General features: G+C 46.3%; 3 protein-coding genes and 1 long non-coding RNA gene across 4 annotated transcripts; all 4 read left to right on the top strand.

Annotated features, from left to right (window-relative positions):
* Nucleotides 1-15,416: 15,416 nt before the first annotated feature.
* HAPSTR1 (HUWE1 associated protein modifying stress responses) lies at nt 15,417-45,550 on the top strand. Its single transcript, XM_061599650.1, has 4 exons — nt 15,417-16,118; nt 17,999-18,079; nt 29,686-29,961; nt 41,399-45,550. The coding sequence occupies exons 1-4, from the start codon at nt 15,464-15,466 to the stop codon at nt 41,641-41,643; spliced, it is 1,257 nt and encodes a 418-aa protein (XP_061455634.1). The 5' UTR covers nt 15,417-15,463; the 3' UTR covers nt 41,644-45,550.
* Nucleotides 45,551-48,851: 3,301 nt separating this feature from the next.
* TEKT4 (tektin 4) lies at nt 48,852-66,467 on the top strand. The gene is made up of 6 exons (XM_061599497.1): nt 48,852-50,644; nt 54,976-55,046; nt 60,073-60,216; nt 61,372-61,594; nt 63,445-63,599; nt 66,054-66,467. Exons 1-6 carry the CDS (start codon nt 50,096-50,098, stop codon nt 66,268-66,270), a joined length of 1,359 nt encoding a protein of 452 aa, XP_061455481.1. The 5' UTR covers nt 48,852-50,095; the 3' UTR covers nt 66,271-66,467.
* Nucleotides 66,468-69,754: 3,287 nt separating this feature from the next.
* Nucleotides 69,755-82,934, top strand: LOC133371784 (uncharacterized). Its single transcript, XR_009759385.1, has 5 exons — nt 69,755-69,805; nt 72,800-72,952; nt 73,612-73,823; nt 79,408-79,555; nt 80,948-82,934. It is a non-coding gene; the product is annotated as an uncharacterized LOC133371784 (long non-coding RNA).
* Nucleotides 82,935-91,416: 8,482 nt separating this feature from the next.
* Nucleotides 91,417-103,104, top strand: C1QTNF8 (C1q and TNF related 8). Its single transcript, XM_061599574.1, has 3 exons — nt 91,417-91,566; nt 101,560-101,797; nt 102,348-103,104. The coding sequence occupies exons 1-3, from the start codon at nt 91,564-91,566 to the stop codon at nt 102,893-102,895; spliced, it is 789 nt and encodes a 262-aa protein (XP_061455558.1). The 5' UTR covers nt 91,417-91,563; the 3' UTR covers nt 102,896-103,104.
* Nucleotides 103,105-109,173: the final 6,069 nt, after the last annotated feature.

The raw sequence follows: 109,173 nt of genomic DNA, 5'->3' as shown, positions 1-109,173 counted from the left end.
GATTCTCTGTGCTGCACCTTGGTTTGTTTGGGCTGCAACCTTGTCCTTGTTGGTGAGTGTTTTGGTAAGAAGCACATACCTCATGGGATTGGGATTGGGATTGGGATCCTAGCCCTGAGGGCACCCATTGGAATGCAGCTGCATGAGACACCCATCGCACAAAACCCAGCCAGTTTACTCCATAGGGAGTATGTGGTGGCCTTGTTTCCCAGAGAATTATGTTTGGTCTTAAGTTATTTCTCCCCAATTCTTCTGGTTGGTCCCACTTTCCCTCCACAAAAGTAGCCTTTGAGGACTCCAGTCATGCACAATTATAAATACGTTATTGACTATGACAAATAGATTGGCTATCATTCCAGAATTTTGATTTCAAAGCAGAGATTTCCAAATGAAAACCCCAGGGCCTTAATTTAAAAAAAATGCATTCCTTGCTGTATTACAAGATCACTAACCCTAGATGACATTGTTGTTATTTTATTGCTATTGTTATTAATTACCCACTCTTCACGCAAAGGTCCAGGGTGGGTTACAGCAATTTTAAAACACAGAATGAAAACAACATAAACATCACAGAAAATAGGGTGGGTCTTAAAAATATACAGCTCAGAGTCAAAGGCCAGGGTAAAGAGGTGCATCTTCAGCATTCACCTAAAACTGTACGGTGAATTTGCCACACGCGCCTCATTGGGAACGGAATTCCACAACCTGGGGGCTGCTGCAGAGAATGCCCTGCCACCACCCCCAAACTTCCAAGGGTGGCAGAACTACCAAAAGGGAGTCTGTAGGGAAGGAGGCGGTCTCTAAGATATTTGGGACCTCAGTTGTTTAGGGCTTTAAATGCGAATGTGATCACTCTTCCTCTTACAAGAAGAGCACCAAACATCATGCTCTCTGAAAATGTTTGGTGTTCAGAACACAAAGAACTTTGAAAACTTTTCCCCCCGCTGGGATTTGAGTTTTGCAAATACCAAAGGGATGAATAAAACCCATTAACAATGAATATTCATCAAGGAACATATTTTGAAATTTGGTAAGTTTGACTTTCAAATCTGACAATATAATTTCAAATTCTGACGTTATAATTTGCATTTTTGCAGCCAGTTCATTTGATTCTTAAAGTCAATGTGGAATCATCCAAGCTATAGTCAAATCTATATTATATTAAGGCCATCCCATTATTAAAGAGTTTTACATTGATTTTCTGCTTTTTTTTAAAGCAATTATTTAAATTGAAATAAGTTTACACCTCACTTGCTAAAGGAACACAACGGAATCAGGAAGCTGAAATGACCCCCCCCCCCCAGAACTTAAAAATCTGGCAATTTTTCAAATGTCATGGGTCTTGTGAAACCAGTCTTCATTATCTTTACTTCTTGAACTGCGAGGACCTATCTCTGTTCCACCAATGTAAACTGGTTTAGCAGACATTGCTTCTTTTCCAAAAATCCTGCAATTCTTAATCGGAGCCTAATGATCTCTAAGACTCACCCTTACCAAACGACAATTCCCACGGTTGTTTAGGGAAATCATGTTAGTTCAACTGCTCTGAAACTAACAGGTGTGTGATACAGTGGCATCTTCCATCCTTCATGACTTACTTGAGAGTATCCTCTTAATGTCCCAGTCATCTGCAGAAAGGGCCGTATGGATCAACTTCCCAAACATATGTAATCACCTTGTCCTCCAGGGGCAAATTTCCCTGCATGATTTAAAAAAAAAAAATACAGGACATGCAATATATTAGAATTTATTCTAAAATGCAGTTGCCCTTTCCACAGTATAAATTATTGTAGATTATGAAGATCTGATTATTATTTATGAAGCACCTTTGATGTCAATGATATTTTGCAGAGTGCAAAGAAGATGGGGTGGTGGTACTTGCAATGGACATTTCTGGTGTTGGTGGAATATTTCAGGTTTGATAAACCTGATATCCAGTACTTAAATATGGCTGCCCCAGGCTCTTTTGGGAGGAAGGGTGGGATATAAAGGTAGTAAATAAATAAAAATAATACTTATCTATCAACAGTTAATATTTTAGTCAGCGTGGCCTCAGATATTATTGCATCTACAGCTATGTTCAGGTACATCTGAAGCTGCCCTCTACTGAGTCAGTGCATCTAGATGGATATTATCTACCATGCTGACTGTGTGCCTGCCAACCTAATTGTTCTTAGAATCATGGGATCATAGAGTTGGAAGGGGCCTGTAAGGCCATTGAGTCCAACCCCCTGCTCAATGCAGGAATCCAACTTAAAGGATACCCAACAGGTGCCTGTCCAGCTGCCTCTTGAATGCTCCAGTGTTGGAAAGCCCACCACCTCCCTAAGTAAGGCATCTTACAGGCAGTCATCTCAACAGGGCCTCTGAACCAGATCTTAAGGTACAGGGAGATTGATAAGGATGCAGGTGGTCTGAAAGGTAACCAGGTCTGAAACAGTTTGAAGGCTTTAAAAGTCATAACTTAGAGTTTGGGTCTCATTGATGGTCCCTCTTCCCCATCAGTAGACTCTGGCGGAGCCTGTCAGTAGAGGGCAACGCTGTTCAGAGCAGCAATATCAGGTGGTTGGGAGTAGCTGCCATTTTAATTTTTCACAGTGCCCTGCGGCAACATTATGTCAAGGACGACATGGAAATTAAACTGGCAGCTAGATTTAAAGGGGAAGGAAAGGCCAGGACGGACATCAGAGGTGGACCATTTTAGATGCTTGGGCGCTGACAGATGCCCAAGGATGCCAGTTACTGATGGTGCCCCTGAACCAGAGATGATATACAGGTCTGGAACAAGATATCTTGCTGCCTGAGACAAAGGACAAGTTGGCAGCCCACTATTCCACATACAGAAGCTGGCTAAACTGGCAGCTGAATACGGAGAACAGCAGGGTAGTTATGGAGACACACAGCTCTGCCCTCTTAATAGCAAAGTAAGGAGAAACACCTGGGAGCTGCCACTGCTTCCAACACCCCAGAATTTGATGCCTGAGGTGGCCACCTTATTCTGCCTAATGGTTAGACCCGGCCCTGATGTTACTGCAGGTGTGAGGAACCTTTGGCCCTCTAGATGTTGCAGGACTATGACTCCCATCATTCCTGGCCATTGGCCATGCTTGTTGAGGCTGATGGGAGTTGTAGTTCAGCAACATCTGGGGAGGGCAAAGGTTCACCATCTCTGTGTTAGAGAAACTGATGGTTCGGAGCCCGACACAGTCAGAATCTGTCTTTTCTGTACAACAGTCCAGAAGTACCACAGTTCACAAAATCCCATAGCCCACCCAGTGACTAGAACAGAGTATTTCCCCACACAGTAAGATCCAGGAAATGGAAACCACTTTTTGAAATGCATCACTTGTATCTAAATGAAGATGTTTTCCTTCCAGTGTGTATGTCTGAAACTCAGCAAAACGTACACAGCCAAACATGTGAATTTGGGTGGGTTTTCAAGTTTGATCCTTTATTTTTAAAAGATGTGAGGAAATGAACTTAAGAGCAGAGAGGTGGAGAGTTTTTTAGAAATGAGGACTGAAACCTTGAATGGGGCACCTGAGCTGTTGGGGTGGGGAGGCACAAACACAGAAGCGCAGCCCGGAGTAGAGAGGCTATGTAGTGACAGAATCATAGGGACATAGGAAATCGTCCATCTAGCTAGTATTGTCTGCACTGGCTGGCAGTAGCTCTCCAGGGTTCCAGGCAGGGACCTCTCCCAGGCCTACCTAGAGATACAATTGGGGGGTTGAACCTGGGACTTTGTGCGTGCAAAGTGGTGGTCTGCCACTCAGCTATGGCCCTTTCTCACATTGTGTGGCAGGCCCTTGGCTGGACACCCTGAAGTGAGCTGCGGTGTGCCCCCCATATGCGGCATAACAGCCAGTGGTCTCTTAAAAACAAACCACCACTAGAAGCGGTAAATCTGAGGAGCTTTTCCATGCCTACAGGAGAAAAAAATGCACAAAAGATGAGAATTAAGACATCAGCCACATGGCATTCCAGTAGGGTCTTATGACAGCAATAAAACAACCTTGGCTTGCCAACCAAGGTGAAATTCTATTCTCTCTTTCTCTCTCTCTCTCTCCACATTGTTTTCCAAACATGGCCCCCTCCCTGCTTGCTCTTAGCATTTGGATTTGAATATTGGCATTTGAGCCAAATGGAGTCGTTTTGTTACATGGGTTTTGCAGCCATTTAAATATAAGAAGAACCTGCTGAATCAGGCCAACGGCCCATCTAGTCCAGCATCTTGTTCTCACAGTGGCTCACCAAATGCCTGCAAGTGCGACTAGAGCGCAAGAGCATTCTCCCCTCCTGCAGTTTCCAGCAACTGGTATGCCGAAGCATGCTGCCTCCGACCATGGAGACAGAACATAGCCATCATGGCTAGTAGCCATTAATAGTCTTCTCCTCCAAGTATTTCTCTAAACCTATTTTGAAGCCATCCAAGTTGGTGGCCATCACTGCCTCTTGTGGGAGCAAATTCCATAGTTTAACTGTTCACTGTGTGAAGAAGGCCTTTCTTTTGTCTGTCCTGAATCTTCCATCATTCAGCTCCACTGGATGTCCCCGAGTTCAAGACTTTTGCGAGAGGCAGAAAAACTTCTCTCTATCCCCTTTCTCCATGCCGTGCATGATTTTACACACTTTTAACGTGTCTCCTCTTCTGTAAACTAAAAGGCCCCCAATGCTGCAACCTTTCCTGGTAGGTGATCATCCGTTCCCTGGATCACTCTATCAAGCTGCCCTTGGCTCTCCCCAAGCGGCCGATGGCATAGTCCTCCTTCTCTTCCCTCCCTCTGCCCTGCCTACGGCATGGCGGTGAGGGGTTTGGCCAGTAGACCGTTGTCTCTGAGGAAGACATTGACCCCTATAGAGTTTTCCCACTTCTGCCCATGGGTGGCTGAGGAATAGGACAGGCTACTGTGCAAACTAGTGAACAACGGAGGGCAAATGGGGCTCTGCGGTTGCCCTAAAGGGAATGTGGCCTGCAGGCTTGAAAATGTCCTCAGGCATTTTCATTTGTGTCTGGCTTGGTTGAATGACCTGTGGCCCTCCAGATTTTGCCAGATTCCAATTCCCATCAGGCCTGGCCAGGGATGATTTGGGCGTTATCATCCAACAACATCTGGACGGCCACAGTTTCGCCACCTCTGATTTAAAGCTTTAGCCTCTGTATGTTTGTAGTCTGGTGCTTCACAGTGTTATTTGTGTTTGGGCTTTCATGGTATATTTTAAGTGTTTTAGGATGTAAAGAATCCATTATTCATCTGTGGTTGTTCACCATCCTGGAATCTATGGGATGGAAGGCTGTATACAAATGTTTTAAATAAATATCCTTCCAAAGAACCCCAAGACTCCCCAGAATGCAGTTTTTTGGGAAATTGCAGATCTAACTGTAGAGGAGGGATAGGGAACCCTGTGGCCCTCCAGATGTTGCTGGTCTACAACTCCCAAATCGTCCCTGTCCAATGGCCATTCTTGCTGAGGCTGATGGGAGTTAAGACTCTCAGGTTCCCCATCTCTGCCTTAGAGTTTTGGTTCATGTCTTCTACATGTACCTGGAATCTAATTGCTGGGAGGCACTGCGGTGAGGATCCTTTCGTTCTCCACAACTGCAGTCTTGGAGCTGGCTGAAGCGAGTTGGAAAAGGTACCCAAGGCAGGTGAGCCACCAGCATTCTGCAATTGGAATCTGCACAAATGTGGCGGATTGTTCAGTGGACAGTGCTGCATTCCTATTGGCTGTGGGACAGCTAAGAAAGGGAAAGTGGTATAAACGGAATGCTGAGCCTGGCAACGTGGCAATCGAACCAATACCAGGAAGAGTGGGGTGTGTGTGTGTGAACTGTGAAATCTAATATCCAGTAGATCACATCAGATTAATTTATTTGCTTCTAGTCATTTAATGACATTTAATAATATGAAAATAAAAATGAAATAAAACGTAAGTTATGGAAATCTTAATAAAAGTATATAAAACCAGCGTGAACACAAAATTCTTGAATCTGCCTGGCAAAATACAACATTCTCTCTTAACAATGTTCTTTTCCTATCAATTACTGCAGATATTCTGTGGATATTATTCACTGAATATTTGATCCCTCTCTGACACACAATCATGGAATCGGGCCAACACATTTTGCAGTGGAATCCACTCCAGGTTTTAATCTTAACTCTCAAGGAGCTGTCCAAGGTGGTTCAGACTAAACCCGGACTGGATTCCACTGCCCCACTGACATGGAGCCACAACCCTCTATCACAAGCCCTGCTCTCCCTTCTTTTGTCTGGCTGGAACACGTCCTTGAACTGTGATAATGTCTCTTGCTTGCCTGGGTGGAGGGATATGTGTAAAAACCTCTGACTTTTAAATGGCTGGAATGTAGCCTTTTTAAAGTATGTGTATATATATATGTGTGTCCTGCAATATAGTTTACATCATTGAGTGCAAAAGACCAGGATGTCATATCCAATACGTAGGAAAGACCACAACTGACCTACACACGCGCTTCAGGAACCACAAGTCGGCAATTTTGACAAAAAAAGTGGAGCAACCAGTTGCAAAGCATTTTAACATCGAGGGTCACAACCTGTTGGACTTTTCCATCACAGCGATAGAGATGCCAGCAGATCCAGCAGCATTGACCAAAAGGGAGAACTTTTGGATTTACTCTCTGGACACATTGGCACCACATGGCCTGAACCTGGAGGACAGAACCACCACTACTTAGCTTCTGCAAATGAAGCCCCTCTGAGCATTCCATCCTCAAAGCTCTATAACTGCCACCTTGGTAACAGCATTTGTATGTTGGCAGCTGACGAAGGCGGAAGCTGAAACGTTTTGTTAATGTAATAAAAACCTCTGTTTGGCTAATCACAATTACGTTCATATATGTATATATATATATGTGTGTGTGTTTGTGTGTGTATATATATATGTATATATATATATATATGTATTTGCCACTCCCCTACCCCCCCCTTGGCATGCAGTCCTTTGAAGGTTTCCCAGGAGGGAATGTGGCCCTCAGATAAAAAAAAAAGTTCCCTGCCCCAATGCACATATTGCATTCTCCACCTCTATGCATATGTTGCATGAAATGTCAGGAGTAGGGATAAGGGAAATTCAGTTCACGTTTGAAGCTGAATTTATCAGTTTTGCACTTTTTGAACAAATATGAGAACCAAAACACAACCACCTTTCAAAATTTGCACTTATCTGAATTTTGCAATGCAGTTCTCCAGCCAAGCAATGCTTACAAAAATGTATATGTTTGGGGGAAATGAGTGTAAAAGTGAATTCCTTGATGAAAATAACACACGGAATGCATTATATTGGGAGGAATTGCCCTGCAAAAATGTGTGCGTTAGTCACAACTGCAGACAAAATTTATTTGTTTTAGGAGAAATTTGCTCTAAAATGCTGGATAATTTTCATGAAGGTTTTTTTTTTTTTTAAATGCAAATTACTGCAAAATCCTGAAGAACTGAATTTAATATTGGAAAAATGAGAAACTGAGAGAATCAAAACTGAGAGATCCTTCCGTCTCTAGTCAGAAGCAAGACAGCACATGCAATCCCATGTTATCCCCCCTTCCCTCAAACATACACACACATGTTCAAAGTGCCTCTGCAGTTCTTGCTTTGGGACTATAAGGATGCCCTCTGGTGGCTAATATATGACAGATTATCCCTCTCTATGTTGCTCCATCCCCGCCCCCTCCCTTGACTTCCATTTTAAGGGCTTGAGCCTTGCATTTTACCTCTTGCTAGGTGAGCTCTCCAACACCAGAGGCATTCAAGAGGCAGCTGAATAGCCATCGGTCAGGGATGCTTTAACTTGGATTCCTGCCTTGAGCAGGAGGTTGGGGTCGATGGCCTTATAGACCCCTTCTAACTCTTTGTTGTTGTTGTTATGTGCCTTCAAGTTGATTTCGACTTCTGGTGACCCTATAAATCAGTGACCTCCAAGAGCATCGTGTCGTGAACCACCCTGTTCAGATCTTGTAAGTTCAGGTCTGTAGTTTCCTTTTATGGAATCAATTTCTTGTTTGGTCTTCCGCTTTTTCTACTCCCTTCTGTTTTCCCCAGCATTATTGTCTTTTCTAGTGAATCATGTCTTCTCATTATGTGTCCAAAGTATGACAACCTCAGTTTCATCATTTTAGCTTCTAGTGATAGTCCTGGTTTAATTTATTCTAACACCCAATTATTTGTCTTTTTCGCAGTCCATGGTATCCACAAAGCTTTCCTCCAACACCACAATTCAAATGAGTTGATTTTTCTCATATCCGCTTTTTTCACTGTCCAACTTTCACATCCATACATAGAGATCGGGAATATCATGGTCTGAATGAACTTGACTTTTTGGTGTTCAGTGATACATCTTTGCATTTGAGGACCTTTTCTAGTTCTCTCACAGTTGCCCTCCCCAGTCCTAGCTGCCTTCTGATTTCTTGACTATTGTCTCCATTTTGGTTAATGATTGTGCCAAGGTATTGATAATCCTTGACAAGTTCAATGTCCTCCTTGTCAACTTTAAAGTTACATAAATCTTCTGTTGTCATTACTTTAGTCTTTTTGACGTTCGGCTGTAGACTCTTCTATTATTCTATGGTGCCCCCTAGCTGTTTTGGACAACCCCCATCAGCCCCAAGCCCAGGTTAGCTAAGGCTGGGCAAAGTGTCTTGAGCGTGCACATGTTGCCATAAATTTAGCATGATGAGTAAATTTTGTCACTCACAACTTTTGTGAGAATACTGATGCTGTGGGTCCATGAAGTTGTTTTCTTTTTTGCATGCCAGGGAAAATGGCAGGAAAAGAGAAGACTATTAAAAAGCCAAATGGTTCCCAGCTGCCTTTGGGATGGCGTAAGTTTATTTATTTATTTAAAATATTTCTATCCCGCCCTTCTACCCTATAATAGGGCACTCAGGGTGGCTTACAAAAATAAAATCAGACATGTACATAATAAAATTGTAAGCAGTAAAATCACAAAAACATTAAAATAAATTAAAATACATAAAATATAATTAAAATACACAAAATACAATTAAAATACATAAAATACAATATATATATGCACACATATATACATATATATAGGGATTGGTACTAAAGGGACTACAAAGGTAAAATTTAACATAGAAGACATAAAATCAGTGTCAGGCTCTACCTTCAGTTCCTCCCAAAAGATCTCCAGAACAAGTTACTGATGGTAGTCCTGTGGGAACCTGCCTCCATTTAAAATATAATACATGGGGGTAGAAAAATGTCCCCACCAGTTTAACCATCATGGCTTCCTCCAAAGAGTCCTGGGGATTATAACTTCTTAGGAACATAGGACTCCTATAAGGAGTAACACCATTGGTCCATCTTGCTCAGAGTATTGTCTACTCTGACTGGACAGAGATTGAACTTGGGACCTTCTGTATGTAAGGCAGATGCCCTTCCACTCAGCTACACCACCTTCCACAGGGGAAGTCCCGCTTGCCTGTTTAAAGACGGCAACCTTGTTCTGATGCAAGCTTTTGTAGACTGGAGTACTCTTCATCAGATGCATGATGGGATCAGGTGGGAGGTGCACATGGGCACAGGTGAAGCAAGGCTGAATCAGGGCGTTGGGAATAAATCCTTATTTGCCAGCTCTTAGCAACAAAGAAACTTACAAGATCTGAACAGGGTGGTTCAGGACAAATGCTGTTGGAGGTCACTGATTCATAGGGTTGCCATAAGTTGTAAGTGACTTGAAGGCACATAACAACAACAAAGAAACAAAGTGAAAGCCTTGGCTGAACAGCATCATGGCTGGATTGGGTCCTAAAAGGGAAGACTCTTGCAGGGGGTTGCCAGCTGATCATCTTACCGGGGCTCTGCACCTTTGATAGATAGGTGACAGACTTCCGGGAAGGGTGACTTCGCTTGTGCCTGCTTTTGAGACGGGCTCCCGCCTCAAAAGAAGCTTATTCAGATATAAATCAGTCAGAACATTTTTTTTTGACTGCTGAAATTTCTCCCGGGCAGGGAGAAACGTAGAGATCAACCTCAAAAGCCTGTTTTTGTTGGGAGGACTGGATTTCATTAATTTATGAGAAAAGGTCCAGCCAGCAATGCCAGACGGACTTCCGAACAAGCTCTATCTGATTAATGCGATACGTTTATCTTTTCTTCAAAGAGAAAACGGACTAACAGGCAAGCACCCTTCTTTCTATTATTTTTTTTACTTGGTTTAAATTGTTGCAGCAAAAAGAGATTTGTCAAATGAATCAGCTTTAAAGAACTTCTGGGTGAGCTATAACTCTTCTCTGTTATTCACGAAATTAACAGCTTATCTCTGTTTCTATTGCAAAAAGCTGTCCTGGAAGTGCATTCTAAAGATATAAACAGAAGAGGGATTTCTATTCCGAGGAACATTATATTGTCTGGGACTATTCTCTTTTTGGTCTATTTTATTTTGACAAATCTGCTTCTTCACGACGCCACTAACTGTTTTGATGCTGGGAACTAAATTTGTTTTGTGTTCTTGAACATAGAGAGATAAGGCAGGCTGCTCTGTTTATACTGTGATGTCATCAAGCCTGGAATATTAACCCAATTGTTGCTGAAATAAGAAGTGGTTCTTCTTTATTTTTGTTTTGTTTTGTTTTCGTGGTTTTAAAAATGGCAATCAAGAAAGTGGCTGAGAATCTGGAAGTAATTATGTTTCAGAAAATAATGGATGAGATTGAGATAACGAAACAAACCCTGCGACAGGGCAGTAAGGAGCTGAAAATTGAACTGAGCAAAATGACGCAGGAGCTTAAAGAAATAGGGGATCCTGTGAGAGAGGAGAATGAGATCAGAGATGAGAAAAGAAAAAATAAAGGGAAGATACAAGCCCTGGAGATTGGAACAAATGTGGAATTGGAAAAAGATCTGGAGTTTATGGATATTAGAAATAAAATCTACTGTTTGGAATTTAACGTTATCTCTGAAGAAATTAATGAAGATATTAGAGATAAAGTTATCAATGGCTTGGATAATCTTCTGGACTGGAATGACGTGATGGAGCTTGATATAGAGAAAATCTATGGAATTAACTGCAGCCATGTGACAATGGAAAAACTCTCAAGAGATGAGCCAGTGCATTTTGTAAAAAAGAAGAACACAGATATGACTTTACAACAATATTTCAGCAACTTATTCAGAATGGATGGCAAGAAAATATTTGGGATAGAGGAAATTCCCATCAGACTCTTATTATATGACTATGGCTATGACAGCAAGATTATTATGGAATACTGATAATGGAAGATTGGACACTGAAATTACTGGACTTAACAGGACTATTGAAGATGGAAGATGGAATTAATATGGATAATGGAATAATGGCTATTGAAATTATTGGACCTAACAGATTTTGATGAGATGGATTAATCGATATGTTTATTTGGACTATGGTTATGACAATAAGATTATTATTATTATTGAGATGGATTAATCGACATGTTTATTTGGAGAAAAATTGATAGATATATTTCTTAAAGAATTGAAACTTCTCTTTGACTTTTTGTGGAAAGAATAAAGTAATGTTTATGAGATTTGATGATTAATTAAGATAACTACTGGAGGAAAGTGATTTTATAATATAATTTAAGAGACAGGATTGTTATATATTGTAGACCTATAACTGATTTGATATGTGACAAATGGGAAGTCAACATTTTATTTTTTTGTTTAATCATTTTTGTTTTGTTTTGTTTTTTGTCTTTGAATGTTTTATGATTTTGTTTTGTATGTTTTATGAAAATTTGAATAAAAATTATTGTAAAAAAAAAAAAGATAGATAGGTGACAGATAGCATGGTTGCAGGCAGGGTGACCTCCTGGCAGATACATCTTCACCTGTAGCAGCGCTGCCTGCTATGTGGCTTGCAAAGGTGCTGCCCCAGCATATAGGCTGGAAAACCAATTATTGTTGCTGCTGCTGTATTTATATTATATTATATTTACATGCCGGAATGGCTTCTAAGCGATTTACAGGTATAAAATCCATGATAAAATACATCCATAATTAAAATACCCAATACCATTAAAAGTCTAAAAACATCCATAATTAAAATGTACAATGAAAACAACTAAAAGGGCAATTAAAACAGTCAGATCCGGAAGTTCAAGATGAGGGGCATGCTTGTCGTAAGAGGTGTGTCTTCAAGAGCTGGCGGAATGCCAGTGTCAATGCCAACTTCTTGTATTTCATCAGGGAGGTATTCCACAAAGCCTGCCTCTGTGGAATTTGTTAGTAGGCTTGATTCTATTAGGTTAGGCCTCTGTCAAAACAATGGTTATGGTTATTTTGCACTGTCCGTCATTCTCAGATCTGGACATAATATGTGACTTTTAGTTATTATTGGTCTGTTTCATATTTTATGAAAATGCTCTGATATTGGGGAGTGGGAAGGTTAATTTGAAGAACCACCTTGTCGCTTATACATTGGCGAGATCACCAACAGATGTCAATTTTGAGTGGATACCTTTTTGGATGTCTGGAGGGGCCAGGGCTTATATTAACCAATATGCTTAATTCAAGAGGAGTGATGGTTATTGTATCAGTAATGTAAACTGAGGGTGGTTTATTGCTATTTTTTCCCATAAATTATTTCTTTTTCTTTATTTTTTATTTCTGTAGGGTACAAAAAAGGGAGGCAATGGTAAACCCCCTCTGAATACTGCTTAGCATGAAAACCCTGTTCATAGGGTAGCCATAAATTGGGATCGACTTGAAGGCAGTCCATTTTCATTTCAACATTTTTATTGATCTTATTTTATTTCATTATTTTTTCTTTGTTCCCCTGGTCTGCTTTCATTGTTATTTACTTATGATTGTTATTTATTTATTAAATTTATATCCCAACCTTCCTCGCAGAAGGAGCCCGGAACGGCAAACAAAACACTAAAAACTCTAAAGCAACTTAAAAACAGAAGACTTTAAAACATATTTAAACAAAGCCTCTTTAAAAACCTGTCAAAACAAATCATCTTTAAAAACATCTTTAAAAAAAAGCTTTAAAAACAAAAAGCAATTCCAACATAGATGCAGACTGGGATAAATCCAGTTGAAGGCTTGCTGAAGGTCATCAGCAGGCGCCAAAAAGATAACAGAGATGGCACCTGTTTAATATTTAAGGAGAGGGAATTCCAAAGTGTTGGTGCCACCACACTAAAGGTCTGCTTCCTATGTTGTGCAGAGCAGACCTCCTGATAAGATGGTATCCGCAAGAGGCCCTCACCTGCCAAGCACAGTGATTTATTAGTTGTATGAGGGGTAAGACGATCTTTCAGGTGCAGTAGGGCCCCACTCATATGGTGGGTTATGTTCCAGACCATCGCCTAAAAGCGAAACCTGCTGAAAAGCGGAACTCCTTCAATAAAATGGCACCTGACACCCGAAAAACGCCGTAAAAGTGGAACAAGCACCGTATGAGTGGGGCCTTACTCTAATGTTAGCTGCCATATTAGCGGGCCGCCAAAAAGCGGGGGCCTACTGTATCCTGGTCCGGAGCTGTAAAGGGCTTTATACAATAAAACCAACACCTTGAACTTACTGGTAGCTAATGGGCAGCCAGTGCAATTCGTTCCGTAGCGGAGTAACGTGTTGGCGATAGCCTGCCCCAGCAAGCAGTCTCACCACTGCATTTTGCACCAGCTGCAGCTTCTGGACCAACCTCAAGGACAGGCAGTCCCACACAGAGTGCATTACAGTAATCCAGCCTGGAGGTTACTAGTGCATAGGCAACAGTGGTCAGGCTATGCTTGTCCAGAAATGGCAGCAACTGTCTTACTAGCTGAAGCTGGTAAAAGGCACTCTTAGTCACTGGGGTCACCTGGTCCTCTAGTGACAAAGATAGATCCAGGAGGGCACCCAGGCTACGGACCTGCTCTTTCAGAGGGAATACGACCCCATCCATAGCAGGCAACTGACCAATTACCCGAACTCGGGAACCACCAACCCACAGCGCCTCTATCTTACTAGGATTCAGACTCAGTTTATTGGTCCTCATCCAGCCCACCACCGAGTCCAGGCAGCGGTCCAGGGCTTGCACAGTCTCTTCCAATTCAGATGTTACAGAGAAACAGAGGTGGGTATCATCAGCGTTCTGCTGACACCTCGCCCCAAATCTCCCGATGACCCCTCCCAACTTCCCAAGGGCTTCATATAATAACATTTGGGACAAGATGGTATTGTTAAATTTGCAATAAAAAATTAATAAAAACTGGTGAGATTGCTTTGATCATCTGGAGAAGCCCTTCTGACTGTTGCAGTTATTTCAGATTTGTTTAGTTTCCATGCAAAGTATGGCATTTTAGCATAGCGGCACCAGCATTTTGGAGCACTGTTCACATTGAAACCAGACAGACACCCACATTTCTTATATTTTTTTTGCCTACTGAAAACATTTTTGTTTCACCAAATGTTTTTAGAGAATTAATTTGATTCAGTGTTAGTCATTCTGTATTTTTTGTTTTTATAAAATTTTAATGATTTTATTGTAAATAATAATGTACTGCCTTCAAGTCGATTCCGACTTATGGTGACCCTATAAATAGGGCTTTCATGTACACTGCCATAATATATTTTTATATTTATATATATTTATATGTGTTGCTCTTGGAGGTCGCTGATTCATAGGGTCGCCATAAGATAGTCGACTTGGAGGCACATAACAACTTAATGTGTATATAAATATATATCTATATATGTATTTAATGAGCTGGCGACTTAGAAATACTCTTATAAAAATAAAATAATAACATCAGAGACCAGCTGCTCTGTGGCAATAAGCTCATCACTAGTTTTAGTTTACCTGTTTTTTTTAATGGTTTTTACTGTATGGGTTTTTTAAATTTGTTGCAAACCGCTTTGATTTTTTTTAAAAAAAATTAAATAGCGCTGTACAAATATATTTATAAATAAAATTATTTTCTTAAGTGGAGAGGGGGAAGAAGGACTAGGAGAAAGTTGCAACTTGTATGTCTCTAGTCTGTTTTAATTATGTGTTTTAAAATTGTTGTAAACCGCCCTCGGACCTCTGGGTGAAGGGTAGGCAATAAATTCTAATTCTATAATAATCTTTGACGAATGTGCAGAAATCTTTAAAATATTCCTTACTCCGCAATACCCAATTATCCCCCCCATTTCCTCTCTAAGTATAAGGGGAGGGATCACAGCCCGAAGCAACACCCTAGGAACAAGGCACGGAGGAGATAGGCGAGAATACTAAGACAGAAAGCAACTGCGCCTGCGCACGGCCAGAATGAGAACTCTCCGAGCTACCTCCTCCCCTCTTCCCCGCGCTTGCGCACACTGTCCCTTCCCCATCTCCTCAACCTTCCCTTTTGACGGTGTAACCAACCTTGATAACAATAATAATCATGTTTAAGGAAAGGAGGGAGAGAGAGCTGGTAGGGGGCAGGAGGAAGCAGCTCTTCTCCTCCTCCTTTATGACATTGATGGGCACGTCATCCACCCAATGGGCGCGCGGGAGCTTCCAAAGGGGCGCTCGGCAGTGGCGCAGCGAAGGCAAAGCAGGCGGGGTTTTCGGCCTTTCCTTTCTCTCTCTCGCTCTCTTTTTTTTTTTGGCCCCAGCCAGCCAGCCAACCAACCAACCAGCCTGCCAGCCAGCATGTTCGGGTGAGGCCCTTTGGTGCGATCGGGGCGGCGTCTCGGGCTCAGTGTGGTCGGAGGCGGCGGAGGGGCCGGGCGCTTCCGAGCGTCGCTGCTGCTACTGTTGTTGTTATGGGGCCGCTAATGGCGTCGGGGCTGCCGCCGCCGCCGGGAGCAGTGTCGGGCGGCGCCAGGCGGAGGTAGCCGAACCGAGCGGGACGACGCGAGCGAAGGAGGGCAGGATGGAGGAGAAGGCGGCCAAGGAGGACGGCGACTCGGAGATCCAGGAGCTGCACGGGCCCGAGCACTGGTTCAGCAAGTGGGAGCGGCAGTGCCTGGCCGAGGCCGAGCAGGACGACGGCGCGCTGCCGCCGGAGCTCCAGGACGACGGCGAGGCCGCCGCCGCCGCCGCCCCGCAGCCTGAGCACAAGCAGCAGAAGCTCTGGCACCTTTTCCAGAACTCGGCCACGGCCGTGGCGCAGCTCTACAAGGGTGAGGCCCGGCCGGAGGGAGGGGGGTCGCAGCGGGCAGCGCCCCCCCAAATGAGGGGGAGGAGGGGGGTACGGTCACAGACGCACCCAGGACGAGGAAGAGCAGCAGCATAAAGAAGGGGGAGGAGGTTTTTGGGGGTGGGGTTTGGGGCATCTGCTGCCCATGGGAGGCTTTCCCTCCCTCTCTCTCTCTGTGTCTGGGGGTGTAAGATTTAGACCCCTTTATGGGGAGGGGGGAAGAGGATTTGGGCAAGTCGGAGAGGTTTGGGGTCCCCCTATTCATGGGGGAAAGGTTCTGTGGAAGGGTGCACCCCCCATGTATGTGTGGACGCCCTTGTTCTTATGGGGGCAGCGAAAAAAGAAGGGATTCTGGACAGGGATTCGGCGTGGGGGGCAGGGGAGAGGGTCTTGGGAAGGGCGCCCCCATTTATAGGGAGCATAGAGATGTATGGAGCCCCCTTCATAGGGAGAGGGAGGAATGTTGGAGGGGGTTAGGGGAGGTCGGAGAGGTTTGGGGTGTGTGTGTGTGTTAGGGGGCTTGGGGTACTCCATACATGGGGGGAAAGGGCCTGGGGAAGGGTGCACCCCCAAGTATGGGGGTATGGATGGCCTTGTTCATATTGGGGGGAGAAGAAAGAAGGGTTGCTGGAGAAGGCTTGGGTGGGGTTTGGGTGCCCCTTATTTTGGAGGGGCGCCTGGGGAAGGGTCTTCCCTGCTCATATGTGGCACCCCCGTTCATCGGGGTGTGAAGAGAGAAGCGGTGGGAATACTGGAGAGGAATTGGGCAGGCGGAAGAGCCAGCCAGCCAGCGAGTTCCTCCCCCCCCCCGTGTGTATGCGAATATCCGTGCGCGGCAGCCGACGCGTGTGCTTGCTGGCTGGCTCGCTCGCACCTTCACACGCGACGCTCCTCTGTTCTCCCGGGGCGCGTGACAGCGCCTGCACGTGTGGAGGGAAAGAGGAACGTGTTCACACAGGCACGCAAGAGCTTCCTGTCCCGTGGGAGCGGGGCCTGAACCTGGGTGGGAAAAGGCGAGGAGGCGACTGTCAGGCCAGTCAGGCCTCCCCACCGACAAGGCCTCGTCTGTCAGTCACGGCCTCCCCACCCGGCCCGCCGTGACACACAGACCCGCCTCGCACAAAATGGCGTGAGGCGGATCCCCTCCCCTCCCCTCCCCCCTCCTCGCGCCCTCTCTTCCCCTCAAAACGTTAACGGGGCGGCGGCGGGGGCGAGAAAGACATTGGTTTCGCCCTCTTCCCCCCTTTCTCTCTCTCTGTCCCCCACCCCCCGCGCTGTTACGAAATGGGCTCGTCCCGGCTCTCTGGGCCCCTCCCTTCGGCTGTCCGTCGGCCCTTCCCACCGACAAAATGGCGAGAGGGAGGCCCGGGTTGGGAGGGGCCTCTCGGGAGGGGAGGAGGAGAGATGGGGGGGGAAGGAGTTTTGTAGGCTTCCTTTACTTCTTCTTTTCCCTTTTCCTTTTAATGGCGTCTCTCTGTCTTTTCTCCTTCCATTCTTCAAGAGGGGAGACAGCTTTACTTGCTACATCTCCCCCCCTTACACCTAGGCGTGTGGGTGGTTCCAGTAGTCTCCTCTCTCCTCCCTTTCTATTAAGACGTGGTTGATTCTAGGATGTTTCACATCCTGATTTTTCAGTCTTTTCCGTCCACCCGCCTCCCATTTCTTCCCCCCCCATTCCCGTCCAGGCGGCTGAACAAAATGGCGAAGCCGAACATGGCCGAGGGAGGGACAGAGTGACAGATATTAAGCAGAGCCTAGAAGAGAGAGATGCTAGGTTCTCTCTCTCTCTCTCTCTGTGTGTGTTTTCAATTTCTCCTTTTTGTTCTCTTTTTCCTCTTCCTCTCTTAATCCCCCCTTGCACAGATCGTGTGTGTCAGCAGCCGGGCCTCTCCCTGTGGGTTCCATTCCAGAATGCAGCCACTGCTGTCACCAACCTCTATAAAGGTGAGAGAGAGAGAGGTTGTAGGGGGGTGGGGGTGGGAACAAAATGTGGGGAAAAGGGGAAGGCTGGGTGGGAGTCAGGGAGAGTAAGAAATGGGCTCCAAAAGAGGAGCACATGTTTGTTTACAACTGTTTTTGTTTCCTGGCGATGGGGGGGGGAGAAGAGTTTTGACAGACGTGTTCTGCTTCTTCATTTCTTCTGTCTCAAACCATAGTCATGTTAATAAAAGCATACTGGTTTTTGTCTCATGGTTTTGCTACTCTGGTGGTGATGGGAATTGTTTGCCAGGAAGGGTTTGATGATTTATGTTTATTATTGCACTTGTATCTAACCATTTTCCAAAGAATTCAAGGCAGCGGTGCACATGTTTATCCCCCTCCCCACTTTACAACAACCCTGTGAAGTAGATTAGACTGACAGTGACCCAGGGAGCTTCATGGCTGACTGGGGATTTGAACCCTGGTCCTCCAGGTCCTAATCTAGCACTATAATCACTACACCACACTGGCTCTTTCTGCAGTCGCAGATGCCAGCATTTTGCTTCTGTGGCAGTAGTCATGCCAGCAATGGTCACACAATTCTTCAGTTTGGTAAACCCTTGCTGTGCCTTAGCTGAAGGGGCACATTTCAGAGTAACTTAGTGCCAGAGTCAGGTTAGACAGCTTCTCCTGCTTGCCTCTTTCCACAATTGGTGGGCATGCTTGGACAGCATAGTCATGTATTTGTGACAATAAACATGGGAACAGCGGAGGGGTTGCCCATTACAGATGCCTTAAGGTCAGTGTACAAGGGTGTGAACTTGCATATTTGGTGAGAAGTTTGCAGAGGTATAGTTCTTTATAAGTAGTCTAGATCATTGGCATTCAAATTTGAGACCTTGGTTGTTGGACTACTATTCCCATGGGCTAAGCCGGCTGGGCATGATGGGAGTTGTAGTCCCAACAACCTCTGGGGATCCAAGGCTGAAGAACATTGGCCTTTGAGTAGTGGCTTGCAGTGCCCAGCTGGGTGTGTTCCCTCATCAGAATCACACATGATGATCTGGGGAAAGAGGACAGATTCACAAATGAGAAATGAGTGTTGAGGTCTGGGAATCGATGTCCTGTGGTGTACAGTACCGCTTATCCCAGGAAGCCTCTGCACACCATAGAGGGAATTGTGTTTCCATTCTAGATAATTGAACAGTTCTGGAATAGGGTACCATAATTTAACTGGAAGTGATCTTTACATTTAGAAGTGTATTAACTAAAATATGTGATTGGGTGTCTGCTTCTGAATAAGTTTTATAGAAGTATTTAATGTGTTTGTTTTCATTCATGTGGGCAGAAATTATTGAATTACACATTTTGCATATTTTTGGTGGTGCATTGTGAACTTTGAGTGGCACCTGAAGAATGCCAAGTGCAAAGTTCTTGTGGAAAGGTACAGCAGGTCAGAGTGGCAGAGCCAGATGTACTTGGTGGGAGTCCCCAAAGTTCTTGGAGAAGAAATGAATTGGTAGAACTGCTTCAGTGTTTGGGGCCTATCTTGTCCATTCCAATCCCGGGTATGAATGTTAGCCATCTTTGGGCTGCATTTTCCTTGACCGCCATTGCCAGCAGTTTGGCAACTTCACCAAATGCAATTTAGGAACACCTGCTCTGAGAAGATATGGCCCATTCATTTGCAAATTAAGATACAAAAATGGAGGACTGTGGTATTTCTGAGCACTTGTAGGGGCAGTAATAGCACGTGGAATAGGTGGTGGTGTAAGCCTTGAGACCAAACTGTGATAGAATAGAGCAGTAGTGGGGAATCTGTGGTCCTGCAGATGCTGTTGGAGTCAACATCAGCCCTGACTGTTAGCCATACTTGCTGGGGCTGATGGAAGTTGGACGTCCAACAATATCTGGAAGCCTACAAGTTCCTCATCCCTGGAACAGAAATGTGGAGCTACCCCAGGATATTCTCTGTGTCTCCCCCCCCCCCATTCATTCATATCCCCTGCCTTGTAGGCATGGCAAACTGTTTTCTAGATCCTCCATGCTCATAATAGAGACAAGATTATCTTGGTCTATCTGTCAAGTGACAAAATGTTCTGTCTCACCTATTGTATTTCTGGCTCTTGGATTGAGTCAAAGTAACTGTTCAGCTGAGCAACCTAGTTGTGCTTCAGATTAATTTCTGAACTATTTGAGGCTGGGGTCTTGAGTCATCTGAAGTCATCTAGCACGTTGCTAGCAAGTTTTGCATTATGACTTGCTGCCCTAAGGCATCTGTTCTTACAGGAACTGTGAGAAAGGTGATTAGTGCCCTCGGAAGGGGAATTTCTGGAGTCTACAAGGAAGTCTAGAAGTTGTGTCTACCCTTAAGTTGTGTTACAACCAGGCTGCCTAAAGTTGGGTATGCTCATCCTTTAATAGTGTCCAGCTTGATGTAACAGCCCAGCTTACTATGAGAACAAGTTTTTTTTCAGTTTCCTAGAGGACAAAATGGTCCTTGGGTCTTGATGTTTTGCCTGTGTAGTGGCTGACATTGGAGCAAACTGATCTGGTAGTAGTCTGTGCTATTTATACTGTCTTCTAAATAGAATTAGATCTTAGTGACACCCAGTGAATTGCAAACCAGTTGGGATTCAGAATATAGATGACAAAGCATGTGGTTATTTCTAGCAGTCAGAGAGAGAGCATGTGCGCATACCCATGTCAGCTCTACACTGCAGCAGCAGTGTCAGGGGGGGCTGGAAATTCCTGGGTCTTTGGCAGGGAAGGAAGTCCTTAGCCAGCAGTCGGGTTGTAAATCTGCCAGGCCTATCCGAAGCGTACTTGCCGAGTCAGAAGTCCAGAAGCGAGGTCAGTGGAGGTCCGGGATCAATTGCCAAGGAGGTCAGTCAAAGAGATGCTGCAGGGAAACTAGGTCTACACAAAGCCACGCCTGACGTTGCAGTCAGCAACAAGCTGCAGCCAAGGTGTGCCTTATAAAGAGCAGGATGGACAGCAGGTGTGAGCCCTCAGCGTTTGGGCCTTAAGGAGACAGGCCTGCCTCTCTTCTGCCTGACCTTCTGCTGTCTACGTTCTGCAGGTGAGGGGGGAGTATCCTGTTCACTGTCTGTGTCTGGCTGCAGGGCCTCTGCTGTCCCTGGGGTGCTCTGCAGCTGGGGGGCAGAAGGAGCTGGATTCTCAGGAGGCTCCTCCGTGTCTCCTGCTGCTCCTGGGTCTGCTGCTCCTGGGTCTGCTGCTGTTACTCCCGAGTCGTCCTCATCTGAGGAGTCCTCTGACGGGGCCATGACAACCCATTGCTAGAAAGGCCAGAATAAATGTTGAAATAGAACTCATTCTTGAATGTAGGGAGCTGTGTTGTGCAGCTTGATTTTAATGGATTTGGAGCAGGAATGCTGTTACGGGTTCCTGTGGCTTGGGAAGAGAGGCCTTGGTGGTTTATAAAGTGCAGACCAGCCCAGAAGTCTTTGCAAGAGATTACAGTCTTGGTGTGCCAACTTCTGGTTAATGCTCCCTAAGACACTTCCAGGTTTTCTTGCATCTAGTCATAGTGGAAAACTGAAGACAGAAGTGCATGTTGCTGGCTTGGTGTTAAATATTCTGAAGTTGCACCCATTTCCTGTAAGGAGACTGTTCAAGGAGTAACGGAGCATCTGGCAAAATGGTGGTTCAGTTAAACTACAGGCTACCTTTGTGATAAGCTTGGTGACCCAGTAGGGCAGGGCAATCATAATTTACTCAGACTTCACCTTTCCTGTAATCATGTGAGTAACTTGTTGTAGAGCAATCGGTGTAATTAGATGGTGTAGCTTCCAGTGTGTAGTGGTTGGTGGTTGGAATGGAATGAAGTACTCAAAATGGCAAGCAGTTAGTCATCAAGGAAGTTGTTTGCTAACGTAGCCAATAGCATTAGTCAGTGCTGTTTTTCCTAATTGGTGCAGCTAGCTGCCATTTTGCTTGTAGCACTTGGTAAGGGAAGGCTGCTGTGTGAAAGCCGTGATTTGACTGCAAGTTGTTCATGCATGCGTCTGTCTTGATAATAATATGGAATCTTGTAAAGAGTTAGCTGGTAACCAGTCTTGCAGGGCAAAAAAGGCCTGTGTGCTGGATGATCCTTGCATTTGCATCCTGCCATCTGTTGTGAAAGGCAGAAAGTGGATGGGAACAGGTGGACAGTCCCTTCTGCCAGTGCACTGAATACTACAGTGTAGCTTGGGATGGTGCTGGAGCAATGTGCAAAGCTATGGAAAGTAGTCCACTGTGGGTGGAGTTGGGACAGGATGTTTACCAAGGCTGGTAGAATGCAGGATACTGACTAGTTTGTATTGTGTCAATATAAGTGCTAATGCAGCAGCACTAGTCCTTGAGCAGGCATCTTCAGAATCAGGTTGGTGCAGAGATTTTCCTAAAGCTATGACATTATCCCATTGGCTAGGAACATGGAAAGTGGCCTCATACAGATGACCTCAGTGCTGACTGGTGGTGGTTTTCAGTCTACTCAGCACTGTTGATATTGACTGGCAGTGGTTATCTAGGGCTCCAGGCTTTCCCCAGTCCTACCTGAAGATTCTAGCCTCGATCCCTGGCATCCTTTTCAGGCAAAACATATGCTCTTTCACTGAGCTGCAGCCCTTCCTTACTTGAGTAGAGGAGGTTGTAGCATGATGGTGAAGAGGGCGAGCGGTGAACTCTTAAGTATAATTTGTCTTAGCTGTGAACTCCCTAGGAGGCCTTACACAGGTGACTTTCTGTCTATCTGCCCTCCATTTGAAACTGAAGTTAATCTTATTTATTTATTATTTGATTTATATCCCACCCTTCCTCCCTGGAGGAGCCCAGGACAGCAAACAGAAACGCTAAAAACACTTTAAAACATCATAAAAAGACCTTAAAATACATTAAAACAAAACAACGTTAAAACATTTTTTAAAAAAAGCTTTAAAAACATTTTTTTAAAAAAGGGTTAAAACATATTAAAGAAAACATATTATAAGCAATTCTAACGCAGATGCAGACTGGGATGGGTCTTGACTTAAAAGGCTTGTTGGAAGAGGAAAGTTAATGCAGACCTATCTTTGCATGAGTTTTGTATACTACAGCAAAACGTCTGTATAAATGCTCTTTGCTTCTTTCCGTTCCTCCAAGGATATCAGGGTGGCTTGTGCCCTTTTCCATGCCCTGTTTTATTCTCACAGTAATATTTATTTTTATTTATTGTTTGATTTATATCCCACCCTTCCTCCCATTAGGAGCTCAGGGCGGCAAACAAAAGCACTAAAAACACTTTATAACATCATAAAAACAGACTTTAAAATACCTTAAAATAAAACAATTTAAAACGTTTTTTAAAAAAAGCTTTAAAAACATCTTTAATAAAGAAAAGGTTTTAAAACGTATTAAAAAGCAGTTCCAACATAGACACAGACTGGGATAAGGTCTCAACTTAAAAAGCTTGTTGAAAGAGGAATCTTCAGTAGGCACCGAAAAGGTAACAGAGATGATGCCTGTCTAATATTTAATGGGAGAGAATTCCAAACGGTAGGTGCCCCCACACTAAAGGTCCACTTCCTATGTTGTGCAGAATGGATGATATCTGCAGGAGGCCCTCACTTGCAGAGTGATCAACTGGGTATATAAGGGATAAGGCGGTCTTTCAGGTAACCTGGTCCCAGACTGTATAGGACTTTGTACACCAAAACTAGAACCTTGAACTTGCTGTGCCACAACCCTCTCAGTCACCTTCCCTAAGAATACTTCCCTAATACTGTGATGTAGGTTTGGCTAAAAGTGCTGAGGCCAAGGTCACCCTGAATGTGGGATTGAATCCATGTTTCCAGAGTCCTTCCTTGGATGTGTTAATGACTTTACCAGACAGGTTCTCAGACAGACACAGTGAGAACTTGCTTTAAGGTAATGGCAACAGCGTGGGTTTTGCTATGGAACGACTTATCTAGCACAGAATTTTCCTTACTGAGTTTGCTGTCTCAGCTTTAACAGCTGGAGGTGTGTGTTTATGTTCTGCTCATATGGCAAGTCACTTGCATTTGATTGCAGTGGGAACTTCAAAGGGTGTTTAGGATTAAGGTAACAAGTGTGTTTTAATCTCATCAAAGCTGGGATTTCTGCTTGAGTATGGATCACTATTCCAAATGTATGAATCAAGATATGGAAAGTGTTTCAGATTAAGTGCCAGTTGCATTGTTTTTTAAATACCCGGGTTGCATAGAGCTGTTCCCACACCATTAATGGAAACAGGTACCTTTAAGACACCATATACATGCCATGCATACCACAATGTGAAGTCATGTAACTACAGTCTGACAAAAATGGCCATCCACCATGGTTCATTTACCATAATACATACGCTGAAGAACCTTCTCTAAGCTCTTCACTTGGATCCTACGTACTGGGGCCTTTCAAGGTACAAAGTTCCTTCCTTGGACTGGCTTTAGTCACACAGTCACTGAGATGACTCAAGTAATTTAGTAGTTCCAATTGCTCAATGGGAAGTTGGTTTATTAACCTGTAATGAGAAAAATGTTGATAATCATGCCAAGCACTATGGCTCATTATGGCACCAGTCAAAATAGCAAGATGTGTATGGACAGGGAATATCAACAAACAGGGGATGTCAATCTGTTAATATCAGGGTAGCTTCTCCCTTTGATATATTACTGTTGATCAATCCTGTTACAATTTACAAACTTGCCAGGAACAAAATGGAATGTGTGTATTTCCTAACCTAGTAAGGATCAAACTCTGAAAGTGCAGAGTTAGGCTAGTCAAACTTGCAAAAACCTTAGCACCAATTTCCACCTGCTAAGAAGTGTTGCAAAAAAGTCATTTATAGCAGTGTTTCCAATATATTAGTCCAGTGTTAGATACCAGATTATAATGGATGAACATGCACAGCTAAAAAGATAATCTTACTTATTTCTTGGTTAGCAGTGCAAAGAGTTTTCATATTTTTAAATCTCCCAACAAGCCTTGTTAAAAACAAAGTTGAAGGCTTGTTTTCAATTCCTTCTGCTTAAAACAACATGTGACTACTTGGCTGGTATGAACAGCGTAAGCTTTTCTTGCCAGTACAACTCTGGTATGCGGTGTCACACAGCTCTTGAGTGCGTCTATTCTGGAAGCTAGCTGAAGTATCTGTGTAGATAGGACATGAGCGCAGATGCTTGTGAGTGTGCAGTCATAGGGAGCATGACTTGAACATGTTGACTGAGTTGGGCAGCTTCAGCAAATATAACAAAGATGAGAGTTGTGTTTACTGTTGAAAAGCAGCTCAGTACTACGTATTGACTTCCACCATGCATAACTCTAATGTAGAGTTAAAAGCAATAGCATGTTGATAGGTTGCTGTTTCCTTGGCAATTGCATTGTGGGAGCATCTTTTAACATGTGAAAAAAATTGAATTGCATGCATAGCACTTACAAGAGGAGTCTCTCTGTCTTGGGTGGCTCTCAGGGGCAAATTTTCAGGTCAGATTGTGGTCAGATATGGATGTAACAGCACTTGCCCATTTCTTTAAAGCCCTGAAACCATTAAGATGACCTACCTAGGAAGGCAGAAATGTTGATAAGAGTGTTGAAACACAGTTGGTAAAATCATAAATGAAGGTCAGGATGCCCAATGAAAGGTAGCAATAGGCAAAGAAACTATAAAACTTTTTTAAGATTAATCACTTGTGAAGTTCTTGGTTATTACGAGGTGCGCCTGGCGCCAACACTGTTATCTTTTCGGCGCCAGGTCAAGACTTTCCTCTTCTCCCAGGCATTTTAGAATGTGTTTTAAATTGCTTTTTAAAATGTGTTTTTTAAATTTGTATATTCGTTTTTAATGTTTTAATTGTTGTAAACCGCCCAGAGAGCTTCGGCTATGGGGCGGTACATAAATGCAATAAATAATAATAATAATAATAATCTCAGTTGCTGCCTTGCATGAGGAGGGGTTTACAACATTGCCTTTAAAAGCTGCCTATAGTCAAAACCCTTACGTAGTGTGACAGATGTGGTGTCTGGGGCAAATACCAGATGTTGTCGCTCTCCCTCCCAAGAAGGTGGCTGGCAGATTGCACTGGTTTCTTTTTTTTAATTGCCTCTCATTTGTCTGCCTCCTCTACAAATGGGACTTGACCTTGGTGGGGCCTGCCTGCCTGCCTCTCCTAGAGAGCCCCAGCAGCTTCAGTAGACCCACAGAGCAGGGAGCAAGCTTGGATTCTCTTGACTGAGTTTATTGATTTAAAACATCTATATCCTGCTTTTCCCTAAAGTTCAGGGTGGCCAACAACAAAAGTGATATATAAAACTTATTTTAAAGAATTCGTTAAAAGCTATGTTGGTCACAGGAGAAATAGTTTATAGGAATTACTGTGAAGTATTGCTGGTGCTTGTAGTGGGCAATTAACCCCAAACTACCACTGGCCATGAATAAATGCTGCAGCCACAGGGAGTACCCCTCAGGAGTTAAGAGCAATAATATTGTGAGGCATTTTGTATCTGTGCCCAGGTTACCTCTACAAAGGGTTCCTAATGGGACTCCACTGAAGAAACTAAAAAGCTTAAACTTCTCATTGTTCAAATGCTAGGTTGTCGTTCTGTGTTACAAGTTGTTGAGGCAACAGCGGAATGAGTAAAGGTATGTATTGAACATTGTATGCCCCACGTGTCAACAGCCACTCAACCTAGTTAACCTATTGATATCCTGAATTGTGGGCTCTGGCTGGCATTTGAGCAGATAATTGCACACAGAATGGCCATATCAGTGGTCATACAGTGTGAAAACTGAATAGGTGTTCTCGAACCACAGGGCATGATTTGTGCATTTTTATATGTGCGGCTTTGTTTTACTTGTATGATGATGATGATGATGATACTTGTAACACTGAAAAAGGCTTTGGTGCAGTAATGCTAAATTTTGTTTTTTACTGTGTGGATATTCCATGATAATTCATCCAGTGTTTTCGGGGAGGACCCTTAAAGGTTTTGTTGAACGAAGCCATTTGCACGTATTAAAGCTACTGATATTGTTGGGTGATTTATGCAGAGTACAGCTTATCTAGTTTTCTCTTGAATTGGAAGAAGAGAACAATTGCTAAGATAACTTCGAAGGCATGTATACAGCTTCAGACTGCCAAAGGAGTATTTATCGCAGGTTGTGGCTATTTTAATTTGATGAAGAAATTCAGGCACTTAACTGCCTCCCTAGGGGGAGGGGGAATGTAAATTAATTAAATAAATAAATAAAATACTCAAATTGCAGAGCTGGAGCCCTCATGATATTCCGCTGGGAACATTGGGATATTCTGCAATTTTTGCAGATCAAGGGATGGTTCACACTTACGAATGTGATTACTCAAATGTTTTACTGTTTCACTGCTGAATATGTAAACTGGCTTGGGTAGAAAACACTGAGCTGAACAGATGAGAGCAATCTAGGGTACTTTGTTCGTACATACTATTGGAAGCTGCTGTCATCAAATGTGTGAACTGGCCCAGTTAGTTGCCAGATGCCAGAGCTTGAATGGTATACCATCGATATTGTTTGGCTTGGGTTGAGACAGTTTGTATCAGCTGTTGGATTCCCTGCATTGGCCTAGGCGAGTCATATGATCTCCCATGTGTCCATACAGTAGGGCCCCGCTTTGCAGCGTTCTGCTAATACAGCGGCTTTCAATTAGAGTAAGACCCCACTCATACGGCGCTTGTTCCGCTTTTATGGAGTTTTCCGGGCGTCAGGCACCATTCTGTTGAATGTGTTCCACTTTTAGGCAGGTTTTGCTTTTAGGCGGGGGTCTGAAATGTAACCTGCCTTATGAGTGGGGCCCTACTGTATTTGTAAAATGAGTAGCGCGCCTTGTAATGCTTAAGCATTTCTGTATAGAAGATTACTCCTCAGAGATTTCTTAGATGTCATTCCTCCTTGAAATTTGAAATTGCTTGCACTGGGTATCACTTCTTCCTGTATGAGTAGCTTGCCAGACCCCTGTGTAGTTGGCAACCCTTTTATGGCTTAATAAAATTGTGCTTGCTTCCTAAACTTTTCCATAAATGCTTCAAATTTGTGAAGTCACAGTAGATTCTTTATTGTTAGGATTCGTGGCCAGCATAAAACAGAAACATAAGACTCTCAAAAGAGAAGATTATCCAAATGTACAGAAATACAACATGCAGTAAAATATGATAAAATAAGAGATGGCTAAACATGATGTTGAGAGCCAGTGTGGCATAGTGGTTAATGTGTTGGACTACGACCTGGGAGACCAGGGTTCGAATCCCCACATAGCCATGAAGCTCACTGGGTGACCTTGGGCCAGTCACTGCCTCTCAGCCTCAGAGGAAGGCAATGGTAAACCCCCTCTGAATACTGCTTACCATGAAAACCCTGTTCAGAGGGTCTCCATAAGTCAGAATCGACCCGAAGGCAGTCCATTTCCATTTCAAATGTGATGTCAAGAGCCAGCTTGCCTCTGGGATATTGCAGAACTCATGGGCTGAAATCACACTTGCACTTAAAGTGCTTGATTATCGCTTGGGAATCTTTTCCCTTCAGTTAACGAGTGTTACCGCTACCCACAAGTCACAGTGTTCTGGGTTTAAATATTACTGTGTGAATCCTCCAACTTGAGAAAAGGCAGCTGGATGCAACAAAGCTCACGCGCAGTCCTGTAATATTGTGTAACTCTGCCTTTCCACATTGCCTGTCTGTAACAGTGAAAACAATGCTCTGTTATGTGACCAGAACCCTTGTTAATGTCACCATAAAAAACTTTCGTCAGTTTTAAAAATTTAAATATCACTGTGCATGCAACCATTAACATGCAGTGACTGTGTGCATGGTTTGTATGTTCAGTCTTTCAAGCTAGCCTTTGCCTGCCTGCCTGGAGCTTATGGGAGTTATAGTGCGAAACATCTGGAGGGCATCAGGTTGGCAAAGGCTGTTTTTAAATAGGCAAAAGTTTTAATGGGATTAAGTTGCATTTTAATCTCATTGGAGTGAGGCAAGGGGGAGATGGGCACAGGAAACAGACTAGTGCTTTCAGCTATGCTGTCATAACTGTGAAAAGGAATTTTGCCCATTTGGCGTTTATTTTTATTGACTCCCCACTCGGGGACATCACACAAGCAAAGGCAGGGCCAGAGGTTTCAGCAGCTTGTATTCTGTGCTCCTTTTCCTTGAATGAACTTGCAGTGCCTCTTGTCACACCCTCGCTCTGCAAACTAGAGTTGTTTTTGCCTCTGCACTCCACCAGCAGAGCACACCTTTTAAAAAGGCACCTGTGAACAAAGAGGAACTTCCTACAGGGAAGAGATGTTTTAAAAACAAACAAAAACCAGTTTCAAATGTGTGCAACTCCGTGGGAAGTGGTGAAGGGAAGCTGAAACACGTACTTAGGACACTACTTATCACAGGTTGCACAAACGACAAGAAGGCTGAGAGGGGAGTGTAACTCAACCTTCTTTCATAGCCATCCAATTTCTTTAAACTTCGTACAAGCTCACTTAAATCTGCATCTGTCGTTTTCGTCTGCGCTCCAGCAGAAAAATAGAACCAGCATTTGACGATAGAAGCAGGTTATAACTGTACCTAATGCACCCCCTAACAATGTTGCCTCTTCTTTTTCCAGAGAGCGTGGATGCCCATCAGCGGAGTTTCGATGTAGGGATCCATATTGGCTATCAGCGTCGTAACAAGGATGTGTTGGCTTGGGTTAAAAAGCGCAGAAGAACTATTCGCAGAGAAGACTTAATCAGCTTCCTGTGTGGGAAAGCGCCTCCTCCACGAAACTCTAGAGCTCCCCCAAGACTGACTGTAGTATCCCCTAACCGAGCTACTTCGACAGAAACTAGCTCCTCTGTGGAGACGGACTTGCAGCCCTTCCGAGAAGCCATAGCTCTCCATGGTAAATGGTCCTGACTTCTTCAGTATTTTTCCTAGGAATTGGGTGTTTAAAGCTGCCCTCCTCTATGCTCTTTTAAACTCCATTAACAGCTGTGAGGTGTTGCAGCAGCTAACAGCCAGAGTAAAGGTGCATTGGACTGGCTCTCAGTAGGTTGACTCTTCGTTTGCATTATATGCAGTTGCATCTAGCTGTACAGTAATGTGTTGCTTCTTGCATGGGAAGCTTGTCAAAAGAGCTAAACGCACTTGCCTGTAGTGAATGCTCAGCATCGCTATCGAAGGGGTGTTACTGCTTGGAACTGGTATTCTTTTCTCTGCGGCCTGCAAACACACTTACGGGGGAAAAACCCACTTGTTAAGAACATAATTGAGCTGGGCTTAAGAACATGATACGCTGGGAAAGGGGACCAGCTTGTCTTGATTTCCAGCACTTCATACTTGTAAAGTTTTAGATTTGATGGGATATCCTTGCTCGTGTGACTCTTAAGCAGTGCTTTCAGCCATTAGCTTTTTTGTCTTCACAGGGACTCTTGCTGGAGTAATTTAGCTCAAGGTGCAACTTAGGGGAAAATGGTTCCAGCTTCATAGCATTTTTGACTTGGCTGCTATGGCTGATGTCTTCATATCATGAGATGAGGCTTGTTTCCATGCTCTATTTGTTAATGTGATGTATGATTGTTCTTGGCTAAGCGTACGCGGATTTGGAAGCTGTAGCTGGCCAGCAGTCAAGTGAATTTGTTCTTACGATTCTTGGGGAAGGAGGAATTGAAACACTGTGCTAACTTGTGTGGGCAGTGTCAGCTTCATCCTTTTAAAAAAAAACACTGCTTTTACCTCTTAAATTGTCATTTCCATGCTTGGTTCTCCACAGCTAACCTTTTTTTATTATTGCTTGGCTGTATGTCTATATATATATATATATATATGAAAATGAATGAAATGGACTGCCTTCAAGTCAATCCTGACTTATTGCTACCCTATAAATAGGGTTTTCATGGTATATATATAAAAATCCAAGAGGTCTGGACATGCTCAAATTGGAAGCTCAGACTGATGCTACTGAAATGGTAGTGGTGGTCTCTTGCAAATGTGAGCCTACGGTTTGTTTTAGAACGATTGCAAGCCCTCTTATAAATTGCCACTGATGACTCCGCTTGGGCAAGATGTAGAGGTCAGGGGTCAGAGGTGTGTGCATTTCAATAATAGGTGTTTGTAGAACTATTGGAACAAGTTGCCCTGCTCTTCTGCTAGACCATTCAGAGCAGCTTAGTTGTGGCTTCCCTGTGCAATCCCATCCCAGACTGATTAGGTTGCCTTTAGCTTCCTGAGCTAGACAGTTGACATTTAATTCTTATTCACTGTGTGGTAAAGAGAAACCACTGTACTTTTGGAAACAAAATTGCACACATTTTAATCTTTGATTCTTTATGCTGAAAGGCAGAAACTACAGTGTCCCGGCTTTGATAAACACAGTAGGGCAAGATTTTATTTAAAGTACTGGTGTAATACTTGAACTAGGGATGGAGAACCTTGGGTCCTGGGTCCGAATGCAGCCCTCCAGGGTCCCTGTTGGTCCTTGGGACTCTTAACCAGGCCTCGCCCCTCACATTCTCCTTGAGTGTTCTTGCCTGGCTGGAATTTTTGGAATGTGTTGCTTGCCTGAATGGGATATACAGTGGGGTAAGTGAAGAAATTAGCTTGCTGTACAAGGGTGAAATCCACATGCATTGTTCCGCCTTTCAGGATACCACTTGCCCTGCCCACCATTGGCATGTGGTATCTTGAAGGTTACCCAGAGTGGAGAGAATGCATCGCGCGCGCCCCCTCGGCTTAAAACACTAATCCCAAGGCTCAGTGTAGGAAAAGACTTAGAAGGGCACAGTGTTAATTCATTTGCTCGTAGAGCAAAATGTGATACACTTTTAGAGAGTGCATATCAGTAGTGTACTTTGAGACTTGGGATTGCATAGTCTCACTTGAGAGCATCTCCCCCAAACCCCACTAATCCTGCTATGGTACTAACAAACTTTTCCCTTCTGGCTGAATACCGAAATACTGCAAGAAATGTCTGTGAATGTTTGCCTTCTTGCAAATTCAGTCAGAACTGCTGTACTTTCCCTCATCAAGATTTATGCTCTATACACGTTGGTGCATCTGTTTGGATCTGTCAGGATTGGGAGGGGTGTGTGACTTGTCGCTTAGCACCAGAGCGCATGATTCTCACGCGCAAGGTTCAGTTCCCCACCTCTCCAGTTAAAGGACCTCTGAAACAGGCCTCAAGACTCTAGAGAGCTGCTGTCAGTCAGGAGTACACAGTACAACACTATTTTATTTATTTTATTGGATTTATATGCTGCCCTTTTGTCAAGGCACCCAAGTTGGTTTACAGTTCTAAAGTACTAAAACAGTAAGTTACATAAAATGTAGAGCGGCAGTCTGCTCAGGCCAAGTTGGTATAGCTGCGATGTGACTCAGAACAAGGGAGTGTGCTGTTTTGGCTTCAGGTTTTTCAGGTTTATCTTGCTGTTTAGTGATGTCATTTTGTGTGTGTGTGCATTAGGGATAAGACTATAGTAACAGCCTGAACTTCCAGTATTGAACTGAACCCTGCAATTGGCCAGGATGCATTGCTGGAGGCTGTCACTGGAGAGATGTCAGGCCTGCAGTGTGGGAATGGGGAAATCTCTTGCTTTTTGTGTGGCTTTAGAAGAGAAGCACTTTCAGGTCAGGTCACTGTAGGTTATTGCAGTCTGGAATACTCCTGTTCAGGGTGCCACCCCTGCCTTTCCCAGGATACTCCATTCCATTCTCCTTTCCCTGGCTTTCCATTTTTCCCTTCCAATAGTCTTGTATTTCATTATTACATCTGTAGCCCACCTTTCCTCCAAGGAGCCCTCGATTGTGGTATGCTTTCTTCTTCCCTTCCCCTATTTTTAACCTCACAGCAATCCTGTGAAGTAGGTTAGACTGAGAGATGATTAGCCCAAGAACACGGCAGCTGGAATGCAGTAGGGCCCCACTTTCAGGCGGTTTTTGCTTTTTGGCGGGGACCTGGAACATAACCTGCCATATGAGTGGGGCCCTACTGTACACTATATGATTAAGTCATGTGGGCTGCTGTTATCAAAGAATGATCCAAGAAAGTCCTCAACGGCGGAACAGGCGGAGGATAACAATGTGTATGTCACAACGGCTGTGAAGGCGGATGAAGGCTGCAGCAGATAAAGGATTTCCAATCGTCATGGTACCCATGCCATTGGATCAAAGCCTTTTTCTGTCAAGATTGTGTGTTGATTGTGGTGCACCGATCTCCCCACATAAAACAAATTCATGCACAGGCGTCTTCCATAACAAAAGTCCCGTGGCGATTGGCAAATGGCGATGGGGGCAGGACTGTGAAATCCAGAAGCCCCTAGTCCTGGTCTGGTACATCAGTGGTGGATACAGATTCAGACGGATCCATTGTTAAAGACTATATTTTGGAATACAATCTTACTCGGTCATGAGTGATCGCCAAGAATAGAATAGAACACCACATTGGCTACTCAGTCCCATTGGGCTGCTGCGAGTGTTTTCTTCCTTGGGGTCTTTTGTTATGGCTACTTTCTATTTCTGAAACCTTGGGGCTTCCCAAGTCGGCTAATGCCTTTCTTTGTGCATTGAGGGTGCATTTCTGACTACATAAGCATCTTTTATCAGAGTGAGTTCACTGTTAGTATAAAGGATGCTCCAGTACCACCCAGTTACCCCTTTCAGGTATTAATGTTCCTGATGAGCTTTGTCCTCGATTGCATCCCACAGCATTCTACACGTATGCATTTATATTCTAAACCAGTGCTGGGGAACCTCTGGCCTGCAGGGCAAACCTGGCCTGCCAAGTCATTTCCAGCCACACTACATGTGATGTCATAATGGCGTCAGGGGTGTGTGTTTGGGGGGGGTAAGGGCAAGGCTTCAAAGGAACAATCTGGAGCTTAAAAGTCACTTCCTGATAGTACCTTTGCTAGGGTAAGGCGCGCATCTTGCTCAAGGAGGGGGAAGCGGTTTCCATTCAACGGAAACTGCTTCCTCCTCCCTTTGCTGTTCAACCCAGGAGGCTTGAAAACGGGAGATTCAAAGCACGGTGCGTGGCTGCTTGAAAGCCCTTTATAAACAGTCCCTGTGTGGCTCTTCATAGGTTTAAGGAACAGCGTGGGACTGCTTGCAAAGGGCTTTCAAACAGCCCTGCGTTGTGCTTTGAAGTCCTGACAAAAGTGCAGCATCACCTGATGTCACTGTGACATCAGGCAACTGACAGGTGGGTGGCCCACTCATGAGGCTAGTTCTGATAAAGATCTGATTCCTCATCCATGGTCTAAACCCTGAGACTGCTTTCTGTCCTGAACATGGTGAGTCCTGTCCCTGCCGTGCCTCATACAGTGCAAATGTTTTGACAGCTGTTGCCCAGACAAGGCGCCTGCAGCTTTCTCAGGCCAGCACACTGTGGCTGGTGTTTGCTGTGAACCCACCATTCCTCTGGGCTGAAAAGATGGCCTGTGAATGGCAATGTCCGTGGGAAACCACGACCAGGTTTACGTGAGCATTGGCTTAACGGCTAAAGGTTGCTCCTTCTCAAAAGGGCCCACTTCTTTTTTTTAAATGCACCATTTTGTGTTTGCTTTTGCCTGTAAACATTGCAACCTCTTTGGAAGATCAGCCGTCTCCCTTCAAGATATAAATATACCATGTAGTGCAGGGATGGGGTGCTGTTTTCAACGTTTCTTGAGGGCCACATTCCCTCCTGGGCAACCTTCAAAGGGCTGCGTGTCAGTGTTGCACAGGGCCAGAGGCCAAAGTTGGCAGAGCAATGGACATGAAGTTCAGTAGCCCTGTTTCTACATGCAGTCACACACCCCTCTCTGTCCTCCATCCAGACAAGCAAGGGGCGTGATCTGCGTTTGAAGACACATTCGGGCCTAGCAAAAACAAGCGAGGAGGGTGCAGAGCAGGGCTGGTGAAGGCTGGGGTTTGGGGAGAGGGGCTGTGGCTTGGCAGGGTCCTGAGGACCTGGAGGGCCACATTTGGGCCCCGTGCTTGAGTTTTCCCTGGTATATTGTGGCAGCATATTCATACTCTTTGCTGCACTGGGAAGAACTGCTTTGGGGCACACCCCACACAGGTCTGGCTTGCCCTGTTGCAGTTTTGCCCTTTTCTAGGCGTTTCTGCCATGTTGCAAGCAGCTCCTGAAAGCCTCCTCCATCTCAGAACAGCTGGCTAAACGGCAGGATAGGGCTGTTGCTACCGGGGAGGAAGCCACCTCGGTCGCCCAGAACTAGTTGTGCAGTTCTACAAGTCCTGGCTATTGTTTCCCATGTTCTTGTGAGCAACTTTTGAGTCTCGGGTGTCCGTCTGTTTTTCCTCCAGTGACATTCTGGCAGCAGCTAACCGCACACTTTTCTCAAGTGCAAGGTTGGCGGTTCTGGTTGGGAACCCTCTGGGCAAGACACCAGTCAGTCTAGGGACAGTGGGAGAGGCTAGAGACTTGGTGCAAGTGGCTGGCTTCCAGCAAATTCCTTGCTGTTCAGAGAACTTGGGGTGAGTCGGCCTGCCCTGGACAAATGTCTCCTGGCAGGATTAGCTTGGGATACTGATGTATTTCCTCATACTCTTGTCCCTCCCTTCCTGCCAGTAGGAGCACAGAGAGGCTGATGACACACTATTGCATGTACGGCACAACAATATCACAAAATGGGCCGAACAGCATTGGCAACAAGAAGGTCAGTTACGTTCCAAAGGCCTGGGTAATCCAGACGTTTTCACCTTGTGCCTGAATGCAGTCAACGTGGGGCCTCGTTTGGGAGGGAGTTCCATAATTGGTGTGTGTGTGTGGGGGGGTTTCATTTCATTGCCTGTCCAGCAGAAGCTAAAGTTAGAGCATCAAGCGCATCCTCAGCAGATCTTAACAGAAGAGTAGGAGAGTACTTTGGAAGGTTCTTTCTCAGGCACTAGGTGTACCCCAGGTCTTCTGTTCTGTTGTAGCTTCATTAAGGACTAACTTCCACATCCCTTTTGGTTTTCCGTAGGATGTGGTACATTTTGTGGAGCAAACTGCAGTGAGCTGTTTTGTGTTATCAGCTCCCGTGGAGCTGTTAACCATCAAACGAGGGCTAAGGATCTCGTTTTCACTCCTCAGGAGATACACGTAGCTTCTGTAGTTGTGGACTGAACTCTTCAATTTCTCTTTACTTTACAGTACAGCTTTTAGGATAGTGTGACAGAACGTGGTAGTAGGCTAACTTTAGAACATGGCTTCACAGTTTTCGGGCTTGGAGTTGTTTCCAGCCATTATTTGTGATTTCTCCTCTCCTCCAAGTTTTCTTTCATGTGGAGAGAATGTGGGATTGTTTTTGTCTTGCTTTGCACTTGGAGTAGTTAGAAGTGGCATCTCAAAAGCCCAATGCCGTCTCCCTCTTATCAGTGACTCTAAGGTTTTGTAAGGGGAGAAATGGGTGGTTCTGTTGGATGTAGCACAAAGGTCCACCGTTCATCTTTTTGAGTTTGCTGTCAATTGCAGGGCTGCAGCTCAGTGGTAGAGCACCTACTTTGCTGAAGACCCCAGGTTCAGTCTCTGGGTAAGGCTAGGAGGGTCCCCTGTCTGAAATCCTGGAGAGCCACTGCCCCTCTAGAGTAGACAGTTGATAGTTCAGACTAAAACCCGGAGTGGATTCCACAGCCGCACTGACATGGGGCCACCAGCCGCTACTTCTCTGGCAGAGCCAAGTGGTCGTGGTGCTGGCCAGTGTAGGTTGAGAGTTGCTGCTCAGGGGAGAAGAGTAATTGCCATCAGTGACTGGGTTTGTGGGCCTCTCTGTTCCCCACGTCAGGTTGTTCTGTAGATCATACGGTATTAAGCCAAGGGTGGTCGATGTAGCCCTCCATGATGTTTGACTAAAACTTCTGTAGTTCTCCGTTAACATGGCAGCTGGTCACGGGTGATGAGAGTTGTAGTCCAGTGACGTCTGGAGGGTACCATGTTGGTTACCCTTGAAATTAAGCTGCATGTTTAATTGAATAGGTTGGCTTTATGAGCAAATTCGTGAAAACATAGTGGAGCTGAACTCCAAGGAAACATGGTTGCTAATCTGCTGAAAGTGAGATTTGGTTGCACACCCTTTCCCTCCTCCTTCCAGGAGTCTTATGCAACAGGTATTCTTGGAAATTTGCTAGCCCCTTTTCCAAGGCTTTAAAGACCTCTTCTTGCAGGGAAGAGCAGTTGTCTTAATGTGACACCACCTGAAAGCGTTTCCAGGGCTAGAGGTGAATTGAGGTGTTTTTCTCACGTGGCAATATGGCTGGTTCTTGGGTTTCTGGTCAATGCAATCTGTTTCTTGTCAGATCTGCAAGTGGGTAGATGCAAAACGTAAGGAACCTGGGGCACATTACTCAACAATGCATGTGTTAGCAAAGGTTTCTGCAGATGTTGGATGCATCTGGTACATTTTTTCTTAAAGTGTCCCAGGATTGTTTGTTGCAAGACATTAATGCTACTTTTCTGGATTCTCATCCAGTGGTGTTATAGCTTTGGTTCTTTTTCTTGACTGCTGGCTTGCAAATCCCTTTGAAACCAGATACTATTGACGCGCATTCAGTTTTATTGTGTTAGCTGTTAGCCATAACAATCTGGCTGTTCAATTAAGCAAGGATTGCAAAGGCCTGCAGTGGGTGTTGACGTAGTGTGATTTGAGCGGATGCTCTTGGACCAGGAGTACCGTTACTGTTTGCGAGCCAGTGTCGTTGAGCTTGTTCCATGATTTTAGAACTACTATAGGGAACTGTGTTGTATTATAAATCTGAAATGTGGCAGTGTAGCACCTTGAAGCAGAGTAGTGAGATCCAGTTGGTCTGCTGTGCTTCATGTTTGTAATGTGTTTGAAGCAGCTTTTCTCCCACTTTAATTTATGCAAATAGGCGTTATTGTGACACTGTTTCTTTCCTAGTAATAAGCAAGAAACACACACACAATCGCTACTTCAAATCAGGGCGACAAACTTAATGTCTGAACTAAACCAAACCTAAAAGCAAGGGCAAATTTTAATGGGTGGCATTTGGAGTTAAGAACACACGTTTTAAAGGTTTGGTAGCATAAAGAGAGAATAAAATCTTAAAGGCGGCTGTCATGTCCTGCAGCTCTTGCTCAGATCAAGTTCTTAACCCTTTGGTTCTTCCACAGGCTTACTAAGGCTCTGCTAATATGCAAATTTAAATTAATTGATCGCTTGCCTTCTAATTAATCAACTAAATTCTTGTCCTACACTGACATATAGCTCAAGACAACAGCCTGGCCCTCAAAACCTGTTCTGGAAGCATGCTGCGTCCGACCGTGGAGGCAGAGCATAGCCATCCTGGCTAGTAGCTATTGGTAGCCTTACCTTCCATGAATTTGTATAATCCTCTTTTAATGCCATCCAAGTTGGTGGCCATCACTGCCTCTTCTGGGAGCCAATTCCATAGTTTCACTATGCGTTGTGTGAAGACCTTATCTTCTGGGGTAGATGGAAGCTTAAAAACAAAACATTTTTCTTTTGCTGTGCTGCTGTAGTAACATTCCTCTGAGTGCATGCAAAGTGCCTTTCCTGCTCAAATGAGCAACTATAGCATATTCATGCACCAGTCAAGGGGATGGTTCTATGGCAAAAAACAAGGACTCCAGTCAAGCCTGAATCACATTACCCCTCTTTAAAGCAGAACCCTTGTCACTTGCTAGCATTCTGTACTGTTTGGGAAAACAGTCCATTCCTGGTCACCTAGAGCCACTTCAATTTATTACCACCTTTCCAGCTATTTGCACACACACAAAAAGACATCCTTTTCTCCCCCACCCCCTGCCGAAGAGCAACAAGAAGACAGCTTACCTTCTGAGTTCCTAACTTGCAGCTTCTACGCAGGACCAGCCTGCCATTAATTTTCATCTCAAGAATAAATCTGCTGTGGGAGACATACAGCCGCAGCAGCAGGTCTGTCAGTCTTCCCAAAAACTTCAGAAGAAGTCAGAAAATTCAGAGGAGGAGTGGCTCAAACAGGGAATGATTGGGGCACACGATTCTGCAGTGCGCCTTTAGCCTCATTGGAGCTTTGGGGGGTGGGGTAGCGATGGCCACCATCATGGATGGCTTTAAAAGAGGATTAGGCAAATGGATGGCAGATGGGGCCACCACTAACCATGATGGCTGTATGCTACACCTGCAGTATGCCTGTTCCTGGGAATCACAAGTGGGGAGGGTGCTGTTGTGCTGAGGTCCTGTTTTCAGCCTTCATCCAGTGTGAGAAGAGGGAGCTAGACTAGATGGGCCCTTAGCCTGTCCCAGCAGCTCTGTTTATCTAGAGCAGCCTTTCCCAACGAGTGTGCCTCCAGATGTTGTTGGACCACAACTCCCATCTTCCTGACCATTGGCAATGCTGGCTGAGGCTGATGGGAGTTGTGGTCCAACAACATCTGGAGGCACACTCGTTGGGAAAGGCTGATCTAGAGGCTATGGCTGGGCAGCAAGGCCACTAGCCAGTTAGGACATGCTGTCTTAGCAGGCTGCCTCCGTGTCCCTTAAAATGGCCACCTCATCTCTTTCTGTCGTGGAGTCGCTTGGGAATTGCCAGCCAGCCAGCGGAACCCCGAGCTGCTTTCCCACCTGTCACTCTGGCACCCCTCTTGGAGAGACCCCCCAATAGTTTGGGGAGGAAGGGTGCTGTTCCAGAAGCACATGGCTTAATTTGTGTGTATTTCTACGTAGTTTGGCATGTTCTGGGCGAGCACATTGCAGCTGGGCATGCGCATTAATACCAAGAGAGCATAATCGGTTGCGTGGACGAGAGTTGTGGGCAAGCTGCGGCTTTTGCAATGGCTGAAGTTTGGTGTCTCCCATATTCAGGAGACTCGTGACCTTGCATGGCTTTGGCTGCGGAGCCTGCCACTAGTTCCTCCTGCAAGTAACAAGCGTGTAAATTCCAGAAGAGAGCAAAGAGGGTGTCACCCCCTAAGAAAAAGAAAAAAAATTGGAAGGGTCTATCGTGCAGCTTAAGCAAGTGACCGAAATGCAGAGTTAGAAAAACATTTTGAATTTCCAACTCCTTGTGTAACATGGTGGGTTACCAAGGCAACCGAGAACCTGGCTCTTTTCCCAGTCTTGCCTGAATGGTCCTCTAAATGGGAAAGGAAAGCCGGGGGGGGGGGCAGGAAGAGGATGTCTTCCATGAGATGCTAGCTGAGTCCTGAGAGAACTGTGGGGCACTTGCATTAAAGGGCTTTAAAGGTAGCCCTCTCCATGGTCCTGGACTCCAACTCCCATCAGCCCCAGCGCGCGTGACCAGTGGTGAGGGCTGATGGGAGTTGTTGCCCGAACAGCATTTGGGGGGGGGGAGTTGTGGAAGGCTGAGAACGGGAAGTTGGACTAGTTGGGTGCTGAAGGACCCTTCTTACGTCAACATCGTAAATTACATCACACTCTTATTTATTTACTAGATTTATATCCTGCCCTTCTTCCCAGTAGGAACCCAGGGCACTTTAGGGCATAAGGAAAATTTTCAGCACAAGTTACCCTAATTTTCATAAGATAACCTGTCAAAGGGGGAAAAAACCCAATTCAATTTCTTCTGGAAACCCACATCTCTGGTTGTGGCTGTTTTTGCAGTGAGTCAGGGATGGGTGAGAAAGGGGGCCCTTGATATTGGGGTGAGAGGGGCCCTTCTTAGTGGGCTCTAGAAGAAATTGCAGTGCCTTACAGCAACTTCCTCATGCCAGACTTTGGGAGGAAGTATGGTGAAACCTTTTTCCGGGCTACCCTCTGGAGATCATAAAAAAGATCACAAAGGGTGGTATTCAGTGCTAGCCCTATTCAGAGTAGACCTGTTGAAGTTAACAGCGATGGCTAACTTAGGTTCTTTCATTTCAGTAGGACTGCCAGTGTGGTGTAGTGGTTAAGGTGTTGGACTACGACCTGGGAGACCAGGGTTCGAATCCCCACACAGCCATGAAGATCATTGGGTGACCTTGGGCCAGTCACTGCCTCTCAGCCTCAGAGGAAGGCAATGGTAAACCTCCTCTGAATACCGCTTACCATGAAAACCCTATTCCTAGGGTCACCATAAGTTGGGATCAACTTGAAGGCAGTCCATTTCCATTTTTACCCTGAGTAGGACTTTGCTGAATACAAGCCATAACGCCTGAAAATCCCTAGGCCTCAACCAAACTGAAACACACCATGTATTCACTCCCTCTCATTTGTGGTTTCTGACTGCCAGTCACGTTGCAAGAGGAGAGACATGCAATTTCTTTGCTAATCAAGTTCCTCAGCACTCACGAACGTTGAGAACAGTTCCTAGGCACGTGTCATCTGACTTGGGCTGTTGGGGCTCTCCTGAATGCGGCCTGTTTTTTCTAATTGCTGTTTTTCCTTCCTTCCTTCCAGGTCTTAGCGGTGCAATGGCTAGTATAAGTGTTCGCTCGAGTACCCCGGGCTCGCCCACTCACGTGAGCAGCGGCTCCAACAGTAGTCGAAGGAGAAATGGACTCCATGATGTTGACTTGAACACTTTCATATCCGAAGAAATGGCACTCCACTTGGACAATGGTGCAACTAGAAAGCGTACCTCAGCCCAGTGTGGCGATGGCATTACGGACTCCCCAACCCATAAACGCAATCGTATGATCTAAATGGCAAAACCTTTTGAAACCCCCTCTCCCCCCTCTCTCATCCCCACCCCACCCCGGCCGTGCTGCTTGAAAGCCACTCGATCCCCAGTGTGCTACTGCTGGGAAAACAAACCTTGAGGCGCACTCATCCCAAGTCACACAGATTTAATAATCGCCATAAACGAAAGCTTATGTACTGAAAGTAGATTCTTCTCGTAACTACAGCTTTCTTCAAATTTAGATTTCTTTAGCAGAGGACTTCCAATGTTGTGTAGTAGCTAGCAAGCTCATCGCAGGCAGAAAACGTGCATCCGTTCCAAGGCTAAAAGTGACCTTACTTGTACTCCGAAAGGGAAAAAGGAAATACCAGACATTTATTTGGTTATAGAAATGCTTTTTTGTCCTTTATTTCTTGCCGTGTTTAAATATTTGCTTCAACAGTACTGCCATTTTGACGACAGTGTCAAAAACATGACTTGGCATCTAAGACCTGCAGGCTTCTTTTTTGAATATATATATATATATAATTTTCTTTTTAAAGCTCTACTTGACACATTAATTTCTATATAGTAAGTGTACAAGTTTATAATTAAAGTACTGGCCTGTACCCTTTTTTAAGTTCCAAAAGCAGTTGATGGTGGCCATGTGGCAATGTAAAGAGGTTCTACGATGCTAATGCAACGGATACTAAATCAATACTAAAAGGATCTTCGTTGGGTTTGCTTTGTGTGTGTGTGAAAACTCTGAAGTAGCTGCACCAGTCTCATCTCCTGCACCCTCCCCTCCAAGAACTTTTTAATTGGAAGTCTTTCAGTTAATTGCCCATTATAACTTGGAGTATTCCCTTGTAAGCAAGCAGCAGAATTCTGCATTAATTGCCAGAGAGGAACTGTAACTGGAGAACAGGTGGCTTAGTTACTACAAGTCTGTATTGTATGCTTCCTGTGAAGAAATTATCTGTATAGAATGACGGGGATGGTGGGGGGGGGGAAGGGACTATAGTAGTTTTTATTTTTAAAGAAAGATATTGGATGCTTTTCCCCACTATAATGAGTTTGACTTCTGGGCTGCTTAAGGAAACACTACCTGAACCACCTAAGACACCCAGGGCAGGCTTTCCTCCCATTTGGGAGCTAGATGTGAAACTTCCCAAGTCCCACAAGACAAACATCCCTGGGAAATAATCCTGGAACACTGTTTCCAGTGGCTTCGGTGCAAGGTGCTGCAGACGTGAATGAAAGCTTACGCTGGCCTGGATTGAATGTGAACAAATGGCAAAGGGTCACCCTATGAAGGCATGCTTGGCGAAGCCATTTTCTGGATGCACCAGGTTTTCTCAATGTCAGTCACACGGAGCATTTAAAGCCTTGGAGAAAGTTTGAAGGAGGCTTAGGGGGAGACCAGGACATACAGGCAGACAAGCCAGCCCTTGTGAAACAGAAGCCAAGGATAGTGGCCGGGTTTGCATGTAACATTAAGCCGAACAGTGGCTTTGCACAAATGAGCAAACGCGTTGGCTTTTGCTGCTGCGCTCCTCCCCTTGTCCTGCTGCCACCAATACACTGCTGTGAACTAAGGCATGGTTTGGCTTAGCATTGTGCCCTAACCTGGGGACGTGGTTTGTTTTACTCCAGATTAGCCATGAGGTGTAGCCAAGACTTGTTTGTGATTTACTACTCTTTGTCTGGGGGAGATAAACTACAACTCCAGTTTGGATGTAGCGCTAAGCCAAACTATGGCTTAACAGTGGGTAGTGTGGCAGTAGCAAGACCATGGGAGCTATTTGAAGTCCGGGAACTTTTATGTTGCTTGTTCACACTAAGCAATGGTTGGCAACATTATGTGTGAACTGAGCCAATAGTTGATCCAGAAGGCTGCATCCATTCCCCAGTTCCAGAGATCTGCCTTGTCTTAAGTGGGAAATGGAATGATGCCTCACCTACTTCTTACCTATAGATATTCTAGCTGGGGTTTCTAACCGTCTAGCCAGCAAGTAACTCAGTTTGAACACTGCTTGGCCTGACCAGCTAGGCAGCATCAAGGCACCAATTCAATCTCTCTTCACACCCCATAATGCAAATGCAGACTGTGATCCAATCTACGGTAAGTTCCTCATTTCACTTAGCAGGATGCAGAACTCCAAAGGCACATAAATCTCTCTGAATGGAAGCCCTTTGCTGGGCATCTGGGGTAGGGTGGCGTAAGTATTTGGAATACCTACAGAGAACTGTTGGATTGTGGGATGCGAGAATAGGCATTGCTGGCTGATGTGGAGTTGCAAATAGCTCTTGAGTTTTCTGCACTTCAGCCTTGAGGTCTCCTATCACCATTTAGGAGAAGTGTGTTTTGAACTACAGGGTACTTCATCTAATGGTTTGAGGCCATGAACTTGCAATTGCAAGATGCATGTTGCTTTTTTGCTTTTGTAGAGTTTTTACATATTGCTAGTAACAGCTTCGGGAAGTTCCTTTAAAAAAAAGTTATGTGGTGTTGTGGCTACAGGTTTGTAGTTCATGAAACTATGCGTGTATTTTAAAGCAAGTCCAATCTCAAGCCTTCCTTCGCATAGTCTCACAGGCACATTTTCTGAAGGTTGCCCATGTGTATGCACCAGCTAGGTAACTTGTTGACCTAAAAAAATACACCATTGCTTCTGTGCAACATTTGTAATTCACATGTGGTCTAGAACTAGCTTCCATCTCGAGAATTTGCACTTGAGACTGGTGCATTAGTGAGTAAGACCACAGTGCAAAACAGGCCACCAGCTTTTTTTCTGTGCAAAAAAGAAAGGTGGTATTTCAGACACGTAGCAGGAGGATGTCTTAATTGGGAAACCCAAAGCGGTGGGCAGAATTGTTTTTTGTGTTTTGATAGCCATCAGCCTTGAATGGGCAAATAGTTACATAATAAAGTCTGCCACTGCTGTGCGCCCCCCAACCCCATCACTCTTAAATTGATTTAGTTCATAGGTATACAGAATTAGTTGAGAGAGGTTTTGTAGAACGTTGCCTAAGCACTGGGTTTTTTTCTGATCAGTGGTATGTTTTCTCCAAAGTAATTAAGTGAGAGCCGGCTTGTAATGCTAGATGGATAACGTTTGTTTTATGGCTTAAAAGAATTTGAAAAGGAAATGTGGATCTTGATGTGTGAAATCCTCCCACAACCCCTTCCCAAATAGAATATAATAACTTCTCTGTTTGTTAATGCTTTGAAGCTTTTCTGTCACAGTCTAGTTCCTCTGAACAAAATTTGTCAAGCAATTTTTATATTTTTGGTGCCATTTTTTCCCCTTTCGGTAAAAGAGAAAAGCAGGCTTTGATAATCTAGCTGCACTAACAGTGTGTGTGCTTGTAAGTCTTCTGACAAAAATTTTACTGCTTTTTTTTAACCCCCATGTTTGCTGTTGAAATATTCAGCCTCCTGCCAAAAAACAACTCATCTAGACTGTTATGATGATGGCCTCATCTGGGAAATTGGTGTTTAGCAGATTAAAGATCCCAATGTGAACTGTTTCCATTGGTTGTGACTTCTGGAAGAATAAGGCTATTGTAAAATGGACATGCTTAATGCTTTGGGATGAAGTGGGTGGGTGGCCGATTGCAGTTCAGCGTTTCTATCTGGCGCGAATTGAATGCTTTCTGGTGACCTTTGTCTCATCTCTTTTCCCCATGTAAACCAAACTTAACATGAATGTGGGGCAGATTTTACATATGGTATATCCTGCATTGAAGCTGAGCTTGGCTTGCATATTACTAAAAAAAATCAATTTAAATATTAAAAACACTTGAGCTATAGTGAAGTAATGCAAAGCTGATTTTTTTTTCTTCCTTTGTCTGAAACTGAACTCCTGCAATCCTCAAATGTGACTTACCCTTGCTGGAGAAATAGATACCTTTTTAAAACCCTAATAAAATTCAAAATAAACCAACCTAGCTTTGTTTGGGTTTTTTATACTTGGCTTTCTCTAGGCATCTGGGAAACAAGATGGTAGGAAGTATCCCCAAACTGAAAGGAGGGCAAACATAGTTGGCTTAAAATCTCACATTCATAGAGGACTAATCCTGCTTGTAAGCAAAGGCCAGGAAAACGATGCGTTCCTAGTTTGGTGTCAAGGGGACTCCTCTAAGTGTTTTTAGCTGCGTTATGAGATCTGTGCCTTGAGTGATTTGTGTTGATTCTGACGCAGAGCACGAGGATGTTTATACCGTCCACATTAGGGGAAGAGCTATAGCTCAGTGGGTGTAGAGCACCTGCTTTGCATCCAGAAGGTCCAGGGTTCAAGCCCTGGTATCTCCAGGCAGGGCAGGCAAAGGCTGTTGTCTACAACCCCGGAGACCTGCTGGCAATGGGCTAGCGTGTCGGTGGCCCTCCAGGCTTCTGTCTGGCCCTTGGGATGCTCTCCTCAGGTCACACCCTTGGCTGGCCCCGTTTTGCACCCTGAGTGTTTTTGCCTGCCTGGATCGTGGCCGTGAACTCTGATCGTGCCTCTTGCATGTCTGGATCGAGGATAGATAGGAATGTGTAGAGGAAAAATGGGCCCCCATTGCTCTGTCTGCTTCTGCCTCTGGCCCTGACCACCTCTGCCATGTGGTCTCTTGGGAATGCGGCTCTTGGGCTGAAAGAGCCTGGGCTAAATGCACTGACACGATGTCAAGAATATTTTTCTGTGTACATTATTGCTGCCATTCTTGTAAGACATCCCTGTAATGTGGGGCGCCCATGGCCGTGTATGCACATGCATGGAGTCAATATAGCAGTGCTCCTGAAGCTGCCTACCCAGAGGCTGGGAGTTTATAACTCCAGGCCCTTCCTCTGCAGTTGGTAGAAAGTGGCAGAAGGTGCATATAAAGCAAAGGAAGGGAACTGAGAGGGTGGCCTTAAAAGAAGATCTAGTTCAAGGGTGTGGAACCTTCTTGGCCTGATCTTTATTCTTCCTGCATACACATACTCCTCTCATGAGCCAACTTTTATTGGGTGAGCTGGGCTGCCCACCTGTCAAAGTTGACCCGTGGGTGAGGAGAGGTGTGCTTCACCAGCCCTTTACAGGGAGCGTGCTGGGCAGGCAACATAGAGCAGGACTGAGCCCCACCCATCAGCCCTTGCCACCCAGTGACATCAACAGTGGCAGGTGGGTGTGGTCTGGAGGAAATAGCCTTGCGGGCCGAGACTGGCCTGCAGGCTGGAGATTCCTCCACCCCAATGCAGTTCATCTCCAGTTCCCACAGGTCAACTCAAGTCATAGAGACCTGTGTGTCTTGCATGTAAGGGCACACGTGCAGTGTACAAGGAATGCCATTGGCCTAAGCCAAGTATTGGGAAGCTTTCTCAGCCCGAGGGCCACATTCCCTCCTGGGTAACCTTCTGAGGGCCACATGCCTGGGGTGGGCAAGACTAGAGCTAAAAGTGGGTGGAGCAACGGATGTAAATATTGCCTCTGGACAGTAGGCTAGCTTCTACACACCCTCCCTGTCGTCCATCCAGACCAGCAAGAGGCATGACCAGAGTTCCAGGACGCATTCCAGCCAGGTGAAAGCACTCTGGGTGGAAAGCAGAACCAGTCGGGTATGGTCTGAGGATGGGGTTGTATGGCCTGCGGAGCGTTCCGAGGGCCAAGCCGAGATGCCTGGAGGGGAATAGAATCGCTGGATAATCCAATCCTGGGGGAAACTTCCAGAACGAGTCAAGAGCACCTTGGCCTTTATGCCTTAACACTTTGGTCCTGGGAGTGATAGTGATTGCGGCAGTTCTCACACTTGGTTGTCGCCTACTCTGCTGGAGGCCAGACCACTGTATGTGTTGGGTTTCCCCTCACTGCAACCCTGTGAAGTTGGGGGATGAGATTGACTTGCCTTGGGATCTGTGAATGATCTTCAAGACTAGGCATTTGAACCCAGGTCCCACCAGGCCTCATGTAGTATGATGGTTACATGGGTGCAGAATTCAGAACACAGCCCTCTCTGGTTCCAGCAATCATGGTAAAGTCACCAGGACTGTGTTAGCCTCTGTGGTGATGACATTTCTGCACTGTGGAAAGTGGGTTTCCTAGACCAGCCACCATCAGTTACATGCTTTTAATCAAACCTTTGCAAGTTAAACTTACTACTTTTTCTTAAAAGATGAAGTTCGGATGCTCAGGAGGTTGTTTGTGCCCACTAAATACATTTTGTGTCCTCTGGGCAAGTCTTGCCTACATCCAGCTTTGTGTTCAGCCAAAAGTGTAGATTGCACCCTTCTGAAATAATGGTTCTGGGCAAGCACATTTTAATTGCTCAGTCGATGTGAATGCAAGCGTGAGAAGTTAACCCACAAACTGTCTCAGCAGCTCCAGACTGTTGCACTACCTGTGTGTGAGTTTATGACCTGAATCAACTTCCCTTTTTTCTTGAAGGAACAGGAAGTTGCTTTATGCTGAGTCAGACTATTCGGTTCCTTTCGATCCGGATGGTCTACACCAGAGTCAAGGGACTTGTAGCTGTCCAGACAATGTTGGACTGCAATCCCACCATCCCTGCTAGCTGGGGTTTAGGGAGGTTGTAGTCCAACTTCTGGAGGGCCACAAGTTTCCCCATGCCTGGTCTACAGTGACTGGCAGCAGCTTGCCAGGGTTTCAAGAGGGGGGTCTTCCCAGCTGCAAGGAAAGGCCATAGTTCAGTGGTGGAGTATCTATTTCTACTGTGTTACAATTTGAATTCTATACAATTTATATTTATATGAGCGATAAAATAAGCAATAAAAATGCACACAAAAATCATACAGCATCTAGCACAGTGCCTTGCAATTGCTACAGCAGGCAGAAAAAAAACCATGTAGTGGTCTGCCAAGACCATCAGCAATTTTCAAGTGGTCTGGGGGGGTGGGGGAGTTTGGGAACCACTGCTCTAAAAGCATTAGTGGGGTGAAGAAATGACAGCTAGGTCACCACGTCATTTTGACACGAATATAATCCCTGCCATTTCCAGCTGGGGCTGGGAATGTCCATAGTCTGAAACGTTGCCCCAGTCAGAAATCCAAAAGTGTGGCCTGCAAATTCTCAACACTTGGGCAAGACTAAAAAAGGAACTGGTTAATGAAGTTGTTAACTTGCACTTGGTGACGCTTAAAAGGGTTGTCCTCCAGAACGTTTTGGACTACAGCTCCCATCGGCCCTGCAGCTCCAAAGAGCGTTTAAGTTGATGGGGTTTGTACTACTTTAAGCACCACCTTGTGGCAAGCTGTCAAAACGCATTAATAGACCAGGGCTCCATACTACTCCTACCAATGTTAGTTGGACATTCTTGGTTCAGCACATCATGCTGCCTCTTGTTGTGGGTAGTGTTTCAAATGGAATTGTGGGTTAAAACGAAAAACTGTGAAAACAAAAACATCAAATCTTTTCCTTTCCCCATAGTTCAGGGGTAACTTCTTTGCACGTAGAGGGTCCCAAGTTCAATCCCTGGCAACTCTAGGCAGGGTCTGAAATCCTGGAGAGCTCCTGCCACCAGGGCTGTGGAGTTGGAATCGTGGAGTCGGAGTCGAAAGCAATTTTAGGTGGAGTCGGAGTTGGGAGTTGGAAGAAATGTACCGACTCCGCCTCTGGCTTCAAAATAAAATTAATATCTTAATATTAATATTAATTTATTAATATTAATAAATTAATATACATTTGCCATTTATGAAGGAGTTGGAGTTGGAGAGTAGAAAAATAGAGGAGTCGGAGGTTTGACGTACCAACTCCACAGCCCTGCCTGCCACTCAAGGCAGGCAATACTGAGCTTCATGCACCAAGGGTTTGACAGCTTCCCATGTTCCATAGCTTAGTGGCAGAGCACTTGCTTTGCAGGCAGAAGGTCCCAGGTTCAGTCATGGTCAGGGATGCTGGGAGGTGGAGTCCAGCAACAGATTCCCCATCCAAGGCATAAATGATGCTGAATTAGTCTATAGTTTGTTTGGAATAATTCTGGTTTTTATAATCATTGGAAGGGTAATATTTTAGAGTTTGGAGGCTTCATCTTCCCGGGGTGATTATTTTTGGTTTCATTTTTCAACACCATGTTCTTATCTATCAGGCCAGCCCCTGGTTTTATTTTAACCGTCTTTCTTTTCAGCCATGCTTCTGGTGCAGACTGGCTCAGCTCCAAAACCCTTGTTCTGTTTTGCATGTGATGGTTTCCAGCTTTGCAGCTCGACTGGTTCGCTGCCTTCTCCCTAGGCAACGAGAGACAGTGTGAGGCCCAATAGAACGTTCCCCACACGGCTCATTGGCTTCAGGCATCGCCAGGGGCAACGGAACTACATGAAGCTTCAGGCATTCAGTTTACATTGCCATGCAGCATAAGTCTGCCTGCTCATTGGCCGGGGATGTTGCCCGTGGCGACGGGAAGACGCTGATCCGAGCAAGTTTTGTAGCAGGCGAGCATCCTGGGTGAGCCAGGGACTTTGCTGGCTGGGGAGGAACCCTCGTTGGGCAGCTTTTTTGGACCAGTGATTGGATTGGATGCCTGCAGGCACCATGTCTCACCCCAGTGTCCTGTTGACCAAGGAGCCCGCTCCCCAGTCAATCCCGGTCTCCGAGCTGCCTATGAAGGTTTATGAGCCAGCCCTGAACACTGGCCCGGATTCCTCCTGTGGATTGGCCACTGCTGGCTTCCGCACAGCAAAGTACCTGCCCGAGGAATGGCAGCAGCACAACTACACCCAGTACCACGAGGCCTTCGCAGACCGCGACCACTCCGAGCGGGTCCGCCATGAGTCCCAGAACGTTGCTGCCTACACAGCAGAGTTGGCTCAGCGCACCCAGGAGGACTCCACAGCCAAGGTGGGCGAGCGCCTGCAGGACATCCACTTCTGGAAGTCTGAGCTGCAGAGGGAGATTGAGGACCTCACGGAGGAGACTGGCCTGCTGGCAGCCCAGAAGCTGCGGCTGGAGAGGGCCCTCGATACCACCGAGGTCCCTTACAGCATCGCCACGGACAATCTGCAGTGCCGTGAGCGCAGGCAGCCTCCTGACCTGGCGAGGGACCAGGTGGAGGTGGAATTGCTCAAGGTAGGGTATTGATTTATATCGACTGTCTGTGGTTCGCAGTGTGTTTCCCAAGGCGCGATACTGCGGTGCTCTCACTTCTTTTGGAGGAAGATCAGTTGCTCAGTGGTAGAGCCCATGCTCTGCGTGCAAAATTATAGCGCAGTGGGGAGGAGAGCCTGGCTGGGAGTCCAGAGCCTGTAAGTTCAAATCCCTGCTCGTGTCTCCTGGGTGTCTTCAAGGGCCAGCTAAAGATCACCCCCACAGCGAGTGGCTCGTGTTACGTGCCCTCCCACCTGGGCAGCTGTGGGCAAGCTGCATAATCCCAAGGAGCCCAGTTGCCCCCCAGCTGGCAGTTGCGGACAAGGAAGGGGCTGTGGCAAGCTGAGCAGGCCCTAGCCAGCTGGGGAGGAGTAGCCTCAGAGGGAGGCAATGGGAAACCACCTCTGAATGCCGCTTACCATGAGAACCCTATTCATAGGGTTGCCATAAGTCGGGATGGACTTGAAGGCAATCCATTTCCATTTTTTTAGTCTTGTTTTGAAACCCTGGAAAGCTGCTGCCGGTCTGTGCTGATAATACTGAGCTTTTCAGGCCAGTGCTCTGACTCGGGGTAAGCTTCCTAAGCCAGAGATCCAATTCAGACAAGGGTGGGTGTGCTGCAAGAAATACACAAAGCCAACTTACAGTGATTCGGACGATTGGTCTGTCTAGTTCAGTATTGCCTACACTGACTGGCAGCTTCTCTCCAGGATTTCAGACAGGTCTCTCCTGGTCCTAACCGGAGATGCCAGGGATTGAACCGGGGACCTTTTGCATGCAAAGCAGACGCTCTGCCACTGAGTTGTGGAACATAAATGAGCATAAATTCATGCAGGACAAGGCCGCTTAAGAAGGTTGTAATGCATATACAGCCATGGTTCCTAAACGTTTTCCCCAACAGACCACTTGAAAATTGCTGAGGGTCTTGGCAGGTTACTTAATGATCTTTCCACCTGTTGCGACAATTATAATGTCCTGTGCTAGATGCTGCACCATTCTGAGCCATATTTATATTGCTTCTTTGGTTTCTTATACAGTATACTGTGCATTATCGCATTCCATATAATTCAAACTGAAATGCAATAAAGTGCACTAAGAGAAATAAAAAAAAAAGGAGTTATAAACCAGCATGCATGTTCAGTGCGGACATGTCGTGGACCATCTGAATGAAGCCTGCGGGCCCCTGGTGGTCCGAGGACCGCAGTTGTGGTACCCCTGGTCTGCACTGACTGGCAGTAAGTAAGAATTGGATCTGGGACCTTCTGAAGCCAAGGCAGGTGCTCTGCCGCTCACCTGTGGCCCTTCCCTGGGATTTAAAAAAGCTGCTTCCTGTGTTCGAAAGCTCAGTGTTTAGAGGACAGGCTTTGCACTCAGAGGGTCCTTGGTTCAATCCCTGACATGTTTGCGTCGGGTGGGCTGAGAAAGGCCCCTGGACCACGGCTGCCAGTCTAAAATTGGGGTCCCCAATGTGGTGCCTGTAGGCACTGAGCACCCTCAGACACACACACCCTTGATGCTTACAACGCCCAGGCCCCTCCCAATTTTTTACATTGAGTTTCAGCTTGTTTTTGCTGTTGTTTTTTGGGGGGGAATGACCCGTTTTTGGTTTGGTCTGGCTGGTGTCCAACGTTGGGCCTACTCAGAATAGACCCATTGAAAATAACGGACATGACTCCTTTGGGTCTATGAAGTTCAGCAGGTCTACTCTGGGTAGGACTGAGCTGGACACCGCCATCTGTGGGGAAACCGGTGTTTTAGGGAAGAGCTAGTTTGTTGTCCCATTGGTGCTGCTACAGCGTTGTTGGAAGGTGATGCCAGAGGGAATTTGCCCCCCCCCCAAATGCCCTTCAGGTGTAGGCAGCAGGTGTTAGTTGGCGGAGTCTGGCGGTTTGTTTTAAGGTAGGGGACCCTTTTCAGCCCAAAGGCCACATTCCCTTCTGGACAACCTTTCAAGAGCTACATGCAAAAGTGGGTGGAGCAAAAATGTAAACTTTACGTCGTACAGTAGGCTAATTTCTCCACACACTCCCTTTCCACCTTCAAATCACGCAAGAGTCATTATCATAGCTTAAGGATCCGGTAAAAATGCTCAAGGAGCAGATGTTAAGCAGGGCTGGCGAGAGACCCGAGGGCCAGGTAGAGAGGCTTGGAGGGGCCCGTTTGCACTGGCTGCCTATTTGTTTCCGAGCCAGATTCAAGGTGCTGGTTTTGACCTATAAAGCCTTACACGGTGTGGGACCGCAGTACCTTGTGGAACGCCTCTCCCGCTATGAACCTACCCGTCCACTTCGTTCAGTATCCAAGGCCCTCCTCCGGGTACCAACTCACCAGGATGCCCGGAGGATTGTTACCAGATCTAGGGCCTTTTCTGTAGTGGCCCCCGAATTGTGGAACAGCTTACCTGAGGAGATACGCCTGGCGCCTACGGTGCTTTCTTTTAGGCGCCAGGTTAAGACCTGGCTGTACTCCCAGGCTTTTTAATGTTTTAATGTTAATGTTTATGTCTACGTTTTATTTTAATGTTGTTGATATATGTGATTGATTTTATTATAATATTGTATTTTTAATCTGTTTTGTACACCGCCCAGAGAGCTACTAGCTATGGGCGGTCTAAAAATGAAACAAATAAATAAATAAATAAATAAATTTGGCCCCCAAGGTGTGAGATTATCTACTTATGGGAAACCCATCCCTATTGAGACCTGAGAGGTTACTCTGTCCAAAATCTGCTTGGAGGCCATCTTGAAGACCTCAAGCAGGGTTGGGGAGCCTCTGGCCATCTAGGTGTTGTCGGACTCCCCTCAGTCACCACTTCCAGTGAGGTGGGCCCAGGTGCCTTGCATTGCAGAGCCCAGTATTTGAAGGGCTGGCAGTGAACAAGGGAGGGGGCTTTGAAGTTACCTGTCAACCACTAGCACCTGCTTGGGCAGCAGGAGTGGAGACCAGTGGCTCCAGTGTCAGTGGGGCAGTGAATCCACTCCAGGTTTTAACCCAAACTTGCAAGGGGCTGTTCAAGCTGCTGAAATCTGTTCCCAAGATAGGTTTCAGCAGCTTGAGCAAGGCGCACAGCTCACCTGGTCTGTCTTCCCCACTATGGTGAGAGGAACCTGTAATTCTTTCTCAGGATACAGTACTTCTTCCTAAACCAGAATCTATGAGTATGAATTAGCATATGCAAATTTTAGGCAAATCAGTGCCCTATTTTGTCCTTTTTGGGGGCGTGTGTGATGCATTTCCTTGGGTGTGTGTTATGTGTAACTATGGCCGATAATGATGGGAGTTATAGTCCAACAACATCTGGAGGGCCACAAGTTCTCCACCCTGACCCTTGATCGTGGGAAGTGGGGATATATATCTTTCAAATAAATGCTTAATGAAGTCTCCAGAGCAGTTTATAATTTAAAACAGAAACAAAGGATCATAGAATAGTAGAGCTGGAAGGGTCCTATAAGACCATCGAGTCCAGCAGTTACAATGTCAGATCCATGCATCCATCCATCCACCCACCCACCCACCCACACGTACACACATAAAAATAGGAATACAGTTCAGCTTCAGAGAATAAAACAGACTTAATGTGATATCTAAAAGTCAATGATGTTGGTGCCTGGTTTTGTGTGTGTGAGGATTGCATGGATTGGGGGTATCCCCTCTGTAGGGGCCTACTGCCTAGTTGCCAGTTGCCTAATCTTTGAAGTTGGAGGCACAGAACCTCTGATGAAGATTTTGAAGTCTGGACAGTTCATAGAATCATAGAATAGCAGAATTGGAAGGGGTCTGTAAGACCATCAAGTCTAACCCCCTACTCAATGCAGGGATCCAGCTTAAAGTATACCTGGCAGATGAATATCCAGCTGCCTCTTGGATCCCTCCAGGGCTGGAGAGCTCACCTCTTCCCTGGGTCATTGGCTTCATTGTCGTATGGCTCTAACAGTTAGGAAGTTTTTCCTGATGTTCAATCGAAATCTGGCTTCCTGCAACTTGAGCCCATTATTCTGTGTCCTGCACTCTGGGACGATCGAGAAGAGATCCTGGCCCTCCTCTGTATGGCAACCTTTCAAGAACTTGAAGAGTGTGATCCTATCTCCCCTCAGTCTTCTCTTCTCAAGGCTAAACATGCCCGATTCTTTCAGTCTCTCCTCACAGGGCTTTGCTTCCAGTCCCCTGATCATCCTCATTGCCCCCTCCTGAACCTGTAGAAGAACCAGTTCATATAAGACAGTCTTTCCCCAACCTGATACCCTCCAGATGATTTGGACTACAGCTCCCATCAGCCCCAGGCAACTACTAATATCTCTACCGCTTTCGTCTAGGAAGCTGAGCTCATCAGAAACATCCAGGAGCTACTGAAAAGAACTCTGAAGCAAGCTGTTAATCAGATTCAGTAAGACCCCTTTTCACTGTTCACTGGTTGCCAGTGATCTACATAACTCCAGAACCTAGTTTTGGTGTAAAATGTGACCGGGTGAAATAAGCAAGGTGTCGTGTTCTATAGAGGGCAGTATACATGGACAGATCTCTTGTAAATGTGAGGTCTTGCATCCCAAGCTAACTTTCTGAAACTAAGCAAGTCTGGGGCTGGTCAGTCCCTGGATGGGAGACCACCAGCAGTGGCAGCTGGTGACTGTCAGTGGGACAGTGGAATCCTCTCCAAGCTTTCAAGGGGCTGTCCAAGGTGCTGAACCTTGGAACCAGATCCTTGAAAGTTGGTTCAGTTCCTTGGGCTACTCCTTGAAAGTTCAGACTAAAGCCCAAAGCGGATTCCACTGCCCCACTGACATGGAGCCGCCAGCACCCACTGCTATTGGCCTCCCATCCAGAAACCTTCAGCTGCATGAGAGAAGCAGAGATGGGACAGAAATGCACTAAATAACAAGCGTGTGAACCACTTTGCCCAACTGTACAAACAGCTATGACAGTTGTGATAACAAATATAGTTGCCAGCTGCAAATATGAGGGACAAATCCACCTGCAAAGTCATAGGAGATGATTGGTTTCATCATCAATTGGCACAGCACTTTTCAGTGGACCAGAATGGTCTGGCCTCGGGGATCCATGCACAAAAAAATCTTTCGTATAGATTGCAACAATGCAGTCTACATGGGGCTATCCTTGGATACGGCCCGGCAGCTAGAGCTGATGCAGAATGCCTCTGCCCGGCTGTTACCCAGAGCAGCCAGAGGGGATTAATAGCACTGGCTGCCTGTGAGCTACCAGACCCAATTCAAGGGGTTAGTATGAGTGTGCAAAGCCTTGCGTGACTCTGACCTGGAATTTGCGATCCCAGGGCAATGCCATTCTCATAGTCCTATCAGTAGGAACAGCATGGAGGAGGGTGAAACAAGGCTAGGCTTTTTCAGTGGTGGCCCCTTTTCATGGAACCTCCATTCCAAGGGGAATCAAGAAGTCCCCCACCTTGGCTTTGTTCAAGGGGAATGCTATATCCAATTTGTTCATCCAAGGCTTTGAGACAAATTCAGCTATGAGGCTTTTGCATCGGAGGTGTTCACTGCTGTCATTTTAATGATGCTTTGACGGCTGTTTTACATTTATGGTGTCTTCTGTTCTTTTATGTACTTGACTGGCCTGAGCTCCCTTTAGGGAGGAAAGGCGGGCTACATTGTTTGAGTGAATAAATGGGGAAAAAAATACAGGTCTGTGCTATAAGCAATTTAACATTTTAAATGATCATGGGGTGAGAGACAATGGGAAGACTATGGGACGTTTGTGATCCACTGCAGTTTTAAACAGGTTTCCATTTCATTTGGGGTTTGTGGCTTCAGGCGAATTCATTCTGGGGTGGGGGTGGGCAGGAAGATTTGGAAGGGGGATATAGGAGAAGAGAAACTGGCTGCACCTTGTTGGAGGCAGTGACAGAGGATGAACGGCCTTGTTTCATAGAAAAAGAAGGTAGTTTATTTTTTGGGGGGGGGAAGGAGTACACAAAATGAAGGGGAGCCCTGCCTTCCTCCTGTCCAGTGGTTGCTGGTGCCTGTTGGGATTGGAAGGGCGGAAGGCAGGGAGACCCGCTGTAGGCAGAGCCAGAGCCAATGACAGGTGGACCCAGAGCCAATGAGAAGCAGAGCCAACACATTTTAGTTTTGTCCCCGTCCTCTTCCCTGCTGAGTTCTGTAAAGCTCAGGAACCAACCCCCTGGGCTGGCTGCAAGTAAGAAGGCAGACAGGTGGGGCCTGGCTGAGGGCAGACTGAGGTTGGTGGGGCAGCACTGCGTTTGCCCCCATGGATCAGCCTCCTCTGGAGACATTTGAGGATTCTCGGTGGTGAAAGGCTGACTCCAGATGCAAGGACCTCTCTCCCTGGCACCGTGCTGAACCTCAGAGTCACTTGGAGAGCCCTGAGATGTCTTGCCGCCTTCTGAGTGTCTGAGGCTTGGCACAATGGGAAAACAAGTTCTCCCCTCTCTGCCCCCTGCTGAAATCCTGGAGAGCCGCTGCCAGTCAGTGTAGTCCCAGGCTATGGTCTGAAGGCACCTAAGGCCAGCTCCCTGCTGAAGCTAAGCAGGGTCAGGTCTGGTCAGTGCCTGGATGGGAGACCGCCTGGGAACCACATGTAAGCCGCCTTGCGCTTCATGAACAAAGAAAGGTGGGGTAGAAATGTAATAAATACATAAATAATAGTCAGTACTAAGCTAGGCAGAGCAATGGTATGACTCAGCATGAGGTGGCTCCCTCTCTTCCCACAGTTGTGCTGGGTCTTCAGCTTAGGGTCAAGCCAGAAGACTCTGTCCATTCCCTCTAGAGGAAGGAGTTAGGTTCCTTGTAAGAGCACGACTTTTGAATCCTGGGTCGGCCCATCCTGACGTAAGAGCTTCCTCTATAATTTGTTGTTGTTATGTGCCTTCAAGTCGCTTTTGGCTTCTGGTGACCCTATGAATCAGTGACCTCCAAGAGCATCTGTCGTGAACCACCCTGTTCAACTCTTCTAAGTTCAGGTCTGTGGCTTCCTTTATGGAATCAACCCATCTCTTGTTTGGCCTTCCTCTTTTTCTACTCCCTTCTGTTTTTCCCAGCGTTATTGTCTTTTCTAGTGAATCAGGTCTTCTCATGATGTGTCCAAAGTATGATAGCCTCAGTTTCCTCATTTTAGCTTCTAGTGATAGTTCTGGTTTAATTTGTTCTAACAGCCAATTATTTGTCTTTTTCGCAGTCCATGGTATGCGCAAAGATCTCCTTCAACACCACGTTTCAAATGAGTTGATTTTTCTCTTATCTGCTTTTTTCACTGTACAGCTTTCACATCCATAGGTAGAGATCGGGAATACCCTGGCCTTTGACACCTGAGATGTGTGTTTCCAGGACCCATCCCTATTCCTGTGACTGTAATGTGTTTTGTTGTTGTTATATGCCTTCAAGTCGCTTACGACTTATGGCAACCCAATGAATCAGCGACCTCCAATAGCATCTGTCGTGAGCCACCCTGTTCAGATCTTGTAAGTTCAGGTCTGTGGCTTCCTTTATGGAATCAATCCATCTCTTCTTTGGCCTTCCTCTTTTTCTACTCCCTTCTGTTTTCCCCAGCATTGTCTTTTCTAGTGAATCGTGTCTCCAGTTTAATTCACTCATGCCAAGTATTGTAATGTTGATACGTTCCATTTCTCACTTGACAATTTCTAACTTGCCCTGCTTCATGCTTCTCACATTCCATGTTCCTATTGTGCACATTGTACAACTCTGGACTCCCCTTTCGCATCTGTGCACATCAGCCCCTGGGCTTCCTTTCTATAAGTATGTCTTTAAAAAAAAGGTATTCTGTTTGTTGCCACTAGATGGCGGGATGGACTAAGGAACAAGAATTGAGGACATCCTGGCTTCCGATCAGCTTTGGATATTATTGAACCGGACGGGTGATTTGTGGGCGAGGGGGAAGCATGACATGTGATGGAAGTTTCCTTACGCTTGTTTGTGACGCCCACAGTAAAAACTCTGCTTCTCACACCTTCAGTAAAATATATGAAGGTTGTGTATGTCACTTTGGAGGAAGAACCATGGTTCCCCTTTCAGCCGTTCTGGGAAAGTGTGTGTGTACCTTGCAGATAAGACAGAGGGCTGATGAAACTGCTGCCCTCCCAGGATTGTTGGACTCCAGCTCCCATCAGCCCCTGCCAGCATGGCCAGCGGTCAGGGATGATGGGAGTTTTAGTCTAGCACCAACATTCGGAAGCTTTCCCATCTTGAGTCTGCAGAATGAAAATTCTCCCCAGGGAACCAAGCAAGTGGCTGTTTCCAAGCCTGATTTTACACCCACCTGCCGTCCTGGCTCTCTCTCCATACCCCTTTTAGCATTTATAAAATTCTTGGCAAATACAGCTGTCTCTGATTCTTACATAAAGCGGGATCTTGATGTACTCTGAATTAGATGAGCTGCATTTCTCAAGTTATATTCTAATGACTTTTAATTTCACTCGCTTGAGCGAGTGTCAAGGATAGACTTTACTCTTGAAGGAGTGCTTTAGTTTGAAATGTTCTCCGCGTTGCATGACACAATTCCAAGGGTGATCTTTCTTATTCCTTAGTTTAAGCTGCCACCAGGTGTCACACACACAAAGAGGAGAAAAGGGTCCCTTCCCCTTGCGCTTTGAATTTTCAGTGGGGCTGGAATCCAAAAAGGGAATGAATATGTGAAAGTCAGCTTTCCCCATGGAGATGTACTCGGAAAGTGCTTCCTGGAGCTTGTTGTTTCAGGAATGTGAAGGTTTTGGTCCTGAAATAACCAGTATGAAGGCAAATCTAATGGTTTGCCAACATACCTGCATTATAAGGTGTCCCTCAGGTGCTTTGGACTTCAGTTCTGGGGCCACAGCCATGCTGGCTGGGACTGATGGGATCTGTAGTCCAAGCCATCTGGTGGGCCCCAGGATGGGGAAGGCTGTTGTTAGGCATCCAAAACGACTTTCCCACGATTATATTTCAGTGGGCCCGACTCTGAAACAACAAATCTCTGAGCAACTGAACTTTACATGTCTCAGTCTGACTAAAACTGAATCTGTAGACTGCATTTTGCCTAGGAAGGTGAATGGTGGGAAGGAGCAGGGCCGGTGCCAAAGGGTGGCCAGGTTGGGCCCTGGCTGAGGGCCCCATGGCCCACAGCAGCCTCTGAAGGGCACCTTGTTAGCGTGGGGGAGTAGCACTCCCCTTCCACGATCTACAGCAGGATCCCTGACACAGATTGCAGAGAGGGAGCTGCCCACCTGCTTGCTCACTCGCCTGCCCGCCCTTCCCCCCCCGCTGCCCTTCCGCCCACCTGTCCGCTCGGTTGGTTGGTAGGAAGGTGGGGCATGTGTGTGGGTGGTAGGGCCCAGGGCAGGCTGGTGCCAGCCATGGGAAGAAGCTCTCAGTGTGACTTCAAGGCTTGGTGCTTATCTCTGAGACTTGCGGTGCTTGATTTTCCAGGTTAAACCGAGATCACAAGCAGATCTGTGAAATGGATTGGTCTGACAAAGTCGAAACTTACAACATCGATGAGAAATGTGGAAGATACAATAATCAAAGCACAAACATTCAGTTCCACCCAAGTTCGTCAAAATTTGAGGACAGGTGAGAGCCTCTGGATTACCTTCCCCTGTGAAGAAAGACAGCACAGATTTAGGATCCCGTTGCATCCCACCCTTACATGTCGCCATTCAGATATTTGATTTGACACTCTGAGAGATGCTTGTCTTATGTCTGTTGGACAATGGCAGCTGGTGGCGCCATGTCAGCGGGGCAGTGGAATCTGCTCCGGGCTTTAGTCTGAACTTTCCAGGAGCTCTCCAAAGTGCTGAGCTTGAGTGGAATCTGCCCCACTGTAAGAACTCCTGTACTGCATCAGATCGAGCAATGCTTCTGTTTCACTATGGTCAGGCAGACGCCTCCAGAAATATAATGTTGTAGCATGGATGGTGTCCATACATAGACCAACCTTCCCATGAATTTATCCAACCCTTAAAAAAAAAATCTCTAAGCAAGTCACATCATCACATGTTCTAGTAATGAATCCCATACGTTCAGCAGGACTGCAGTCCTATACATGGGGGATTGGAAACTGCAGGCCCTGGTATCTCATTGGTCTGAGAGCTAGTGGAGCTGCAGTGGTTAGAGTGTTGGACTAGGACCCGGAAGACCAGGGTTCGAATCCCCACTCAACTGGGTCCCCTTGAGTCAGTCAACGCCTCTCAGCCTAACTTACCTCACAGGGTTGTTGTGGGGATGAAATGACGAGGTGGAGAACCGTGAACACCACCTTGAGCTCAGTGGAAAAAGGTGGGATATAAATGCAATTCTTCTTATTCTTATGGCCCTACAGGCCTCACTATATGGCCCTCAGGGCTCTACCTAGGCCACGCCCCTTCCCAAGGCCATGCTTCCCCAGCCTTTTTGTGCCCAGCTGGAATGCATCCTAGAATTCTGACAATGTCTTTTACTTGCCTGGATGATAGGGAGAGTGTGAGTGTGTGTAGAATCTAGCCTACTGCACAAAGATCAAATTCACATGATTTGCTCCACCCACTTTTCCCTTTGGCCCTCCCACCACTGACATTTGGCCCCTCAAAGGTTGCCTGGAAGGGAATGTGGCCCTCGTGCTGAAAGAGGTTTCCCTTCCCCTGACATAGATCAGGGGTGTTACTGTGTCATTCACCTTTTTAACATTTCCGTTCCCCTTTCCTTGAATATTTTCTCCCTGATGCACTACGCTGTGTGTGCACACCACAGCGCTTCCACACCAGAGACCTGGGCCAAGCACAGCCACGACAACATCTATCGAGCCGAGCGAGAGAAGCTGGCGTCCATCAACCTCCGTGCCCTGATCGACAACATCCTCCGCGACACGGCCGAGGACTTGCGCGTGCAGTGTGACCGGGTCAATGAGGCCTTTGCCCGGCGGTGCGAGGAGATGGAGGATGCCAAGCACAAGATGGAACACCATCTGAAGAAAGTACGCAGCTCTCTTGCTATGCCCCACAGTGCGAGAGGCTCTCTGAATCGGACGGCCTCCAGAGTCGGCTCCAGGTTATGGAGAGCCCTTGAGCAAGCCCTCTGCAGCATGTGAGGCTTTTTAGCTTAGAGCAGCCTTTCCCAACTAGTGGGCCACCAGATGTTGTTGGACCACAATTCCTATCTTTCCTGACCATTGGCAATGCTGGCTGAGGCTGATGGGAGTTGTGGTCCAACAACATCTGGTGGCCCACTAGTTGGGAAAGGGTGGCTTAGAGAAAAGGTGATAGAAATGTGTGAAACTATGCATGGCGCAGAGAGAGTGGACAGGGAAATGTTTTTCTTCCTCTCTCATAACAATAGAACTCATGGACACTCAGCTGCAAGGTGGAAGATTCAGGACAGACAAACGAAAGTCTTTCTTCATGCAGTGCATAGTTAAACTGTGGGATTTGCTCCCACAAGATGGCCACCAACTTGGTTGACTTTAAAAGAAGATTAGGCAAATCCATGGAGGACAGGGCTATCAGTGGCTACAAGCCATGATGGCTATGCTCTCTCACCATGGTCAGAGGCAGTGTGCTTCCAAATACCAGTTTCTGGAAACCGCAGGAGGGGAGAGTGCTCTTGCGCTCAGATCCTGACTGTGAGCTTCCCACTGGGGTATCTGGTTGGCCACTCTGAGGACAGGCTGCAGAGCTGGGTGGGTCCCCTTTGTCCTGATCCAGCAGACAAGCTCTTCTTATGTTCTCACTCGGTGAATCAACTTCCTCACCACAACAGGCACAGGGAGCATCCTGTTAGAGGGCCCCCTTTTAGGGCAAGGGACCTTGACCGTTGCCTGACTATGCCAACCCTTGGCACCAGCCTTGAAGTGCTTTGAAGTGCGGAATCTCATGCCTGGGAGCCAAATGTGCCCCTCCAGGCCTCCACATCTGGCCCTCAGAACTCTCTCCAGGCCACATCCCTTTCTAGCTCTCCTTGAGTGCTTTTGCTTGGCTGCAATGTGTCCTTCGCCTCTGCTAATGCCTTTTGCTTGTCTGGAGGAAGGATAGGGAAGGGGTGTGTGACTATGTGTACACACTGTGCAGCAGCAAAACTTATATTCATGGCTCCACCCACTTTTGCCTCTGTCTCCGCCCACCACTAGCATGTTGGGCCCAGAAGGGAATGTGGGGGTGTCATTACTGTCATATCTAAAAGAGAGAGAGAAAAGAGATAAGACTGCAAAATGGTGTGGGCATTTCCCCCCCATCCCCAATCAATGGGGAAAAAAGACACCCCCATTAGCTCCCACTGGGCTTGCCCCCACAGAGAACCTCTTTGCCCCTCTCCTCTGTTCAGAACAGAAGGGAGGGTGGGTGTCCAATCTAGCGTCCGATGCAAAGTGGGCATATTTAAGAGGGCATGTTCAGTGTGGGAAAGGCTGAGCCAGTGCAAACAGGAAATGTACAGGAAGAGCATTTACTTTGTGGGAACCATGGAAGGTACTGGCAGGCACGTTGGCGACCTCTGGATTAGCATCATGTGCATACCAGGCCATTGACAAAGCCATAGCCAGTTCCCTTTACCACCTGCAACTTATTTTTCCATTTGAAGTATTGCAGCGTCCTCCTCGTTTTTCAGGATAGCTTCTCCAGCTGACATTTTTGAGTCTTAAACAGACTTTTGAGTACCTCCCTAGCTCTACCATTTGCTTATTGCTTGCAAACAGGATGCCATCGTTTGGACAACAGGATCCTACATGCAGATTTACTTTGTAGACAAAAGAGTCACACATCTAAACACACTCCTCTATGGTGTTTCTGAAACATTTTCTTTTCCTTTACATCCTTTTCTTTTTTTAAACAGACCCTTAAGGAGATTGGAGATCAAGAGCACAACATCGAAGCTCTCAAGCAAGCAATAAAAGACAAAGAGACGCCACTCAAAGTTGCTCAGACAAGGCTCTATGACCGTTCGTTTAGGCCCAATGTTGATCTCTGCAGAGACTCTGCCCAGTTCAGGTAAACGCCGTTGCAGCCGGCAACTTGAGGTGCAGCCTTGGACTCGGGAGATTCAGATTGTGATTTAGGATATCGAAAGTTGAATCTTGTGCAGCTGTGGGTGGAGTGAGACTAGCGGTGCTTGTGGAATTGTATCTTGGCTCATCTGTATGTGCAATGACCTGATTTACATTAATGCTGTTGGATTAATGTTGAATTGGAATGAAACTACCCAGGAGATTTTTCACTTCTCTGAATGTTGCATCATGGTTTTCAGCAATTTAACATTTGTATTTTGAAAGAAAACATGAATTTCAATGTGGTAATGCACTCAAAGATGCATTTTGAGATAAAAGGCCCATTTAAAACACTTACTTTGAGAGAAAATAGTAAATACACATTTTGAGAGAAAATACATATTCAGAAACATACGGACAGTATTCTTTTTAATGACAAATTATTGTGGATATGGAACAGGATGGAATTATGGGTAAAACATCTGCAGAAGTGACAAGCACCAGGAATAGATTCACTCCTTTTCATTTCAAGCATTTCTACCCGGCCGTTCAGCCATGGCTAATAGCAGCTCTGAATGGGGTGGTGGTTGAGGATTGAGGCTATGGATCGAGGCAGGGGAGGTGCGGAGGAAGGGTCGAATCCTCCTTCCTCCACACTGTGGTTGCGGCTGTTTTTTGATGGAGCAAATGACGCTGGGAGAGCCAGTCATGGAACTCTTATGTGACATGTAGTTTGGCTCCAAAACTGCTTGAGAGTGCAGCGTCCAAGATGGATTGCCTGCTATCCAGCTTGCGTCAGATGTGCATCACGGATGCTACTAGGAAGCTGAACTGCATGGGGCCCCCTCTGTGTGATTGGCCAAGTATTTTGAAGGTGTTCTGGGTGATTTAGACGTGATTCTAATGGTTCCTCTTCATTTCAATGGAGCAGATTCACTTGCAAAAAGGTACTCAAGCGGGGGTTAATTGTATACTGTATTTCAGGTACAAAATTGTGCAGAACAGATTGATTCAAAGTCACAACACGCTAGTAAGACAGCTTTTAAAACACACACACAACCTTTTCAGTGCAGTGTTTCAAATTGTTGCCTGTCATTGCAATGGAAAGGTTATCAGCAACTCTGAGTGCAGAAGCAACAAGGTAGGCGCTTGTCACCTTGCAAACACGCTTGGGGGGGCAGGGGGAAGAGGGAAATTGTCAATGTTGTACATTTCCTGTCGCCAACATGTTTGTTCAAAACAACAACAAAAACAAAGGAGAAGAAAAGGCTGCAGTTGCTGGATCTCTTTCCACCTGCTAGTCTTCTAAATGAGAAACAGGTACGAAATGAATCTAAGGAGAGCAAATCATCCTAGCAGGCACAAGCAGATATTCACTAGATATGCAAATACCTCAGAATTCCCACTTCTGTATTAAAGAAATAATTATCCAGGTGTGAACCAGAAAAGAAACAGGCATTTCTTTTTCTTAAAAGTGAAGAGAGGCATTCACTGTGGAATAATTGGAATAATTCACCCAGGAAAAGGGCCAGAATCTCTGATCTTCACAAGTCTTTGCTTTTCTTAATCAGTACCTAATACTTTCCACATTATTCTGCCAGTACCATCTCTCCCTCCCTCTCTCCCTCCCTCCCTCCCTCCCTCCCTCCCTCTCTCCCTCCCTCCCTCTCCTCTCTCCCCCCTCTCTCCTCTCTCCCCCCTCTCTCCTCTCTCCTCTCTCCCCCTCCCCCTCCCCCTCCCCCTCCCTCTCCCATTCTCTCCCTCTCCCTCTCCCATTCTCTCCCTCTCCCTCTCCCTCTCCCTCTCCCATTCTCTCCCTCTCCCTCTCCCTCTCCCATTCTCTCCCTCTCCCATTCTCTCCCTCTCCCTCTCCCATTCTCTCCCTCTTCCTCTCCCATTCTCTCCCTCTCCCTCTCCCTCTCTCATTTTTCTAATCTTCAACTGAGTTTGCCAGATTTCTGGGGGGAAATTTCATGACAATTTGTACACAACTCCTATTATATACACATTTGTAGGCAACACTGCACACAGTAGGTACTTTTGCAGGCAATTTCCCCAAATCTCATGCATTTTTGTACATTATTTCCACCAATATACACATTTTTTCATCTGCACATTTCCCTGACACCTGCTCTCTTTTTTCTTTGTGCACCCTTTTTTGGTTGGAGAACTGCATGGTGAAATTTGGGAAAGTGCAAATTTCAAAGCGAAGCTGTGTTTCAGTTTATTGGTTTTTGAAAGTGCTAATTAGGGCAGTTCACATTAAAATATGATCAGAACAAATTTCTCCCCCTTGCTGACCGGTCTAGATCTGGGGCTCCTCTCTTTGGATGATGAGGACCCCTCTTCCATGTTAGATGATGTGTTTTCCAGGCAGGCTGACCCAATTCCTTCATTCTTTGTTAGAAATTGGGCCCCTGTACCTCTGTCATCCATTACTCTGTTCCACACATTCCAGGCTGATCAGCGAAGTTGAAGAACTGACAGAGTCCATTGAAGCTCTCAAGAAGAAGCTCCTTGAGTCGGAACAGTCTCTGCGGAATCTGGAAGACACACGGATGAGCCTTGAGAAGGAGATTGCGGTGAAGGCCAACAGTATTTTCATCGACAGGCAGAAATGCATGGCTCATCGCACCCGGTATCCCACCATCCTTAAGCTAGCAGGCTATCAGTAGCAGCCTTCCCTCATTTAGAGGGGACGCTCCACTTGTCTAGGCCGATGAGGAATGCAGTTGCATAGGAATGTGGTTATTTCTGCCCCCCTCCCCCTCCCTCCAGTTTTTGGTTTGTGTCGAAATAAAATGTAGAAATGTTGCCTGAATTTGTTGAACGCTGTCCGCTTCCGGCTGCATCCTCTTATTTGGGAGACTTGCGGTTGATCAACTTTAGCTCTTTAGGCCCTCAAATTGTGGCCTAGTGGCTAAGACTGTAAGCTGCGATGTTCTCAGGGGGAGAGTGGTTGCTTGGTGGTAGAGCAACTGCTTTGCATGCAGAAGGTCCCAAGTTCAATTCCTGACATCTCCAAGTAGGGCTGTCTGAAGCAGCGTTCTTCAACTTTGGGTCCCCAGATGTTGTTGGACTACAAGTCCCATCATCCCCAGCGAGCGTGGCCAATGGCCGGGGATGATGGGAGTTGTAGTCCAACAACATCAGGGGACCCAAGGCTGAAGAACACTGGTGTAGTCAGTACTGAGCTAGATGGACCGACGGTCTGACTTGGTGTAAGGTAGCTTGATCTGGAGCTCAGCTCTTGGCCACAGACTGACCAGGTAACCGTACAATCAATGGGTGCTGGTCCACTTGGCGGGAGGGCTTACTCAATTCTAAAGAGACATAGGATCCTGAAGTAGATAGAGGAACTCTCCCCGCTAGTCACAACTTGGGCAAGTGGAATGCCCCTGGCAGAGCACCCTCACTTGGATAAATGCGAGCAACTGACATTATTCCTTCCAGACCTGGGAAGAAGGGGCAGCTCAGGAGCAGCAGGTGCTTTGTCCTAGATGAAGCTGAAGATGCCACGTCCTGTTTTTTGGAGCTGGATCACTTTCCCGATGAGCAGATTGTTACATGCATTGGCAGGCACTTGTGTCCAGTTTTGCCTGTTCCATAGTCGCACAGTCTCCTATTGCACGGACATTCATGGAACAGAAAGTTGGTGCTTGTGGGAAGGGATGGTAGAGTACCTTTAGAAGGAGTTCTTCATTTTTTTATATAAAAGTCTGAGGCACTTTCCGTTATACTTTTCTCCACCTTACCTAAAACTGCCAAAAATCAAAGGATACAGTTTGAAAAGAGCAAAAACAAGAATTGAGTAATAGGTGATGTTGCTGTCCCTACACTCACACTCCCTTTTTGTTGGTGATGGTGGATATTAATGAGCAGCAATGGGAATTAGGACCTGGAAGTAAGCCTTCTTGAAGACTCTGTCATTAGCCAATCTTCTCTCGAAGGGGTCTTCCAACAGAGCTTGTTCCTGAATGTGGTTCTAACTTCAGTGCTCCCTGAAGTCCAGAGGAGACTTCCAAACATAGGGCATGAAATAGCAAACCTTTCTGTCCTCCTTTGAGGTTGAATTCAAGTGTGAGGCTTGTGACTTTTTTTGTGGACATTATTGAAACGCAAATAATCTGCTTGTGAGACCGAGGTGGAGCTGGGGCAGAGAAACTTTTGGACAAAAGATAGTTAATAACGGAATCATTCAAATGCCAGAAACTAGCCATTTTTATCCAAAGACCAGGCTCAAAAAGAGCTGAATCAGAAGACTGGCTCTCTTTACAGGCCCTGTAATAGCATTTTTACAACTATTGATCCCTCCAACCCTCCCCTAGTCCATGCCATGAAAACAGGAAGGCCAGCTGCTGTTCAAGCTCTTTCATTTCAAATACCATCTGAAGGCAATGTCAATTAAATGCTGAAATGTCATTGAAAGCAATTTTCTGGCTTAATTGCCAAGTAGCCTGCTGGGAGAGGAATACATTTGTGAAACTACTACTTCTTCTTCTTTCAAAAAATTGCTGAGTAATTGCAGGGTAGACCCTTAGGTCTGTTGACCCTTGATAGATAAAATAATATTCAAAAATATCTACCTGGAGGATGAATGTGAATCATTGCTCAACGAAATTAGCACAATTAGTGCTCTTTTAAAATCCCTAGCAATTAAAGGTTTCCTGCAGATTGCTTAGGTCAGCTTTCACCAGCCTGGTGCCCTGCAGTTAGTTTGGACTACAACTCCCACATGGATGGGCTAGAGTAGAAGATATGACCACAGTGGCTGGGGCTGATGCAAGTTCTGGTCCAAAACATCGGGAAGGCTGACATAAGTCATCGTCTGAGGCTGCCTGAGATGTTCTTTATGATGCTATCTGCCTCATGCCCAGTAATGTAGTGACAAATGCAGAAGTGCAGGGTCCCTGCATGATACTCGCACTGCACCACCCTCGCTTGCGTGCTCTTTGTCGTCTTTGCTGTGTGCACCTTCTCCCGTCACAACAGTCATTCCTAGGAGTCAATCAGTATAAAAGGGAAGTGTGTTAGCTACTGAAAAGAGTCTTCTCAGTGGCTGATTCACCTCCTTTTACTCTGATTGGCTCCGATCAGCAGGAAAGGGCAAAGAAGCACATTAGAATGTTCTTCTCATTGGCTAACGCACTCCCCTTTCATGCTGATTGGCTTATAGGACACTGGAGATGTAGGGACCCAGTTGGGACCCTGGACAACTACACCCCTGCTAATGCCCCATCTGCACTATACATTTAAAGCAGTACCATGCCACTTTCAACTGTCATGGCTTCCCCCAAAAGAATCCTGGGAACTGTAGTTTCTTAACGGCACTGAGAGTTGTTAGGAGACCCCTGTTCACCTCACAGGGCTACCATCCTCAGAGTGGTTTAACAATTGATCTGTCTTCTCAGGGAACAGTAACTCTGTGAGAGGAATAGGGGTTGCCTAGCAGCTCTCATCACCCTTAACAAACTACAGCTCCCAGGATTCTTTGGGGGAACTCATGACTGTTTAAAGTGGTATGATTAATGCTTTAAATGTATAGTGCAAATGGACCTAAATGGCTACCTGGAATAGATGACTAATTCAATGGTGGCTGCTACATGCTGGACCTTTCTCCTAAGGGAGATCTACTTGATACCCTCATCCCACTCGGTCAGGAAAGGGGCTAACGCATGGGTCCATTCCAGAGACCCTTTGATAGGGGGTGGGTGCTGAATATTTCATACTGCTATGCCTCGACTCCATAAAGGAAGCCACAGAGCTGAACTTGCAAGATCTGGACAGGGTGGTTTATGACAACAGATGCTATTGGAGGTTGCTGATTCATAGGGTTGCCGTAAGTCAAAATCCGTAACACACACACACATGCCTCAGTAATTATTATTTTGAAAACTCACTTCTGCATGTTCTGGTTTCCCATCCATTGTCTTGTACCATTATCCTTTGTTAACAGCCTCATTTTCTTTATCTTTTTATACTAAAAAAAAAATAAAAATCTGAATGTACCAGGGTGTGTAGCTGTTTATGGGCATCACTGCTTCCGTACGTCCTGTGTTTCTCGTTTTCTTTCTTAAATGACAAAATGCATCAGTGGGTTAATTTAAAGGAACAGCAACTCTGCAATTCTGGGACGAGGAAGCACATTTGAATAGAAATCGGTGCTTGCTGTCGGTATCATGGCGGAACAAAGCTAGAGTGGAACAAAACGTAAGCATGCAAGTCTAGACACAACACTTATCAAAGGGGGATCACAACCAAACAGTGTGTGGTCTGGGTTGCTTACCTTTCTCTCGTGCCCTGGAACTGACCTGAAAGGGGTGGAATGTGAAATTCAGCAGAATTCGAACATTTGAGAATGTGTGTTTGTGTGTGTGTGTGTGCGCACGCGCTGTGCCCATGTCCCAGTTCTTCAGTCAGAAAACTGACTTATTATTTAAGGCGCTGAAAAGAAGAATAAGAGCCAAAATATGTTTATGAGAAACTGGATAAACTTTATTCCACAGAGGAAATCCAGAAGATCTGTAGCTAGTACAAGTTATGCATTATCTAGCTGTGCCTGTTTGGAGGATCTAGGCCTATCAGGGAACAAAGCAGCAGCCAGGAAGAAGAGGAAGCGATCAGGTCAAAAACCCAAAGAAAGTGTGAGACTGAGAAGGCAGCCCCAGCACTGTGGCTCTCCTTCCTGCCTGGCCAAGCTGTACAGGATCATTGCCTCTGCTCAACAGCTGTCGAGCCCAGAGAGAGAGCAGGCCTGTGGGGTGCGGGCACTGCATTGCATGTGGCTTCCCCGAAGCAAAGTTGTTTGCTAAGCAGCACTACACAGGATTGCACCCCTGGTTCGTCAGCTGTTGAGCAGAAGGAGCAATCCGCAGGGTGCGGGTGCTTGCTCCCAAGCAGCTTCCATGCAGGAAAGCCACTTGTAAAACTGCACCCTGCAGAATTGACTCCTGCTTCAGCTGGGTGGGAGGGAAGGAGAGACAATGTCTTCTTGCCTTCTTCTGGCTGTATGATTAATTAGGGCTTTTTTAACCCTAATTAAACATTTGCCCTGCCCCCAAGTTATTCAGGAATTGCTCTGAAGTGGGGTGGTTGGTTCCTGGATTGACCCCGGGCAGGCTGGCTTGATGGTTCCCTCCTGGATTGGAACCCCGGGGCAGATTTACACAACCCTAGCATTGACACTCTCTGGGTATATTAAAATCCAGCTACCATTGAGCAGTTTGTAATAAGGCTTAATGTGGAAACACATTATGAAGTCACCCTAATGGTTTAGCACAAAGTGTAGGTAACTTTATGCTGTTTTTATCAGGTGTGTCTTGCATAACGAATTGCATGGGTTTTCTAATAACAAATTACAACAGGAGAAAGAATAGCTATATAGCTTATAGGCCACCCTTCGTCACCTCAATGGGACCCAGGGATGGTCTCCAACAATTCCTAAAATACAAAATAAATAAAATAACATCAAAAGATCTCTGCTGGATCAAACCAAAGGTCCATCCAGTCCAGCATCCTGTTTTCACAGTGGCCATCCACATGCCTCAATGGGAACCCTACAAGCAGGACCTGAGCGCAGCAGCTCTGTCCCCACTTGCAGTTCGCAGCACCAGAGGTATTCAGAGAACATATCCATCAGGCTGATAGTTCTGAAATGGAGCCCATTTAATAAAAACAAACAGAGTAACAGCATTAAGACAATAAAACAAAAAGTTACTGATTACTTCAAATGCCTTGGAGAATTTTGTTATGTGCCTTCAAGTCGATTACGACTTATGGTGACCCTATGAATGGTGACCTCCAAGAGCATCTGTCGTGAGCCACCCTGCTCAGATTTTGTAAGTTCAGGTCTGTGGGTTCTTTTATGGAATCAATCCATCTCTTGTTTGGCCTTCCTCTTTTTCTACTCCCTTCTGTTTTTCCCAGCATTATGGTCTTTTCTAGTGACCTCGGAGAAAAGGAGTGTGTTTTTTTTACCAGCAGGTTTCCACCATCAGAACTTCCGAGGGAATGGCATTTCGGAGTCAGGGGGGGTCATAAGTTCAGAAAACTTCCTCTTGCATGGCATATAGAGCAGATCAAGCCTGCTGAGGGGATGATGAGAAGGCTTTCCAGTGGAAGGCCTTGTTTTAAAAAATACATCTTTGGAGAATCTTCAGAAAGAAGTCCTTGGTGATTCAGCTGAGATGATGGCAGTAATACAGAATCAGGAATGGATTTTAACCGCATCTGGTGGACCTCTCCAGAAATATTGGCAGACATCTGGACCAACCATGCCCTTTTTGAAATAATGAACTATGGAGTGCCTTGGCATTCAATAGCTATTTTATGACGGTCTCTGAAAGAGGTAGGGAAGGAACCAGACCTGAAGGTGCACAGAATTATCTGGACTCCTGCTTTGAAACAGCAGCAGACTGCTTTCAGATCCCCTTTCTGGCAGCTTACACTCAACAGCAACTTTTTAGGATAAATATTTTACCCAAGACCCATTATGACTTAGGCCCCAAATATCTGAAAGACGGACTCCTGCCCTACTGACCCTCTTGGGGTTAAGATCAGCAGAGGAGGTCCTCTTGGTAGTTCCACCGCCCTCAGATGTTTCCGAGGGTTGGCGGCTCAGGAAAGGGCTTCCTCTGTGGTGGCTCCCTAAGCGGCAGAATTCCCTCACCACAGAGGTGTGTCTGGCACCTGCAATGTACAATTTTCGTTATATACTGAAGATGCACTTCTTTACCCTGGCATGTGACTCCTGTCCTGAGATATATATTTTAGGACCCACTTTATTCTCTTGACTGTTTCTCTTAAACTGTTTTAAACATGTTTAGATGGTTGTAACTCACTGTGGGACCTCACTGTGAAGAGCTGGTAAGAAATCTATATAACAACAACAACAATAACCCAAGGAACTGAGAGTAGGAACACCCCCTTTCTTTCAAGGAACTGAGGGTTGGAAGAACTCCTTTGCTACAAGGAGCTGAGGGTACGAAAAGCCCCTTTGCTTTGAGGAACTGAGGGTAAGAAAAGGCCCTTTGTTCCAAAGAACTGAGGGTGGGAAGACCCTCCCCACATCTTCCCTGCAGGGATAGATTGGACTATAATTGGCACTCTGAACATCAGGGCTGAGCTGGGATTTCAACCCACACCTCACCGTTCCAGGGCAAACCCATGCTTCAGTGCCTGCCACTTTGTCCCCGTTCCTTCCAGGCTGCACCACCCTCACAGTGGCCAGGACAAAACGTCCATTCCACTTCAGCAAGCAGCCCTATGCCGTCCTTACCATGAGGCAGGTGACGGAGGGCAGCGCCGCAGCTGTTGTTTCTTCTGAGACACTGCATTCTCCTCTGTTGGATAGCAGAGGTAAGTGTCGCTGTACCCCTAAAGCTTTGACGCAAGATTTAACTGCCAATCCAAGGAATGGGGCTGAGGAGCCATCTTGTCATTTGCCTCCAGCAGCAAAATATATTGGGGCAGCCTTGTGCCTGGCGGCATTTCCATCTGTAAGACCATTGTTGTGGGATGCCCTCCATCCTAAAAGCTGTGGCGGCATTCTGCCGGCTCTTGAAGGTGCACCTGTTTAGGCAAGCACCCACGACCTTGCACTTCCTGAGCTAATTGTTTTACGTTTTTAAAAAACTGTCTTAACTGTTCTGCTTTTAAACTGGCTTGTTTTATAGGATATTTTCATTACAGATGTTTTGAATGCTCTGATGTAATTGTTTTATTCTGTATTTTAGTTATGTGTGGATTTTATCATTGACTTTATATATTTTATAATTTTTAATTAATTTTATAATAATTTTTTATAATTTCATACCTGCGAACTGTTTAGAAGCCATTCTGGCATATAAGCAATATATAAATGGATAATTACTAATAATAGCAATGATAGTAATAATCAGCTGGTAATCTGTTTTAATTTTTCTGTTGTTTTCGTTGTGTTACAATTGTTGTAAACCACTTTTTAAAAAATGAAATTGTCGTATACTAACATTTTTATAAATCATCACCATCACCAGAAACTGCAGCAGGAGGGTGTCGATCATAGATGCACATCCCTTTGGAAACCCACCCACCCACAAGTCCTGGAATAGTCAAGTTGGTGATGAGCAGGAAACCAATTTTCATGAGCTGATGAGCCTTGATGCAAGCCCCACTAAATCCAAGCAATCAACCTCACCACCAACCAGTGCTCTACCTGAAGAGGCAATGATTTTCCATGATAAAACTGGTAAATTCCACTTCATCATGCAGCCGTTCATGTATATTGCTGTCTCTATAGCAACCCTTAAAAGCATCTTTCCAAGACGATCTTTTTTGCTGCCGCTATGCTTGATTCGCCCACAACTCTCTCTCGTTCTCTTTCTCTCTGACTTTGGAAGGCTGAAGTCTTCCCTGACAATGGATCCACCCCCAAAATGCAGGCACCCTGTTGCTGAAGCCCCTTCCTCGGGCAGAGCAGCCGGCTTGAGAGGACGCCATAATTGCCCCTTTGCACGGCACCCTGGAGGCCCACCCGCAGGTAGCCCAGTCTGCGATGCCTACTCAGAGGGACAGAAAGATCTGTCAGTTCTCTCAGTTTCTCACTTTTCTAATGTTAAATTCAGTTCTCCCAATTTCTACAGCAATCTGCAATTAAAAAAAAAATCCTCATGAAAATTCTCCACCATTTTAGTGCAAATTTCTCCAAATTTTTGTAGGCGGTTTTGGCAAAGGGCACCTTTTTGCAAGCCCTTTCTCCTCACGTCATGCCTTTTTGCATGTTATGTTCACTCATGTAGTCATGCTTACGCACACTTTCCCCTAATATATGCATTTTTGTAAATGCTGTTTAGTTGGCAAACTGCATCCCAAACTTCTAATAAATGCACATTTCAAAGGATGGCCTTGTTTCCGTTCTCATATTGTTTCGGAAATTGCGAATTTGAGAAGTTCTGCTCGAAATGTGAACGGAATTGAAATTCTCACCCATCCCTACCTACTTGTGAGTAGATGGGTGGAGAGGATTTCAGCTTGCTGCTTGAACACGAGCCCTCCCTAGCTCACCAGCTTGCAATCGAGAGGACAAGTGCAACAGGCTGGCTGGCTGCTCTGCACCAGTTGCCCTCCTGCTTCCTTCCCTGCCCTTGACTCTCCCTCCATTTCACCACTGTCCATTTTAGACTGTAAGCTCCTGATTTTATTTATTTATCTATTATGTGAGAGAGCCAGTGTGGTGTAGTGGTTAAGGTGTTGGACTATGACCTGGGAGACCAGGGTTCGAATCCCCACACAGTCATGAAGCTCACTGGGTGACCTTGGGCCAGTCACTGCCTCTTAGCCTCATGAAAACCCTATTCATAGGGTAGCCATAAGTCGGAATCGACTTGAAGGCAGTACATTTACATTACATTTTGATTTATATCCCGACCTTCCTCCCTGCAGGTGCCCAGGGCAGCTCCTTGAGAGATGGGCCCCATCTCATTGCCAATGTAACTCCATAAGGTATCGAGGCCATGGTTGGTTCACCATAAATGGCCCCATGCTCATAGGTAGAACTGAGGAAGCTGCCTTATACTGAGTCAGACTATTGGTCCATCTAGCTCAGTATTGTCTACACTGACTGGCAGCAGCTCTCCAGGATTTCAGGCAGGACTTTTTCCCAACTCTAAATGACTGCCGACACCAGGGATTGAATTTAGGACCTTCTGCATGCAAGGCAGATGTTCTGCCACTGAGCTATGGCCCTTCGCTGAGGTACTCCTGGGACTAATTTATCTTAGAGGGACAACCCTCTGGCCTGAAGATGGATGCTTCTCTGGTGCCCCCTAGCCTCCTGACTGATGTGCTCCATGCGCTGTTGGACTGGCAAAGCACTGTGGGGGGCACTTGGACCCACGGGAAAGTGCCCATGAGAGTCCTGGCTCCGGTTCTATAGGTCTTGGGTGCTGTGGCATCTGGTCAGGAGGACTCCAGCCTTCAGGTTCAGTGGTCCCCCTGGTCACCACCATCAGGCTCAGAGCCAGGAACCCAGTGTGACTCCTTTGTTGTTGTGAGATGAGGATTGATCCAAGGCAAGGCTCAGGTTGTGGAATAGAAGAACAGAGACCAGACGTTGCTTCAGCAACCATCACACCGAGATGCAGCAGCTAAATCCCAACTGCTAGCCCTGCCCTCACTGGAAGGTGCCTTTTCCATTAAAGGGGCCCAGCCCACTTCAGTGGTCTTCTGCTCTGACAGAGTAGGGGAGATTCTGGTTTCACTGGTGCCTCTGCAATGGAGTCCTCTGAGGTCACACTCTCCTCAGACTGGAGAGGCACTGGCACCACAGACTCATCTGGTGGAAGTGCTGGCCCTGAGTGCCCTCGCCCTTTTGCTTGAAGAAAAGGAATCTGACTCCAGGGCCATAACATTAGTTTGTACATAAGGAGAGCCAGCTGGATCAGGCCAGTGGCCCATCTAGTCCAGCATCCTGTTCTTACAGTGGCCAATCAGAATCCTCCAGGAAGCCAGCAGGTAGGGCATAAAGGCAATTGCCCTTCCCTTACTGTTATTCATAAGCACATGAGGAGAGTTTTGCTGCTGGATCCTGCCAGTGGCCCATCTAGTGCAGCATCCTGTTTTCACAGTGGCCAACCAGATGCCTGTGGGAAGCCCAAAAGCAGGACCTGAGTGCAGGAGCACTCTCCCCTCCTGCGTTTTCCGGCAATTGGCGTTCAGAAGCATGCTGCCTCCGACCGTGGAGGCATGGCATGGCCATCCTGGCTAGTCGCCACTGATAGCCTTATCCTCCACATATTTGTCTCCCACACCTGTAGTCTCCCGTCAGAACCACACCATACATTTAAAGCACACGGTTTCCCCCAAAGAATCCTGGGAATTGTGGTTTGTTAAGGGGGCTGGGAACGATAGCTCGGTGAGGGGCGAACTACAGTTCCCAAGAACCTTTGTGGGGAAGCCATGTGATTTAAATGTATGGCATGGATGTGACCTCTGACTCTGTGCCCTGGTCACTGCTGGACCTCCAGGGTCATTGATCTTGAATGCCTCCCCTGGTTCCTTCCAGACCCACAACTTTTTCTGTCTTTCTCTATCTTTCTGGAATTGCCTCTCGGACCCTATGATTGCATTGTGCCTGTCAGTCAGATCACTTGGCCAGCCCCATGAAGATCCAGATCCATGGCCTTTAGCAACAAGTTATATGAACACAGAAATTATCTGCCCATGCCTGTATAATTTTTTATGAAGATGGTTTTATGCTCTGAGCTTGTTCGGTGATTAATCTTTTGCTGGGTTTGTGTTTAGACCCTTTTGAGAGCTATTACATTAACGATATAATTGACTCTTTTAGTGAAGGTTTATGGGTTGGGTTTTGTGTGTGTGTGTGTTTTAAGAAGCAGGATGTGGTTGTTAATTAATATCCCTCCTCCAGAGAGTTAATGAGATTTACAGTAAAAAACAGAAAATCTTTTAGTGTTAATGGGATGGTGTGCATAGTAACATTGGATCAGGAAACTTGCTACACAACAGATCAAACCCCAGATATTCTCCCTGTCCACTGACCCCCCCTTCTCCCCCCCCCCGGTAAATTGTCTTAAACTCACAATTTGCAAATTGCACAAGTCATCACTGGATGTTAACTGGGTGCTAGGAGAACTGCAGTTATTTTTAAAGTCTGTATCGTTCACTTAGAAAAATTATACTCACAGTAAAATAATGCAAAAACAACCACAATATAACTGAAACTCAACAATTTAATAGATAAGAATGTTTTATTCCACCTTTTTGCTGAGAACTAGTGCTAATAAAAACATGAAACATCACAGATTTTGAAAGCCAGTGCAGTGTAGTGGTTAAAGAGTTGAACTAAGGCTGCGGAGAGCTAGGTTCAAATCCCCATTCAGTCTTGAACCTCACTGGATGAATCCTGTGTATGTGTTCAGGGGAATGCATGCAAGCTTTAAAGCGGGGAAAGGGTGGGAGGGCGCACAGGCAACAAGCCCTGCTCACAACCTCCCATGGGCACAGGGCTTGTGCATCCACCCAGTGACAGCTGGTGCCATTGAGACTGGGAGGGCGGAAAGCAGGGAGCTCCAACAGTAGGTGGACAGCCAATGACAGGCAGAGCCAATTAATTCTAGTCTTGGCCCCAACCTCCTTCTCCCTGCTGAGTTCTATAAGGACAACATTGAGACTTTTCTTAAGGAAGGTTGATAGTCCGGGGATACCTCTGGACTGGTTTTAAATAGGCAGGTAAAGAAGTGGACTTAGGGCAGACTGAGGTTGGTGGCGGAGTGCCCCAGACTGCATTCACATCATGCATTCATTCCATTATTATTCTACTATAGACCGTCATGGCTTCCTCCAAAGAATCCTGGGAAGTGTAGTTTGTGACGGATGAGAGTTGTTAGGAGACTCCCATTCCCCTCACAGAGCTACAGTTCTCAGAATTATCTGGGAAGAGGGACTGAACTGTGGAACTATTCTAGGAATTGTAGCTCCATGAGGGGAACTGGGGTCTCTTAACAATTCTCAGCAGTCTTCACTAACTGCACTTCCCTGGATTCTTTGGGGGAAGCCATCAGGGCTGGCGCCAGAGGAGGGCCAGGTCAGGCCCTAGCCGAAGGCCCCTGGGTCTCAAAGGGCCCCTGAAGGGCCCCTCCTTAGGGTGGGTGGGTAGCACTCCTTTCCGTGATCTGTGGCAGCGTTGGCTCCCGACCCTGCCACAAATTGTGAGAGGGAGCTCCCAGGCACCCCCCCTACTGCCATGCAGGCCCATGATGCCAGCCTACATGCCCCACCTACCTCTCCCTTGAATTAAATGCTGATTGCTCTGCGGGCGCAAGCTTGCCATCAACCAAGATGGCAGCTGAGGTTTCTCTATGGAGCTGATGCCCCTGCAGCCATCTTGGTTGATGGCAGGGATGCGCGCGGGCAGCACGCATGTGTGCCATCAACCAAGATGGCGGTGGAGGCATTAGTCCCTTAGGGAAGCCTTGGCCGCCATCTTGGTTGATGGCAAGCTTGCGCCCTGGAAGCCATGACTTTTTAATGTGGAGTAATAGTGGAATATGTGTCTGGTGTGAATGTGGCCACAATAGCCCTAACAGACCAGTTTCCACATACATCCACCCTGAAATCACAAATGGTTTTTTATCTACCTTGCAGTTTTCTTAGGAGGATAAAGGGGTTGTGTTTGCATGTGTACAGTCTTGAGGTCTCAGGAGGAACGTTTCTGCTTATGCAATGCATTCAAAACTTGGATTAAGTATGTTGGATAAGCATTTGCCCACGCTTTCACGAGCATTATATTTTCATGCCAGCTTTGATCAAATAAAAGCATTTCTGCCTGGAGTGGAATGAGAGCCCCTTTCCAAATCCTTTTCCACTACTTGCTCATCTGGATCCAAGTGTGATTTTGACAATAAATTAGATGCCCTGCATTAAACAGGTGCCCCTGGTACTTGTAGCAGCAGAGGACATCAACACAGCAAAGGGCAGAACCCCTTTGGGACTAAAAAGCCAGTGTGGTGTAGTGGTTAGAGTGTCGGGCCGGGACCTGGGTTCAAATCCCTGCTCGGCCACGAAGTTCACTGGGTGACCTTGGGCCAGTCACTGTCTCTCAGCCTAGCCTACCGTACAGGATTGTTGTGAGGATAAAATCGGCAGGAAAAGAACCATATTTGTATGCCACCTTGCACTCCTTGGAGGAAAAGTGGGATATAAATGTCATAAAAATAAATAAGTAAAGGACTCATTATTATATCTCCTAACTGACTTATTAACACATCTCTTTTCTGATTTCAAATGTGCCTTGGTTGCCAATCGCTATAAAGGCCTCGGTGTTGCTTCTACGCAGATGGAAAGGACGACTGCATTCTAGGTGCCGAAAGTCACAAACAATCTACGGAAGCCTTGTGGGGGTCAGAGCAGCCTTCTGCAACATGAAGGCTAGTGTACTGCCCATGGGATTTCGTGCCAAAGGTACAGCAAAGTATATTCTGAGTGAAGCCTGCTCTCCAAACACTGGCACCAGATTCGCTACTTCTGATTTAGTGGGATCCACAGAACATGTAACATCATAAGAACATAAGAACATAAGAAGAGCCTGCTGGTTCAGGCCAGTGGCCCATCTAGTCCAGCATCCTGTTCTCACAGTGGCCAACCAGGTGCCTGGGGGAATCATAGTGCAACGACAATGCTCTATCTCTAGCATTGCCTAGACTTTGCCTTAATTGGGATCTGGTCAGCTGAGGAGAATCCAAAAATGGTGCAGATTGGACTGATAAGAATTCTAATCAAGCAATTCAAGTGGGGGAAGTTAATTGCTGAATCATAACGCAAAGCCAAGATGTCCTTCCATTAGACAAAGGTTAATTGTCCTCCAAGAATGATGAAACAGAATCCAGAGTCCTAGGGATTATGCAAAACAGGCCAACCAATGGGGGATAAAGCTCTCTTGCATGCTGGGAGATGGAGTTACAAGAGAAATGGTGGCAACAAGGGGGGACAAAAGTGCCAAGCACACCAGAGTTGAGGAATGAATGGAGAATGATGCCTGCTTTCTTGCTCACATGGGCTGCACTCACATTCTGAGGAAATGTGGGTCCTCGCAAGTCAGAATGATCTCAAATAAGGCTCATACATGTTTTTCTCTCCCACGCAAGCTTCCTATCTAAAATGGGAAGCTCTGGAACTGGGGATGCCATCCATACTCTAGATCAGCCATTCCCAACCTTTGGGTCCCCAGATGTTGCTGAATTACAACTCCCGTCAGCCCCTGCAGCCAGCATGGCCAGTGGTCAGGAATGATGGGAATTGTAGTCCAGCAACATCTGAGGACCCAACTGTTGGGAAAGGCTGCTCTAGATGGAATTACACTCCCTATGAAAGCGGTGGCAAGCCATGGCTCCAACGTCAGTGGGCAGTGAATCCCGCTCCAGGTTTTAGTTTGAACTTTCAAGGGGCTTTCAGCTGCTGGCTGGAGCTGATGGGAGCTCTAGTCCAAGACTTGTGAAGGGCACCAGACTGGGAAAAGCTGAGACAGATGTCAGAAGGACATTGTAATTTCTTCTGGCATTGTCAGGTCTGGACTGGGATTGGCAGGATGGCTGTAAGCAGCACATGGAAACATCGGCAAGATATTGTGCCAGGGCACATACCAGCCTGGCAGAAAACCTTGAGGAAGGAGCGGACACAGCAGGGCCAGTGAGGGGTGTGGCCTGCAGAGGGGCATGATCCACACAAAGTCTCAAGGGCTGGATAGAGAGCTCTGGGGGGGGCAGCATTTAGCCTCTGGGCCTGTGGTTCCCACTCCTGCCCTTGAGTTCTGTATACATACATTAATCACAACTACTTATCTTCCCTTCATTTAAGGCATGGACGTTTTGCCCGTAGAGGAGATGGCAAGAGCCCTCATCATCAGAGGCCTGAACTGCAGCTGTTTCTGTACAGGAAAAGTGCTCTAGAGATGAATCGCAGCCATTAAGCCGTGATGAGGGCGAGCCAAGGAGCTATTTTCCGTGCACGTCATGCCATACATATTTTCTTTTTCACTTAGGTGGCTAGCTTTTCTTTTTTCTTTTTCTTTTGCAATTTGAGATAATGGGTGCCTAGGAATTGATGACAGGAGAGAGGTCAGGCTGGAGGAAGGGATCTTTTGTGTGCGTGTGCGCGTGCGAGAGAGGCTCAGTTTGAGCTCGCAGATGAGGGATGTTATGTACAGGACGACAAGCTGGGTCATGGGACAATATCCCGCTATCTATATATCTCTATATATCTATACCTATATCTATCTATATCTATATCTATACCCTCACACAGGGCATATATTCATATAAGTGCTCAATGTGCTTACTAGCGGAGTTTGCTATTGATGGCATCACAGGGTAAGAGCTTGTTTTCCTATGCAGCACACAGCCTAGGGGTGGGGAACACAAGCTGCGTGTCGCAGGAGCTCCCTCCGTTTCAATCAGTCAAGAGGTGAGCTTGTCAAGCATGTAATTAATTACCACCCGGCGGTGACTCATCCGATGCTGTGGACCAGAGAGACCAACTCTCTCGGGCAACTTGGGATTTAGCCTTCACGCTGCAAGAACCGCAGCTGTGGCAGGGAAATGTGTTTGGCTGTAACAAGCGGAGGCTGGTGATTAGGGCGAGTGGGTCCCTGCTACGCCAACCTCAGCCTGCCCTCAGCCACCCGCTACTTGCCTGCCCTTTTGCTTACTTGCCAGGCCATGGGTGGTGGTGGTCCTGGTTACTACCCTCCTCTTCCTTATTCTTGGTGTTGCTGCTTGCAGAACTCAGGATGGGGGCAAAATCTGCACGAGCTGCCTCTGCCTGTCTGGCTCTGGCTTCACCCTCTCTCCTTGTCTCCATGTTGTAGTGATCCTCCTCTTCCTCTTTGCCGCTAAGAGGCCGTCGGCAACATTTGCTGCCACCTCTACTTTTCATCTAGCTGGCTATGAAACAAACTTGCGACTAAGAACTTGTGCCTGAGTGTGCTTCTCTTCCTCCTCTCTGTCAATCCGCTGCCTGGCCTCGATAATGGACTGGATGAGAGCTAACAAACTGAGACTCAATCCAGACAAGACTGAGATACTGTTGGTGAGGGGTTTCTCTGATCAGATGGTGGATATATACCCTGTCCTGGATGGGGTTACACTCCCCCTAAATGAGCGGGTTCGTAGTCTGGGAGTTCTTTTAGATCCTTCCCTGTCACTGGAGGCTCAAGTAGCCTCGGTGGCATGGAATGCGTTCTACCATCTTCGGTTGGTAGCCCAGCTACGTCCCTATCTGAGCAGGGAGGACCTCACATCAGTGGTACATGCTCTGGTAACCTCGCGACTGGACTACTGCAATGCGCTCTATGTAGGGCTGCCTTTGAAGACAGTTCAGAAGCTTCAGCTAGTGCAAAATGCGGCTGCCAGACTGATAACAAGAACTAAGCGGTCCAAACACATAACACCTGTTCTGGCCCGCTTGCACTGGCTTCCAATTTGCTTCTGGGCCAAATTCAAAGTGCTGGTTTTGACCTATAAAGCCTTATACGGCGTGGGACCACAATACTTGTTGGAACGCCTCTCCCAATACGAACCTGCCCATACACTGCGTTCTTCATTGAAGGCCCTCCTCCGAGCTCCGACCCACAGGGAGGCTCGGAGGGTGGTTACAAGAACTAGGGCCTTCTCTGTGGTGGCCCCCGAGCTGTGGAACAGTCTCCCCGATGAGGTACACCTGGCGCTGACGCTGTTGTCCTTTCGGCGCCAGGTTAAAACCTTCCTCTTTTCCAGGGCTTTTAATCTAACTTAATTCTGTTTTAAATTGTACTGTAATTGTTTTTAGATCTCCCATTCTCTGTATTTTGCTGTATGTTTTATTGGATTTTATTGTATTTTGTATTGATCTGTTGTTCACCGCCCAGAGAGCTATGCTAGTCGGGCGGTATAAAAATTTAATAAATAAATAAATAAATAAATAAATAAATAAATAAATAAATAAATAAATAAATAAATAAATAAATAAATAAATCCACTTTCCTTTTTGTGTCAAGCTAACAGGGAGCCAGATTTCAGCTGAACATCAGGAAAAACATCCTAACTGTTAGAACGGTACGACAATGGAACCAATGACCTAGGGTGGTGGTGGGCTCTGCAACCCTGAAGGGATCCAAGAGGCAGTAGGACAGGCACCTGATGGGGATGCTTTAATTTGGATTCCTGTGTTGAGCAGAGGGTTGGACTTGATGGACTTACAGACCCCTTCCAACTCACAAGCTGAATATGATTCAATAGTGTGATGTGGCTGCAAAAAAGGCAAATGCTAATTTAGGCTGCATTAACACAAGTATAGTTTCCAAGTTGTGTGAAGTATTGGTTTCCTCTATTCGGCACTGGTTAGGCCTCATCTTGAGTACCGCATCCAGTTCTGGACACTACACTTTCAGAAGGATGCAGGGAAACTGGAACGTGTTCAGAGGATGGCAAAGAGGATCATCAGGAGATTGGAATCAAAGCCCTATGAGGAGAGGCTGAAAGAACTGGGCATGTTTAACCTGGAGAAGAGAAGACTGAGGGGAGATATGATTGCACTCCTTGAGTACTTGAAAGGTTGTCAACACAGAGGAGGGCCAGGATCTCTTCTCGATCGTCCCAGAGTGCAGGACATGGAATAATGGGCTCAAGTTGCAGGAAGCCAGATTTCGATTGAACATCAGGAAAAACTTCCTAACTGTTAAAGTGATACGACCATGGAACCAATGACCTAGGGAGGTGGTGGGCTCCCCAACACTCAATGCCTTCAAGAGGCAGCTGGGCAGCCATCACTCTGGTATGCTTTAATATGAATTCCTGCGTTGAGCAGGGGGTTGAACTCAATGGCCTTATAATAGACCCCTTCCATGATTCCATGATTCATATCGTTTGAGAGTGTAACCCTGTTCAAACTCTTCTCTCCTTTTGAAAAAAATGTTCTGCAAGGGACACTTTTTTGGAAGAAAAACAGGATCACAACACTTTGAATGTACAGTGTCAAGCTTCTCCAAATGCTGGTTTGGCAACTGTCTGTACATGTGAAGAGGCTGACCCCATCTTTCCTCTAAATTGCAGTATATAGATCAGCAGTGGAGAACCTCAGCCCTAGGGGCCAAATGTGGCCCTCCAGACTTCTCTATCTGGCCCTTAGAACTCTTCCCAGGACATCCCTTATCACCCCCTGGCTGGAAGGCATCCTTGAACTCTGATAATTGCTGCCCTGGACTCCTTTGCAAATTCAATGCATCATCATCATCATCATCATCATCATCATAACAGTGATGATAATAATATATGACTCTTACTTGTCTGAATGGATAATAGAGCAGAGTGTGCGAGCGTGTGCAGAAACTATCACTGTGCAAAGATAAAATTTACAGTTGTTGCTCTGCGCTCTTTTTTGTCTCTGGCCCTGCCTACCACCGGCAGATGGCCCAGAAGGGAATGTGGCCCTTAGGCCGAAAACGTTGCCTCACCTCCGGCTACAGAGATTAACAATTCTAATAGTCTCTGTCCGAGCAAGGCAACGGAACTTGTCTGAGCCACCAATCAGTGCACGAAAAACTGTGTGGTTAGGATTCAGCTGTGTGGTTAGGATTCAAGTCTTCCTGGTTCCAATGCTCCGACCTTTGCAGGGAAACGTTACCTGAACACATTGCAGAAGTGAATCATCGCCCGCCTCCTGAATTGCCTCCTGTATCCTTTCCTGATGGTTCTGCTTCTTGGCTGCTGCATGGAAAGTAGCTCTTGATGCGATTAGAGGATTGCCCAGCAGCAGATCAGCAACAAACACATGAAGACGGGGTTGTGCAAAAGGTCAAGGCGAAGAACAGCAATGAGACTTTGCGGACAAGGCGAAGGCAGGAAACCTGGATGCTTTGTCCCTGCTTAATTTAATGGAGCAGCCTCTCCCCGGCGAGGGCGAAGGCAACAGGAGGACTGGCTAATGTTTAGTATTCAGCAGGCAAAGCCCTAATAGGTCTGGATAACCTTTTCAAAATACAGGCTCTTTAAAGTTCGCCCTCATCACCACGGACGTTCCCTGCATCTGAATTCCTATACAAAAATTCTCCTAATGCTCTTTCAATTTCCCCAGGCAGTAAAGTGGAGGGCAGCATAGCTCAGTGGCAGAGCACCTGCTCTGCATGCAGAAGAACCCGGGTTCAATTCCTGCCATCTCCAGGTAAGACTGGGAATGTCATCTGTCTGAAACCCTGGCCAGCTGATCCCAATCAGCGTGGACAGTACTGAGCTAGATGGAGCAAAGGTCTGACTCAGGATAGGGCGCCTTCCTGTATTTGTAGAATCGTAGAATAGTAGAGTTGGAAGGGGCCTTTAAGACCACCCTCCTGCTCAATGCAGGAATCAAAGGTAAAGCATACCTGGCAGATCTTGGATCCCTCCAGGGTTGGAGAGCCCACCTTCTCTGTAGGTCATTGGTTCCATTGTTGTACCACTTTAACAGTTAGGAAGTTTTTCCTGATGTTCAGCTGAAATCTGGCTTCCTGTAACTTGAGCCCATTATTCCGTGTCCTGCACTCTGGGACGATCGAGAAGAGATCCCGGCCCTCCTCTGTGTGACAACCTTTCATGTACTTGAAGAGTGCTGTCATATCTCTCCTCAGTCTTCTCTTCTCCGGGCTAAACATGCCCAGTTCTTTCAGTCTCTCCTCATAGGGCTTTGTTTCCAGTCCCCTGATCATCCTATTCTATCCTATATTTCATAACTCAGAGGTAGAGCAGAGCTCGATCCCTGGCATTTCCAAGTATAGCCAGGAAAGACTCCCACTTTTGGAGAGCTGCTGCCTGTCAGTGTAGACAGTTGTGGGCTAGATGGTCTGGCTCCATATAAGGGAGATTCCTATGTTCCTAGTTTCTCTGCCACAAGCTGGGTTGGGAGTTTCAAGAGGCTACTTCGCACAGATCTGCACTCTCCACGTGCACATGAAGAGCTCACCTGTTTTTAAAACAGGGACAATTTCAAGTTAACCAAACGTTGCTCCTCTGTGTGTGCAGTCAGGCCTGCATTTTGGCATGGACGGGGCTGTCATGATGGGCTCCTGAACTTCAAAGTTTCCCGCTTCACTACCAGCAGTGACACTGATTCAAAAGTCAAGAGGGTGGCTGTACTTTTGGATAAAGATTTCCTAGACAAACGTTACTATAGTGAATGAAATGGCCCTAAATGCTGCATTAGGGTTCATGTGCATGGCTTTACACAAGACACAAACAATGCATCAGTGCCAACCACACCCCTCCCCAGAACCTTGAAAGGGAATTACACTAGGAACTCACAGTAACCAAATTTTAACAGGCTAAGGGGATCCCCAAAAGGCTTAAAGAGGGGCCAAATTTAGCTGAGGCAGGTACAGGAAATAGGCACTGTGCCTGGTAAATAGGGAGTCTCGGCTGACTGTCTCAGTTCCCTCCCCCTCCTTTTGCTCTGCAAGGGTGTAGCTCTGATTGGGTGATGGCAGCTCACAGAGCAGACATTTCAACTCATCTTGTGGTTGGCGTCTGTGTTTGCACTTCAGTGACAGCTTAGCCAGCAGTTTTGGAAGAGGCAGAGACGTCAGCGTCTTGGCGGAAAGTTGGACACGTCCACCCAAACTCTGGCGATGCCCTTCAAGCAGGGATTCAGAATTACTCAAAGGAAGTCGTTCCAAATGCTGTTTGGAGATGCGTGTGTTGGCGTGTGCGTGTGTTTGGTTAGGGCAGGGTGGGGAGTCTGTGGTCCTCCAGGTGCTGTTGGATTCCGCTTTCCATCAGCCCCAGGCAGCACGGCCAGTCTCCAGGCTTTTGCCGGGAGGGGCGCAGCCCAAAATAGCTGGAGAGTACAAGGTTGGTAAGGGCTGGTTTATGCAGCAAACCAGGAGGAGCCAAAGTGGAGCTGCTGGGAATTGCAATCCAACAACATCTGGAGGGCACCAGGTTGGCTATTCCTGCAGTAACCAGGCTTCTGTTTGGAGGCCATTTGCCTCCCAGCTAGTTAAGAAGGTGGCGTGGCTGGCAAAGCAAATTTTCCAATCCTATGTACCTTTCAGATTTTTTTTTTTACATTTTAAAAAAGGAAACTTTGCCATGTGTGAAAGAGAGAGCGTGTGCAGATCTTTTGTCCCCGTGGCCCCTCAAAGTGACAACCAACAAGGGTGGGGGAGAGCCAAGCTTCATAATTCAAGGAGGCAGATGGAAACATTTCCCTTCCGTGAATGCAGCAATTATGTAAAGATGGCGGTTTTCTTGCTGAGACGTCTGAAACCTGCCATGACTGTTTGATTTGGAGGGGGGAGGTCTGATGGCACCCCCCACAGATTTTTTTGAATTTTAAAAAAGGGAAAGAGGAAAGGTTTCAAAAGGGGGAAAAATAAAACACTTGGTTTAAACCAGCCTTCTGTGATGCGGTGCCCTCCAGATGTTGAGGGCTACAGCTGCCTGCTGGCTGGGGCTGATGGGAGCTATAGTCCTACACATCTGGAGGGCACCCGGTTGGGGAACATTGAGTTAGGCAGACTGACATGTGTTTAGGGTCTATGATCCCATGCAAATAAGGGTGTCATTGCTATGGAGCTTCTTCATGCACGCAAGCATGACCAGGAATGGTGGAGAATTTCATCTGGTCTACATTTTTCAGGGAACTGATCTGCGGCCTAAAACCTAAATCAGAACTTTGCGGAGTATCCAGTGTTACTCCTACTCAGAGTAGATGCATTGGAATTAATGGACATGCCTAACTTAGGTCTATTAATTTCAGTGGGTCTCCTCTGAGTAAAACTTAGTTGGATATAAACCATAACTATCCTTCAGATTTCACACTTGTCCGAAATGTTTTGATCCAGTTTTCAGCATGCACACACAAAACCAAAATGCATCAAATAGGTACATTTTAGGATAAAATACGTTTAGAAATGCAGGCACTGAGAGAGAGAAAAATACCCTTTTAAATATATATTTTGTGATAAAATCCATATTTAAGTACTGTTTAAATATGCATTTGGAATAGGATTTTTATTTATGTGGATTTAAAACCTAATTACAGATTCATGCAGAAATAGGACTGAGTGAGCTTATGAATAAACATATGCACATAGATATGGACTGGAAAGAGATGGCCCTGTCCAGCCTTAGCTGAGACCAGTAGCATAGTGGACAATTCAGAAGTGCAGGGGCCCTTTATGATAGCCACAGCCATGACCCTCCCTTTTTCTTTACTGCTGGGTTGAGAATGCGATCCTTGTTAACGCCTTCTCCCACAACAACAGACGTCCCTAGGAGCCAATCAGCATGAAAGGGGAGAGTGTTAGCTGCCCAGAAGAGTCTTCTCGATGGCTGACTCACCTCCGTTCACTCTGATTGCCTCCAATCAGTAGGAAAGGACAAGGAAGCATGTTAGAAGACACTTCTCAGTGGCTAACACACTCCCCTTTCATGCTGATTGGCTCATACAATGCTGGAGACATAGGCTCATACAATGCTGGGACCCTGCCCCCATAAAAGTAAGGGGTCTAAGACCCCCTGAGACCCTGGATGTCTACAACCCTCGTTGAGACTGTAAACAATGTCACTGAATTGTGCTTGCGAGGCGTCTTTACTATGGAGACTTCACTTGTGATTCCTAGCAACTGTATTTCAGAGGTATACTGTCTCCAACAGTGGAGGCAGAACATAGCCTTCATGCCTAGTAGCCACTGATAGCCTTTTCCACCATGAATGTTCTAATCCCAGTCATCCAAACTGGTAGCCATCACTGCCCCTGGAGGGAGTGCATGTCATAGCTGAACTGTTTTTACCCAGTTAGCCTCTTGGGAGAGGGAATCTGTCAAACCTGCTCTTTGCAGAGTGCCCTGTGCCTAGATGGTGCTATATATCATTTCCTATTTATGGCCTCTGTGTGGCTCTGCTGCCTGTGCTCCATTGCTGCAAAGTTCACAGCAAACTTTTCAGGGTGGTGCATGGATCAATCAAAGCAGAGGCGGCAGGAGGGGATGAATCACAAGAGGAATGGAGATGGTTCTCCACTGCTGGAGACTAGACAGTGCAAATCCTCTTCAATTTCTGTTCTGCCAGATAGTGGTTCAGGTTTCCTCCCCTTCTCCTAAAAAATAGACTGCAAAGCTCCACAATCTCCCCCAAAATAGCCTCTCTCTATATCAACTTGACTGTATTCATCCTGAAATTGTCATTGTAGCCATAACACCGTGTAATCCTGCCTGCCTTTTGTATTCAAAAGCAGCACTAAAACCTTGCAAAGAGCAGATCTAGACTTGCAGAGCTGCAAAGGAATGGAAACAGATAGGAAGGGGGGGTAAGATTCAGAGATGCTAATGGGATATTGTGGTCAACTTTAGGGGTGTGCACAGGGATGCCAGATAATTCATAAACAGGAGCGGAAATTGCCAATATTAGCTTATTTGTCCCGTGTCTGGAACTGAAATCTACCCAGTGAATGCAATCAGCGTTCACTGTTGTTGTTTTCAGGCCGCAAATGATACATAATCGATCACGTTTCCCCCCCCCACTTCATTTGCATTGTGTTTCCTTTGCATTGAAATGAATGGGGTGGAATAACGTAAGGGCAACATAATTTACGTAATTGACTGTGTAAGTCACATAATCTTGCCACAGTGGACAGCAAAATGAATAATGTAGGTGATTTGCAGGAGAATGGAAGCAGCGCTGCCTACAACGAATATAGGACAGAATGGAAAATTATGCCTTCGCGAGTGTGCACAGGCCGAAGATTTGCCCTTTTCTGTGTGTTTCTGAGCCGCTCTGTGCTCCCTCCACTTTGATCTGTGTTTCGGGTCTTGAGCCAGTCTATATGAAACAAAGCTCTGTATTCCCCATTCATTATAATGGGGGAATCTAAAAACAGCTATGCCTTTCCTCCCCTTTTGGCCAAAGTGGATGAAACTGACAGGCACAGGAGTCCCTCCAAAGTCGACTAAGGTGTCAATCAATACACACTTACCTGTAAGTAAGTCCCATTAAGAGGTGCCTGAGTGGTGTGTGTTCTTGCTTGCTTTGCAGCTTCACCCAAAACTTTGTCAACAGGGGAGACGACAGAGGAAGGAAAGGGAAGGAAGAGTCAAGAGTAAGAAGCATAGGTAACGGTGACCAGAAGCATTTTTTTGCATTCTTAGGCTTCATTTGGCCAGTAAGAAGAGACATGATAAAGGCAAAGAAACTTACTCAGGATGTGGGGAAAGTGGATAGATAATTTTTTTCTCCCTCTCTCATAATATTAGAATTCAACGAAGCTGAAATGTTGAAAGATTCAGGACAGGCAAAAGGAAGGACTTCTTCAGACAGCATGTAGTTAAACTACGGAATTTGCTCCCACAAGTGACTGGGAGGAGGAGGGCCAAAGGTCAGCAGCAGAACACCTGCCTTGCTTGCAGAAGGTCCCAAGTTCAATCCCTGGGATCTCCAGGCAGGGCTGGGAGAGACTCCCGGCGTGAAACCCTGGAGAGCCACTGCCAGTCAGTGTGGACAATACTGAGCTAGATGGACCAATGGTCTGATTCCATTTAAGGCAGCTGCCTATGTTCCTTCCTACAAAAGGCAATGATGACCACCAACTTGGATGGCTTTAAAAGGGGACCTTAGACTGATTCATGGAGGATAAAGCTACATCCCCCTTTTGCTATCGGAGGCAGTATGGTCTGACTCATAAAGAAAGCCTGCTGGATCCGGCCAGGGGCCCATCTAGCAGCCTCCTGTTCTCACAGTGGCCAACCAGATGCCCCCATGGGAAGCCCGCAAGGAGCACCTGAGTGCAATGCCGCTCTCCTCACTTCACAGCAACTGGCATTCAGAGGCTTACTGGGTTAAGCGACAGGCTCCATGGAAAAGATGCCTTTGGAGAGGAGATCTGAAGGAAGAGAGAGAGAAAGCAAGGGATGGCTTGGTGGGCCCAAGGTCTTTTGCTGGCCTGAATCCTATCCTTAAAATCCACCGGATCTATTCTCAAGTTCAGTGCTGGCCCAAGACTCCAAAGAGCGTTGCACGGCTGAAAAACCATTCCCTTGCAAAAGCCGAGAGCATCTGTCAATCATATTATCACCTCCTTTCGGAAAGGAACCTTGCCTTCATGTGATTGTAGTTCTTAGAGGAAAATGAATCCCACATGTTCCCCGTCATCCATCTGGTCACAGAAGAAGAGGGTCTGGTGAAGTTTGCAGCCACCTCCTTTCAGCCAAAGATGCCACAGCAGCAGAGACTACAACCGCAGTGTCGTTTTTGGAAGTGTGAGGAAACAACCCCAAGAAAATCTCCTGGCCTTGTGAGGCTGCAGAGTTTCATAAGAAGTTGGCTTGACACCCGGTGTTTCGTTTGGAAACCAGGAAGGGAGCCTGCAACAGCAGGAGAAACCACAAGCCAGATCCCTGAATGAACAAGGGAGTTCTCAGATCATCCAGTGCTTCAAAGGGCGGCCGAGAAGAACGGAGATTTTGAGTCACAATGGTAAGTCGTGAGACACCTGAACTGGTGATATGCAATGGGATGGCCATTGATGCCAAGAGATTCATATAAGAGCGGGAGAAGGCGATCTGCTTGGCTAGTTTTGCTCAATATATTTGATACAGGTCGGCTCCTTTGAGAGAGAAATGATCTTCCTCCACCTTTTGAGTTTGATCTGCTACCAGGGATGGAGGCAGGGGAGAGAGAAGTTCAACTCAGTTTGCATTGTAATGAGAAACTACCTAATTCATATTTCCTGAACCAATATGCAAACCCAAACACAATTATCCTCCAAACTTTGCCCTTCTCTGAATTTTGCATTGCATTTCTCTAACCAAATAATAAGCATAAAACTCCATATATTAGTGAAAATAACATTGAAATTGCATTTTATTAGGGAAAATTGTTTGCAAAAGCATGTATATTAGGATAAATTCATATAAGGATGCTGATGGATTTTTGTGGCTTTTTTTAAAAAAAAATCACAAACTGCTGTGGAAACTGGATTTAAGGTTCAAAAAATAAGAAAAGCAAGTGAACAGATTCGTTCTGTCACCTGGCAGTGATACAACTGTGGCAGTAGTGTAAGTGGAACTATGATGCAAAATGGGCGTATGAGGTGGGAAATGTTACCGGTGACTAATTCAAGGAATATTGCATCGATATAACGTTTTCTTTTCAGTATGGAATAAAGAAGCACATTTTCAAGAAGGGCAATGGAACTGAGGGCTCCTAATCTCATAGTTGCCTTGTGACATTAACGGAGGTGCGGGATGGTAGATGAGAACTGCAGGAGAGGTTCAGTGGAATGAGAGGGCAAAGGCTTTACCCTTAACTGCCCCTACCAATTTAACCCATTTCTCTCTCCCTGCTCCCTTCCCCCGCCAGGCTCTGACACAGGAGATAAGCGTGGCTAGGTGAGAGAGCAGAGGACAGCATGGGGACCAATGGCAGCGGCTGGCTGCATGTCAGTAGGGCAGTGGAATCTGCTCTGGATTTTAGTCAAGAAGCTGTCCAAGGTGCTTTTGTCAGCACAAATGGCTTCTTGTTTCATTAACGGCAAGGCCTCCTGTCTGTCTGGTGCTGGGCTCCTATTGCAGCCGTCGGTGGCTGTCGCCTCTGCCTCAGCAACCTCCCCTCGCACCAGGTGGCATTTTCGGCTTTCATGATCAATGCAATGCTAATGCAGTTGAGCAGGCAGGGAAGATGAGATTCTCAGCTGCTTTCTCCCAGACTGCAGCTGGCAAGGATTCTGCGCACACTCACGCCTCCAGGCTAGGAGCAATGGCCTTGTGGCTGCAGATTCCAGGGCGCTATGAAGCTCTGGCAGAAAGGGACAGAGGTCACTTTAGAGGGGCCTGGATGCCGTGCCTCCCTCTAGCCCTAGATGCATGGCATTATGCTGGAGTGTCAAGGAAGGAGGCAATCATAAAAACAAATGACACTCTGCGGATGTGCAGAGTGCTATGTTCTGACCAATGGGTAGGAATGGACAAATCTGTCAATTTTGTTCACTCTCAGCTTCTCGTTTTTTTCAGTCTGAAGTTTGGTTCTTCACATTTCTGCCTCAGTTGTGCAATATATATTTAAAAGGAGTGCTCATGCGATTTTCTCTATCTGGCCCTTACAACTCTCCTCACACCACACCTGGATGGAGGATAGAGAGGCGTGTGTGTGTGTAGCAACTAGCCTACCATGCAAAAGTAAAATGTACATCTGTTGCTCCACCCACTTTTTGCCTCAGGCCCCGCCCACCACTGGGACGTGGTCCCTGGAAGATTGCCCAGAAGGGAATGTGGCCCTCAGGCTGAAAACAGGTTCCCCACAGCTTGTTTTGCCCAGTCATTAAAGGAACAGTGACTACATCCTATTCTGCAACTGGTTGCTCCTCTGCACCAGCAAAAAATGGGGGGTGGGGTGGAAACTTTTCTAGCAAAACCTTTTGCCTGAAAATGGTACGAAAGCCAGATTTTCCCTTTGCCAGGAACTTAACAGTAATGGAAAGAGCTCTGCTGCTGGCTTGGCAGGAATTAACAAATTTAATATGTCCAGACTATGATTCAGCTCTCTTCCAGCCCAAGACGGCCCTTTAGGGTTGCCACCTTGTCTTGTGGTCGGGCTCCTGTGCTATGAATAGCTGCATGACAGGCAGAAATTCAACCGACAGAGTTTCCCCCCAGAAGTGAGGAGAGGGAATCCTTTGCTTATGGAATTTCCCTTGCTTGATGACAAGGAACAGAAACCTTACATTATATTCAGTGGGGGAAAGGCTCCCCTTCTGCACTGTTCACACTGTTGGGGGATTAGTTCAGATAAGCACAGGGATGTAGTGGTACAGAGTCTCAGGGGGTCTTAGACCCCGTACTTTTTTAGGAGCAGGGTCCCTCTGTCTCCAGCATCCTACGAGTCAATCAGCATGAAAGGGGATTGTGTTAACCACTGAGAAGAGTCTTCTAACATGCTTCCTTGTCCTTTCCTACTGATTGGAGCCAATCAGAGTGAAGGGGGGGTGAGTCAGCCACTGAGAAGACTTTGCATGCAGCAAGTCCCAGGTGTGATCTCCAATGGCAACTCCAGGCAGGCTTGGAAATGTCCTCTGTCTGAAACTGAGGTGAGTCTGTGTAGACTATACTGAGCAAGAGAGACCAATGGCCTGACTCAGGATCAGGCAGCTGCCGATGTTCCTAAAGGGGAGGGCAGCACTTCCTTTGCACACAGATGGTCCCAGCTTCAGTCCCTGGTAGGAATGGGTGGTAGATTCGATCCAGTTCACATTTCAAGCCAAATCTATCAAATCCGTGCTCTCCGAAACAATATGAGACCCGAAACACAGCCATCCTTCGAAATTCACACTTGTTCGAATTTTGCAACGCAGTTCACTGGCCAGCGTTTACAAAAATGCATATGTAAGAAGAAAGTGTACATAAAAATGAATATATATGAGTGAAAATAACATACAAAAATGTGGTATATGAGGATCTCTCCCCTCCAAAAAAAATCCTAAATTCCTGCAGAAACGTGAAAAACTGATTTTAAGATTGGAGAAATGACAGACTGAGAGAACAGAAATGGACGGCGTTTTCCACCCCTAGTTTCCAGCATCACCAGGCAGGTCTGGGAGAGAACATTTTTCTAAAACCCTAGAGGGAGGCTGCCAGTCAGTGTGGGACGGTATTGAGCTAGACAGACCAAAGGTCTGTATAGGGAAGGTGTGTAGCTCATCACCTGCTTTGGAGGGAAAGGTCCCAGGATCAATCCCTAATGGCATCTCCAGGTGGGAGCATCTTCTGTCTGAAACCTTGGAGAGCTGCTGCCTGTCAGTGCAGACCATACGGCAGCTTCCTATGTGCTTAGAAGCAGAAGCTGCCGTGACAAAAAAAAGAGGGGTGGGTGGGTGTTGCCAGTTTCAAATCAACTCCAATATCGATCTTATGACAAGCCGTCTCGGCTTGTTATCCGACTTTACAATAGGAAAAAAAAGCTTCCATTATATTGGAACCAGCAAAGATAAGGATTTCTTCTCAATAACATGATCAGCATTGAATACTGCCAGAGAAAGGCAATCTCAGTCCTGCCTTCTGAGGGGAAGGAAACCTTTGCTTTCTCTGCCCCCCTCCCCTCCCCTCCCCTCCTCATGGGAGCACAAAGAAGTAGTGGCTCCCCAGTTCTCTTGTCAAGCTCTTTGATCGGAGAGAGAGCTTAAGGCTCATTTGCAGAAGGATGTGTCCCAAGGACTTCTCAGGGCTGGGATTAGGTGAGATGGGAGACCTGCAGGCAGCCACCACGGTCGGCTGCCTTGCATTGCTCCCCTCCCCTAGCAACGGGTCAGTCAGGGAACTGGGAAGTTTGCCTTATAATCAGTCAGACATTTGGTCCATCTATTTCAATCTACACTGGCTGGAGAGGCTCTCCAGAGTTCCAGAGAGGAGTCTTTCAAAGCCCCAGCTGGAGATGCTGGAAATGGAACCTTGAACCTTCTGCAAGCAAGGCAGATGCTCTGCCACTGTGCTATTGCCCTTCCCTTTAGAAACGTGGGAAGCGGCCTTATATAGAGCTAGACTATTGGCCCGTCTAGCTCAGTATTGTCTATACTGACTGGCAGTGGCTCTCCAGGGTTTCAGACAGGGAGACTTTCCCCAGCCCTACCTGGAGATGCCGGGGATTGAACCAGGGACCTTCTGCATGCAAAGCAGATGATCTGCCACTGAGCTATGGGTGTGATGTTGTTGCACTCTGAATTTCTCCGCCCCTAAAGGCAGCCGCAGCCAATGAACAAGGAGCAGAGGGTGGGGGAACTCATAATGGGAAGACATTCCAGCATGTGTTTTGCGCCATTAAACGTTACAGGGGAGAGGAAATTAGGGGCTGCAGTGGTGGCAGCGTATCTTCTGTAATGCGTAGCAGCTTGGGCTGGCACAGGATGAGGTGCCCTAGAATATAGAGTTGCCGATCTATTCATCTGTGAAGTATGTGGAGGTATGGGTGTGGTGATCATATCCCTCTTTGTCAGACAGGGAAGCAGGATCTGGCCAGGATCACCAAGCGTTTCAGGTCTGGGAGCACGTTTGGAGTCTTGAGGGAGTGCCACGGGTGCCACCCGTGCTGGTCACTTCCAGTCGAATTAATCTGAGCCTTGAAAAGCACATGGAGCTGAAATAGGAAGTGGCAAAGAGCATCACTCTTCTTCCTTCAGCTTTGTGTACTTTCCAAGGGACAAAAAGGTAGCCCACCTCACCACCAAGGGGGAAGTGAGGGGGGAGGCTCAGAGGCTTATGTGCACCAGGACAAGACATCAAAGGATTCCATGTTGGTAACGATGGGTGAATCTGTCACTTTCGGTTTCTTTCTCTTTCTAATTTTTCCAACCTTCAATTCCCCACATTGATTTGAATTTTTTTAAAAAACTAGGGGCCACACCCCTGCTCACTGTGCTCACCAACCCTGCCTACTGTCGCCAGCGCTCCCCCCGACAGGTCACCAAAGCTCCCACCTCCCTCCCAGTTTCCCCTAATGCATTTTTGTATGTTATTTCCACTGTTTCATACGCATGCATTTTTTATGTGAACAGTAAGCATTTTTGTACACATTACTTGGCTTGAGAACTGCACTGCAAAATTTGGAGAGTCTGAATTTTGAAGGATGTCTGCTTTGGTTGGCATATCGTTTCGGAATGAGCAAATTAGGTAGGTTCACCCTTAAATGCAAACTGCATCAAACCGCATCAGTTTCCTGCACCATCCCAGCATGTTGCTGACCCCTAGTTCTAGGTCACCTAGTGAAGGTCACACTGAAGGTGAGATTTGAACCAGAGACTTAACAGGCTCCAAATCTGCACTGATGATGTTTTGTTAGTTTCTCTGCTCTTGCAAAACTGCAAGGACAGCCAAGCTTTTGAATTCCAAGAACCATTAGTAATGCCACTGTGGGAAGAAAGGAACAAAGTGGAGGAAGTTCACAGTCAGTCAGTAAAAATGATGATTACCTCTAAAGGATTCGTGTTTGCATGTAATGGGGACATTGAGAACCACAGTAAGCTAAGATGTTATCCATACTAAATAATGTTTGTTCTGGTACTGTGTGCACATGCAATGATGTCCTTGGGCTCTGGAGAGCAAAAATACAATAAAATAATAATAATCCTCAGTAGAAGCAAAGCTTGTCTTCTCAAGGAATAAAGCATATCAAGTATCATTTTAAAAAGAAAATAAAAAGCAAACATTCGGGCTGGAAGAAATTTAAATGTTAATCTTGCCCAGGGACAGGGGGCATTTTTCATCCAGAGAGCCGCATTCCCTCTCAGGCAACCTTCTGGGGGCCGCATGCCAGTGGTGGGCGGGGCCAGAGGCAAAAGTGGGTGGGGCACTGTGTGTACATTTTACTTTTGTATGCTAGGCTAGTTTCTACACATTCACACACCTCTCTCTTTTCTTCCTCCACCTAGACAAGCAAGAGGCGTGATTAGCGTTCAAGGACATATTCAGCCCAGCAAAGATGCTAAAGGAGGTGCAAGGTGTGTGGTCTGAGGAGAGTCCTAAGGGCCAGATGGAGAGATTTAGAGGGCCACTTTTGGCCCACAGGCCTGAGGTTCCCCACTGGTGACCCAGCCTTTTAGCACAGGTGTGGGGAACCTTTGGCCCTTCGGATGTTGCTGAACTACAATTCCCATCATCAGCCATTGGCCATGCTTGCTGGGGCTGATGGCAGCAGTTCAGCAACATTGGGAGGGCCAAAGGTTCCCCACTCCTGCTTTAGCAAATTCACCCAGCAAAGCAATGCTTTTTAAAATATATATATATCATAGTTTAAAGGCCTACAATTCTGCCTTGCTTGATCTGTACGGACCAGCAAGTTTTTCCCCATTATGGCCCCTGGAGCTGGCCCTACCATTAGGCAGAGCAAGATAATGGCCTCAGGCAACAGATGCTGGGAAGCAACAGCAACAATCCCACCAACAACAACAGCCAGTTGCCGGAAGCCTCAGGAGGGGAGAGTGTTCTTGCACTCTGGTCCTGCTTGCGGGCTTCCTCCAGGCACCTGGTTGGCCACTGTGAGAACAGGATGCTGGACTAGATGGGCCACTGGCCTGATCCAGCAGGCTCTTCTTATGTTCTTAACTATTCCCCTTCTTTGGAAATCAGAGCTATGTGTGGCTTAGGTCTTTAATAACCCCCTAACCCACTGTTCTTCAACCTTGGGTCCCCAGATGTCCTTGGACTACAACTCCCATAATCCCTAGCCAGCTTAGCCACTGGTCAAGGGATCATGTAGCCCAGCAACAAAGTTGTTGCCCTAAGTTAGCCTGCTGCCCGCAGGTACACTGGGGAACATTCTCCCATTTCCAGTGCTGAAGTGCAGGTCAACTAGTACTCCATCCGTTCCTGTGCATGAAACGGAAGAGTGCAGATCACTGAGCTTGGCAGGTGAAGGTCTCCTGAAGATACCATCTCATCACATAAGGAAGCAGACCTTTAGTGCCTTGGCACCGACCCTTTGAAATCCCCTCCCCTTAAATATTAGACAGGCGCTGTCTCTGTTGTCTTTTTGGTGCCTACTGAAGACCTTCCTCTTTCAACAAGCCTTTTAAGTGGAGACCTTTCTCCCAGTCTGTGTCTTGGTTGGAATTTTCCAGATTTTTAAAAAAGGTGTTTTACCGCTTGTGTGTTTGTCGCCCTGGGCCCCTCTGGGTGGAAGGGGGGGATATAAATGCAGCAAACAAATACACAAACAAATAATAAACACTGAGATTACAGAGGAAGAAGCTGACAGCCAGGGCCACCCCCTGGACCGGATGTAAGCAAGAAAGCAGGCAGGTGGGGGCTGGCTGAGGGCAGACTGAGGTTGCTGAGGTTGCCCGTCTAATGGGCCAACCTCCACTGAGTTGTCCCCCCCCCACATATATGCAATGTCACACAATGTTTTGAACCAGCAAGCCACAACTTTGGCTACAGGTCTCTAATGTGTTTCTGCTAATGATCCATAACTTCATAGTAGGTGCTTTTTCATATCTGTGCTGTTTCTTGGGGATGCTCTCTTTTTCCTAACAGGAGGTGCCTTTATTTTCTATAGCAACCTAATAAGCCACAATATGTCTCTCAGGCCCCAGGATGCCTCCCGTAAACCGTCACTCTCTTTAACCCCCACCCCTTTTGCTGAGGCCCCTGTCGTGGTGAGCAAATAGAGCTGCGATCAGCTTTTGCTGTGCTCACGCACCGCAGGCCTTTTACACTCATTCATCATTTTATACGCTGGTATAATATCAGAATATCAGACCGCGGGATGAATGTGTTTCTCTGCCGAGGAGTTTCTAACAGATTTGATGTATTTCCTCTAGTCCTGTCGAGCATACAATCTTCAGCTGTGCAGAGAGCAGAGGTGTCTAGAATTCCATTTTTTAAAAGGCTCTTGAGCAGAAAAGGAGTCTGGGTATTGTTGGAAAAATTAAGTTAAGGCACTGTTCTTCAGCCTTGGGTCCCCAGATGTTGTTGGACTCCAACTCCCATCATCCCCAGACAGCATAGTCAATGGTCGTTGTAGTTCACCAACATCTGGGGACTCAAGGCTGAAGAACAGTGAGTTAAGGAATTTGGCTTAGAACAGCTTTCCCCAAGCTGTTGGCACCAGGTTGGGGAAGAGCAGCTTAGACCATTCTGTATTTTATTTTGTCCAAAAATGTATATACCACTTAATATTGCAATTTCTAAGTTTTGTTCAATGGAGATACCAAAAGGGTGTAAAATCAATTAAAATTAATCATAAAATTAAGTGAGTAAAAACTCACTTAGAATGCCTGCTGAATTTTTTTAAAAAAAGAAGTTTTCACCGTCAGAAGTTCAACAGGCAGAGACAAGACAATGATGGCTGGTGCCCATTGGGAGTGGTGGAGTGGAAGGCAGGGCGGCCCCCCACAGTAGGTGCAGCCAGAGCCAATCACAGGCAGAGCCAATGAATTCTGATTTGTTCCCATCTTCTTCCTCCCCACCTGCCCGCTGAGCTATACATGTGCAGAACCAGGCCGAGAGGATATAATCCCTGACCAATCAATGGATACCAATAAATGAAAAAGTCACGGTCTAAATAAGCATGATACATTTCTATCACATATCAAGTACAAAAATTTCAAAAACTTTACAGAAAAAAGGTCTGTGGCTGACTGCCAATAGAAAATACAACATTGACTAAAAATTGTATGCGGCTTTGCAGCGCTGCAGTGCAAACACAGTGGGTAATAGGTTTTGAAATATCTGGGCGTGCTGACTAAAAAGGTCTTGCAAATACTGATTACACCACAGCAAAAAGAACCTGAAGGCATAATAGCCCCAAACCTTGAAATCCAGAAGATGGTTACAAAAGATGCATTTCAAGTAATCTGTCAAATAGCTTTCAACTTTAAAAAGTCCTTGTCTGCGTCATGTAGTTGAAGGGCATCACTCTGTGCATTGGGTTAGGTCAGGCAATTCTTTTTTTTAAAAAATGTGAAGAATGCTTTTTAATAACATAAAATAAGAATCTTTCACATTTATTTCAACAAAGCTTTGGCTTCTCCCGGAATGTATTATGCAAACTGCAGATTCAAAGTAGGGAAAAAATGATCTCAAGCAGGGGGTTGCATATCTGGCAGATTATTTGGGGGCTCTGGAGAGACCCTAATTCAGCAGGTGCCTGCAACACTAAGTCAGGGGCAGGAAATATCAGCCTTGGGACTGGCTGAATGCGGCCCTCTAAGCCTCCCTATGTGGCCCGAGAGTTACTGCCAAAGGATGACTGATGCAGAAAGGGGTGAGACTGTGCTGGGATCATCCAGGGGTGCGCTTCCCCCCCTGCCTTTTCTGACATCTTTCTAGAGACTGCCCTTTGCCAGGAAGATGGATGTATTTGGTGTTTAGTTTTGTTTTTTTTAAAAAGTCACATTTATGTTGTTTATGTTTTCTGTAACTTGCATTGGTGTTGCATTTTTCTTATTTTTTAAAAAAAATATTGCATTAATATACCACCCCATAGCCGAAGCTCACTGGGCAGCTTACAACAATTAAAAACATTAAAAACAAATATATAAATTAAAAAACACACATTTTAAAAAAGCCATTTTTGCATTTGTGTGTATTCTTTGTGACGATTTTGGCCAAAAGGTGGCATGGAAATAAGCCATAACATAACTCTCTTCAGGTTTTTTTGCCTGGCTGAAATGCATCCTCGGACTCTGATCATGTCTGTTGCTTGCCTGGGGAGAGGACAGAGAGGGGTCTGAGCGCATGTGGCAGCAAACCTACTGTACAAAGATAAAATTTATATGCACAGCTCCTCCCATTTTTGCCTCTGGCCCCACCCACTGCAGGCATGTCCCCCCACCAAGGTGGCCCAGATGGGAATTTGGCTCTCAGGCTGAAAAGCGTTTCCTGCCCCTATGCTGACGTGGAGGCACCGGCCGCTGCTAGGTAGGTGGTCACGGGTTCATTTACCCGTCCTTGGAAAACATGTCTTCCTTGTCATTTTGGCTAGTTGAAGATGAGCGCCCCCTTTCTGCTGCTCTTGGTGTCTTCTCTGCATGCCAGCAGCCCATTGGGCAAACAAACCTTGCCAAAGAGAGAGGCCCGGAGGGTTCCGTCCTGCGTGCGATGCTGCGGACCGGGCGAGCAGCCCGCCTCCATCACCGCTTCCCGCTATGCCCGGATGACTGGCAACTCCATTTACACCGTGCCCAAGATCCAGCCCACCGTTGACATCACCATCTTGAAAGGTAAGCAGCCTCCTACTGCTTTAAACGTGGGCGGTCACGGTTGTTTAACGAGTGCAGTGCCCAGCAATGAAGCTAGCATGTATGCGCAAGATTTTAAAAAAAGCAGGTAGGAGTTCTTTATTAATTTGAAACTTCTGTTTTTTAAATACACTCCTGCTATTCGATGCGCCCCACCCCCAAAAGCTTTCAAATGTCAACGATAAGACAGTCCCTGCCCTCAAATTTAAATTGTATATTGTTTTGTGATTTATTTATTTATATTGCCTGCCTTCCTACTTATATCAAGCCCAGGGGGCGGCCCTGTCTGTGAGCTTCCTCCTGCTTAGTCTCAGGGGTTGCCCTTGTAAAACTCAGCACAGATGAGGAAGATAAGGCCAAAACTAGAATGAGTTGGTTCCGCCTGCCATTGGCTGTGGCTCTGCCTACTGTAGGGCTCCCTGCCTTCTGCCCCAACAGTCCCAATGGGCACCAGCCGCTGCAGCTCCCTTCCTGTCCTCAGCTGCATTGCAAAGGACCGCTTGCAAAACCTGCCCTCTCCTTGCTCCCTCAGGTGAAAAAGGTGAAATGGGGGAGAGAGGAATCTCCGGCCCTGAAGGCAAAGTGGGCGAACAAGGTCTTCGTGGTTATAATGGGCGGAAAGGGCAAAAAGGCCAGCCTGGGCCACCGGGCAACTCCTGTAAGCAACATTACGTTGCCTTTTCCGTCGGCCGGAGCAAACCTCTCCACAGCTCCGATTACTACCAGCACGTCACGTTCGATGCCGAGTTTGTCAATCTCTACAAGCACTTCAACATGTTCACGGGGAAATTCTTCTGCTACGTACCAGGGATCTACTTCTTCAACCTCAACGTCCACACCTGGAACTATAAGGAGACCTATCTCCACATCATGAAGAACGAGAGTGAGGTGGCCATCCTCTACTCCCAGCCCAGTGAGCGGAGCATCATGCAGAGCCAAAGCCTGATGCTTGACCTTCAGGAAGGAGATGAGGTCTGGGTGCGAATGTTCAAGCGGGAAAGAGAGAATGCCATCTACAGCGAGGAGTCGGACATTTACATCACCTTCAATGGCCATCTAATTAAGCCGGCTGTAGAGTGACTGGCTTCAAGCCTAACGTAGGATAGGCAGACCCATCCGTTCCCCCAAGGTGACAAGTCCATGGGCTGCTTGCCTGCACATGGGCCAAGAGAGAGATGGTAGTGTAAATCATGAGTAAGGATGGACGAATCTGTCACTTTCAGGTCTCTCCATTTTTCATTTTTCCAATCCCAATTTCAGTTCTCTGCATTTTTAATTAAAAAAAAAAAACCTCATGAAAATTCATCAGCATTGTAGTGCAGATTTCTCCTAAAGTATGCATTTTTTTGGGCGGGGGGCTAATTTACACAACTTGTAAGCAATTTCCACTAACATAAGGCACTTGTATGTGCAATTTTCATGAATGTACTTGTTTGTAGGCACACTTCCCCCGTTTATATATTTATGTACACATTGTTTGGTTGGAAAACTCCATCACAAAAGTGCAAATTTTCAAGAATGATTTCAGTTCAAGTATCGAGAAATGCAAATTAGGTAGGGCCTTTTCTGTTGGGGCTGCCCATCTGTGCAATATGCTCCCCAATGAGGTCTCTCTGGCACCTTCACTGACGTCTTTTCAGTGCCAGGTAAAGACTTATCTTTTTTCTCAGGCTTTTGATAGACTTAGATGGTGTTAGCTGTATTTATCTGCTGCCCAAGTTTTCTGTGACTGTATGGGAGTGGTTATTGCTTTATTTTATTTTTGTTTAGTTTTACGTATATGTTATTTTGGCTTTTAATTATGTTGTAAGTTGCTTGGAGACCTTTGGGTAGCAAGCAGCTAATAAATTGAATTCTTCTTCTTCTTCTTCAGCTAATAAATTGAATTCTTCTTCTTCTTCTTCTTATTATTATTATTATTAATAATAATAATAATAAACATTCTTGTTAAAATGCAAACAAAATGAATTTCTCCTATATCCCTACTCATGAGTAAGTGCTTTTAGGCTTGCTGTCTCCACTTGTACTGTTATAAACAGATTCGAAGCAGGAGCTTCAGAACTGAAAAATAGGGGTGAGGAACTTGTACCCTTCCAGATGTTCCTGGACTCCAACTCCCAACAGCCCCAGCAGCCAGCATGGCCAATAGTCAGAATCATAGAATAGTAGAGTTGGAAGGGGCCTCTAAGGCCATCAAGTCCAACCCCCTGCTCAATGCAGGAATCCAAATCAAAGCATTCCCGACAGATGGCTGTCCAGCTGCCTCTTGAATGCCTCCAGTTGTTGGAGATCCCACTACCTCTCTGGGTCATTGGTTCCATTGTTGTTTGCCTCTAACAGTTAGGAAGTTTTTCCTGATGTTCAGTCGAAATCGGGCTTCCTATAACTTGAGCCCCTTACTCCGTGTCCTGCACTCTGGGATGATCGAGAAGAGATCCCGGCCCTCCTCTGTGTGGCAACTTTTCCAGTACTCGAAGAGTGCTGTCATATCTCTCCTCTGTCTTCTCTTCTCCAGCTAAACATACCCAGTTCTTTCAGTCTGTCCTCTTAGGGCTTTGTTTCCAGTCCCCTGATCATTCTCGTTGCCCTGTTTCGGTTTGTCTGCATCTTTCTTAAAGTGAAGTGTCCAGAACTAGCCGCAGTACTCAAGATAAGAGATGATGGGCACTGGAGTTCAACAACATCTGGAGGGCCACAGGTGCCATATCCCTGGAATATAAGATTGGGGCCTCAAGTTTCTCTGGCAGGTTTTACCCCCCCCCAAAGCCTTCCAGATGCTTTGGACTTCATCTCCCAATAGCCCCATCCAGCAAGACCAATAGCCAGGGATGATGCAAGTCCCGCTACATCTCGAGGGCCACAGGTTCCCCACCCTTGATTTTAAGCAAGCCAAATAGCTGGCCATTTAATCTCTGCTTCCCTGAACTGCCTGGGGAACATCTGGGGTTGTGGTTTGCAGATGGCATGGGGGAAGGAGGAGGACTGGCCTTTGAGGATTTCTGTTTCCCCTTCAAGAAGTGCTTAATGGAACTGTGCGAGTCATTCAGGGAACTGCTCCTGTAGGGAGCTCTCTAGTGGCTGGCTGAACTCGGGCTAGGAATCCGCCTATGTCACGTTCCACAGGCTTGCTTAATAATGAATTAATCATGGGGTGTGCGCATCTGACTGAGCTCCTTCACAGGTTGGAGATGGAAGCTGGAACATTCAGAGAGGATGGGTAAGGTGAGAGGCTGACACTGGTCCTTGTATGGTACAAGTGGGAAGCCTCAGGCTCCGGGGCTGAAGGTGGCCCTCCTGGCTCCCTGGGACTCTCCCCAGGCCATGCCCCCTTCCCAGGCTGCCTCCTCCCCCCAACTCTGCTCTGCCTCCTCCGTGAGTGCTTTTGCTTGGCTTGAAAATGTCTAAGAACTGTGATGATGCCTTTTGCTTGCCTTGATGGAGGATGGACAGAGGTGTGTGTGTGTGTGTAATGGAATTACAAAGGTAAAATTGCTTTTGCATCTGGCTTTTGCATCTGGCCACACCCACCAGTGGAGGCGGAGCATAGACATTGTGGCTAGTAGCCACTGATAGCCTTATCCTCCATGACTTTCTCTAATCTTCCTTTAAAGTCATCCAAATTGGTGGCCATCACTGCCTCTTGTGGGAGTGAATCCCGTAATTTAACTATCAGCTGTGTGAAGGAGTCCTCTCTTCGGCCTGTTCTGAATTTTCCAACATTTCAGCTTCATTGGATGCCCACGACGTCTAGTATTATGAGGGATGGAGAAAAACATCTCTCTCTCCGCTTCCTCCACCCCATGCATAATTTTATGCACCTCTATCAGGACTTCTCTTACTTGCCTTTCCCTATAAGAAAAAGCCCCAGATTCCAGTCAGAAAGAGGGAAGGATTTGCAGACAGACAGCAAGAGCCTTTTCCATCATCCAGCTGTTATCTCTACAGCTGGAGACAGTCTCATTTAGCCCCCATTAATGGAAATTTCCTACACAAGGCCAGGCATGCTCTCCTAGCGTGCAACCACGCAGCACTTGCTCATGAGCAAATGTGCTTCTTTTATCAGGGAGCTTCCAGCAGCCAGTATAAATCCAGTGTCCACAGATAAAATTGGAGAGGTTACAGCTACCTGTTTACGCTAGCCCAAAGTCAAACATTGCACGTCATCGGGTTTAAAGCTGACATTTATCAACACATACATAAGCTGAGGTGGCTCACTTTCTGAAATTGAGCCAGTATGTCTTTCAAATATGCATAGTTATTACTATTTTTTTTTCTAAAAAAGAAAAGGTTTCTGATTGGCACGTTGCTGTTGACATGACAATGGACAGAGGAACACAAAGGAAGATTCAAATAAGCCTCAAGACAATACTTCTTGACACAGCGCATAGTTCCACCTGTGGCATTTGCTGCCCACAAGATGTGGCGATGGCTCCCAGTCTGGATGGCTTTGAAAGAGGATTTACGGAGGAGAAAGCTGCTAGTGGCTACTGGCCATGATGGCTTTGCTCTGTCTCCCCTGTCGGAGGCCGTGTGTCGGTTGCTGGGAATCATGCACGAGGAGAGTGCTGTTGTGCTTCCTATTGGGGCAAAAAATCATCTTGCTTTGTTTACATTGAGCAGATCTATGTGTGTAGTTCTTTTCGTATTTTAGAATTTTAGAATGTAATTGATTTTAATAGTGTTTGTATATACACTTTTGCAGATTGCCCTTGACAAAGGGTTGTGCCGACACCCAAAAGGCATTGGGCTGCAATAAAAAATTCTCATTCCCTACTCTCTGCTGTTTGCTGGTTTGGCAGCTTTGGCTGGAGTGGCTTCCCACTGGGATATCTAGTTGGCCTCTGTGAGATCAGAAAGCTGGACTAGATGGGCCTCCCTTTGGCCTGATCCAGTGGCGCTCTAATATGTGTGACGGAATGACATTTTACTGATTTGGGTTGATGAAGCAGTGGGCTGAGATAATGGTGTCTTGCCAAGGATCTCACACAGCAGTCCTCTGCTCATTCATTGGGATTGTCTCTCTAGGACTGAAGCCTTACAGTGCAATTCTGCCCATGTCTACCCAGAAGTAACTCACTGGACCTTACTCCCAGGTAAGTGGGGTTTAGGATTACAGCCGTAGCAGAGCTTGGAAAAGTTACTTTTTTGAACTACAACTCCCATCAGCCCCAGCCAGCATGGCCACTGGATTGGGCTGATAGGAGTTGTAGTTCAAAAAAAGTAACTTTTCCAAGCTCTGAGCCTTAGTGAGTTTAGGGCTGAGGCAAGATTGAACCAGGGAAGAGATTCCTGCTGCATCACCTGCAGATGCACTAGCCACTGGGCCTGTCTCCCTCTCTTCTCTTTGATAGATCTGATCAAGCCCTGGGGGTGATACATATTTCAATTGCCATGAATGAAGTTAAAAGAATTTGGGAGGCGGTGGAGGGCAGCCCAGGAACTTATCCATATCTCCGTGCTCTGGGAACACTTTGCGAGATTAGCTTCTGATGGGAGACAAATCAATAAATCACACCTGGGGAAGAAGCCAAGTCAACATGCACATCCAGAGGGCCCTCTTCCACCTCTTGGGTGGACTTGCCAAATATACTCGAGTCTTTCAATACAAGTTAAACATTGATGGGATAGCTATCCCTGGGCAGCTTCCTCTTGGCGATGCTTCCCCGCAGTGCCTGGTGGAGATGTTACAATGGCAGGAGGGATGGGTGGAAACTGGAAACCAGTCTCTAGTTTCAGTAGATTGTAAGCCAAGAGTTGTGTTTTTGACTTAAAGCCAGACAGCAGGGGCTGGCAGCTGGCAGCCTGGGAGCTCAGCACAGACCCAAGGACCTGCCTCTCTGTTCCCAAGTGTAGCTTGCCACCTTGACAGTGGTGGCTGGTGCCCATTGGGACTGGTGGGGCAGAAGGCAGGGAGCCCAACAGTAGGTGGAGCTATAGCCAATGAGAGGCGGAGCCAACTAATCCTAGTCCCCATCTTCTTCCCTGCTGAGTTCTACAAAGGGCAACACTGAAATGAAGGAGGAGGAAGGCGGTGCACCCTGGTCTAGGGATGTAAGAAAAGTGCCATATCCCCGTCCGCCCCATATTTATAATCTGCAGCACTGTTTCCAGTTTGCTGTAATCCGGCTTCTGCAACAAAACAATGTTGTTTGTCTCGCTGTCCGCTGGTGCTCTATATAGCTTAATTAATTATTTAATTAGTTACAGAGCCATTACGTGGGGCTGCACCATTCCTTTCAATGGAAGGAGGTGTCAGGAAAATGGAGGGAAAATGCTATAAATCATGTTCCGTTTGCAGGCTTGAAAAAAAAATTACATCAGCAAATACTGATTATATTCGCTTGCCAGATTTGTGTCCCAGGTTGGAAATGAACATGTGGAGTGACATGATTTCTGGTGCCATTTCCAAATCCACTGGAATTCTCCACCATCCCTAGGGGGTAGCCCCCACCCATTTCCTCCAAACTCCGTTTGCCAACTTTCAAAACATGCCTTTCCCCATATCAGTGAACCTTCCTCCCTTCCTCCCATTCTCTATTCCTTCAGCCTTATATTTCCTCCCACCCCCTTTTTCAATAAGTAAGGAAACTCATCTGATGGCAAGAAGAGTCAGATAAAAACTGCTGTCGATAAGGAAGCCAAGCAACCAATCCCATTAATGGGGAGGCTTTAGGGAAGCTGAATGGAGGCTTAATGAGGATGGTAAGGATACATTTATTCACTGAGGTTTAAAGTGCATCAAAATAACTTAGTGGTAAAACAAACAGAAAGCACTTTTGAGTCATGCGGCTGTGCAATCCGGAAGAACAGCAGCAGTGGACCTTATCCCAAAAGAGAGAAGTCCATTTTTGTTCTTTCCCCTTCCCAGTGGAGGCTGGTCTGTTAGGGAGGGCGAATGGGGTGCTGGCCCACCAGCCTCAGCCTCGATTCCTCCAAGCCCACCTGTTGCCTTCCTACTAATTACCAGTCCGGGTGGTGGCACTGCCTGCCAGCGTCTTCCTCAGCGTTGCCCTTGTAGAACTCAGCAGGCAGAAGGGTGCGGATGAAACTAGAATCTGTTGGCTCTCCTCTCATTGGCTCAGGCTACACCTACTGTTGGGCTCCTTCCCTTCCGCCCCGCCAGTCCCAATGGGCACCGCCCACCCCTGCCTCTTCTGGTGCAGAAAGGATTGAAGGAGAAAATATTTCAGGCAACCCCCTTTGCCCACACCCCAGAGGGAAAGCTGCCTTTTCCAACAGTGATTTCCACTGTTTTGTAAGGAGACCACCACGCAACTCTCAAGTCTGGGAATGTTTTGACACAGCTTTTTTTCCAGGTAGGATTCAATCACATACTAGCAAAGCCAGGTTGTGCAATT

This window comes from Rhineura floridana, chromosome 17 (assembly GCF_030035675.1).
Source record: "Rhineura floridana isolate rRhiFlo1 chromosome 17, rRhiFlo1.hap2, whole genome shotgun sequence".
Classification (NCBI taxonomy): domain Eukaryota; kingdom Metazoa; phylum Chordata; class Lepidosauria; order Squamata; family Rhineuridae; genus Rhineura; species Rhineura floridana.
The sequence above is the reverse complement of the archived record's forward strand: the minus strand, read 5'-3'. Positions and strand labels throughout refer to the sequence as shown.

Coding starts and splice junctions, on each gene's coding strand:
- TEKT4 (XM_061599497.1), top strand. CDS start 50,096: ATGCCTGCAGGCACCATGTCTCACCCCAGTGTCCTGTTGACCAAGGAG. Junction 50,645..54,975: donor TGGAGGTGGAATTGCTCAAG/GTAGGGTATTGA, acceptor GCTTTCGTCTAG/GAAGCTGAGCTCATCAGAAA. Junction 63,600..66,053: donor AGAGACTCTGCCCAGTTCAG/GTAAACGCCGTT, acceptor CACACATTCCAG/GCTGATCAGCGAAGTTGAAG.
- C1QTNF8 (XM_061599574.1), top strand. Junction 101,798..102,347: donor TGACATCACCATCTTGAAAG/GTAAGCAGCCTC, acceptor TTGCTCCCTCAG/GTGAAAAAGGTGAAATGGGG.
- HAPSTR1 (XM_061599650.1), top strand. CDS start 15,464: ATGACATTGATGGGCACGTCATCCACCCAATGGGCGCGCGGGAGCTTC. Junction 16,119..17,998: donor CGTGGCGCAGCTCTACAAGG/GTGAGGCCCGGC, acceptor CCCCTTGCACAG/ATCGTGTGTGTCAGCAGCCG. Junction 18,080..29,685: donor TGTCACCAACCTCTATAAAG/GTGAGAGAGAGA, acceptor TTCTTTTTCCAG/AGAGCGTGGATGCCCATCAG.